Source organism: Oryctolagus cuniculus, chromosome 15, assembly GCF_964237555.1.
Source record: "Oryctolagus cuniculus chromosome 15, mOryCun1.1, whole genome shotgun sequence".
Taxonomy (NCBI): domain Eukaryota; kingdom Metazoa; phylum Chordata; class Mammalia; order Lagomorpha; family Leporidae; genus Oryctolagus; species Oryctolagus cuniculus.
The window spans coordinates 29,046,674-29,187,164 of NC_091446.1; the positions used below are offsets into that span (position 1 = coordinate 29,046,674).

Consider the following 140,491-nt stretch of genomic DNA (forward strand, 5'->3'; position numbering starts at 1 on the left):
ATTTGCTTTATTCATGTAACAATTATCTGTATATGTGTCAAGGCCTGGTTGCCTCTTTGCTTTTTAAACTTAAAATTTCTTTTCCATTAACGTAAAAATTGAATTCTAAAAAGTATGTTCCTCACAGAAGTCTCCCTCTCCACCGGCCTCAGCCACACTGTGTCCTGCTCCAAGACAATCTTTATTGGCTTGCTGACAGCTTTCTCTTTGTGTAGATCCATGCCAGTGTGCTAATCATTCTTATTTTCTTTCTTAATGCATTTTTCTTTTTTACTTAAAAATGCAGCCTTATCGTGTCGCCATGTCTGTTTCCTTCCATAGTCAACCTAGTCCTTAGGTGGGCACTGTCATCTCCTGTGCAGATCTGGGGGCAGGGGGAGTCTCATGCAGTTTTTCCTGCACCCGCTGTCCCTCCTTGCCTCCCACACCTCACATTAAAGACAGAAAGCGCTTCCAAAGATGCAGGATTAAGCCTTTATCTTTTGCTCACGTTAGCTATAACTCTCATTACCTACAGAAAAAAGCCCAAAGCCCTTAAGAGCCATTCATGCCCTCCAGAGCTGTTTGTTTGTTTAAGATTTATTTATTTATTTATTTGAAAGGCAGAATGAGAGCAAGATCATCCATCTGCTGGCTTATTCCCCAAATGCCTGCAACAACCAGGGCTGGGACAGGCCAAAGTCAGGAACCAGGAGCCAGGAGTAAGTCCAGCCAGGTTTCCTACTTGAGTGGCAGGAACCAAAGTACTTAGGCCATCATCTGCTGCTTCCAGGCACATGAGCAAGAAGCTGGATAGGAAGAGGAGGCGAGACCCAATCCCATGCACTCTGATACAGGATGCAGGCATCCCAAGTGGCGGCTTAACCTGCTGCGCCGCAATGCTGATTTTTTTGATTACAAGCGACAGTCACTGAACCTATCTGCATAAGCAAAAAAAAAAAAAAGAACAAAAGAACATGTAGGCCTGTGACTCTGGAAGTCTGAAAGTAGATCTTGCTTCAGGCCTGGCTAGCTCCAGAGGCTCAAAAGATGTCACCAGAGCTCTTTTTTCCTTCCACCCTCCCCCCGCCCCCCAGGGCTGCTTGTCTCTGCTTGATGCTGAATAGGGGTTCACTCTCTGACGGGCGTTCTCCACACAGTGCAGGGGAGTCCTAGGCGGTCCTAAGCCCTCATCACTGCAGCTCACAACCCAGAAGGAGAGCCCCTTGCTTCTCTAGACATGGCCACATCCCTTCTGCGGGAACGCCCAGTGTTCCTAACTTGAGGTCTGTGTGCTACAGCCAGGCGATGGGATTCTCATTGCTCAGATGGGGTCACAGGCTGCTGTCTGTGGTCAGGAGCCGATGGGACACTTGGATCGACAGCCCCTCAAGAACTACACAGGATCTTGGGGGGCAGCTTCCCACTGAAAGGGGGGTGCATCTGTGATGTCCCCGTGAGAACTGCTGAGTGCGGCGTGGGCTCAGGGACGGTCCGCAGGTAACGGTGGGAGTTACTGGAAGAGCTGGTGCGGCAGAGGAGCAGCGTCTGCCCTCTGGAGGCTCCCTGGGTCAGGGACTCAGCGCTCCCCCTGCACCATCCTCTTGCTGCCCGTGACAGAGGGGTCCTGCTACCTCTCACCGTCTTCTCTGTGTCTCTCCCCTGCCTCAAGCCTCGCGCCTACTCAGTTTCTTCTTCCTCATCGCTGCATTTGTTTGGCCCTCTATTTGTTGAACACCTACTGTGTGCCAAGCGGTGAACAGAACACACCCAGATCTGCCCTCCTGGAGTTGACCTTCAAACAGGAGAGGAGAGGAGAGGACATAGATGAATCATATCTGTCGTGGTGGTGAACAGTACGGAGAAGCAGAGGAAGGGAGTGGAGTGTGAACTGAAGGTGGGGGCGGTGCTCTTTTATTTAAGGTGTTTAGGGAAAGCCTTGTGACAAGGTGATATTGGAGTAGAGACCTTGAAGAAGTGAGGGAACAGTCATGCAGATGCCCAGGGGAGGAGCCTGGCGGGCAAAGATTCATCAAGTGCAAATGCCCTGGTCAGGTGTGTACTTGACATGATGGAAGCCCAGCCCGGAGGTCAGCAGGCTCGAGAGGTCAGGGAGCCGAGCGAGCAGCGAGCTGAGGGGTAGCAGGCAAAGCGGCACGAGCGGGTAGAACCTTGTAGGTCAGTCTCAGCATCTTGACTTTGATTCCGAGGGAGATGGGAGCCACTGCAGGCTTCTGTTCATTGTGGAGGATCTCTGTTGCAGGAGGGAGGTAAAGACGCAAGCAGAAAAACCAATGAAAGTTTTGTTTCTCAAGACCAGGGAAAGGTCGTGGCGGCTTGGGCTGGGACCACACACTGCAGGTGGTTGGGAGTGGTCATATCTGGATCGCGCAGTCTGGGTTTGCTTTGGGATCAGATGTAGGATGGAAGAGGCAGGAGGAGTCTGGGCAGATTTGGGGTTTGGCTTGAATGACTGGCAGAATGGAACTCTCCCTTCCAGACACGAGGAAGAGGAGGGAAGGGAATCCTGCACAAGGTCTCCACCAGGCTTTGCCTCTCCCGGTGCGGCCTCATTCTCTCTGCACTTTGCAGTTCTGTTTTCCGAGAGGGGAGAGTCGATGGGCTCAGAGTGGATGTGTGCACAAGTTCCATTCTGTATGCTACAGAGTGTTGCCTTCATGGGTAGAAGTGGCTGTGGGTGGGGCGGCGTTCTCAAAGGAGCTGTGTGAGTGGTGGGTACCCTTTGACATTCCCCTACGTGCTGGCTGCCAGCTAGATTTAAGCTTCATCTCCTGCCCCCCACAGCCTGCTGCTCCAGACACATTTGGTCTGTTACATTTCCATGCCGTCATGTTGCTGGTCCCAGTGTTCCCTCAACCCAGGACACTTTACTCCACTGCGTCTGTCATCCCTGGTGCACGTCAGCTGGGAACGCTGCAGGGGGTAGGATGGCACGAGACTGGCAGAATCAACACGAGCACTGGGTAAAGGAAAACGGCCTGCTCTCCTTGGAGGTGGGTGAACAGGGCTGCGGTTAGAGGAGGCCACTAGCCAAGGGCTATAGAGCAGGTTTTGGGGTCCTCAGACTGATTCCAACCTGGAGTCAGCACCCCAGTAGGACACAACATAAGTGCCTCTGGGCAGAGGTAGTCCCTGTGAAGAGTGGGACCCTTGCTGTGTAATTTGGTATGGGAGATCAGAAATAGAACGGAAGATAAGAGGTCTGGGGGGACCCATGAGGGAGGCCTTGGTTCCCAAGCTGATGGATTGGGCTGGGCAGGGCTCCCTGTCTACGGGCGGGGAGGAGGGATGGACCTGGAGGCAAAGCCCAGTGCTGGGAGCAGGTGCCTGCTCCATAGGACAGAGGCAGCACGTGCCGGGCTGTTGCAGCCCAGCCCAGGGCCTCAGCAGCTTCCTGGGACTCATTCTCTGGGCATCAGGCTATAGTCAAGGGGGCCATGCTGTGCTAGATTTTCATGAGTTTGAAGTCCAGTCTCCTACGTGGGGTACAACTCTTCCTGGGATGCAAGAGAATCCATTTGGGTGTGAGAACGGTGGAACTTCTGTGCATTCAATCTCATCCTTTTTCCATTTGTGATTTATAAAATGTGTAATATGCGAGTTCCACAGCACATAATGGAATCTGTGACTAAGTAAATATGTTGGGAGTATACAGAATTCTTTGGACTGCTATGGTGCCTGAGCAGGGCAGTTTGAAGATGAGTCTTCTAGGAGACTGCTGGTCAAGAGAGACAATGCTAGGCAGTGTGGCAGGCGGGTACAGGGAGGAGACGAGGTGGGGAAGGGGAAGGAACTCGTGGGGGGATTGCTGATGTGTTGGGGGCCTGCCTATTCCGCTGATACTGATGGAGCTGGGTAAGAGGGCCTGGGGGAAAGAAGGCCTCTGGGCTCTTGGGGAGAGGGGGTGTCCAGCGCAGGCTGCCCCAGTCAGGGAGGAAGGTCCCTCTGGACTCTGCCCCAGCCGCCAGCAGCTCAGAGCTGTAAGCCCCCCCCCCCCCAGGGAGGAGGCTGAGTTGGAAGCTGAGTGGCAAGGCTTCCTAGGGGCGAGGAGGAAGTCTCGGGGTGGAGCATGGGTGGGGGCTGGGGCCTTGGGGTTGGCAAGAGTGTGGGAAGGTTAGTGGGGCAGGCTGCCCAAGCCACGGACAAGCACAGGTCCAAGTAACTCTGATGCAGTAGGACAATCCTTGTTAGCCCTGACATTGCTCCCCCAGACAGGAACAGAGACACGGGGACATGCAGAAGCTTCACCATAACGAGGACATCGAAACGCTACTTCGTCTGCCCCACCCCCCCACCCCCCAGCCACCCAGGGACCCACACAGTTAAAGAGAAATCCATATACATGCAGGAAGCCACCGACTAGCCCGCCGACCCTGGGACACCCCAGACCGCCGAACGTGAGGCAGCAGTTCCCCCCGCCGAGATCGCGCGCAAGGCCCGAGCCGCTTCCCCGGGTCTCCGCGGGGCTGGCTCTCTCAGGGCGCGGAAACAGATGCGAAGCGCGGAACTTGCGGCGGCCTCTGGCCTCCGAGGTCTCGTCATTGCCGCGCCGACGCGCAAGTGAGCCCGCTGGGGAGCGAGCAGAGGGAGGGGACAGGAGGGCAGACCCCCGCCCCCACGGGGAGAGGCCCTCAGAAGCAGCGTCTTGAGAGCCTGCACCCTAGATCTGGAGTGGGCGGAGTGGCAGTCCCGCAGGAGCTGCTTGGTACAGACGCGTGACTCCAAGGTGCGTTCAAGTTTCGTTCTTTAAGGGAGAGCTCCTTGTTCAAGCAGGTGTGAGGGCGGGGGGGGGGGGGTGGCCACGGGTTTGGAGGTCGTCTGGGCTTTGGCCTGCGTTCAGCTGCTACCGGGGCCAGGAGTCTTGGCGAAGGGATCGTAGTGGAATGCATTTCGGAGGATTTTTGATTATTGGGGATCTACCAGCGCAAGGAGAGGCCCATGCCGGACAAAGCCAGACAAAGGGAGAGACAAACCTGGAGCCATGGGGAGTGACATACAAAATTTTATTATTTATTATTCTTATTTATTTATTATTTATTTCTCATGTGAACAAAAAAAAAAAAAAAAGAAAGAAAGAAAGAAAAGAAAAAAAGAAAAGAAATCAAAACGAACCGGCGCGCTGAAAGTGGCCAAGGAGACCAGAACCGTCGGGGAACTTTCGAAGGTTGGCCTGGCCGCGGCCCCGGGCCCCTGCCTGTCCAGCCCCACAGGACTGGGCGGGGCCGGGCCGGGCCTCGGCGCCCTGGCCTTCGCGCGCTCCGGGGGCCTGGTCAGGCGCCGGCAGTTCCCTTGCACTATTCTCCTCGCTTTCCTTTTCAAATAAAAAGGCTCGAGGGGGAGAGAGAGCTGGGCGAGGACTCCAAGCCTTTTCGGATTTGTTCAAGGATTTTTATTTATTTATTTTCACTTTTATTGACTTTGTTTCTGTTATTTCGAGTCGTCACGATCCACGGGTGAGGACACATGCAGGGCGCATCGCCGCTACCGAGAGAGCAACTACGGGGCGGGGCGGGACGGGGCGGCCGCCGGGGCGCGGGACACGGCCGCGAGGGGCCGCCCCGGGGCTGGGGCCGCCACCTCCGACCTGGCCTGTGCCGACAGGGCGGCCGGGGCGTGGGGCGGGGGAAGAGAGCGGGGCAGGGGGGCAGAGACAGAGCGGGACAGGAGAGACGGAGACGGGGAGAGACAGACAGAGGGGCAGAAGCGAAGAGGAGCGAGTGAGGAGAGCGAAAACACGGAGTTGCAGAGAGAGCCAACAAAACAGGCGAGAGCAGTCCACGGGACCATGTTCGTCATTTTGCATAGAGATTTCTTTCGTCATTTTTTTTTTTTTGTAACATAAAAAATGCCCCCCTCCCCCCGGACGTGCTGTGTTCGAGGGGGCGTGTGGCTGTGTCCCCTCCGCCCAGCGCGCGGCGACGCTCACGGCACGGACTGCGGGGCGCATCTACAGGCAGGGCGGGCGGGCGCGGGGACGCTACGGGCGGGCGGGGCCGAGGGCGGGCTTATGTACAGGGCTTCGCCTTCACGCGACACACACCGTCTCTCTGCCAAGCAGCAGCCCGATGGGGTTCTGTGGTTCCTTTTCGCAGAGATCATCGTATTAAATAAATGGAGACTTTTTTTTTTTTGCGGTTCTGTTCAGTTCCGGCCGAGGGAGGAGGAGGAGACTAGGAGGGATGGGGGCGTGGCCTAGGCAAGCCCCCACGTGCACCAAGCCGAAGCTCACACGCCTGCTCCGGACCCGCTCCTGTTGCGGGCGATTCAGAGTCTGTGTCGGGGGAGGGGGCGGCCAGGAGCTGCCCGGGGAAGAACTGCTCGCGGCCCTTGAGTGCGGGCCCTGCCGCGGGTCGGGGAGAGCGTCCGGGGCTGCGAGTTAGGCAGGGGTGGGGTACAGGGTGTGGTGGTGCGGGCCAAGGACAGCAGGAGGGCAAACTGGGAGGCCTGCAGGAGGAAGAGACGCTGAGGTAGGGGCCAGCGGGGCTGAGGTCGGGTCATGTAGTAGGAGGTGCCTGGGCCCTGGGGAGCCGGGCAGTCCAGGTGCGGTGGGGAGGGGCTCCACCGGGGCCGGCCACCGGGTCCCAACCTTGCCAAGATCCGACTCCCACGCCGTCATCCCACCTTCTGGGGGCGGTGCGCCCGGAAGGCGGAGGCAGTCCGGCTGGTGCAGGGGTTGAGAAGGTTCCCCCAGAGTTCGGCAGGGGGCTCTTCCTCCCGTGCGCAAAGTCTGTGTTCTGAATTTTCCTCTGCCCAGCTCCTCCAGCGAAGCCTCCCGGAGCCCGAGCGTCCGAGGCCGGGCCGCGCTGCAGTCCGCTCTGATTGTGTGTCACACGAACGTGGCCGGCGCGCGCGGTGGCGGGCCGGGCCGGGCCAGGCCGGGTCCTCGTCGTGGCGCCGCGCAGTCCAGACGGGCGGCGAGGGGCGGCGGGCCTGGGCCTGAGCGTCCCACCCACGGCTCCACCCGTCCCGTCCGGCCTTCGATGGGGCGACGTGAAGGGCTGCGGGGGACATGGGAGGGGGGTGGGGCTGGGGCGGTGGCCGGGAGGCGTCGCGTCGCGTCGGTCCTCCCTCCCTCCGGGGTGGACGGTCAGACGGGGACGATGTGGAGGCCGAAGCTGTCGGCCTGAAGCTTGATGTGGTCCCCGCGGTAACTAGTGGCGGTCATAGGCAGCGGCAGCAGCGGCAGGGGCGGAGCCCCGGGGGGCGGCACTATAATAATAAGGGGAACCTGGAAGTTAACACAGGAGAAGAATGGGCTGGGTGAGAGGACAAACAGAACAAAAAAGGAAAGCAAAGCAAAGCAAAGACCTCCCCAGGCTGGGGTCCGGCGGGATCCGGGCAGGAGGACCTTGGCTGGGCCGCGGGGCCGACTGCTGGGGAGGAGCGCCGCATTCACCAGGCCGGGGGTGGGGCGGGGAGAAGGGACCCGATGGGTGACGCCGGCTGCGGACCCTGCAGGGGATCTAAGGACGGCGCAGAGCCTTCCAGCGACCCGAGAGGGCGAGGAAGGATCGGAAGGGGCAGGAGGCGCAGGCGTCCTTGAGGGACCCCCTGGCCTCAGAGCCGAACTAATGAGCCTGTCCCTGGCCTGGCCATGCGCCCGGAGATCGGGTCCCCAAAGGCAGGACCCTGGTCCGGAAGCAGCACTGCGGAGCCTCCGGCCGGCAAGGTGGCGTACTCACTTAGTAAGGCGGGGTTGCTGAATCTCCAAGCCTCGTTGTAGGCCGTGTACTGGGGGTGGCTGTACGGGTTGCCGGAGAACTCACTCCCTGCGAGAGGTGGGGGAGCGGGGATCAGCACCGGCACAGCTCACCTGACCAGCTTGGCTGGCAGCTGAACCGTCATCCGCACCCCCCTCCCCGCCCCGTCTGGGACGCATCGGGCACAGGGGTCCCAGGCAGGTAGGGGCAAGCGGGGCTGAGGTTGGGTCGCATAGTAGGCGGTGCGGGCCAGGCAGAGGCGGAGTGTCCCTGTAGCCGGCGTGGGGAGAACCTGGGAAGGGCGCAAAGCGCCCACGCACCTCACACATCAGCTTGCGGGGAGGGGGAGGTGGCTTGTGAGCCAGTACCAGCCCAGGGCTCCCCAGGGGCGGCTTCCAGGGCCTCAAGAAGGATATGTTAGGACGCCCCCCCCCCCCGCCTCCCCACCGCATGGGAGTCCAAGGGCTTTAATAGTGGACACTGCTTTTAGGAGCGGTAGTCCCTGGGGTGGAAGCGGGGGAGGGTGGTGAAAAAGGGCCCCCGGGACAGGTTGTCCCAGAAAGTCCTAAGAATGGCACCTCAGCGCGGTGCCAGTACGCGGGGCGGGGGGCTCTGCTGGGAAACTACCCCCTCCCGCCTTTCTCAAGGGATTTCAAACGTGGGCTCCATGGCCCAGGAAGCAGGTGGGCTACCGCGGGTCCGCAAGCGGTGAGCCGCCGGCCCGTGGGCTGGGAGCCGTCGGAAGCTGCCTCCCTCCCTCCGCGGGAGCAAGGCCAGGCCTCGGGGTTTCCCCTCGCCCTTTCTCCTGTGTGATGACCCCAGACTGTTTACAGTGATCCCTAACCGCGGGTTAAGTAGAGGAGAAGGGGCCCCTCTCTGAGCCGGAGCTGGGTGGGGGTGGGGGATGCAGCCACTGGAAAGCCTGTTTATTGACGAGGAGGGAAAGCATGCGTGCAGCAGGATAATGAGCTTCTGAGCTCAACTGTGACCAAGAGGAACTGAGCTATCTCCTTCCCATCGCTAATGAAACAAGTCTAATTTCCTCATCAGCACTGGATTCTGTTTAACGACCCCCCCTTGCCACCATGAGCTCTCTGCGGCTCCCCTCTTCCCCACCTCCCTGCAGACTCCCCACCCCCACCTCCCCACTCTACCCCAGCTCCTCCTCCCCTGGCTCCCCTCCCCCACCTCTCGCAGAGACCTCCTCCAGCCTCCACCTGCTCACTGCTGGGACCTTTCCCCCACCCCCAGATCTAGGTAGGAATCCCTCCACCCTCACCTCTGCTGCTCCCTTCAACCTCTATTCTCTGTGGCACCCCTGCCCCAAGCTCTGCTGACCCGGGGTGGGCTCCGGATGGATGGGGCCAGTCTCACCCTCATCTGCTAGCCTCCTCCTCCTCCCCCTACCAGAACTTCAAGGAGAGCATTTTAAGAAGGGGGCCTGAGGGAATAGGTCCAAGCCGAGTCAGTGGTGCCCTCTTTAAGGCAAGAGCTGGTGGTGTTTCTGCCAGCAGGAACTCAGGGAAGTGGTGGCGCAATGCCTAGCAGCAGACAGCAGACCCTAAGTACAGCCTCTACCTCCCTGGTTCTCGCAGCCCAAACCCAACTCCTCCCAGGCCCGGGATGGGCTGAGCCTGGAGGAGCCCCAGGGCCTGGGGTCCTCTGAAGAGATGTGGGGTGGGGGGCCCAGCTTGACTCCTCCCTCCAAGTTGGGGTTGGCTCCCCACACTGGTCTTCCCTGTGGCTTGGTGTGGACCAGGGTGGCTTTGTCTGAGTGACTGACATGCCCCTGGAAATGGTGCTTGGCTCCAAGTTTCCATGGAAACCAGGGCAGGCTCTTCCAAGCAGTGTCAGCTGGCTGGGGTGGGCTGGGGCGCTGAGGGTGGAGCTGAGGCCGGGTGCTCCTGGGGCAGAGGCTTGGGAGAGTGGGTGCTGTGGATGGGTCATGACACGAAGTGGGGTGCACACAAGGCGCACCTCTGCTGGCTCCCTCCCTCGCTTGCTCCTGAGGCCTTCGAGTAGAGAAGGATGGCTCAGGAGTGGTTTGTGGGGAGGAGCGGCTGGATCTCCCCCCACCCTCAGATGGTAGACCACTCAGCAGCTCCTCGGCGAATTAGCCACCCCCACCTAGGTTAGGCGGCTGCAGCATTGTCACCTACCGGGCACCATTCCTGCCAGGGTGGACGTGGGGTAGCTTCCCTGGCCAGTGGGGGGCACGTGAGGGGGGTAACCAGGCAGAGTGGTGCTCGCCATGTCACGACCTGGAAAAACACAAAGGGGAAGGGGTGAGGCTGGAAGGCAGGGGCCTGCTTCTACTCCCACCAGGGTGCTCCACGGAAGAGAAACTCTTGAAGAGGAAGGGGCTCCGTGGAGATGTGCAGAGGGACGTGTGCAGCCCGGCACCGGGAGGAGCAGGTCCAGGTGTGCCTGTGCCCGGATCTGAGCTGGGGACCCAAACATGTGTGTCTGTGCCGGGCTGTGTGTGTGTAAGCACCTGTGTCCTGCGTAGCTCTCTGCATCTGTGTCCTGGATGTGCCTGGCTCTCTCTACCTTCCAAACTCACATGGAGCTGGGAGGGAGAGGCTCTGATTCCCCCTCCCCTGCAGGATACTTGGCTGTGGTCTCTCCAGTAGCCCAATGGGCCTCTCGTCTTGCTGACCTTCCCCCTCGCACTCTGCTTTTCCTTCAGGCTTGGAGGACACCCTGGCCACTGCTAAAGGGGATGACAGCACGCCTTGTCTTCTCCAGGTGGAGCTGCAGGTGCTGGGCCTGGCAGTTGTGCAGGGTGGGGGTGGGGAGCGACCAGCCAGTGGGCTATTTTGCTCTTTGCGTTTATGGCATTTTAAATGACAGAAACCCATCCCTGAAGTCAATCAGGAGCCAACAGTGCAAGTGAATCAGATGACATTCCAATGAGCAAAATCTACCAGCTGCTGGACCTCTGTGCCTGGAGGCCTGTATGGCCGCAGCTTGGGGGTGGGAGGCGGGGCTTTCTCTGCCAGTGTCCTGGAGCAGAGGGAAAGCGGGTCTGTATTGAGGAGGTGCCCTGGCCCAGGACAGTGCCTCTGGAACACAGCTAAGTGTGACTCCCCTCCCTCCCTTGCCTGCTCCCCCGGGCCCTCATCACTATGATGAGGACACCACCCCTCCTTTGCAATTGAGCATGCTGCAGTCCCTAATGACAATAACTTTCCCTTCTTTCTCTGGCCTCTCCTGGAATCTCCCTCCAAATTCTCCTGATGCTCCTTGCCAGCCAGTGCTCAGCAACCCTTCCTAGGCCTGTGTCGAATCGTGGAAGGCAAGACATGGCTGGAGGAAGTCAGAAAACGATGCATGCCTGGCACCTAGCACTTCCTGTTCATCGGCCGGGCCCTAGTCTTCCTCCTCCTGATGGCTGTTCCCAAGCATCTCTCTCTGCTACTCTGCCCTTGAAGTCGACCTCTCCCCCAACAGTCGTGCGCTGCGTGAGCCCCCTCAACCCCTGCCTTGACGCACCTGACTCATCTCTCCCTGTGCTCGGGTGTTTGCATTTCCAGCTCCTGCTGAACGTGTCCTTTAGCTGACCACTGGCACCGCAAACCTAGCAGGAATCAAGGCAGAGTCGTCCTCTCCCCAGCCAGTTCTAACAACTCTCTTAACCACAAAACCAGAAGCGGTGGGGTCTCTGATACAGCCTTCTTCCGTGCCCTCTAGCAGAAGTCAGTCACGGACTGCTGTCAGTCCTCCTTAGCGACGCCTGTTATACCTCCCCCGTTTCCACGTCACCTGCCATCTCCATAGCTCGGCTCCTCAGCACCTGCCTCTGGTTGGCCACAAGTTCCTTCCTTCCTCCCTCCCTCCCCTCCTCCTCCCTCCCTCCTGTCTCAGGTCACATTCTTCCCCCTCCTGCCTATCCCAAATGTGGCTGCTGGGCCCATCCTCATGAAACACAGCTGTCATCACAACACTTCCCTTGTGAAAACCATCACGGATTCCCTCTCGACCACAGCTCGCGTGGCACTGCCTCCCATAGGCAGGCTCTGCACTCGACTCTCTCGGCCCTGCCTTCCACCCTCTGGGTTTGTGGGAGCTGTTCCGCCACTTGTGTGCTCGGAAATCCCTGTGCTGTTTTTCCCTGTTTGCTCACAGTTTCCCTCTGTTTCTAGCTCAATCCTCGAAATCTGCCCCCATCCTGCCCAGCAGGGACGTGGCTTCTTCTGCAACATCTCTGCCCAAGTTTACCATGTCCTCGAGTTTTGTAGCGCATCAATCCTGCTGTTTCGTATCATGACTTGCTTTCTCCTACAGATCCTATGCAAACTGAGGGCAGGCCCCGTCTTCTGATCTATCCTTGTAGTGGAGAACATGGTAGATACTCAATAAACTCTTGCTGACTGACTCTCTGTCACACTCTTGCACTTAGCGCCAATTTCTGATGGATTATAAATTTTTAAAAGATTTATTTATTTATTTGAAAGGCACAGTTACAGGGAGAAAGAGACACACAGGGAGATATCTTCCAACCACTCCCCAAACAGCTACAACTGCTGGGGCTAGGGCTGGGGCTGGGCCTGGGCCAGTCCAAAACCAGAAGCTAGGAGTTTCTTCCAGGTCTCCCACATGGGTGCAGGGGTCCAAGCACTTGGGCCATCCTCTGCTGCTTTCCAAGGCCATAGCAGAGAGCTGGATTGGAAGTAGAACAGCTAGGATTCGAACTGGCATCCAAACAGGATGCTGGCACTGCAAATGGTAGCTTAACCCACTGTGCCACACCAGTCCTGGTTTATAATTTTTCAAATTGTTTCATATATATTGGTCTCCAAAAAACAGTAAGGGCTGGGACAAAATATAAATGAATATTTTTTTCTTTAAAAATGACTTTAGGGGGTAAAACCATAGCCTTTGACACCTGCATCCCATATCATGTCCTGGCTGTTCCACTTCTGATCCAGCTCCCTGCTAATGGCCTAGGAAAAGCAGCAGAGGATGGCTCAAGTGCTTGGGCCCCTGCTACCCACATGGGAAACCTGGATGAAGCTCCTGGCTCCTGGATTTGGCCTGGTCCAGCCTTGGCCTTTAAAGCCATCTATGGAGTAAACCAGTGGATGGAAGATCTCTCTTTCTGTTTTCAAAAAAGGGGGGAAGGTAAAAACAATTTAACAATAAATTATTAATTTTTGCAGGACGATAAAAGATTTACAGCAAGGGACCTATGTATTGTGACTCAGATTTATCATCCATGGAATGATTTTCCTCTATACTTAACATCAAGAACAAACAGAGGTGAACTGCCAGACAAGAGATCATTTCCGATTCCCAGAGAGAGAGAAGAAAGACTGCCTTGGTGTGGGTTTTCTTTCCTTGCTTTCTATTGCCAATAAAAGACCCACCCCTCCTGACCATCTCTCAGAGGTGTGGACCCCAGGCAAATGATGACAGTGTAGCGTCTATCAGTTCCTAGAGATGAACAATATGGTGCTTATTTGATTAAAAGGGCCCAAGATAGAGGAGGGTTAGGGAAAAAGTAGTGGTTTTGAAGCTAGAGAGATAGAGAAACTCCATTCTTCCAGGCCCTGTGATCTTAATGTTTACAAAGCAGCCAGGAAAAGAAGTATGCCTCTCTCTTAATAAAGAGGAATTTAGATGCCTCTGAATCCTGGCGTTCACACAGCCTAGCACGCGTGACTATGCCCCATGATGTCTGGTTTTGTCACAGTGTCCCCTCCCCAGCTTCAGGACAGCGGGGAGAGGCTGGATGACTGAGAAGCTGCTCCCAGCTACCTGGAGGCACTCCGTCCGACTGCAAAGTTGATGGCCACTGGCTCTCTCTCTGCAAAACAGGAAAGCCAGCTTCCAGCAGGTAGGAACTGCCACATGTCAAAAGTCACCCACTGAACTGCTGATTGAAGGGCACGTTTCACAATTTGATTTAAAAAGCTGAGTCTGGGAAGCACCAGTCAGAGATTTAAGAATGTAGAGGAGGGGCCCACAATGAGGGAGAGGCATGCATGCCCCATCCCACAGCTGTGCTCCGTTCAGTAGCATCAATATCACCACAGAGAGGACCTGTTCAGGACCCCTAAGCCAACAAAGGTGCAAGCCACTGCATACAAAGCACTCTCGGTGGCTTCATTAGTACACAGGTGACACCTGGAGAGCAGGAAAAATTGACCAAACTCTGGCCAGAGCCATATATTCATCTGCAACCCTATTGTCAATAATGGAAAACACATACTGCAGGAAGTTCTCAAATTACGAGGCCCGTCATAACGTTTGCCCAGCAGCATTCTTTGCGCAAGCCTCTTAGTGGGAGAATATGAGTGGGTAATGGAATCCGTGCGGGGAAGAATCAACAGAGCACTGGGCCTTGCGGCACTCCACACGGACAAACGGGAGTGGAGACGGACTGTGCAACCGTGCAACAGTACAGCACTTCCCTTACACAAACAAGCGAACGCACAGATGCGGGAGCCAACGGCTGCACGGCAGAATCCAGCCGTTCTGTGAGATATGTGCCATCCGACGGAAGACGGGAAGCAGTAAAGTATTTGCTTTGCTCGCTGACGTCGCCACTAAGATGGAAGCAGCAGCCGCAATCACAGGTGGCCCAGACCCCACATTTTACTGAGAGGAGGGGCGTTTCACGTTGGCGGTTTTTTCTAAAGATGGAAAAGCTTTCCAGGTGATCAGTCCAATTTCCCTGCTTTACAAGTCAGAAATTGGAAGCACAGAGAGGCAAAGTGGCTTTCCTGTGGCTCCACAGCTCCTAAGTGACAGAGGCAAAGTCTGAAGCCTCACTTAGGTCACACTGCGTTTTCATAATAACATGGAACCAGAGACTCCCCCGAAAGAGCCAAGGAAAAGAAAAAGAAGTCACCTGACAAGAAAAATCTCTGATGGTCACAGCAGGCGTTAAGGTGAGGCGAGAGGAAAAGGACACAAAGAACAGAATCCTGACACCGACAGGCTGTAGTACAACTCCATGGGGTGGAGTATTAGTCTCCTTTGAGAATTTGCTGAAAAGCAAAGAGGCTCTTCACGAAACAGTGGTAGCCGAGAATCCGCAAGTACCCCGAAGTGTTGGGAGCTCTGTGCTTGATGAGGACGTCTTCCCAGTTCAACTGCAGAAGTCCCTGAAGATTCTAAAGCCAATCTCTGCAGCAATCACCGCGTCGGAATCGGCGCACTTTTGTCAGGCATTCCTTACCAAATGGGCCAGATCGGATCAAGTGTTTGGGAGCGTCGAAGTGCAGCTCCTCTTACAAGTACAGAGAAAAGCCAAGTGAAAGACTTTATCAAGAAACTGGGCAAATGTAGGCATCAGATCATTCACGCTACTTCAGTTGTCAGGGAGAGGCATCGCAGGCGGAGTTGCGCCTCGTTGTACCCCGGGACAGCCTATACCCTGTGCTCTGTTCTTAATATTTTATCTGTATTATTTCATTGAATCCTCATATCAACTTTATGATATTGTTCTGTTTTCAACCCCCCTTTTAGAAATGAGAACCTGAAGCTCAGAGGGGCGCAGACCAAGATTTCTCAGCTGGTACACAGTACACAGCGGGGCCTGGACTGCACGCTCGGGAACTGATTCTGGGATGCTATTTTCAGATAACGGTGGCCAGGGCGGGCACTGGGCTGGGAGGTGAAGATGCTGGCCAGGACACACGCATCCCTCGTAAGGGTGTCTGGGTTCCACTCCTGCCTCTGGCTCTTGACCCTGAGAGGTAGTGGGCGTGGCTCAAGTAGTTGGATTCCTACCCCCCCACCCCATGTGGGAGACCTGGATTAAGCTATGGGCATTTGGGGAGTTTCTCTCTCTCTCTCTCTGTCTCTCTCTCTCTCTCTGTCTCTCTCTCTCTCTCTCTCTCCTTCTCAGATAAATAAAAATCAGATCACAGCACAGCTTTGTAGACCTAGAAAACAGATAGGTACTTGGTCCTGGAGAGTCACCTGGGACTCTGCCAAGCACCATCTTTCTACAGCGGAACATCTTGCCGCATCTTGTTTCTGGCATGTGTGGCTTCTTCCATTTCCCACAGAGGGGGTTGTAAATTGGAGTTCACTGAGTCCAACCTCAGGGGTCCAAAGACAGCTTCACACAACGTGTTATATCTAACACATACATGTATCTGTTTTGGTGCATGGTAATGCTTTTTGTCATATTCTCAGAGGTATTCATGACTCAAAGATGAATAAGCACTCTGGTTTGTTTGCAACAGTTTGAATCACACCAATAAACAAGAGGATCTGAAAAGCAGCAAAATAACATATGAAGTAGCAGGGAGGCTGACCAAGGCAATTAAAAAAAAAAATCAGAACTGCCAAAGAGGCAGAAAGTGCTGCCCGTGCTGGGGCCGACGAGACTCACTGGACACAGATTTATGCAGCAAAAGTTGGTTCAGTGAAATTCGAGACGCTCTTCCTCCGCGTCTTCCTGTGACAGTGAGCACTCTGGCTGTCCACGCGTCGCTGTGGAGGGCCCTAAGGCCAGAACACATAACTCTTGTTTTACTAGCCTCGCCTCAACTTTTGTCTGCTTCTCATAAGGTAGCGAAAATGAAGACATTAGATTTCTTCAGGCTGGCCGTCTGTGCCTGCGTTTGACACAAGCATTTATATACTTGGAAGAGTACAGTGGTTAAGTTGGCCACTGCTGCCTGCGCGCACTGTACCTTCACGTGCATGGCCCTTTGCCACCACCCCGCCGACTCTAAAGCTGGACAGGTGCTTTAAAAGGATGGGGAAAGGGTTTTCTACAGATTTCATTTTGTTTCCGATTTCCCAGGTTCCCAGATCCTCCCAGGATTTGTCCCTGTGTGAAGTCTCCCAGCCCTGGGTGCCACCTTGGCCCCTCACTTGGCTGCTCCGGGTTCCAGCAGAGGGGGCTATGCCCACAGCTCAGAGAGGCCGCTCTCCTCATGTTCTTGCCACCACCGACAGCCAGACCTTTAGTCCTGGCGTGCCCTAGGTGGGGACCCTGCCCAGGTCTGCATGGGCTCTGGGTGGACGGCACCCTGCTAGCCAACCCCCTGGCCTCCCGCAGCACAATCTGCCCACCCCGCCGGCCCAGCAAGCTGCCTGCAGCAGGGCTGTGTAGCCTGCTGGCTGAGGATCCTGCAGGAGGCGCTTCGTTCTAACCCAGCTGCACCATGGCTGAGAAAGAATAAGACTAGGGGCTGCTGGGGGAGTCATGGATTCCGAGGCCTGAAAGGGGACGCGGCTGTCTCTCCCAACCCAGCACCCTGGAGTGGAAACGGAGGCGCTCCCAGGTCACCTCGCCCCGCTGCCTTCTCTGGCTGCAGACTGGAGTGCGGCAGGTGCTGGGCTCAGAACAGGCAGACCCCGCGCTGGGCGGGCAGAGGTTAAGCCTGTTTGCACAGTCTCCTGGTAGGCCAGGGCTCCCCAGTTCCTCTCCGGCATTATTTTCTTCTCTGAGAGCACCACTGACTGTCGGCTCTAATCCTCCTGAGCGCGCAGCGTTTTTCAGGCGCTCTGTGTAAGTGAAACCCTAATCCCAAGGAAAACGGCCACTTAAGCTGCGGGCTGCTCTCGCGGCCGCAGGATTTCCTCCGCCCTGCCCGCCAGCCCAGCCGCTGTGGGCAGCACAGGGGAGGATTCCTGAAGTGACAGCAGCGGCAGAGCCAGCCTCTCGCAGTTCAGGGGACAGAGAGCCCTGGCTCGTTTGTTCTGAGGCTACGGGGGACAGTGGGGGAAGGAGGGACTCTGGCCACCAGGGGTGTGGGGGTGGGAGTGTGTGTGGATCCTCCTGTCACCTTGGAGGGTGGTGGCTGGCTCTCTCCCTCGGTCCCACTACACGTCCACGGCACTTGTGGGACAGCTAATGGCTCAACGAATGGCGGCAGCGAGGCCTGACCTCCTCAGCTAGACAACCCTTTGTTAGTCTGAGTCGGCTCCTGCATGCACTTGAAATAAAGATCACTGACTTCTGGAAAACCTCTCGATTCTGATTCAGACAAGACTCTCCCTGGTGGCGGAGTGACCTGGTGAGACTGCACCCTGGAGGCACAAGCCGTGTCTGCTTGGCGTGCCCAGTCGTTTGGATCCCTCGGTCAGAGGGAAGAGTTGAAGGGAGGTGGCTAATGAACTACATTTGAGCTCAGCTTAGAAGACCATATAACGACACCGTTGCTAAGATGCCTCCAAATTCTTCCTACCTTCTTCCTCCTCCTCAAGGCTCCACTCCCCTCTGCACCCCATTGTGAGTCCATGTACTTCTTGCCCTTGGCACCCTCCTGGTGGGACAGCCCCTTGCCACTGGCATGGCTGGGAGGCACAGACATGGACATGGGGTTAGGGCTGGAGACAGAATGGTGCAGCTTTTATTCTGCTCACATTGGCCAGACTCTCCTAGTGGATTAGTGCCTCTTCCTTGCAACTTCTATCCCTTCCCTCTAGAGGTAGATTGGATAAAGCAGCAAGGGAAAGAGCCCTGATCCAATGACTTCCCTAGGCTGCGGGCCCAGGGCACCTGCATATCTGTCAACGTCTCATTGCTATGGAAATGCCCCATAATTAAATCAGAGCTGAGGTCTGGGGGCTGGCAGCCCTTGGGGATGTGGCTGATGTCTGAGGAGGGGTAGCCTCTCCTCCCAGCCCACGTGAAAGGGCTGGGGCCTGTGCGGATGAAGGGAAGCCGTCCAGCTTGCGTGGCCTCCACCCTAAAGGGCTGTCTGAGCTGCACCAGTCTAAAGCTGCCCTCGCCTCTTCTTTCAAGGTTGGAAAGGAACTCCAGTGTCTGTGCCCTAAATTCCTCTGGCTAATGGGGGGGAGGGTTGAGCCACAGACAGACAAGACTAGGAACTGGCCGCCTTCAGAAACATCTCTTGGCCTTTATTGCTCTCTCCTCCCCCAGGGGCTGGCCAAGGGCTAAGCTGTTTGTTTTTATGGAGGGAAGCTCAGTTGCATGGGAAGGGGGTTGTTAACTACAGGAAAGAGGCGGTTCCTGGCGGTCCTCTGGACTCCCGTGAGTAGGAGGAGGAGGTTTCCCAGGGTCCACACCTCTGTCTGCCAAGCTGACCATCTCAGATGCGGGCAAGGAGGCAGAGCTGCTAAGAGCTGACCATCCTCCCTCCGAAACGAGCCCACACTGCTCTGTGGTCTCCAGGTCCCTGGGACCAGCCCTGCTGTCTGGCTTTGAACTTCAGCTCACTGGTCTGGTCTCCCCACCCTGCTCGAACTTGCCAGCTTCCAGGAGACCAGCACCCTTCTGCCTTGGGCACCTCCCTCCTGAGTGGCAGCCCACCTGGCTTCCTTCTCTGGGCATCAGGAAGAGTTCTCCCAGACTCTTAAACAGAACCATCTTCCCCGAGCAGGGCGAGGAAGCTGGCGAGGCTCCCCGCCTGCGACGGCTGCTGGAGACAGAGGATTGCTCCTGTTCCGGGCTCTCTAACGTTCAGACACTGGGTGACAGACTGCTGAGATGCAGCAGTCGGGGAACCTGGAAGCCAGGAACAGCCTCTACTTTCAGAGCTCAGCTCTTTGTGGGGCTTCTCGACCCCAAACAATAAATTACAGGAGTGAGCTTCGTTCTTTGCCCTTTTTGGTCTCCATTCTCTTTGCAGGGGTGGGGGAGGGGCCTGGGGGATCTGGATCTCTGATGCTGACCCAACCATCCTCGTGGATCTTTTTAGGAGACTGAACATGCCTAATGTAGAGTCGCTTTGGGATTACTCTATCACCCCCAGTTCTTGGGGTGCACACTCGTCTGTGCGTGGCTTTTGCTGACTCCCCCCAACAGCCTGTGCTCACACAACTGTGTGTGTCCCTACAGGGAGCTCATCTTCGGCGTTTGTCCCTGGGCAGCAAAATGTCCCTCAAGAGAGGATGTTTCTGCTGCGCTTTCCAAGTCCTGCCACACGCTCCTGGTATAAATTTGGACCTTGACCAGGGTCAGGCTGGGGGTCTCCATTTCTCCCTCACCCCCTTTCCCGGGCCTCTGGGATGAGTCTGTGTGTCCACTGCGTGGAGACTGTTGTCCCTGTTCTGTTGCTGGCTTTAGGCGGGGTGTCTCAGTGGCAGCTTCCTGCTTCTTGTGGGCCCAAGGCCCTGGGCCCGGCTGCAGTTACAACACCGACATCCCCCAGTTAGGGTCTGCATCCCGTCTGACAGCAGCAGTCTCCCGCAGGCTGCTGTGGGTTTGTTTCCCTCGAATCCTGGCACCAGAGAGTGAGGTCCGGCTGTCCATGACTGTTTTTGTCGTTACTTTCTATCTATGAGCTGTGTCTTGGTGAGCTGAGCCTCACCCCTCCATTACCGCTCTGTAACTGACAGCGTCAGAGCAGGGTGAGGCTACACCTGCACGAGGCCCCCCAGGGCTTGGCAGGGAAGCCCCGGTGGCGCACCGGGCACCAGGCAGTTGCTCAGTTTCTAGCACGAGCGTGGAGCTGCGCAGTTCCTCCAGCACCACCTCAGCCCCCTGGGCTCTGCGCAGGAGGCCTGCTCTTGCCTCCAGTGGGACTTCGGCCAGGCCCAGGGACGCCGAGAACGCTCAGAAGAATTTCCAGCTGCTTGGGAATCCTGACGCTAAGTTCTCCTCTCCTCCCAGGTCAACAACAATGCCGGCGTCTCTGCAAGCTCCTCTCTCATTACAGGCTCCACTGGGGCAGGGACTCTGGGAAGTGATGCTGTCCTTTCTAGCAGGACTAAGGAATGAAGGTTCGAGGGACTGTGGTGTAGCGGGTTAAGCCTCTACCTGCAGTGCTGGCATCCCATACAGGCACCGGTTCGAGTCCTGGCTGCTCCACTTCCCATCCAGCTCTCTGCTGTGGCCTGGGAAAGCAGTAGAAGATGGCCCAGGTCCTTGGGCCCCTGCACCCACATGGGAGACCCAGAAGAGGTTCTTGGCTCCTGGCTTCAGATTGGCCCAGCTCTGACTGTTGCGGCCATTTGGGGAGTGAACCAGCAGGTGAAAGACCTCTCTCTCTGCCTCTGTTCCTCTGTACCTCTGCCTTTCAAATAAATAAATAAATCTTTACCAAAAAAAAAAAAAAAAAAAAAGGAATGGAGGTTCCAGCCTGAGGCTGCCCATCTCCTCACTGCACAGGTCCTGCCAGAGAGAGCCCTAGGACTTCCGAGGGGTGTAGGTGACCCCCGTGGTGGCCCTGAGAGAGGTAAGAAGGCGGGAGGCGCCTGGGGCCGGCCTGCCCCCCACTCACTCTCTCATTTGGCTGGCCCCCTTTCCCTTATCACTTGGGAGAAACTCGGCTCCGTTCCAGACCCGCAGCCCGGAGCAGTGGGCTGGAGAGGAGAGGGCTGCCGCGCAGGAGCAGCCCAGCGGTGGAGGGGAGAGTGGGTGATAAATTTAAATAACCAGCTTGACTTGGCAGCTTGCTGAGTTGTGATGCAGTGAAATTAAAATCTCGACAGAACTCGCAAACACCACCCAGAAAAAATCGGTCTCTCTGCTTGGTTCCACTGGGGAGGGCGGGGAGGGACGGCTATCGGGCTGAGCCAGAGCCGGCGGCAGCCACCCTTGCTTGCAATGTGATTATCTGTGTCCTGGCCCACTGGGCCTCCCTCTCTCCTCCCCACAGCAGTCCAGCGCCTCTCTCCTCTCGGCCCTGACCTTGTGGAACAGCTGCATCAAGTGGCTGCTGAAGTTTGCAATCAGCCTCCGATGGCAGCAGGCGGCAGGAATCTCAATAAGGTAGAGGCCAGGGCCTCCTGGGCCAGCCCTTAGGGTCTGCAGCCCTGGCTGGCTGTCCTCGGGGGAGAAGATGAGCGGGTGCCAGAGACGCAGGGGGCCCCGTGAGCACCAGACTGTGGGCCCAGTGTGACCTCACTACTCTCACCTTCAGCACACACCTGCTCACAGTCGCCTGCCTGCCTGAGGGAGCCCCACTGCTCTTCCTCCACTGAAACCCTTTGTGTCGCCAATGAACAAGCTTTTGAAGAATCTCTGACAGCAACTTCTACGAACAGTCACAGACCAAAAACCTCTCTTATTCCCTGGCCCTGCTTGGGGCTCAGTCCTCACAGACGCCACCGTCCTCCCAGAACTCACCCAGAGTCCACGGCCCCTGCGTCTGTTCTCTTTACCACCTGCAAAGCCCTGGCCCGAAGGCCAGCATGCTGGACCCACTCCTGAGATGGCCCAGGACGTCTCTGGGCATTGCTCCGTTTCTCACCTTGACAGTACCTCCAGCAAGTTCTGTTTGTCCCCATAATAAACACATCATGAATCATTCATCTTTAATAGATTATGCAAATTAGGGGGACATAAAATCAACAAAGATCAATAGCTGCAGCCGTTTAATTGCCAGCAAGAACATTTTAAGAATGAGCGTAATCTGCAGCCCTCTCTCAGTAATGGCACTATTAATCCACACACTGGATCTTGGCCTCAGTGTGGAAAAATCATTCCCTGCCCCCACCCCGGCGCCCCGCCCCCACCTCGCACACACTTCTCTCTTTTTGGTAATTTCCAGTTTCTGAGCGAGTTTCCCCGTCATTACCACTGGTGAACAGCTCCGAATGTTAATGGTTCTGCTTTTGTTACTCCTCGCTTGATTGAAATGTCGCATACAGATTGAGATGTTAGTGCTAACTTGCCACCTGGGAATGTCAAGCTGGGTCTGAAATGAACTTTTCTCACACTTGGATCCAGATGGATCAGCCGGAGATGTTCCCAGGCTGAGCTGGGACCGTTCCAGGGCCATGGGGGGGAAGCGGGTGGGGGCTGCTCAAGGTGGAGGCACTTCGCGGCGCCAGCCCCAGGGTCTCCTGCAGCAGGAGCCCTACCCCCGAGGCCCGGGTCTCCACCCCAGGAAGTCCCTGAGCTTCGGGCAGCACAGCTGGGCTGGGAGAAAGCCTCTTGGCTGCGCTTTCCCTAGTGGCCCGGGGCCACCGTGGGGGTGACCACGAGGCCTCTCAGTGATCTGGAGAGAGGTTGGGGGCTTCTAAGGCAGGTTGAGGAGGGCCTGTGCTGGGGGCCAGTGGGCCCCGGGCTGCCCTGACTGCCTGCCTGATCACTTGTCAAAGTCCAGTCTGGTTCCCCAGTCCTTCCGCAACAAGCCCTGTGACTGACACCCTGGCCCGACAGCCCAACTCCATGTAGCCTGGAAACGGCTGGACCAGGAGCCCCCTTCAGGAGAATCTGGGAGGGTTGAGGGCTCTCCCTCACCCCCAGGAAATGGCTGAGTGAGCTCAAGAAGCCCGTATCGGGCTCGGGCCTTGCTCAGATCAGCTCCAAGCCACCACCAGAGGCAGAGGCCCGTCCTGCCGTGAGGGGTCCGCCCCGGCAACCCATCTTTGCCTCTGGCTGGGATGCTGGCTGCCGGGTCCCCAGGTTGCTTCCACTCGCCTTGCTCGGCAGGTAACGCCTCAGCATCTCCCAGTCCCCACAGAGATTCTTCTCCATCATCCTGTCTCCCAAGGAGCAAACGGCACATTGGCTTTACTGTCTACAGCATAATTAGGTGAATTTTAATAACACTGCGATGTGTGTCTCTCCCACTTGGGCCCTCTCCTGGCCCAGAAAGCCTTCTGCGGTGCCAGGCGCCTTCTGCAGCCTGCAGCTCTGCGGCCTGGGGCGTCGGTTGCTGGGCCTTTCCCTGCACAGTCTCCCCAGCGGTCTTTGCTGCTCCTGACCCATGGGGGCTCCTGGCCACGGTGCCCTGCCCCCTGTATGTGACCGTGGGTCAGGCCTGACCACATCTGGTCTTGAAACCTGGCCTTGTTGACTTCTCTGGGAAACAGACAGAGCAGGGACAATGGAGAATGCCATAGAACTGGGTGCCACGCCCTCGAGCCCAAAGCCACAGCCACTGTGCTGCCTGCAGGGAGAGGCAAACAGGCCTCCCAGGAGCCCGAGGGACACAGACACAAGGCACCCACGCTCCCCTCTTGCCAGCCTGACCTATTTGCCCTCTGCGCATGGCCTGTGGAGGGGCTCAGGAGACCAGGCACCTTGCGGGAGGCAAGAGAGAGACAGGGGGATAGGCACAAAGACCCAGCGCCAGCCTCTCTGAAGTGTCAGCTTTCTCTGGCTGAACCCACACACACGGACCACACTTTGTTCTCTGCACATACACACACGTCTGTTCAGGGGGCACCCTGGGTCCCAGATGGCGTGGGCCAAGGTGCCCGAACGCGAAGCGGGGCCCTCACCCGCCCGGAAGCCCCCTTACCGGCCACAACGGGGTATGTCTGCGTGCCTGACACGTTGCTGCCCAGCTCGGGGTTGGTGGACGCAGATAGACTCGACTTGACTTCATCAAGCCCAGGGGTCAGAGCTGGGAGGGAGTACTCGTTCCCCTGGGAGGGCAGAGAAAAGCGACAGCTCTCTATTGATGCGCACACACAGAGTGCAGATGGGGAGGAGGAACGGGGGGCCCTCCCAGATGGGGTGGAAGGCGAGGGCCAGGCAGAGGGGGGCTGATGGGGCGGGGCGCGAGTGTGGTGCAGGTGGGGATCAATCCGCTTGGTGACGTGGGAGGCGGAGCCTACCTGTGTGCTTACCCCAGCACCCTCTGCACTTTCATCCCACCTCGGCCCTGAAAAGGCCCGGGGCAGAATGTGCGTGTGGGGCTGCTCCCTGGCTCTGGGGTGTGGGGCAGCAAGGCGGTCCTTGGGTGGGGAGCCTTGGGGAGGAGGGGTGATCCCTGACAGGGGACAGGCCTTGTGGGACCTCCGGGCTGGCACTGCTCAGCTCACTGATCGGGCATGGGCACCCCTTTTTTAAAAACAAACAAAGACAGCCCCACGGGCCCCTCGCTCTCTGCCTGTGCACTGGGGTATGAAATTGGGGAGGGGGAGAGTCCACATGGCCAACAGAAGGGTGGGAGGGGGCCGGTCATTGATTCTGAAAGGGTGTCCTGCCCGAAACACTCGGGTAATTGCCTTTTTATTGCAGCCACCGCCAAGCCAGACCCCAGAGCCGGGCAGACCGAGAGCCTGCACAAAGCAGGAAAAGTTGCTCTGATTAATATTACGTTAAATTAAAACTGATTTTCTGCTCTTTCGGGTCCGTTTTTTTCCCTTCCGCTTCCTGGCCCCCCCAGAGGGCCCCCTCCCCTCCCTGGCTGGACGGGATTGCCTCGTCATTTCCAATTCCTTCTCGTATTGATCTTCCTGTAGAAATCAGTTTTGTAATTAGCTGCAAATTAGGCCTTCTACTGGGGGTGAAGCTGCCCCCTGATTTATCACCAGAGTAATTCGCTGTGATCGGAGAGAAATTAAAATGAACTCAATTAGGCTTCGGATTTGCTTTATGGGCCCTGCTCCGAGTTTCAGGGGGAAAAATGACTGTGCTGGTGTTTAATAGTCTAATGAAAGTAAATAAAGGTTATTCATTGTAATACAGCCGGGGACTCAGGGAGGGTGCACCGAGCCGCCCGCCTCGGCCGGCTCCTCCTTTGTTGGTTTATGGCTCAGGGCACCTTAAAAAGACTTTTGATTTTTGTTTTATGAAGACAAACAGCTTATGGGATAAAAGGACGGGCGGGGAGGAAGGCGAGTGACTAGGAGCTGTTGGAGTCTCAGAGCGGAACTGTGGTGTGTGGAGCCTGTAGGGCTGTGTTGGCGAGCACGTGTGTGGGTGTGTGCGCGTGCAACAGCAGGGTGGGCGGTGTCGCAGTGGGCTGTGGCCCTGGCATGGACTGTGTGTGTGTGTGAGGGGGAGCAGCAGCATGCCCTGTCACTGAGCAGTGGGTGGGGGCGTGCTGAGCTGGGGACCTGGGGCAGCACACGCTCCTGGGTCCATTCAGCTGATGAGGCTGTGCTGCCAACAGCGTGCACTGGGTGTGTGGAAGGGAGCAGGTGGATGTGGTGGCATAAGCACATGGAGAAAGATCAGCAGTCGGGGCTGAGTTCCTGCATTGCATGCTGTGCATCCCAGGCCATGCTCCGACCTGTTCCATCCAAAGTGTTGGGTGTATGCGGGAGGCTGTCGCTCACTTGGGGTCACCCTGGGTAGCTGGCCGGGCAGCAGGAGGCAGGCACAGGTGGGCAGAGAGCACCGCAGGCCCGCCCAGACTTTCTACAGAGCCTGGGGCGAGGACAAGGCACACGGGAAGCTGACATTCCTGAGTGCTCCATGCCCGAACTACAGAATGTCAGGGCCGGAAGGGACTTGGTAGATCTTATGTCCAAGCCTTTCATTCTATAGATGGGGAAAATGAGGTCAGATTTCTCCAAGGCCAGACTCTGGTACCCAGAACTCATCATTTCTAATTAGCATATGCCGGGCTGATTTTTCATTACTCTTCCATCATGGGTTTGTGCAAGCATGTGCACACAGCCCACGCACATGCACCTGTACGTAACATGTGCGTGCTGCTTTGCACATGGTGTTCTGTGTTCAAGTGCCCAGGAAGCCTTGTTGTGCTCAGTTCCTTTCCACTTCTGCAGGCAGGCAGCGCCCTCCTCACCTGTTCTGATTTGATGTGCTCTGATGCCTGGAAGACGTCAGGGTACGAAGGACGCTCAAAGACCCGATCCAAAGCCTCCAGCTGCTGCTGGGTGAAGGTGTCAGCTCGCAAGTGCTTCCGCAAACTGTCCACGCCACTCTGGGAGTCTCCATTGGGGACTGAGCCCTCGGACACATCTGGAGAACACACAGACACTTGGGGCATTAGCACCAGGCCAGAGACACAGGCACCTGGCTCTGGTCCCCAGCACTCCGCACACCTGCCAGGACCCCTTACTCCCAGCACCCAGGCTGCAGGGGCTGGCCCAGGAGGCTGGCCCTGCCTCAGTCCTGGTTGAGGAAGCCAGGGCCTCTGAGGGATCTAGGAAGAAAGAGGGAAGGGGTCCCAGTGTGGGGGTCAGGAAGGACTGGGCAGAGGTGGGGCCAGAGGGGCGCTCAGGGGCTGCTCCCCCAGGGAACCTGTCCCCTGGGCCCGCCTGGAGGAGGAGATGGGTGTCTCAAGCTGGCATCAGTGAGCCTGTGGAGAATTGGACCCGGCTCCAAGATGAATTTCAGTTCCACTGATTCCAAGGGTTGAAAATCATGAAATCTCCAAGGCTGAGTGTAACACGGAGACGGGGTAAAGTAATTAAGATCCCTGCCGCGGGAGGGGCTCCGAGAGCACGGCCAAGGCGCTCCGTGGGGCGGTGCCAGGCACGAGATGCAGCAGGACGAAGCAGGGTCATGGGAGCTGGGAGGCTGCACGTGGACAGGGACGCAGAGGGCCTGGAGGGTGCTGCCGGGCTCTGGCCCCGGCTCCGCCTCTAGCTCTGACCTGGGCTCTGTGGCTCCATCTGGTGCCAGCCCCTGGGCTACCTGCTTCCTCCTGAGGTCTCCCTGGGAGCTGAGACTGACTCCAGATGGAAGTGGTGCCCACTCCCCAGGACACGGGGCCGACCCTGTCTCCGTGTCCAGCTCTCCCCAGGCTTCTCCCTGCTCTGCTTTCCCCGCCTTCCAGCTTCAGGTCCCTTGAGGGGAACGTGCCTGCTCTGCTGCTTCTCCCTGAACCCTCACCCTGCGGCTCTCCTGGCCCAAAGCTGGGTACCCCCGCCCAGCCCCAGCCTGGCTGCTCCTCGGCTTCCCTCAGCCCAACGCCAGCTGGGGAGCCTTGGGCCTGGGGCCAGCCTGTGCTGTGGGCCCCAGGGTATTCCTCTGGGACTGTTATATATATCAGTTTATAGGTGATTATACGATATGATATAATCAATATTGCATTATATACAGTAACACCGTACAGTATCATGCGGGAGACCATAGAAAATATTACATATTGATTAGCCTCAACCTGCAGCCATCCTCCCTCTCTGGACTCCCAGACAGAGCATGGGGTCTGTTTTCCTAAAGGGACCTCCCATCTTTGTCTACACTGTGTTCTGGAGGAGGTGGGAAAGCAGAGAAAGAGTGTGTGTCTGTGCGTGTGTGTGTACGCGCATGCACACAGAGAGGGAGAGAAGTCAAGATGGAAATCTAGGCTGCGGCAGGCTGGCCAAGGCAGCCTTGGGGGTAGTCTATGCTCCTATGGACACAAAACTCCATGGTTTTTCCTGTGTAAGGCTCCAGAATGGCGTTCAGTCTCCAATGCGTGAGCCGGAGTGTGCTGTGTTTATCTCTCCCTTTGGAGTGAGCATTCTCTGTGTGTTCGCACTTGCATGTTCGTACACACCCAAACACGGGCGTGGGTGTGGGTGTGTGCACCAGGGAGTAGGAACGGTTCCAACAGGACTGTGTGTGCACGCGACTGCATGGGACCGTGAGCCCCCTGCCTCCATGTCTCCAGGATGTGTTCATCCCCGCTGGCTATCTACATGGCCCATTGGCTCAGTTCTCTCTCGCTGGAGCCCTGCTACCTTTTGAGGAAGTCTTACCGTCAGGGAAGGCAGTGCTGGCGCCTTTGTGTGTGGCTCCTGCAGGGTCACCACGGGGGTGCTGGGGAGCACTGTGTGCATTTGTCTGTGAGCACGTGCACACTCACTACATGCATGTGTGTGTGTGTGTGTGTGTGTGTGGCGTGTGGCAGGACTCACATCCTGCCTGTGTGTGGCTTGGCTCACCCCATGCCTCTGGGGCGTGTGAGTGTGAGTGTGTGTGTGTGTGTCTGTGTGAGTGTCTAGGGGCTGAGCTGGAGCTTTGTCCTCAGGTCACTGGCTGGAGGAGTCTCTTTGCCTTCATTTATTCAGGGGCCCTTCAGATCTTGACAAATCTGTCACTCTAAATTTGCGAGAGATTATGGTGCTCTCTCCCCAGCCCGCAGAGAGGTGATATATGATATCTGCTGCCCCTATTGATTGCCTGATCTGGTGGCAGAGGCCGGCGAAATGAACTTGAAATGAACATCATGCCTCAACTCATTGTGCGTATAATACACTACTTAATCCCACATTTTTCAGCCGCTATGGAATTCAATTGATCAATCATGTTCCACTGATAGTACTGTTTTAGGGGTTATTGCTGCTCCCTCCACTCACTGACCTTTTTATTTATTTATTTTTTTGTATGCTCGGCCCCCAGTGGTAAGACAGGTTACCGAGGCAGCCATGGTGAGAAAGGGGGAGGGAGGGGACGGGAAGGCAGAGGAAGCCTGCTCCTGGGAGAGGTGGCGGTGGGGGGCGGGGATGGAGGAAGAGGGGGAGGAAGGGAGAGGAGTGAGAATGTGCTGTAGGAGCCAGCAAACACGGATGACGACAGCACCAAGCGCCCCCCGCGAAGGAAGGAGGCAGATAGGCAGGGTTCTGGAGAATGGGTGAATGGGGCACAAAGAAAGTTACGGGGGGCAGGGAGGTGAGCCAGGGGGGCAGGAGCGCGCAGTGGTGGGGGCAGAGAGGCAGGCTCCCCACCAGCCGTAGGTCCTGTGGGCTCTCACTGGCTCTCTCTGGAAGAGGCCTCGGCTCCTGGTCTCCAGGGAGGAGACGGGAGGAGGAATGAGGGCAGCGGGAGAGGCAGGAGGGGAGTGAGGGAGGGAGGCTGGGAGAAGCCCTGGGTCAGAAGGGGCAAGGAGGGGAGGCCAGGGAAGGAGGAGCCCAGAGGGAGGGCAGGGAGCGGGGAGGGATAGGCTGTGGAGGGCAGCCCCCGGCCAGGGGCAGAGTGGGGTTAGAGGAGGAGCAGACAAGGAAACAAGGAAGAAGAGGACTAGAAGCAGTTGTCTGTCCCAGAGAGGGAGAGAGTTCAGGGTGGGACCGCCTAGGGGCAGAGCTTCAGGGTGATGCTCAGGAGAGGGGCAGGCTGGAGCGCTCTCCGGCAGGGCCAGGAGGCAGCAGAGTGGAGGCAGATGTGGCTCCTGATCTACGTTTCAGAGCAAGCCAGGGGAGAAGGGTGGGAGTAATAACCACCACCCATGCCAAAGAAGATTCCCACCACCACCACCACCCACCCTGCTAAGAGGCCAGGCCGTGAGCCCCCTGGCCAGGGACCAGGACTGGTGCATTTCTGTAGCTTCAGTGCCCAGCCTGGCACACAGCAGGAATTCAAGGAATGAATGACTGAATGAGCAAGACTCTCCTGGGAGGCACTGATAAAGCCGGACCATGGCAGAAGGTCTTGGGGACTGGTCACCTGGCTGGCCTGGCTTTGCGGACAACCAGTCACTGCCAGGCACATGGCTCAGGTCCCTCTATGCTCATCCCCGCTGCTTGTCAGGGTCGGACAGCTCCACAGGGGACCACAGGGGCCCGTCCTTCCCAGGATACGATCCTGCCCACCTGCCTCTACTGAGAGACAGAGAGCACCGCGTTCCCAGGTAAGAGCAGAACCCTGGAGCTGCACAGCTGCCGCCCAAAGCAGGTGGCAGGGACCGCTTGGGAACAGGGCCTGGACACGGCTTCTGCACTTGGACCCCCTGCACCATGCTGGCTGGCGTGGGGGGTGGGGGTGGGGGCGCATGTCCTGGGCTCTCCGGAACCATTCTGATTCTGAGACTCTTTCTCACTCTCAGGTTTTGTTTTTGATTGTAGTTGGAAATCGCGGTCGCTGTGGGTTTAGTCAGACCCCACAGAGCGAGGAGGGGACAGTGTGCTCCTGAGAGAACCCACGGATGGGTGCAGGGTCCAGCTCTGCCCTGGAGCAGTTCACAAGCACCAGGAGCTTATTCCACACCACTGCTGTGCTTCACAGTGTTCCTGTAAGCCTTCCAACAAGCCGCACCCATTTCAAAGATAAGGGAACTGAGGCAAAGAAATCGAGTAGCTCACCAAAGGCCTTTCGGCGAGTCAATGACAGACAGGATTTGAATGCAGGTCTGTCCCTGCCCTCTGAATCATTTCCCTCTATGGCCACCTGGTCCCTGCTGGGGCACGGGCTCCCTGGCAACATCCCCCGTCCTCTGCCTTGCACCCTCCCTGCACCGAGGCTCAGCGGTGTGTGGCACATGTGCTGTGGAGTGCAGACTGCACCCTCTCGGTCAGGAGACGCTGGGCCAGATCCAGTAAGGGAACGAGCCTGCGGGGGCAGCGGGCGACTTTCCCAAGGGCACACACTAGGTAGTAGGACCCTCAGGACCAAAGCCCATGCTCTGTCCATGGCAGCAGAAGCATTCTCAAGGAGAGAAAGCCACCACGGTCCTTTGTGGGACATGGACAGGATATAAAGTCATTGAACACACCGCTGGGCTAGAACTTTGACATACATTATTCTTTCAAGAGGAGAAAAGCTCATATCAGCTCCTCCCACAACTGCTTCATCTTTGCCTAGCACTGAACAGAAACGCAGGCCTGAGCTTAGTGGTCCTCCCAGCCGCGCTCCCAGGCAGGCAGGGACTGCATCCCCCTTTACTGATGAGGAGACTGGGGCCCAGGCCAAGCGGGGAGGAGCAGCTAGTTGCGGGGGCGGATCTGCTGGGGAGCCTGGAACAGGGAAGCTGCTCCATGAGCAGCTGTGGGCTCAGCTGATGGATGGACTGTAGCGGCTGCCCAGTGCAGCCAGCGTCCAGGGACTGGGGCTCCCAGCAGTGGGGTCCCCGTCTCCACCCAAATGGAGAGAATCACAAAACCAAGGGCCAACTTGACCAGCAGAGCCAGAGCTACGATGGCAATGGTCACTTCTTCCTGATCCTGGTGACTTTCATTGTCTTCTCATGTCAATTTTCCCAGGTGTCCACGCTTTGCCCAATCAGCCCAGACTACTTCTAGAACCATTACTAAAAACATCAACAGAAAGACCTGGTCTGCTCGTTCACTGAGCCCCGTCACTCCCCACACACATTCCTGGGCTGCCCTGGAGCAGAGCCCCAACTCACACAGCCTCCCTGCCCCCCCACCCCCACCAGAAACCTGCCCTCTGGCCAGTCACAAATGGGGTTGCCCAGGGAAGTCTTGGCAGCTTGGGGAGGGGTGGTCACTGAACACTGGGGCTAGGGACAAGGGACAGAAATGCTTTTTCCTCCCTGGGGGTTTACAGTCTACCTGGGCCCCCAGGGGAGGTCCCTATAAGGGACAAGAGGAAGAGACGGCATTGGCCAAAAGGTGGCTGGGGGTGGGAACGGACAGCACGGAATGGTGATGCCCTTCAGCCAAGGCTCCTCCAAGCCTGTGGAGGTGAGGCCGGACACACAGAGCTGCCCTCAGAGCTCAGGGTGGGACGCTGGAGAAGAATGCTATGGCTAAGTACAGCAAAGAAAACCCATTACTGGGGTCGGTGCTGTGGCATAGTAGGTTAAGTTTCTGCCTGCGGTACCGGCATCCCATATGGGTGCCGGTCCAATGTCCAGCTGCTCCACTTCTGATGCCACTCCTTGCTAATGGCCTGGGCAAGCAATGGAGGATGTGGCCCAAGTGCTTGGACCCCTGCACCCAGGGGTGGGGACCCAGTGGGAGACCCAGAAGCTCCTGGCTCCTGGCTTCAGATCAGCGCAGTTCCAGCCATTGCGGCCAATTGGGGGAGTGAACCAGTGGATGGAAGAAGACCTCTCTCTGTGTCTCTTCCTCTCTCTCTCTCTCTCTCTCTGTAACTGTCTTTCAAATAAAATAAATCTTTTTTTTTTTTTTTTTTGACAGGCAGCGTGGACAGTGAGAGAGAGAGACAGAGAGGAAGGTCTTCCTTTACTGTTGGTTCACCCCCCCAGTGACCACTGCGGCCGGTGCACCGCGCTGATCCAAAGCCAGGAGCCAGGTGCTTCTCCTGGTCTCCCATGCGGGTGCAGGGCCCAAGGACCTGGGCCATCCTCCACTGCACTTCCCTGGCCACAGCAGAGAGCTGGACTGGAAGAGGAGCAACCGAGACAGAATCGGCGCCCTGACTGGGACTAGAACCCAGGGTGCTGGCACCGCAGGCGGAGGATTAGCCTATTGAGCTGCAGCACCAGCCAAAATAAATCTTAAAAAGAAAACCCATTATTAACTTCAGTCTTCTAAACCCAAACACAAATATCCTACTGTCTATGAAGAAATGAACACTACTAGGACTTCCACTTGCATTCATTAAATCTATTCAACTTTACAAGCCTTTTTGGCTTACTTGCTTTTACAAGTTCTTGTTATCATCGTTTTCCAGATGAGAAGCTAGTCCCAGAGAGGCAACATTATCTGCCCGGTATCCCACAGCTCAGCAGCGGCACAGGCCAAGTCGGAACTCAGGGCCGCCCGGCTCCAAAGCCCCTTCCACGTCACCGCCTTTGCTTTCTGGCTCCGTGGCCACTGTCGTCCCCACAGCCCTCACTCACTCACTGCGCGCCCGCTAAGTGCGCAAGTGTCTGGGAACTTTCTGCGTGCTGTCATCGCGAGTCCGCCCAGAACACTTGCGAACGAGATGCCACCTGTTCGGGCTCAGGGCGGCTCACACGTGTGCACCCTTGCACAGCTGGCAAGGGGCAATCCCGGAGAAAGGAAGCTTTACCCACAGACAGAAAATGATCAGGAAATCTGGTTTGGGAAGAGGCTGGAGGAAGCGTGCCGGAGAGGATAGGTGCGGGGCCTGGGGGCAGCTGTGGTTGGGGTGACTCTGGCTGGCTGCCTCTGCCCCCTGCACACCCCACCCTTTCCCCCCGGGGGGGCTCAGCCCCAGGCTGCCCCCCAGTCTCCCCAGCTGCCAGCTGTTGCAGTTTCAAACTCAATTGTTCTCCCCGGTACTGAGGCAAATGGAGTCATTAATTACCTTCTATCGGCTGGGCTGAGTTCAGAATGCGATCAATATCCCCGCTTGTCATTCAGGGCAGCCCGCCTGTGCGGCCCCAGCCCCACCCCCACGGTGGCAGTGGCCGCATGGCGGGACTGCGAGGTCTGGGCTGCACCCCCCACCGCTGACGGGGACCAGGGAGTGAGGATCAGGGCTGCTCCCCAGGCATCAGGGCTCAGGGCTGAATGGGGGGGGGGCAGTAGGGAGAGTGGAGGGGAAAAAGAAGGGGGAGGAGAAAGAAGGAAGAAAGGAGGAGGGGAGCCAGGAGAGGACAGGAGCGAGGGGCTGCAGTGTGGGTAAAGGGGCGCCAGAGGTCCAGGCTGGGGAAAGTGCCTTGGGCACACCGCTTGTCCAAGCACGCGGGGTGGCAGACCCCTGAGCCTGGACAGTCTCTGAGTGCGGCCAAGCCGCAAACCCCAAGCCAGGCTTGAGAGGAGGCCACAAAGAAGCCCTGGAAATCCAGCCCAAAGCTCTGAGGTCTGCCCAGCCTGGTCCTGCACCCCCTGCCGCCCTTGACCCAGCCCAGCTTCCGCGCGCTCACTGAGCTCATGATGGGGTGAGAGGCTGGGGCCTGCCCATCCACAACCACTAGCCTCTGGGGACACTAACTGCACGGTAACCCTAACTTACTGCTGGACCAGGAGAGCCAGCTCCCGCGGGGAGCTCACTTGCTCTGTGACCCTGGGCGAGTTACAGGAGCTTTGCTGGACTGAGTTTCCTCAGGTCCACATCAGAGGCTGTTAGCGCCTCCTTCTGCAATGTTAACTTCTCCTTTCTGTGTGTCCCTGTGTCCCAGTAGTCATCTAGCCAAACTTCTGCAGCAATAATAACTATTATCATCAGCATCATCATCGTCATAGCCAAAATGGAGCCAGTTCTTATTACGGTATGAGACACTATGCTTAACACACACACTGATTTGGTCCTCACAATAGCAGCAACAAATGTTTCCTAAGTGCTACCACCTACCAGGCAGTCAGCTAAGACTTTCACACAAATCAGCTCATCTCACTTGCACAAGAACTTCAGCAGGAAGCTTCTATTATTATCCCCGGTTTGGTTTGTAGGGGGAGCTTTCCCAAGGTCACACAGCTAATGGAGGAAGCAGAACCACTCCCAAGGAGCACGCCTTGGGCAGCTGGGAGAACTGAGGGCTACAGAGCTTCAGCAACGGTCCCCAAACTACTCTCTCCAGCCAACAAGTGGCAAATAGCATTTAGGATCTATACACAGGTACTTCACAACGTTTGTGAAAATGGAATGAAAGATAATGTATGTGTTATAGTTCTTGTCTAATGTTTGTTTTCTTCACGAAGCTAAGAATCTTAAAGGCAGGGACCAAGTGGTTTTCATCTTTGTAAACCTAGCACAGGGCCTATCACACAGCAGATAATCCCAGAGGTTGGCTGATTTGTTGGATAAAATTCCAAACACGAAAACTGATAAAGTCCCAACTTACCTTGCTCCCACCATGTTAAGTTTGACAAGGTGGTGGTGGGGGGGGGGGAGGGCGGGAAGCAACAAAGAAATTGCTACTCTGGGTTTTACAGCTGGAAAGTATCATGCGGGTGATTCAATCTGACTCCTCTCAGATATTTAAAAAATCAAACAAGAAAACAGGCTCAGAGAGGAAGTCACTTTCCTCTCCTGCCGATCGCTTCATTCATCCTTGGTCCAGCAAGGAGCAGCTGGCAAGAAGGGAGGTGATGAGGAGGTGGGAGGAGGCAGGAGACCCAGAGTTGACAGTGGCCAGGGCAGGGGCGCTGGGCAGGGCCCGGGTGAAGAAGATGGAGAAGGGAGCAGCGGCCAGAGATCCTACAGGGGGGATAATCCCGTAGACAGGCATTCTGCCTCTGTAAGCGCAAAGAATCAACCTGACAAAGTACAGGGACAAGCGTGGGGGAGGGGCGGAGAGCGGCCCTTGAAGGAAAATCACTGTTGTTGCACACGGGTAAGCTTTAAAATATGATGAGCCTAGATTTTAAAAGGACATGTACACTGAACAGTGGAAGATTATGCAGCCATTAAAAAATCATGTTTTCAAAGAATATTTAATGATATGTGAAAATTGCCCTATGTAATGTTAAGAGAAAATAGCAAGACAAGGCTGTACATATGGTATCATTCCAGTTCTGATAAAAAATTATATATGTACAGGAGAAAAAACGGCAAGAATATACCAAATTTCAACAGAGGTAATCTCGTAGTGATGAGATCAGGGAGGATTTTTTTCTTTTAAAGATCTATTGTTTCTTCCAAATAGTTTACAATGAGAATGCACTGTGCTTCGGATCAGACAGAAGTTATTTTCTTCCCTTCTTATAAAGGACACACAGCAGAAGGAAGAAGGGACATAACCAAGGATGGATATGAGAGTAGCAGGGCCTGTCAGGAAGACAAAGACTCAGAACAAGCTGAGACAACAAAAAAGGGCCTTGGCGCTACACTGAGGGGAGGAACAGAAAGGAGGGCAAGTTCAAGCTCAGTCCTCCGGCAAAGGATGTGACCCCGAGAGAGGCGGGAGGGAAGGCAGCACTGCTCACTCCCCAGCTCGCCTTTGTCTTCTCCACCAAAGCAAAGAGGCAGGAGGGCACAGGTGCACTGGTTGGGAGGGGCCAGGAAGGTGACCCCTCGTCCTTTCAACTGGGCTACCTCCCTCAGGCCTGGATCAGTCGTGTGTCAGGGGCAAAGTAGGTAGGGTTCTAAAATTGTTAGTAATTCTTGAGAAGTCACAAAGAAAGGGCGAGGCGGTGACAAACTCAGTGCCATTTACCTTACAGAGAAAGGAGAAAGGCAAACTCCACTCTAATCAATGCAGTATCAGGCTCTGGACATCTTTCAGGACGTATCATTACACAGTTAATTTCAGGCACTAGGAAAGAAAGGGCTGCTATCCAGAGCCTGCACACACTCTCCTAGAATAAGCGGCGGCACATTAACTCAACACCAGCGCTTGTATCCACTGCACCCCTGAGACGCCTTCCTCACTTGCCCTGTTGGAAGTAACTGCCCCTTTTATACACACGCACACACACACTGACCATAGCAAGTCACATTTTGCTCTGAGCGCTTCCCCATTCTGCTTTAATAATGATGTGCACATCCCTCCCTCTCTACTAGATTATAAGCTTCTTGAGGTCAAAGACTGTGTTCTAGTTACCTTGTAAATCAGTCCTGCCATGCTTTATACACAGCAGGCACTCAATTTGCTCTGCAAGTTAAATTGGATTTTTATTGATTGATTAAGAAAATTCCGTGGATGCACTGAAGATCAACATTGGGCAAAGAATCTCTTTCCTCACTTTATGAACAAGAAGAAAAGGGAAATGGCTGATGGCTGTTGGGCTCAATAGTACCCAAAGCGCTCACCTATCACAGGTAGGAGGGAGGTCTCCACTGGTGGGCCATGTGGCTTTCCTTTATTTTAAGGGAAAATCATTCTTTGTAAAATAAAAAAAAAAAACCTACATGGATGATGATACAGAAGACATCCTTATGACCTTAATCGGGTGGAATTAAGAACCCAAACCAACAAGATGAAATTCAACAGGGATAAATGGAATGCCCTATGTTTAGGTTAAAAAAATCAATTACACAAGTGCAGAATGGGGTAGACCTGGCTTGATAGCAATTGATGTGAAAAAGATCTCGAGGTTTTAGTTGACCACGAACTCAATATGAGCTTGAGTCCGACACGGCTGCTAAAAAATCGAATGTAATCTTAGGCTACATTATGGACGTAGAGTCTCCAGACAGGGGAGCGGCAATGGCTCTACTGTACTTGGCACTGGCTAGGCTGTCTCTAGGGTTCATGTACATTTAAGAGGGACTTTAACCTTCAAGAATGCATTCAGAGATGGGTAACCAAGATGGTGAGGGAACTCCCCAGGGGCAGGGACCACAGCACCAGGAAACTGGAATCCACCCAGGCCAGATGCTCAGTAAGTAAGGAGGGACAGTGGGGAGAGAGAGAAGGGAGGATGCCAAGGGCAGACCTCTACCGTCTTTTGCCGCTCTCTGTGGTAAACACCACTGTCTCTACTTTAAAGACGAGGAAACTAAGAATGGAGAGATTGTACCATTGGCCAGAGGTCCCAGAGCAAGCCACACGTGGGACGGAGCCCGCAGCTGCCTATACACTTGGACTCCAGATCCCATGATGATCTCCCCTTACTCCACACGGACTCAATATCAATGCAGAGCTGGCAGCAATGGCAATGGTCCATACTATTCCTATTTCCAGACAGAGCCATGGTCTGTCAGGCAGAACTTCTCGGGGGGAAGTTCTATGGTGAGTGGCAGATAAGACCGGATGACCCTTAAGAATCTGGGACTCAGGACCCAGCATTGTGGCAGAGGTTAAGCCTCTGCGTGTGATGCTGGCATCCCATATGGGCTCTGGCTTGAGACCTGGCTGCTTCACTTTCCATCCGGCTCCCTGCTCATGCCCCTAGGGAAAGCAGTGGAAATGGCCCAAGTGCTTGGGCTCTGCACCCACATGGGAGACCCGGAAGTTCCAAGCTCCTTGCTTTGGCCTGGCCCAATCCCAGCTGGGCCACTTGAGAGGTATACCAGTAGATGGAAGATCCCTCTCCTCTCCTCTCCTCCCCTCTCCTCCCCTCTCCTCTCCTTTCTTCTCTCCCCCTCGCCCCTCCTCCTCTTCTGTAACTCTTTCAAATAAATTTTTAAAAATCTTAAAAAAAAAACAAAAGGGGGGCTGGCGCCATGGCTCACTTGGTTAATCCTCCGCCTGTGGCGCCGGCATCCCCTGTGGGCACCAGATTCTATTCCCTGTTGCTCCTCTTCCAGTCCAGCTCTCTGCTGTGGCCAGGGAGTGCAGTGGAGGATGGCCCAAGTGCTTGGGCCCTGCACTCGCATAGGAGACCAGGAGAAGCACCTGGCTCCTGGCTTCGGATCGGCACAGCGCCAGCCATGGCTGCCATTTTGGGGAGTGAACCAACAGAAGGAAGACCTTCCTCTCTGTCTCTCTCTCTCACTGTCTATAACTCTACCTGTCAAATAAATTAAAAAAACAAACAAACAAACAAACAAACAAAAGGGCCAGCACTGTGGCGTAGCTGGTAAAGCTGCCACCTACAGTGTCGGCATCCTATATGGGTGCTGGTTTGAGTCCTGGCTACTCCTCTTCCAATCCAGTTCTCTGCTGTGGCCTGGGAAAGCAGTGGAAGATGGTCCAAGTCCTTGGGCCCCTGCACCCGCATGGGAGACCCAGAAGTTCCTGGCTCCTGGCTTTGGATTGGCGCAGCTCCAGCCATTGCAGCCAAATGGGGAGTGAACCGGCAGATGGAAGACCTCTCTCTCTCTCTCTCTCTCTCTCTGCCTCTCTGTAACTCTGCCTTTCAAATAAATAAATAAATCTTAAAAGAAGACTCTGGGACTCCGCCCTATCACACTCGCAGCAGTGCAGCCACGGCCTCCCTCCCCGGGGCGGTATCCTGGAGACAGCCCAGGTCTCAGCCACGCTCAGGTGCCGGTGCCACCCTCTCCTGCTGAACCCACAGCTAGGACACGGTCCAGCACGAACGAGCAGCCAGGTGTCCAAGACGTGAGGGCCTCGCCTTCCCGGGTGGACAGCAGGTTCCTGAGTCCACAGCTGGGTTGGCCGCTCCTCTTGTTTGTCCCGACACAGGGAGCACTTGGGCCCGCACCGACACACGGATCCCCAGGAAGAAAGCGTAACTGATCTCAATGTGTGGCATGCAAAGCAAGGCACTGACCCTCAGCTCTCTGGAACTGCGGGAGGACAGCGGGACGGCTGGAACGCTGACCTAGGGGCCTCAGATTCCTTCTCTTCTATAGAGAAGAGGGAGGCATGGGGGAACCCGGACTCCTGCACAGCCTGAGGGCGGGGCCCCGGGTGTGAAGTGGAGGAAGCTGCACGCCTGCCTACAGGTGGAGGAAGAGGAAGAGGAAGGCCACAGGCAGGAGAGAGAAGACAGAGCCACGGGAGGAAAGGGCGGGTGAGCCCTGGGTGGGGTTGGGGGAATTCCCAGGTGATCATCTTCCCCGCCTGCCCCGAGCAGGAGCAGGCGCTGTGCATCCTGCTGGCGCGCGGCCAGGGCTGCGAGGGAAGTCGCTGAGCTGCGGAGCCCCGCTTCCACCCTCCCTGGGACCCGAGCTCTTGGGGAGGAGGTGGGGCCTTCTGCCACGCAGCCCCCACAGGGCTCTAGCCAGAGCCAGAAGCAGTGAGAAGCCTCTCCACAGCCAGGAGGGAAGGGGGCTTTGTTAGCTCAAAGGACACAAGCAAGGCGAAAAATTACATACCAGGCCGCCCTAAGTATGCTTGTTTAGAGAAACTGCTTGCATTTATGAAGTCTTTGGTGCGGAAAGCAGGGTTGCAAATGACTGCATCAGAGCGACAGTAAAGGCCATTAATTTCCTGTTATGTTTTCCTGTGTTGGGGGCTTTATTAATTTAATTTTACACTGTTGAACAACAGCGAGAGCTGACACCGCCACACCGCCACGGCTGGGGTTTTCTTTTTGTGTGTGTAGCAAGGCTTTGCCTGACATGCAAATCAACACTATTACTGGAGCCAGTACAGATGTGGGGGGAAGAGGGGAGGGCAGAGGAGAGAGCAGGGGCAGAAAGGGCCAAAGCTGTTGCCCGCCAGTGTCTGCCTCCCTCTGTGCTGGCGTCTCCTGGCTTCCGGGGTGTCCTCCGCTCTCAGCACCCCCTGCCCACCCTCCACTCCCTTCTCTGTCTTCCCTCCACTCTCTGCCTGTGGATGACTGTCCTTCTGCCATTCTCCTCTGCCCGGCTCCTGAGTTCTTCAAGGGAGACCTGAAGCTCCCAGAATGAGGCTGGAGATGGACTTCTCCCCACCCTCCCAGCTGGGACAGCTCTCCGAAGGCACGGAGGCGAGGTCGTGGCAGCGCCACAGCCACGGACCTGAGCGAGGGGCTTTGCCGTGCGCTTCCTTTGGGTCATCCCCACTGCAATACACTCCCCTCTCCCCTAAAGCCAACGACCCTGTTCCACTTCCATGTCACACTAGCACGTGCACGTGCACACCCATCTACTTGGGCACACAAAGCAGCGTCTAGATGGACAGAGACTCTAACTCATTTATAAGCCCTTCTGGGTACTCCCACGCCCTAACCTTGTCCATCATTTATCTCCTTTTAATTCCCAGGAATAAAATACACACTGCTCTTAACTGTGTCTCCCTAAGAGACCCAAAAGCTAGCTTCAGCAGCCACAAGGTACCCACCGGGTCTAGATCAAGGTGCCAGAGAAAAATGGATGCCCAGCATCAGGAGAAAAAGCAGATTTCTGGGAGACCCCATGGTGCCACATTCTAGTCCTTTCAGCTGCTCAGACCCCACACCCACTGTTCCAGGGCCGTTCACACGGCACTTGCCCAGAGCTGGCAGCCCCAGGTGGCCACACCGCCTCAAGGAGCCACAGGGCTGGCGGGTGCAGAGGGAGGTGGGGAGGAAGGTGGATGCTCCTGGAGTCACTCCTCCCAAACACACCTCCTCATCCCTCCACTCCAGCCCTCTGAGGCTGCGAGGGCCTGGGGAGATGTGTGTGTGCGTGTGTGCATATGCGCGTGCGTGTGTGTGTCTGTGCGCGCCTCCCTCTGTCACTGGCTTGCTCTCCTGCCCGCACTTTCTGCTTCAGGAGCCGTTTGGCAGGCACTGGGAGGCTGCTGGATGGGATCCAGCTCTCCCTCAGAGGAAAACATAAACTTCATACACTGCATTTACTTTAATGCAGGTTCCTGGGGCTGCTTGCCTCCTCCTGTCTGCTCTGCCTCGATCACATTTTACCCCTGCCTCTGTGTGCAGCCAGCCCTTACACACACAGCAGCCAGCCCTCTACACAGAGCACAGCCTGGGACAGGAGGCTGAGGGAAAGGTGAAGCAGCCCCCAGGAGATGCTCCCCCTCCAGTCCCCCAGGCAGATGAGCACAAAGGTGCTTTGGAATGGGCAGGCAGTGCCTTGGGGAGGAAGGGATGCGGGCACCTCTTGGGGGTGGCCCATTTAGGAGCCACCTGGAGGCTGGGCCGCAGGGCTCCAAGAAAGGGAGGGAGAGAAGGCGAGGTCTCGGCGGAGCAGGTTGAGGTTTGTGAGGCCTCTGTTGTCTGGGCTGTCAAGGTCAGCAGGTTCGGGTTCACCGAAGGGTCAGGATGGTTTGAATTACTGGCTCTGCCGCCACTCGCTCCAGCGCCAGGACCAGCCCCCCCCCCCCCCCCCCGCCTCGTCTTTTCATCCCCACTGGGCAGAACGAGGAGGGTCCCAGAGCGCCCTGAGGAAAGTGGGGCTGGGAGAGCTGCCTCCCCAGGCCCAGGGCTGGTTCTTGGCGCAGGCAGCCATGGCCCAGGCGGCTGTGTGGACTGCTCCTCCCGCAGATAGCCTTCTGGGTCTTCCAAACCCTTCATTCTCTCTAACCTCGCTTTGCAAGGGGTCCCCATGCAGCTGCCTGTCCTTCCCGGCTACCCACTGGTGTGCAGAGGAGGCACCCGCGAGGTGAACCCACAGGAGGCAGGGCCTGGGGAGCAGTCTGCACGCCCGGCTCCTCCCTCCTTCCTCCCAGCCTGCAGAGCTGAGGCAGCACGTTTCTCTCGCGGTGCCCTTGTGGGGAGGAGGAAGGAGAGCCATGCTACCTGCAGGGCTGGAAGGGGCCTGCCAAGCGGAGGAGCAGGAGCTGAAGACATTCTGACCAGACAGGTGCTCGCACTCGTCCAGCAGGGGGCCCGCCAGGCAGCTGGGCGCAGGAGCCACCAGCCTTTGCTGAGAAAGCGGCGGTCCAGGGAGAGGAGGGGAGGGGGCCTGGAGGGACGCCCACAGACCCCTCTAGAGCCAGTGCTGAGCCTTCTCTCCCGGGGTCTGGGCTCAACCTATGTGTTCTGACTTTTTGGCACTTTATGAAAAAATGCACTCTTTCATGCTAAATCTCAAAATAGTTCCCCAAACTACCAAATATAACTCTTTATCCGCAATAGCATGAGTTAGTTGGAAATGAAGACGGTTTGTGATGTGGCTACTGACTCTGGTACAAACACAGGGATTTAAACACCAATTCATCTATGCAGCCACAGCTAAACCCCAGTACTGCCCCACAGGAAAACACAAGTTGTCTGCACGTGCCCAGGGCTCATGACAAATGTCTTAGCAAGACGTTCACAGAACTTATCCCTAAACCTGGTTGATGATATGGTCGGTGTTCAACAGACTCGTGGTCATCGTCCCCAGGGAGTTGAGCTAAAACATGTGTCCCATTCAGGTAGAAGTCATCCCCCACCCCAGACTGCTTCCTGGTTACTAAGAGGATAAAATCTTAGCAACTAATGTGTGCTCTAAGTGGGTGTTTTTGCTGTGCATGTGTCTTTTTTTTTTTTTTTTTTTTTTTTTTTTTTTGACAGGCAGAGTGGACAGTGAGAGAGAGAGACAGAGAGAAAGGTCTTCCTTTGCCGTTGGTTCACCCTCCAATGGCTGCCGCGGCCGGCACGCTGCGGCCAGCGCACCGCGCTGATCCGATGGCAGGAGCCAGGAGCCAGGTGCTTTTCCTGGTCTCCCATGGGGTGCAGGGCCCAAGCACCTGGGCCATCCTCCACTGCACTCCCTGGCCACAGCAGAGGGCTGGCCTGGAAGAGGGGCAACCGGGACAGAATCCGGCGCCCTGACGGGGACTAGAACCCGGTGTGCCGGCGCCGCAAGGCGGAGGATTAGCCTAGTGAGCCGCGGCGCCGGCCGCTGTGCATGTGTCTTAGTGAAAGCCGGCCTCTGAACTTGGGCTCTTGCTTGCACTGGAGGGAACGTTAGCCAGCTTTTGAATATTCGTTGGAAAATGAACACAGGCTGTGCTTTGTTGATGCAGTGACACTCGGTATGTATCTAGACAGAGGCCACCTTCGCGTGGATTCGTCTGTGGACTTTCCCCACCCCCGTTCTTAGGTGAGCACAGTGCTGCCCCCTTGGTCACAGTTTCACTTGCTGTGATTTCAGCCACCTGCAGTCAACCATGGTCTGAATCTATTAAATGGAAAATTCCAGAAATAAACAATTCATAAGTTTTAAATTGTGCACCTTTCTGAGTAGCATGACGAAATCACATGCCATTCCACTCTGTCCTGCCAGGGACATGAATCGTCCCTTTGTCCAGCGTGTCCCTGCTGCACCCATCGGTCACTGGGTAGCTGTCTCAGTTATCAGATCAACAGTCACAAGTCAACGTATTGTTATGATTGTTCTATGTTGCTAGTAGTTATTGTTGTTGGTCTCTTGCTGTGCCTAATTGACAAGTTAAACTTTTATCGTTGGTAGGAATGTATAGGAAAAAACACAGTACATATAGATAAGTTTGGCTGCTATCTATAGTTTCCAGCACCCACTGGGGGGTCTTGAAATGAATGCCCTGTAGATTAGAGATGATTACTGCTTCTCTAAGAAGGGAATCAGATGGCTGGTTATGTGTGTGTGTGAGTGTGTGTGTGTGTGTGTGAGTGTGAGTACACATAACGGCTGGGTAGTAGACATACATAATGCCCCGGGCGCTGGGTTTAGATTAAGGAATCAGTGCAGCCTCATTTTCTTTATCCAACATGGTGCTACCTCATCCTGCTTTCTGGGCCTCCCCAAGCTTCCCCCCATCCCTCTCCCCCTCCCCCTCCCCAGCTCCTTCAGGCTGAATCCCTTCCCGCTAAAATAGTGCCTACTCAGCAGAACTGCCCCAAGCCCTTCCCTTGCAGGGAGAGCTCAGATCCTTCTCTGGCTCCGTCAGACACTGCATCTGGACCACGAGGCCACTGAGAGTCCGACTCTGGCGCCAGCCTCTGCTACACACGGGCGCATGCCCGGGCTTCCGGTGTTCAGGGCAAGCTGACCGGGGAGCGCTCCGTCCCGCCTCCAGCCTCCTGCAATACTGTGGCCATCCCAAAGATCCCGGACCTGGGCAGCCTCTCCTCTTCGCCAGGGTCCCCTTGCCCACCTTCACGACACCCACACTTCCCCCGCGGCCCCTCCAGGAGGAGAGGCGGGAAGAGGGTTTGGTGACCAGGCACGCCTGGTTGACATTAATGAGATACATGGCATGTAATCCAGCCATGGAGGCAGCCTACAAAAGGAGGGATCTGGCGGCCAGGAGCGGAGCTGCTCAGGTAATTGGTTTATCTCTCTGGAAGCAGGGGGAGCAATCTCAGCACAGACAGACTAGCAGTAAAGTCTCTTCCTTAAGGCTATTTCCTTTGTCTTTTCAATTGCTTGCACATCCATGTGAGAGAGGGAGAGAGTGTTAAAGAGAGAGGGAGAGGGAGAAATGTTAATTTGTGAATTAATGGCTTTTCTCAGCGGAATTGTAAATTCAAATGTCACCTCACACGGTGACACCACTGGCTGGTCTGCTGAAGAAGCAATGATAAGATCCCCCACCTCCCTCGGCGCCCCTCCCTCCCCAAAGATAGCTGTGGAGTGGAACATGCTACTTTTAATTTGCAATAACAACACAACAGAGGTATGCAGTAATGGCTGCCTTCTCCCTTCCTCCTCCTGGCTTCCTTCCCCCCAGTCCGGTTGGCTCCCCCATTTCTTCTCCCCTGCCCCCTTCTGAAGTAACCCTCACCTCACCCTGGCTGACCCCCACCCCCCCACCCCAGCCAGTGCCTGATCTCATGGAGGGGGTGCCATTGGAATTGACGATGCTGCAACTCTCTCTTCTCCTTCAATAATCAGGGAATTAATGACCCTGAAGTTAAAGTGAGGCTGATACCGAGGCCCTGCCCAGCGTTGGGAAAAAGCCTTCATTGTTTTCAAGCAGGAGGCGGGCAGCAGTGAGGGAGATTCATGGATGGAGATTGAATATGCAATTTTCTTTCACCTTGCCAAGAGCTGCCCCTGGGCTGTGCCTGGCCTAAATTTTTCCTTTTACCATCTCTGCCTTATCCGGCCCTCCCACCTCCCTTCCATTCTTTCCAGAAAATTACCTTCAAAATTGATTTCCACTTTTACAAACAAATATAATGGGAACACAGGAAAAAACTTGGGCCGTGATGAATTAGGGCTGTCAGGTGCTTCCAGGTCTCCTTTGCTTTTGTTTTACTACCCGATCTGCTCTTTGTTTTTCCAAGGGCTGGAAAAAGTGCCCCCATCCCTGGAGTGCCTGACCCTCCAGGCCACCGGGGCCTTAGCCCCCGAACCCCATCAGTGGCCCATGGCAGCAGTGAGCCCAGCCCTGAGACTCTGTGTTAGTTAGCCTATTGGGTGTCCTGTGGAAGCCTGGACCACCTCCTCCTTTTCCACACGCTGGCTGTTAGGAACCCACTCTCTGGATGCTCTCACCACCACCCCCGAGCTATTTCCCTCGGCCCCCACACCATGTTCCCTCTGACCCTCATACCTCTTAAAGTCCAGACCAGATGCAAACCTCCACCTCCTCTAATGTGGGCAGGATCAGTGTATACCTCGACTAGAGCAAATAGAGACAGACAAACACTGAGAGATCCTGGAAGATAGGCAGCTGGAAGACTGGGGGCCAGACTCTGCAACTAGGAGCCTGGGCTCCACTTCAAAGGACTCCAAAGCTCTGAGCCACACTCCTGCACGACCTGAGCAGGCAGGGTCCCCAGCCTCAGCCCCCCTAGACTTGGGCCCTAGCTGCCCCTCAAGGCAGGCTCAGAAAAGCCCATCCATTTGCCAGTAGAACTTGGGGTAATGCCTATGGGGCCCTTTGGGTCAAACTCTACATGGACGCCTATGCATGAGAACCCTGAACACTGAACACCCTCTGGCCTGGCTCACACCTGTCGTGTTCACCAGCACTGGTGGACACGCAGCGCTCACAACTGGGACTCTCTCCAAGCACATACATTTCCCAGAAAACTTCGTTGCCTTCCTGATGCGTGACATTCCATGTCTGTTTACACCCCAAGATCTCAGCATGGGAGAACACACACACACATACACACATGCCTGCATAAACCATGTGAAAAATTACATATGTGTCTCTAAAACAAGCACACATTCCCCAACCCGGATACACTGCAGGTGGCAGCAGAGGTGATCAGAGACATACAGGGAGTGAGGGACCCATGTTAGGTCTTTGTGCACATCTGAAACGCCTGTGCAGGGTGAAAGAGGACGTGTGGTCCAGGTGGGTAACAACAGAGTGAAGGAGATGGCAGATACGCACTGAGATCCCACACCCACATGGACAAACAAGGCCGACCATCTCCTCCCCTTCACTGGGCCCACTGGGGTTAGCGTCTCCCCCACGTCACTCAACACCAGCCACACTTACAAGGAGCAGCACCAAGGTTAGGGACTGTGCCAAATAAATTTTTTCCTGACACAACTCTGTTTCCCCTTGAAACATAAACTGCCAACAGGCTTCCTTTCTTCGCAGGACCCATCTTCCAAGATGGCGCTGGCTCAACCCATCTACTGTCACGACCTGATGCCAATCCACCCCAGAGATCCCAGGGAAGTGAGCGCTGTTACCATCTCCATTTTACTGAAGAAAACCAGAGCTGATGGAGCTCAAGTGACTTGCCCACGGTCACACAGCTGCTGAGTAGCCCTCGGATTCACACCCAGCTGTGCCTCCCTCCTCACTGCCAGCCGACATTCCTCCCCGCCAAGCCACACTGCCCACCCAGGCTGGGCTCCAGGGCTTGCACGCTGGCCTCCGCCCTGCACCCTCCATCCTGCTAGGAGTCTTTGCAGCCTTCTCTTGCCTCAACCTAGGGCTCCTGGACATGGGCAGGTGTTGCTCATTTCTGCAGCCTAATCCCCTCATTTGCTCCAAGTCTAACCTGAGCAGCACTCTTGGGGACCTCAAGGAAGGAGCTAACTAAGGAAATAAACTGCTTCTTCCAGTTACAGCTTCATCCAAAGCAGAAGGGAGCTATTAAAGGCAGTGGCAGGACTCAGCCATTTGCAGCCATGCAACCTGCCCTGCCTGCAAACGCACAATGGCACTGGCTTGGCACCACTCAATGGCACAACTCATTGTGCACCTAATTAATGGAAGGCAAAAGCACAGCCCCCTGCAACCCCCCACATCCAGGGAGGATCCCAACACACCTCCCTCACACAGTTCAACAGGCCTTCACCATATGACTTCATCTGGGTCTCTGGACAAGTTAACTACCTGTTCTGTGTTTCCAACACCACCACTGATGGACAGCGATGCTCTGGGCCCCAGCCCATAGCCATAGGGTGAAGGAAAGGGCCTGTGGGTTCTCAGCCTGACTGCAGACCAGGCAATACAGTCTCTAACCTCCAGGCAAAGAAGCCAGGGACCCAGGGGATCCAGCCCAAGTTGTGGCTAAGAAGAAGAGAAGGTGGGACAGGGTAGGGAATGGAATTCTACCTTTTCAGACTGATGGACAACTTGTTTCCCACATGCTGCATGATGGAGCTTCCTCATCTATCCCCGGCCTGCCTCCTTGTCTCAGTCTGGGAGCTCTTGGACTCTCGGGAGTGGGGTCAAAGCTTCCTGACCGGTGCATTTGTCAAAGGAAAGTCTGAACTTTCCCCTACTCCCACAAGCCCAGGCGCAGGAAGGAGTCTCAGGCGGGCTGGCAGTCCCGGCCGCCTCCTCCCAAGTCACAGCTGATCGGCCTTTTACTAATATCCCCGTAGATATGATCACCGTAGATATGAACACCGCTGCCCATATTCTGCGTGCCACTGCCGGTAAAGCTCTGGGTATGATCACTGTGAACACCAGTAACTGCCGCTGAGGTCGTCTCCAACCATGCGAGCACACACTGCAGCCACGGTCGTCCTCGTGGACGCCCACCACCGCCACTCGGTTCCGGCTGAGGAACAGGCTGCACCGTTCCCGAGGCAGGAGCAGGACACAGAGGCTCACAGCTTGCCCTAGGGGTGTGACACTTCTAGGATGGTGCCACCCTGCTAGGGGCCAGAGAGGGACCCAGGTCCTCCTGGAGGGAGAAGCCTCAAACTCCACTCCCTCTAGGGTTGAGCCCCTGGACAGGCACCCATGGTCCCTTAGTCTCCCAAATCAGTTTTCTCATGGGCCTGCAGCCTGGGCCCACCAGCTGAAGGACACACCTGCATGTCTGCAGCCCTGGCCGAGATTGCTTCCTGCGACCGACCGGCCTGCCAGCTGCCTTGCTACCTTGGCCTGACTGCGGAGTTGGGCTACATCATCTTGACACATAATTATCTCCCCTATTCTTAATCATCTGAGCGGCTCCCTAATGCAAACTGGGGCTGGCTGCTCCCAGGCGTCCCGAGTAGGGGAGGGGGAGGAGGGGCTGAGACAGATCTACCTTCGCTTTCTCCTCTCCTCTCTTCTCCTCTCCTTTCCCACTTGGTCTGATGGATCAAACTGGGGAGAGGGGGAGTGTCATAGGCCTGGCTTCCTGCAGGGAAAGGACAGCTTGTTCTGGCCTGGGGTTGGTCAAGGGCTTGGGGGCAGTCAGGGCAAAGGAACCCCCATCTCCAAAAAGAGCAGGGCCTCTGTACCTTCTTGCCCCCTGGAAACTTAGAGACCCCCAGAATCCTTCACGCCTCCTGCACTGTCTCACCATCTTTGTCACCCTGCCGGAGGCCCTCCGTTCCGGTCCCTTCATGCCCGATTACCTCCAGTGGCTTCTACTTTCTGCAAACCAGCCCATGCACCTCCCGTGGTCTGTTCCTGGCCTGCTGTCTTGGGACCCAAAGCCACTTACTTAGCCCGATCTCCTAGCTGCTTCCACCTGTGACTCTCACAAGGCTCAGTCTATCAGACAGGGTTTCCAGCCTTCTCCTTGGCTGCCCCACAGGCCCCTCTGCAAAGAGCAGCCCTTCCTTGCAGCGCACCCTCGCCCCCAACTCCTTGCTCCCAGACCCTGCGTCACCAGGGCTATCTGATGGGCCCTTCCTCTCTCTGAGCTCGAGGTACGACACGCCTCACTAGAGTGTAAGCTCCTTAAGGACAAGAATCACATCTTGTTCTGCTCTGGGGCCCGGAGCACCAAGCCTTTCTTGCAGCTGATACGCGGGAAAGGTTCACTGACTTGAGTTGATTTGGAACAATGAAAACGACCCACTGCTTCCAGGGGAGAGCACTATGTTCTGGGCAGGCCAGGCCCAGCCCTGGGTGACCACGGCCTCCAGCCAGGGAGCCAGGGCATCCCGGCCCCCTGGCCTCCTTTCATGGCTCACAGGAGCCCAGGCAGCTGAGGGGACACTGGACCTCCACCCCAGGTCAACAGTAGGCAGTGCAGAGGGGCCCAGGCCATCTCCTGCTCTGAAACGGGCAGGGGCTGTGGCCATGGAGGAAAGCCATGCGGTTTGAGGCAAGATTCACCCAAAGCACTCAGGGTGCCCAGAAGCCTGGCAAAGGCCCAGGGGTGGGAAGCCCCCAGAGAACTGGGACTCGGGGCCTTTCCCACACCCCCGCCCCACCCCGCCCATCAGGGGCTGCGGCCAAAACAACCACAATGAAATTTAGTGAGTGGCAAAGGCCGTGGCAGCCAAATGGGTTTGGAGACTTTGGAAGGAGAAATAGAGCCAGACAAGCTGTTTTCCTGTGAAACGAGGCCATTAGGGCTTCTGGAAGGAGGCCAGCGCCAGGTCATCCCCGTCCTGCCAGGCCCGGGCCGCGCCCACGCTCTCCCTGCACCGGGCCTGCGCAATCCCCGCTTTGCGCCTTTCCTCCGGTCCTTCCTCCCCGAGCTTTCCCCCACCAAGGGCTTGTCGTGGCTGGGGATGGCCACATGACGGATTGTCCAAACAGGACATTTTTGAGAGGAAAAGGAGCTGCTGACTGGCCAAGACACAGAGACAACAGGCATAAATCGGGACTGTCCTGAGCTAATGGGGTATGTGTCACCCCTTTATGGTCCTTGTCCGAGGATTCTGTCTGTCGCATGGGAGACACCTTTATAATCCTGCACACATGCACACACCACCGCCCGCCCCCCAAGGCTGGGAGGCTACTGTGTCCCCGCAGGGCCAGTGGGAGGATGGGCACAGGAAGCAGACCTGAGACCCCGGCACCTCCGCCAGCCCTGCTCCCAACTGCTTGAGGAGAGAACCAAATGGTCCCCAAGGGACCCCCAGCGTGACAGCACTTGCAAAGCACCATGCCTCAGGCTCATTCCCAACACTCTCTCCCCTTCTTGCTTCCCTCCTCCTTGCACTCCCTCCATCCTCCTAAGCTCCCTGCGACACAGCCGGGCTGCACCCTGAGTGTTCAGGGAAGGACGGGAGGGGCTGGGGGTGGCCTCTCACAGAGGACAGCGTGGAGAGAGTCCCCATGCCCAGCTCCCCGAGCAGTGTCCATGGGGCAAGGCAGTGTCCGTGTGTGACAGAGAAAGGACACTGGGGCTGGCTGCAGGTGACATCACTCTCCCACCTCCTTATGGCTTGGGATCAGGTGAGGACAAGGTAGCCTTTCCCCCACAGGTCAGAGGCCAGCTGTCCCCCAGCCTCCAAAACCCTCCCAAGGTGAGTGGCTCACGTCTGTCCCCGGCATCCCACAGGGACAGCTGAGGTGTGTCCCAGCGGAAGGAGAGGCAGTTAGGGCTGCCGAGCAGATGGTGCAGCTGGGGGCCCCACCAGCAGCCTCCCCCCGCTCCAGGAGCCAGCAGGGCAGTGGGGGGACCTGGTCTTTGCTACTAAAACTGATCTCACAGCAGAGCAGCTGCGAGGCCAGGCCGAAACCGGAGCCCTGAGTCCAAGGACAAAGCATGCGTAGGGGAAGCCAAACGCCTTCCCTCCTCCCTACCTTCATCACGTTTCCTCTTCTCACCATTGGAGCGAGGAATCCCCAGGATCCCATTGATGGAGTAGGAGCCCACTGGGTCATTGGAGGCGCTGGAAACGGGAGGGGAGGCCGTGCTGGGAACTGGACGAGAGCAAGGACATGCCATCAGGGTAGCAGTTGTGGTCGTAGGCCAAAGCCCCGGGGCTGGGGGCACACAGAAGCAGAGGACACAGGTGGGATGAGGAGTCCACATGCCCCCTGTTCCTCTGAGGCTACAGGGTCCCTGGTGGTACATACAGCTCAGGCTACTACCCACTTCTGCCAGCCCTGGGTAGGTGGTAACTGGTCAACCCCAGGCCTACTCTGCTGGTCCGTGGGTCTCACTGGGGTCCTTGAACTCTCTCTTCTGCAGACGGATGGAGTTACAGGCCCAGGCAACCCCAAAGCTGAACCAATCCAGGAAGCACCTTGGCACAACTCATCCAGTCCCTGGGGCTGGGCAAACCTCTCCACCCCAGCTGCAGCTCGGCCTCCTGGGTCAGGTCTTTGCCAAGCCTGCTTTAGTGTGTGTGGTTCTCTAAGGTCTGCGCCTATTCTTCAAGAACCCCAGGCCCGGCCCCATGCTGGGAACTCCTGGGAGTTCTCTCTCCTGCTTGCTCCTGGCCTTGTGATCACTTGAGAAGTACCTAAGTTCCCCCTCCTGGTGCAGACCGGTGAACCCATTCACTTGGTGACAATTAACTCAGGTTTAGCCTGGCCCAGCACTCCCTCCCAACACAGGCCTGGGACACAGCTGCACCTGTCAACCCCAGGAAGGCTAAAGCCAACCCTTTCCTCTTCCTGCCAGTCAAGAGAGAAGGGGACAGCTGCCATTAAGGGCATCAAGAAAATCTTATCTGCACCACAGCTCTTCAAACTCCAGGCCTCATCTATGGCTACGGCAGCAGCCAGGTACCCTTGGGCCAAAAGGAAGACAGTCTGTGTGTACGCTGCGGGGTAGGGGGGTGTTAGCAGGTGTTCTGCTAGGCCTAGGCTGTGTGATGACAGTCCATGAGCATGGGTCAAGAAATAAGGTGGAGAGAGAGAGAGAGAGAGAGAGAGAGAGAGAGAGAACTCAGAGAAAAGAGGCTGGGAGAAGGGAGGGAGAAAGAGGAACTCATCAGAGGCACCAAGGAGAGGAAAACAGAACAAGGGAAAGGCAGAGAGGGAGAGAAGAGAGGATGGTTTCAAAAGTTTAAAAAATGAGTATGAAGTAAGAAGGTAGAGATGGAAGAAAGAGGGACAGGTAGGGAGAAAGAGGCAGACCAGAGAAAACGAGAAGATGGGGATGGGAAGAAGAAACGCCAAAGGCAGAGTACGGATTGAGAGAGAGAGTGAGACAAGGACAGAGACTGCCCGGGCAGAGCAGAGGCTAGGCGACGTGGCTGGGAGGCAGAGCACAACCCCGGTGAACTGCTCCCAGGTAGGGAGACCACGAGCCCCTGGACGGAAGGGAACCGCAGAGGCCCCAGACCCCAGGCAGGTGGGCAGTTCCTCGCGGTGGAGCTGCATCTCCTGGCTGCCCTAGGTGGGGCCGTGTTCCCCTCCCCTGAGCCCTCTTACCGATGGTGTGGCCGGGGGCAGTCACGCCCGTCCCAGTCCCGTCTGGCGTTGGGTGGAAAGGCTGCTGCACTTTGGTCCGGATGATCCTGCAACAGCATCACATGTGTGTCACCCACACAGGCCGGCTCTTGCCCCTGCACAGTCCAGCCCTGCTCTGCGGACAGGCTCTCTCCCAAGCTCCTCGGCTCCTTCCCCTTCCCTCTGTTGCCTGAACTCCTGCTCTAATTGCAGGCGCCAGGTTTCCCCCTTGCTGGGCATGCAGCCTGTCTCGTGCAGCTGTGGGAGGAGGCAGTGTGCACGCTGTCCTGCCCCGTGCACCGCCACCAGCAGACTTGGAGCTCGGTTTCAGAAGGATCGGGCAGCAGACTGAGTGGAGTGTGGCACCCTTCTTCCTTCCAGGCTTCCTGTCCACCTGTGGTCCAGCTTTCCCCCCTCAACCACATATCTGTCTCCTGCTGGCACCTGCACCCCCTGGGTTTGGGGATCGTTTTGGAGCTTGCGTTCCTATGGGGACTGCAGCACAGGCCTCCAAGGTTGAGCGGAGGAGGATGGGCCTTCCCCACATCTCAAGCTAAGGACAAACACACAGGGAAAGGCTGGGTCATAGGTGACCCTTTGGTTCCAGGATTTCAACACAGCACACAGTACCTCTGCCAGATATCAATCTTGAACAACCTCACCCTGAGCCTGCATACTGCTCGCAGCTCAGAACCCTGGTCCCATAGGCTGGCCCAAGGGCCTCTTCTCTGAGGGTGTTGCCGGGATCTAAGATTCTGTAGCAATCTGGGTGGAATGTGGGTGCTCACCTCCCTGTCCACCCCAGGGGCAGGGCCCAAATCAGACACGCCAGGGCTGGGATGGGCCTGCCCTTCAGCGGGCCAGGTCTCAACAAGGCAAAAGACGAAGTCCGAAGCCAACATGGAGGCAGGCTCCCCTCGGCCTTCTGGTCAAATCAGGGGCCCTAGGAAGCACCTTCTCCGGCAGCATGGCGCCTCCCCACAGAGAGCTGTGAGAGCCGCGGTCGCTTCAGCCAGCCAGCAGTCACCAGCCCTGAGCAACTCGGCTGTAGCCAGCTTTTCCCGAGCATTTGCAGCCACGTCCCTCACAGGGGTGGACGTGAAGTCGGGGAGGGAAGCCCTGCACCCTAAGAAAGCCAAGCAACCCCAGGGCATCAGGCAGGCAGTGCCAGGAGATGCAGAGGAGGAACCGCCCCCTTGCCGGTAGGGGACTTGGGGAAGAGGAGGTGGAAGCTGATGTTGGTCAGCGAAGCAGAGAGGGCAGAAATCAGAGGCCCAGGTGCAGTGGAAATGGCACTGCCTGGGTTTGACAACCAGGAGGAGTCCACATGGCCCTCAGCACTCCAGGCCCCCATCAAGGGTTGGACGACAGGATCTCTGGGGTTTCTTTCCCCAGCGTAAGAAAATACTAACACAACACAAATCTAAGATGAACAAGGAAGGGGAAGGGAAGGCATTACAGAAGCAGGTGCAGGAGAAACAGGAAGCAAAGCGTGGAAGAAGCCAGGTAAGCAGGGTGTTTGGGGGTTAACGCCTGAACCAGTCAGCCGGGAGCAGCAGGGCTGGGTAAGGAAGGAAGGAGAAATAAGGCTGAAAACGTGGATGTGATAATGATAATAGCTATTTTCCACTTACTGAGCATTTATTAAGTACTGATATTACATACAGTTTATATGACTTATATACACTCTGTTAATTCTCACAATAACCTCCAATGTAGACACCATCAGCCTCATTTTGCAAATTGAAAACCAAAGCAGTCCACTTAGGAGCCCACTGCCAGGGAGGGCAGAGTCGGAACTCAGACCTCACAATCGATGCCTGCGGTAGCTTGTCAGCCTTCCCCCAGTGTGGAGGACCAGGCTGACAAGGGGTCAGCATGGGCAATTTCTAACCTAGAAGGTAGGCAGACAAATAGGTCTCAAGGGATGGAAGCTGTCCCAGGAATGAGAGGAGAGCATGTGTAAGACACCGCGGAGGCCGAACGGCCACGGTCTGGCAATGAACTAGAGTCAAGCACGGCTCTAAAGCCCCGGTTCTGGGTAACAGGAAGCCTGGTGGTTCATGCTGCAGAATAGGGATGCAGGGGTCAGGTTGTGGTGTAGCGGGTTAAGCTGCTTCCTGCAACGCTGTCATACCATTTGTGCCCATTCGTGTCCTGGCTGCTCCACTTCCAAGCCAGCTCCCTGCTAATACTTCTGGGAAAGCAGCAGAAAATGGCCCAAATGCTTGGGTCCTGCACCCACATGGGAGACCCAGAGGAAGCTCTTGGCTTCAGCCTGGCCCAGCCCAACCACTGCAGCCATCTGGGGAGTGAACCAGCCAATGAAAGCTCACTCTCTCTCACTCTCTCTCTCTCTCTGACTCTTCCTCTCTCATTCTATAGCTTTGCCTTTGAAATAAATAAATCCTTAAAAAGAAAAGAACAGGGATGCAGGGGGTGACTGGTTTGGGGGAGGTGAGATGGTGACACAGGTGGTGGACATGCAGCCTTGGAGGTGGCAGGGGAGTGCCTAGGTTGACATGCCCAGACATCCGCTGGCCTGAAAAAGATTTAGAATGACGAAGAAAGGAGTGTTGGAAGGAGTGGCTGTGGGCAGAACCTCCACAGGGCCATTACACCTAAGTCGACGGGGAAAAACGTTTCAAGAACACCCTTCGTGGTGCCCACGGCAACATAGAGACTGAGGGGAACTGGGAATAAAAGGGACTGGGAGATTCTGGCCTTGGGGACAGGCGTCTCAGCAAAGCAACTGGAGCAGGGACCAGACGGCACGAGGTTAGTGCGTGAACAGGGAGGAAACAGGCAGCAGAAGCAGACCACAGCCTTCAGAAGTCTGTAGAAGAGGGAAGGAGAGCAAAGTCCGGAAGTCAGAGGGTGGAGCCCACAGCAGGTGGGAGGAAAGCTTTTGGGGTAAGAGAGACCCGGGAAGTTGTTAGGCCGAGGAGAAGCCAGCGAGGAGGGAGAGGCTTCAGGTTCCTGAAAGACTGGACGATGAGCGCTGGGCAGAGCAAGGAGATGGCGGGGCCAAGGGGATCCGCTGGGATGGCCTGTTGCCAGGTGGCCAGGAGCTTTGCGAAGGAGTTTTCCTCTCTCAGTAAAGCAAAAGGTAAGGCACGTCCCATGAGATGGAAGGAAGGTTTGCAGCAAGACTGCCTGACACGGGCTGGTCAATAGCTGAGGACAGTATAGACGCATCTACGAGAGAAGTCTAGAAGGCCACTGAGCAGCTCAGAACAGCTGCTCCCAATTCACTGCCACGAAAGTTTCACTGGGCCCACAGTGGCTCCGGCTTGAAGGCTGCTAGGCTGGGGCCTAAGGGAGCCCCACGGCTGGGGCTGGGTGAGACAGATAACCAGAGTTTCCGTCTTCCTTACCAGAGCCTCTGACCCCTGGGGCACTGGTGTGGATTTAGCAGGGGCGCAAGTGATGGGAAATCACTACGCCCTGACAGCGCTTGGTGGTGCATGGGAGAGCAGCTGGGCAGGGCGCCTGCTGCCAGTTCCTAGTGCTCTTGGTGTCCGTCCACGACCCGAGGCAGTGGGCATTTGCCAGTCCCCGGAGCCGATTGAGGGGGATTTAAGAATTGAGAACATGGAAAGCTGATGTCATCCAGTGCCCACCTGCACCTCGTAAATTCAACAATTCAAGGGACTAGCACATGGGATCCAACAATGACACAAAGCGGTTGTTTAGGGGGACACCTGATACTCTACCCCCAGGCCCCCCACCCCATCCAGGGCTTTTTCATCCTCAGCTCCACTAGACAGCCAGGCACCGCTGCGTCCCCCATGGCCCAGGCAGGTTTGACCTGGAAGTCAAGCCCCAGACATAGATCCATGAAGGGGGCCACTGGGACGCTGGCGGCTGCATCTCCACTCCCAGAGACCACCCTGCAATGCTCCCCACCCTCCCTTCTCTCCCGACTTTCCTCGCAGGCTGCTGGCTCCTCCACTACCTCAGGTGAGAGGCACTAGGACTCCCGGGCACTCAGAGGCTCCCACACTCACAGGTGCAGCAAAGGGCATATGGGTTTGGGCTCTAGGCTCAGTCTGCATGAGTCTGAATCCCTGCTCCACTCCTCATTGCCTGGGAAACTCTGGGCAGGTTCTTATTCCTTCCTGTCTAAAGTAAGATCACGCTACTCCGCTCTTCCAGCACTGTAGTGAGAAGTAAGTGGGGAATCACTTACTTCGTGTGCTTCGTGTGCTGGCTGGCTCAGCAAACGTTGGCTACAAGAACCATGATGACCAGTACTATTACTCTTACGGGTGACCCCTAGGTCTGGCTGCTTTCAATTTGGAGCCTGGGCCAGATGTAGGCGGGAGGCTTCCCCATCCCATAGGCCCCAGCCTGGTCCATGCAGGTGCCATGGAGACCCTGGGGGAGGGCACCGAGAAGACAGGCAACAGTCTGACCCAAAAAGAGGTGGCGTCAGGAGGACTCAGGGAGACAGACTGGGGCTGGATCGGGCCCTGCCTGGGGCCCTGGGAAGGAAGTGCAGAGGACCAGACTGATGCCAGGGGGCTGTGGCAGAGCTTGCGACAAAGGCTGACAAGGGAGGTGGTAAGGTCACTTCTTCTTTGGTTAAACTCCCAGGAGGAGTTCACCTCCTTCAACTTAGAGATCCAAACAGTTTTGGGGGCTTGAGTTAGGAGGAAAGTGGTGCACAAGTCTCCTATCACACTGGTAAACTCGGGAAGAAGGACAGGCGCTCTCTACCTTCTCGGAAAGCACCAGAAGATCCTTACCCCTCTCCGTCTCCCTCTTCCTCCTCCTCCGCCTCTGCTCTGTCCTTCCTCCCTGTTTCTTCTCTGTCTCTCTCCCTCTCTTTCTCCGCCCCTCTTTCCATCTCCCCGTCTGTCTGTCTGTCTGTCTCCTTGCACCCTGAAGTCCCACTGTGGCTACGTGAGTTTATTGATTCCTGGGCACTGGGGGAAAGCGGGAGGCAGGGCTGGGGTGCAGGCTCAGGGATGGAAATAGAAGGCTATAAATTATTTGTGACAGGAAAGCAATAGTGGCAGAGTGCTGAGCACAAGTCCTGTGTCACTATTAGATTCCTTTTAGCCTGATGACACTGTAAAAAAGGTTAAGTGTCTGCTGGAATCGTACACCTGGGGGGCCGGGGCAGCCTGGGAGCAGAACAAGCCACTGAGAGCAGGTATATCAATTCTCCAGGCCAATAATATTCCTCTCATTGATCGCCACGCAAAGTTCAAAAATCTCATTACAGCCAGGCAGACCGGGAACTTTTTACAAATCAATAGAATGATATAATGTATGTATACTTAGTACAAATGTATCTATTCATCTATCCATCCATCCACGGTCTGCCTCAGGGTTTCCAAGTTAACCTACCCATCATATTATGTTACCTTATGTATGATTATATTATATGATAATAAATGGTGTGCAAAAACTCCCCCTCAGGTGGAGACAAGAAGAGGGCCTATTAGCATCGAGGTGACCTCAGACAGCTCACCTTGAAGAGAGCGAGGGGGCAGCATTTCCAGGACGAGGCTGGCCAGGACTCCAGGAGCAAGGCTTCCTCAGCAAAGGCTCCTGTCACAGGACCACTGTCTCTGAGCACCTGCTCTGTGCTAAGCATTGCTCTACATGCTCTGGACAAACCGTTCTCTTACCCTTTCCAGCACCCTACTCTGCAGTCAGTGCACACCGTTATTAGCCCAGGGTCGCCCGGTTAATAAAGGCAAATCTGAGATGTGGGGTTCAAGAACAACGGCCCCAGCGGCTGTATCCTTAATCGCCAAGAGCACTGCTTCCAGGGAAGGGACACTAAAAACTCCAAACTTCAAACTCCTGGGTTCTAGGTGCAGTCCCTGTTCCTCACAAGCAGATGGGAGTGATTCACCTGCTGGCACCGAGGATGGGCGGGACCCCCTGAAGCCCTGTCCCACCGCCTACAGCAGACCACCTTCTCAACTCTGGAATTCCTTCTAAGAGTGGCAGGCAGGCCCCAAGCCTGGTCACATCACTGGTTTTCTCAAAGGGTCTCAGGCTCAAGATGTCAGATACCCACATCCATGTGTCAGATACATGTACAAATCAGCTTAACTCATTAGGTCCCAAGCTCTTCAATTCTGCAAATATTTCAACAACATAATATTCACTTTACAGTTAGCGTATGTGGTATATTTATTGCCTAATTTGAGCCTTTATAGGTGTATTATGAATAGGACAATGGGACATGATGGGTTAAGTTGTCCTGGGGAAGACTGCTCGCTTCAGAGTCTTTGAAGAAAATATTTAAATTCTGGTATGGGGAAAGTCTGTCCTGATTTGGTAAATCAAAGGGACCAAAGAGTAGCTTGCTTCAGACGAGCAGGTCCCATTGGCCAGGCAATGGTGGGTGGAGCCTTTGCCAGCGTCTTCAGGCTATCTCCATATTTATTATAAGCTGGTTCATGCTAGTGAACAAAATTACTCTTGCTTCAAAAAATATTTTGCCCAACTACTACAGGTAATTGCTGCAACTCAAGTCTCAGAGCTGCCAGTATCCCAGACTCTGCCCCGAGGCAAGTCAGCATCGCAAACAGCTGGAGAGCTTGGGTGAGCTATCACAGATCGCCCCGGAAACCTTCACCCCCTCCTGCGAAGGGTCCCTGCTCTGAGAACTCCAAGTGCTGGGATCTCCCTGTTGTACAGGCCAGCAGCTGAAAACCTCCCCCCACCCCCACTCTGGCCCCATCCCAGGAGCTCAAAGTTAGGCTGCGTACACCTACGCGCGGCCTGAGGCTCGCGCTGTTCCGCAGTTGGTGCAGAGCTTCTTGGTGTTCACCCAGGCTCACACGCATGCCCTGAGGGATCCAGGCCTGCACGTCCGGCAGGCTTCTGTGTATGAGAATGGCTCCTGGCAGGAGGCTCAGGCCATCCCGCAGAGCTGGGGGCAGGCCTGCCCATCCTGGCTGCAGCAGGACAGAGCTACACCACCCAGGTCCCATGTGACCAGGGTTCTTCGCGAACGAGTCAGGAGTATCCACCTCCGGTGTTGCCTCTCGAGCCCTGCCAGAAAGCTTGCAGAAGGATTTCCTCCCAGGGGCGCAGGCCAAGGCAAACCCCGGCTCCTGCTTCAGAGCCCCTGGACTGGGATTTGTGAACTCAGACACTTGAGAGCTGCACCGAACCAGGGAGGGAGCAAAGCCCCTGTTGGCTGTACCGGGAGCCTTGGGAGAGCTGGGCGGGAGTCAGAGACTAAGCCAGCTCCTGGCTCACGCGCTGTCAGTCCCACTGCTCTGCATCTGGCTATCCTGACTCCAGTCAGCATCGTCACCAACATTCCTCTGGGGAAACTAAGCTACAGGTTTAACACCAAAATCATTACAAGATGGCTGTGGGTGCCCTCCAGGAGGATAAACTCCCAGTGGGTATCTTAGATACCATGCATATTTTCTGCATCAACTTAACCTTCTAGTGCTGGCATTGACGCCGATAATCCTTCTACCACGTGTCCCTGGGAGCCCAGGCCAGAGACAATTTGCCAGGCTAGATGGGCCATGGGGCTGGCCCAAGGGGGCAATAGTGATGGTTTATATGATGAATAGTAAGCATATGGATTGATTTAACTTCAAGATATGCTTAGGCTTAAAAATTAAGGGGCAATGTGTTTAACTAACCATTTGGAAACCAGTCTGTGGTGCATGCCAAGGCCAGAGCGTGACCAGACTCGCTCGTCTCGCTGCTGGCCTGCCCTCATCTGTCAGGGCCTCCGGCTAGGGCCGTCCACCCCACCCCAGGCCTGCTCCAGCGACTCCGGGGCTGCTGGGTGTGATGGGGACTGCAGTGCTCGTGCTACGGATTCATTGCTGGGACCAAAGCCAGACAGCAGGAAGCCTGGAGGACAGACCTCTCACACCTCTGTGAGTGACCTCCTGGCCTTCCTGCCTCTGGCCCTGCCCACCTCTCCAGCACTCAAAAATAAATAAATAAAATAAAAATCCAGCCTTCTGTCTCCTGAAAGAATGCTGTGTGGAGGTACAAACATGGGCCACAGCGGTTAAGTAGTTCTCAGAACACCTGCATCCCATATCTGAGTGCTTGCATTTTAGTCCCAGTTCTGCTTCCAATCCAGCTTCCTGCTAGCACACCCTCTGGGAGACAACAGGTGATGGCTCAAGTGCTTAGGCTCCTGCCATGCATGTGGTAGACCAGATGGAGTTCTGGGCTCTTGGCTTTGGCCTGGCCCAGGCCTGGCTGTTGTGGGCATTTGGGGAGCAAACCAGTGGATGGAAGCTCTCTTTCTCTGTCTCTTTCATTTTTTAAAAAATGACTTATTTATTTTATTTTTTGAAAGGTGGAGTTACAGAGAGAGAGGAAGAGACAAAAAGAGAGAGAGTGAGAGAGCTTTCATCCACTGCTTCACTCCCCAAATGGCCTCTATGGCCAGGACTGAGCCAGGCCAAAGCCAGGAGTTTCCTCTGGGAGCCATCCTCCACTGCTTTCCAGGCACATCAGCACAGAACAGGATCATAAGTGGAGCAGCCAGGACATGAACCGGTGCCCATACAGGGTACTGGAATTGCAGGCGGTGGCTTAACCCGCTGTGCTACAACACCAGCCCCTCTCTCTGCCTTTCAAATAGTAAGTATGTAAGTATGTAAGTTATCGTTGGACTCAAGCATTCAGAGCAGCTGTTGGGATCACTCTGATGGGCTTTCCTCCTGGGATGAAGTCCTCACTCTTCAAAAAGAAATGCCATGTGGATAAACCTGCAAGTGCTTCCCCTTAACTACAGGGGAAATTCAAGATGCCCCAGCCTGGCTTTCAGCATCTCCCTGAGTCTGGAGCTCCCCTGGCTTTCCAGTGTGGTCCGCCCTGGGGCCGCTCCGCTCGGGGTTGAGTGCAGAGCTGAGAGCCTGCTTTCTGCTCACTTGGTTCACGCCAGGTCTCCCCTGGGCTCCGGGCTCCGCAAGGGCGGACACCAAGTCTATTTGTTCCACCACTGGCTTCAGCTCCTAGCAACAGTGCCTGGCATAATGTAAATGCATCCAACCATTTGCTGAGTAACAAATGAATATTATTATTTTAATCATAACAATAACAGAACCTTAGGAGACAGAGTGGGTGACCATGTACTAGGCACTATGCTAAGAACTTTCTGTGGATTCCTTAATTCTCAAAACAGCTAGTGAAGATTATTATCCCTGTTCTACAGATTATTAAGATTATTATCCCTGTTCTCGTAGCTGAGGCTCTGAGAGGTCAGGCAACTCGCCGAGGATCACACAGCTGCTATGTAACAGAACCGGAATATAAAACGCAAACGTCTCACTCCATAGCCTACGCTACTAACCGCTGGGTAGAGGAGTCTTGCACATCTGGAGCAGACGATAGGAGCCAGGGCTGCCTAGACAGCTGCATAGAGTAGCAGTACAAATAACAATGGTATAGTTTTTATAAATATAAATCGTGTAACTAATATAAATACAAAATAGTAAATAGTGAAATGATAGCTTTAGTAATACAAATAACATCATTTCTTTCTGTTCACTGTAAGGCAGGCGTTGTAGCAGATGTGTCTTCTCATCCGTCCTGCATACACAGCTCTACCAACAGGCACGCTGTCTACCTCACCTAGGAGACCAGAGCAGGATAAGCAGTTTGCCCAAGGTCAGAAGCACGACAGCACTCAAGCCAGACTTTGCAGCCAGATCTGTGACTCCAGTGACTACAGGCTGACCTCTTCTGGAAATTTCTATATTAATATTTCTTTATGTTTAACTATTTGGGCATGGACACATTTTCTCCTTCAGACAACTGAACAAATGCCTATGTGAAGAACAGAAATTGCACGCGGCAATGATTCCAAACCTGCTTCCTGCTCTCGTGGGTGTGCCACAGATACACGTGGTAAGCCTCACACACTTGTGTTACAAACAAACCACATTTTTAGGCTGGCACCACGGCTCACTAGGCTAATCCTCTGCTTGTGGTGCCGGCACCCAGGGTTCTAGTCCCGGTCGGGGCGCCAGTTCTGTCCCGGTTGCCCCCTTCCAGTCCAGCTCTCTGCTGTGGCCCGGGAAGGCAGTGGAGGTTGGCCCAAGTGCTTGGGCCCTGCACCTGCATGGAAGACCAGGAGAAGCACCTGGCTCCTAGCTTCGGATCGATGCAGCGTGCTGGCTGCTACGTACCAGCTGTAGCAGCCACTTGGGGGGTGAACCAACTGAAAAAGGAAGACCTTTCTCTCTGTCTCTCTCTCTCTCACTGTCTAACTCTGCCTGTCCAAAAAAAAAAAAAAAAAAATTTAAGTGGCTGGAATGTCAGTGTATTTTATTCGCACTGGTAGGTTTTGGGGTAGATTTTACAAATCCTCCCTCCCTCCCTAGCTATCCAGCCAACCATGTGTCTTCCAAATCACGTACATGACCGCGTGAGGATACCGCGTATGGATGTGTCTCTCGTTTCTACATTTTTAGAAGTCACTTCTGTGATTAGTGTATCTTTATATTCATGCCTGCTGTAATATATTGATCTAGATTTATAACAGCAGATAGATTTATCAAAATCTGCTTCATGACTGTCTGCCAGGTTGGGCCTGTTTCTGTCAAACATCAGCCACACGGAGTCCACACCCATCTCTGCTGCCTGCCTAGGGCACTTGAGAGTCTCGCCTCACAGCTGTGCTTTCACACTGGTCTGTGCACCCGGCACTGATGTGCATAGACGTGCGTTTGTGTACCTGTGCATCTCTCTGTCTAAGGCTAGGATGGGGGGGTGATGTGGAAATGAGAGAATTATTGAATGCCAAGTAGAGGTGCAATAAATTCCATTGATTTTATAAACTCCAACTTGTCTTCAGTCTCCTTCCATTCTTTATCCTGGGGGCATTGCAACAAAAACCTATTTTAAATACCTTTGCTTCCCCCTCCCCCTCCCCAAAAAAGTGTCAATATTTTATTTGGATTTTTAACTTCGCTCCATAACAGTTGTTTGACCTCCTGACTCGTGCGAGTCACATAAATTCTGGGACTTTATTCAGGAGCCATGTTCCTGCTATTGAATAAGCAATTTGGGAGGGTGAATTAATGACTTGTGCTGTTGCTGGAAAGTCCCTGAAGAAATATTAAAATTGCTTGCAGACTGAATCGATACTCAGTGAACACCCAGCAAGAGGGCTTTGGCTCCGGAATGGCCGCAGAAGGCAGGCTCGCTAGAGGAAGCGGAATTCCTGCACCCAGCTCGGCGAGCTTCCCCCAACCCCCACCCTGCCCTCCTTCCCTGGAGCTCTGTCATTTTCAGGAACAGCCAAGTCTTATTAAACCCCAGCCAGGATAGAGCTGATTTGTCCTGTCTCAGAAAGCAGGCTCAGGGGACAGTTCAGTCTCTTAGAAGCAATGAGAGCCCGAGGCCTTGCTGGAGCAAGATCTGGACACATCCACCTGCTGGCGAAAGGCGACGGTGCCTCTGCTCCCTGGCAGGCTGCCCTGTGCCTGGGGAGGCCGGGTGGGTAGAGGCGCTGGGTGTTGCCCTGCTGACTCCATCGCTGCACGTCTGACCGCTGTTTACTATCGCCCAAGCGGTCACATGACTTGGGCTTTGTGGACAGCCGTGCCTGTGGATGGAGAGTTTGAATTGTGTGTGTGTTGCCGTGGAGTGCATTGTGTCGACACATTCCGGCAGCTGGCTTAGGGTTTGGTACTTGGTGTTTCGTGGCATTGTATGGAGGTGACTGCACTTTGTGTAACACTGAGCTGGAGGAATGTGAGTATTGTTTGGTGGCAGGGTCTGTGTTTCTGCTTTGAATTATTGTGTTCATTGATCATATCAGCATCTTTTTTCCCCGTAATACGTGTCTCCCAGATTAGGTTAATGGGAGTCTCCTTGGTGATGTGGGTTGAGTAATGATGTTGGACCTGGGTGGTGGTGTATGATTCGGTAATTGCTTTAATTGCCTTTTCAATGTGCTTGTGGGCGAGAGGGTCCATCCCTGTAGCTTTTTTAGCTTACTCCAGTCTGGGGGACTTTCCAGAAGCAAGATTCTGTGGATGCAGATCAAATCTCCCCCTGGCAATGGAATACTCAGTTTGCTTGCCTTGGAAGCAGACTGCCCCTCCTCCACTGAACGGTTCCGACCTTACCCCACCGGTCCTGGCGCCCACCTCACTGCAGATGCCCCCACTCTACTCCGCAGCTCTGGCCGGCAGTGCCTCCTTCCTTTCCAGCAGCCCCAGATGACGTGGCTCAGCAGTGGCCTGCACTGAGGGACACACCCCAGGGACGAGCACAGTGCGTGTGGTAGGCGCGGCCTTCTACCACGACACAGGGTCCTTGTTCTGAGCTCATGCGTAAAGGAATGAACACATAGCTGGGCTTGAGACTGCAGAATTATAGGGTTCCCCAAGAGATTACTCAAGTTTCCACTTCCTTTGCTCCAAAGTAGATATGAAGTTTGGCGCAGTGGAGAAGTCCATGGGTTTTAGAGCACAGGTTCAAGGCTTAGTTCTGCTACACAGCTGTGACCTTGAGCAAGTTATTTAACTTCTCTGTACTCCAGTTACCTCATCTACAAACAATCCTATAAAGCCCTAAGGGGTTGTTTTGATACTTAAATCAATGAATACATGCAACATGCTTAAAACAGTCCCTACTACAGTGAGCACTTGTTATTATTATTATTAGGAATACAAGATGGCTTATGAGGGAAGCAGCCATGAGATTGGCATATGCATGTATGCAAACATGTATACATGTGTGCTAATGTACATAAACTCCAAAGACAAATCAAGGTAGGTGTGTGTGTGTGTGTTTAAGCCAAGAAGTGCAAAAACTGCGAGTGTGCAGTGTGAGGGGCAGGTGTGGGTGTGTCCTTGGCCTCTCTTTCATTTGGACAGTGGCAGGAGCTGGGGCTCACAGCCTCCACCACTGCACACAGACACAGAGAGGCAGCAGCTGGGCCTGCGGTGATGTTGGCAAAAAGGAGGAGGGAGCCCTCAAACATGTTGTATATTTCAAAAAAAAAAAAAAAATTTTTTTTTAAGGATAATTGAACTCTCAGGATTCAAATTCAGCTCTTCTAGAAAATTTATGTCCTAATTTTAAAAATCAGGACCTTTATCAGCCGGTGGGTATTAATGAGGAGATAATGGAATCTAGGTATTAAATTTGAGACCCAGGGGAGAGGTCAGAAAGAGCACATGAGGGGGGCCAGTGCTGTGGTGCAACGGGTTAAAGCCCCAGCCTGTAGTGCTGGCATCCCATGTGGGCACCGGTTCGAGTCCCGGCTGCTCCTCTTCCCATCCAGCTCTCTGCTATGGTCTGGAAAAACAGCAGAAGATGGCCCAAGTGCTTGGCTCCCTGAACCTATGTGGGAGATCCAGAAGAAGCTCCTGGCTCCTGGTTTCAGACTGGCCCCACCTCTGCCTGTTGCAGACATTTGGGAAGTGAACCAGAGGATGGAAGACCTTTCTCTCTCTCTCTCTCTCTGCCTCTGCCTCTTTGTAACTCTGCTTTTTAAATAAATTAACTTAAAAAAAAAAAAAAGAAAAAAGAGCACAGAAGTGACTGTGAAGCAGTGGGTGTGCATGTTGCTGAAGCCCAGAGACAGAACTTGCTGACCTACCTGAGCTGCGGGGGAACCTGCGGCAGGAACAGGACTCTGCATTTGGGAAACCGCTTTTCGTCTCTGCTTTTGCTGGCACAGAGGAACTGGGAGAATTTGCACTTGTCCTGTTACTTTGAGTCACTGCTCCAAACAGATTAAGCTCAAAGTCAATTTTTTTCCTAAGATTTTTTTCTTAAAATCTTTTACCCCTTAACAAAATGGAAAGAATTATTGTGATTATCAAGCTGCCATGTCCTCTGGCATATCCAGAGATGTCGGCCAACAGCAGGGAGGCTTGGTCTCAGTTTGTCCAGTGCTTGCTCACTTCTCCCTGTCCTTCTCCTTCCTCCTTTGTCTTATCTCCATCTTCTCTCTTCTCCTTCCCTCCTCTTTCTCTTTCTCTCTCCTTCCTCTCCCCTCTATGACATTTACGGCTCAGAGGAATGCTTCAAACCCATCAAGTAAGGACTTCTCCCCTCTACCCTTTCACTGTGTCTTAAAAAAAAAAAAAAACTACAAAATGCAAAGCACCACAACCCATGAAAATGCCATGAAGTCCAGAAAATGCCAACCTTCAACTCCTCAAACAGCAACAACAGGCTCATCCAAGAGACAGAGGGTGCAGTGCACAAGTCCCCACATCCGCGCGCACGCACACACGCGGAGCCTGGCCTCTCTAAGGGGATGAGGGGACGCCTGTCTAACTCTGGTCAGGGTCAGGCATTGTCTTCTTCTGGAAATACACAGAGCAGGCCTCCTTCCTAGATCCAGCGGGGCTCACAGGGGAGCCTCAGCCTCACGGCCTTTCACCACACACAATCCTATTTGCAGAAGAACCTTTAAGCTCTTCTACATTTTTTATTGAAAAGATTCCAGGGTTTACGCACACACAAATCAGAATGCACACACACTGACATCAACACCTCACAAAAATACACACCTGGCGATTACCAAATTGCAGTAAGAATAACTAACATTCATTGGGCACTTCAGATGTCCCAGGTGTGATCCCGAGCAGGTTTATGTGGATTAGCAAACTTCACACTCATGAGAGAGGCGCGTGATGGTCACCACAGTATACAAGGGCACGTGGGAAGGTCACGGGAAATGGAGATTGACCCCATCACACACTCAGGGACAGGGAAGCTGGAGCCAGACTCTGCCCCTAGCCTCCTAGCTTTGTGGGAATCGCCTGAAACACTGTGGGTGCTTAGCCAGGGTTTTCTGAATGAGTGAGTACACAACGGGAAGGCCCTACCCAGTATCCTTCCTGAGGATGGCAGAGAGGACTCCCTCATGGACGCCAGACCCAGCAGACAGGCAAAGCTTATCTGGACTAAGTGATCCGCTCTGCTGAGCGACTCCAGGGGAACCAAGGTGCCCTCTGCCCTGCTTGTTCGGACACGAAACGTGCTCCCCACCAGCTCTCCATCGAACTGCAGGGCCCAACGGAGCCCCTCTTTGAATCAGGAACCAGGCCCACAGGCATCAGAGATGCTTTCTGACCACAGCCTCCTGTGTCCCAGACCATTTTCTCTCCAAAACAGATATTTCTGCAGGTGTGCTTCTGTGCCTGGGTTAAGAACGGAGAAACTCCATCAATTATGTGGATGTTTCTAAACTGCCAGACCGTTGGCATCATATTGGCAACCTTTATAGATGACTGACCCGAGTTTTTGGTTTTCATCCAGATGTTTGGGAGTTACCACAGTCATTAACCTGTTTGTTGGCAGGTGCTTGTGCATTTCTGAGACATACGTGAACACTAAAGAGGAAGAGAATAGCCCAGAATACAACAGACTAAACAGGACAATGGTAGCAGTTATTAAAAAAAAAATCAGTCAAGCAGATGGCATTCTGGGAATGGATTGCCACCTTGGAGAGCCATTAGAATGTGGGTCCAGCTCACCAGAGACTCAAGTTTCAGACCTCTAAAACCTCACCCGGCTGCGTCCATGCCTACAGACCCTGGCCAGTGCAGCTGACGGCTCACTCCCAGCACCCAGCACAGGCAGCAGCTTGCCCGCGGTGCACCCAGGCCACCTCTCCACACTGCACACATCGTCGGCCCAAGCTGTGGATTGCGCAGAGCGTGGCGTCAATCTGGTGCAGACCTGTGTACGTGGACCCTGTACGTGATTTACTGCTCTGCTTTTATCATCTCTCCTACCTCCATTCCCTGTCTCTACTTTGCAGTGCTATTTACAGCTTCCTTATCCACAGAGCACTGCAGCTATCTCCCAGGGTCTCTAACTGATCAACTCAAATGATTTTTCTCATCCAGGTTTTCTCTTCCTTCGACTTAATTTATGTCTTAGTAAACAGGAAGTTCAGGTGGCTCCATTCAGCAGGGTTGCCACTCTCATCAAAGGGACCGTGGCAGGGCCGGCATGGTGGCATAGCAAGTTAAGCCATCACTGGCATCCCATATGGGTGCTGGTTCAAGTCCTGGCCGCCGCTCTATTTTGGATCCAGCTCTCTGCTACGGCCTGGGAACGCAGCAGAAGATGGCCCAAGTGCTTGGGCCCCTGCAACCCGTGTAGGAGACCTGAGAAGCTCCTGGCTTCAGTCTGGCTCAGTCCTGGCTCACATCTGGGGAGTGAACCAGCGGATGGAAGACCTCTCTCCATGTGTCTCTCCTTCTCTCTCTGTAACTCTTTCAAAATAAATAAATAAATCTTCAAAGAAGGGACCGTGCACTAAAGGACTCTGTCCAAGGGACGTGTATGTATTCTGAGCAACCGCCCCCTCCCCGCCTTACAAAGGCTGCATGCGTGTGTGCACAACGCCCTCCTCCCTGGCGCCTCCATGCTCCACCGTCCATGCCGCTGGGCACTGGCAGGAAGAGCCCAGTGACGGGGACAGCAGTGGACCCTCAAACCCAGGCCCTGAGCCCTCCCTGCTGATGACCACTCAGTCCCTCTAGGAGCAGCCCCACAGACGCAGGGTGGGGGGCTGCTTCCTCCAGATGCGCTCTCCCAGGCACCCCTTCCTCTCAGAGCTGCAGAGCAGGCTTGCAACGCTGTAATTCACAAGCAAGCTTTTGGGGGCCTGGTCTCCTAGTGGGGTGAGTCAGGGGGGCAGGGAGGGAGTCTCAGAAGTCAGGACAAGGCCTCCCCGTGTTCCTGGACCATCTCTTGCCTTTTCCTCCTTCTCTTCAGTTCTCTGCACACCTTCTCCCCATTCCCGACCGTGTGTGACCTTGAGCTCTGGCCTCTCCCTTCCCACCAGGGTCTGTCACAAGAGGGACAGCACCTGCAAAGAAGGGGTCCCCTGGCCTGACAGGCCCAGAGACCAGTCGTCAGAGGTCCAGCCCATCACTTCACTCCTGGAAATAAATCCCACTGTATTTGCATTTTAATTTTGCACATAAACAAAGGCCCAGAGTACTCGCTTGGGCAGCATCACTGGACGAATTTAATTAGAAATGAAAAGTTTATAGGGCCCTCTTTAATGCGATTAATGCTCAGTTAACATTTATCACATTCAGATGCTGGAATCGTCTTCCCTAAGCAGCCACTGGCCATGAAATGAATTTCTCTCAACTTTTTTTGTACCTGCCCTGGAGGTCATCTCCTAAGGAGTCTGCGTGATCTTCCAGGCCAAGGGAAGGGGACGCGAGGGTGGGGGGAGAGGCAAATGTGCCAGTGCTGGGTGGGAGGGCAGGGGCCCAGAGGGAGCTGGACCCCTGCTGGTGCTGGACCCTCTGCAGAGAGCCCAGGGCGCGACCCACAGACCAGTTGGAAGGCTTCTGCGCCTCTGCCTGTCTTCTGCTGTTTCTCCCCCACTTTCTCCCTCTCTCACCCAGAACTCTATTAGATCTTCCCTCCCGGGACCTTCGAGATTGGGTGGAGACCAAGTCCCAGCCCCGGGCATGCCTCCTTCACCCGGTCCTTCCTGGAGGCCAGGCTGTCATGGAGAGCCAAGAGGCTGCTGCCCCAGTGTCAGCTCCTTAGAGAGGCAGGAGGGCAGGGAACCTGAAACCCCGATGCGTCCCTAGAGGGAGGATGGCCTTCCTTATCACATTCTCTCTTCAGTTAGAGTGCACTGAGATTGGCCTCCTAACCCAAACCAGCTAAGCTGAGGAACAAGAAGGAAGGAGATGGGTAAGGGACAGGAGAAGGGGACAGCTGTCTTGGGCTTTGTCCCTGGGGAGTCGGCAACGGCTACCATTTCTCCTGGGGCAGCAGCACATGCACCTCGGTGCAGCCCCCACACACTGTTCACCAGGCTCACACCCAGCTGCGTGCCTGCACAAGGACTGTGGGGGGACCCACAGGACCCCACTGCCAGACCCATCAGGGCTTCTACCCTCTTAGGCTAGCGTTCCATACGGCTCCAACGGGCAGGCTGTCCAGGCAGCAGCAGGGACTTTCGCACGACGCTGTGACCCAGTCATCCCTCAGCCAGAAACCTCCCGCACAGCAGCCATCAGCTCCCAGCCTGCTGAGAGTGACTCCTTCTGGGTGCTCCCCAAGACGCCAGGGCCATTCATGCAGCTTCCCAGCTTCCCAGACACCATCAGTCCACACGCGCCGCACGGCAGAGCCATGCAGGGCCCCGACACAGAGCCACTGGCTTCTCTGCACGAGAGAATCAGGACACGAGCTCATGGGATAAGGCGCAGAAACGAGGGTCTCCCCGCTGACTGCCACCATGGTCAGGCAGGCACAACACAGCCTGCAGGGCTTGGGGTCTCCTTCAGCTTCCTTTACCTGCCTGCCAGACATGGGCTGGGCAGCTGGGTCCCGTGAAGCCCCTGGGCCCAATGGGGAGCACCAGGCTCAGGGAGAGTTGCCCCCAGCCTCACTCCTATTTGCTCAAACCCCAGGACCCCTTTGTCCCCCCCATTCTGCCACCCGCCCTCTCTTCCTTTTCCTGACCTCCTGACTCCACTGTGCCTGCAAGGTGAACCGAGTCCTCTTGGCCGCCCGCTGCCCTGTCTCGCAGCGCTGCTGGGAACCGCCAGTCACGTGCTCTGGCTTTCTCCGTGCCTGGGTCGCTGCAGCGGAGATCACTGCAGCTCAGGCAGGACTGCAGGGGGAGCAAGTAGAGAGCAGGGAGGCCGGCTGGAGAGGCGCTAAGCTGGAACCCCAGGGAGCGCGGACCTCCCTCCCTTCCTGTCGGCTTCTCTTCTGCTCACCCTCCTCCCACCTGCCAGGACGCTGCCGGGCACCTGCACTGCAGCAGTCCCACAGCCACTGCCAGCCAGCCTTGCAGATGGCCAGCGTCACACGCTGTGCTCCTGCAGCTCCCTCCATCGCCGGCGACTTCTCCCTCCCATGCCACTGCCTTTGCTCCATCCTCTTCTCAGACACCTGCCCACCCTTCTCTCTCTGGCTGGCCCTCCTCTTCTCTCCTGCATCACCCTTGGGCCCTTAACCTGGACCACCAGCTGCCAGGAGCTCCAGCTCCCTCCAGCCACTTCTAAGACCTTACAGGGTGCCAAAGGCGCCGGCTCAGATACGGGCAGAATCCGGTCCCCACTTTCTTTCCAAGCTCAGTAGTTGCCGGTTCTGTGCCGGCCATGCACACCAGTCCCAAACAAGCTCCTCCAAGCCAGCCCAGCTCCCCGACCTCCCCCTTCCACTGCCCTGCTTCCTTGCCCCCTTCCTCTCTCTTCCTTACTTCTCGTCCCCTTCCATCCACATTGCTCTCTTCCCTGGCCACGAGGCATTATATGTTGTCCTTCTCCGGGAGCCCTTGGACCAAGGAAATGCTCTGTCACCCCACTGTGCCTGCACTGAGGTTCCTGCGCAGGTCTAAAGCACAGAGGTAGGCATGTCCAGTTACGGAGGACAAGGGCTGCCCACTGTTGGCCCAAGGGTGGGCCTGGGCCAAAGCCGTGTTTTCCTTGGCCAGTAGGATACTCTTGGAAAACAAAGCATCTTCTCATCATGTCGTCTCTTTAAAAACAAACGAGGGATGGATGTGCAGGACAGGAGTTAAGCTGTTGTTTAGGATGCCTGCCTCCCATGATCGCAGTGCCTGGCTGGAGTCCCGACTGCTCTGCTTCTAACCCAGCTCCCTTCTAACGCATGCCCTGGGAGGCAGCCGAAGATGGCTCAAATATTTAGGTCCCTGCCACCCAGTGTGGAGAGCCCAGTGGAGTTCAGGGCTCTTGGCTTCAGCCTGGCCCAGTCCTGGCTCTTGCAGGTACTTGGGGAGAGAACCAGTGGATGGAGGATCTCTCTGCCTTACAAATAAAATGCGGGGGCCGGCGCCGCGGCTCACTAGGCTAATCCTCCGCCTTGCGGCGCCAGCACACCAGGTTCTAGTCCTGGTCGGGGCACCAGATTCTGTCCCGGTTGCCCCTCTTCCAGGCCAGCTCTCTGCTGTGGCCAGGGAGTGCAGTGGAGGATGGCCCAAGTGCTTGGGCCCTGCACCCCATGGGAGACCAGGAGAAGCACCTGGCTCCTGCCTTCGGATCAGCGCGGTGCGCCAGCCGCAGCGCGCCAGCCGCGGCGGCCATTGGAGGGTGAACCAACGGCAAAAGGAAGACCTTTCTCTCTGTCTCTCTCTCTCACTGTCCACTCTGCCTGTCAAAAATAATAATAATAATAATAATAATAAACAAATAAAATGCGGGGAAAATGAAAAGAAGAGCAAGCTTCCAGTTGCTTGGGGAGTTGTTGAAGATAAGTTGTGGGTGGAGCCTGGCTTTATAGCCACTCTGTCTCCTCCCCTCCTTGCCTCCTCTCCCACCTGAGAGTTCCCAGGGATTACTGGGGAAGGATTTGGAGTCCACAGGGCCTGCCCCTTCTCCAGGGCCAGGCCATTCTCTTCTCATCCCCCCTCCCCACCCCCAAAAGCTCCCCTGTACGAGCCCTCCTTCTCCCCAAGGTATCTGCCATTGCTGTCATGTTCCACCTGGACTCCAATCTTTTCCAGTTGCCAGCAAGCATTCCTCCACCTGGGTCTCCCGCTTGGGTGCAGGAGCCCAATCACTCAGGCCACTGTGTCCTGCCTTCCCAGGTGCATTGGCAGGAAGCTGGATTGGAAGCAGAGCAGCTGGACTCAAGCTGGTGTTCACATGGGATGCTGGCCTAAGCCACCGTGCCTCAGTCCTGGCACCAAGCAAGGTTCCTGCCACACAGGGCCTCTTCTTGCCATCTGTAAGACTGGGCCTGGAGCCTGACCTTGGGGAAAGCTCCCAGTGCTGTGGCCACGCCTCCTACTGGGGCCCTGGCCTTGCGGGTCACTGGATCACTGCTCTAGAGGATGAATTGTACCGGGAAGACCATCTTCTTAGCTACTTATGCATTTGGTCCCTAACCAGTCCTGCCAATTGGGCTGCGACTCAGGTGTCAAAGTGAGGAGGCGTGCTGGTCACACCAACATTTACCACAAAGGTGGCATTGCTGCAGCAAAGCCTGCCTTACCAGGGGCTAATTGGACTACAACATTCTAGGGCACACAATAATCAGAGGGAAATTCAGCCCCAGTTTGCCCAAATCATCAACTGAGGAATCTTCAGCCCAGGCCCGTTACCCTGATTGTCTGCCTCGGTGATTGACAGGGTGGGCCCAAGGACAAGGCAGTGCAGCCTTTCCCTGCCACTGTGGGTCACGCCCGAGGGCCCGCCTCCCTTTCCTCCTCTTGGCCTTAGCGCCCTTTCACCCGGGAACAGACACAGGGAGACACACACACACAAATCTCTACACTTGGGAAACCACTGTGAATACATTCTACCTACACCCGTGCAGCACGGAAACAGCCTGTTCAACAGGAGAAAACCCGGCTCAGCCCAGTAGTTCAGGGGTAGACAGATGAACCCCGGGTGATACAACTCTTCACCTGTCCAGAATCGCCCTTCTGTGTGGGCACTGGCTGTGGGACACTGTTCCCAGTCCTCAGGTCCCAGGAGACTTTCTGCTTTCCTTCCACACAGCCGTGCAGCTGGGCGAGCTGCCCGAGGCAGAGCTGCACCTGTAGCTGCTGCTCCCGCAAGGACCTGACTCTGGACACCGGGGGGGGGGGGGGGGGGGGGCATGAGAAGCAGCAGCAGGGACTCAGAGTTCGCAGGTCAGATGAGCAGCATTTACTGCATTCTTTTCAAGGACAGGAAGTGAAAAGGGAATTCTCTCCAGTGCGTACATTTGCCTTTTAATCCAAGAACTCCAACACCAGGTAGCAACAAGGAGGAGCTAGGGGCAGCCTGAGCACTAACAGGCAAGTTGCAGAACAGTTAAGGGCTGAGAGCAGATGACAGGGTCCCTGCTGAGAAGACTGGGAGCCGGGACCTGCAGCCCATGTGGGCTCCTGGGAAGCCCCCTCTTCAAAGCGCAGGCTTCCTGGGGGAAGAAGGGGGGTGTGATGAGTTCCCCACTACTCCTCTAGAAACTGTACGATCTCAGTCCAAAGCACCCCACAACCACATGCCGTGTGCAGCACAACAAGCCCAATCCCCAAATGCCCCCCAAATACCTGTTCCCTGCCACCCCAGCTCCAACCGCTGCCTCTCCTTCCCCCACCTTGTGCCAACGCACATGTGAAGCCACTGAGCTCCCTGCGGCAGCCCGGTGCCCCCATCAGGCTCTCCGTCCCCAGGCACCCCTGATTCCCTTCCCCAGGGGCCGCTCCTGCCTGGCCCCATCTCCACTTGGCTAATTCCCCTTGTGGCCCTTCTATTGAACTGTTGTGTTGTCCATTTCCCTGTGACAAGGGCTCTGGTTACAGAGTTATTGATTGGTTTTCATGCAGACAGATGGGCCCTTCCCGGGCGCCCACCGGAACCCCTGGCTGTATGGGCTGATTGTTGCCTCTCGGGGTGTAGGATTGCAGTGGAGACCACCCTCCACGTGCCTCCTTGGCCCCGGCCGTGGACGGTAATAAATGGAGGTAGCCTGAGCGATAATAAAAGCAATTGAGTAGGTTACCTGCACAGACACAAGATTTATGCCTCTTCATATTTGATGTGATTGTTTTATTGAGTTCTCAGAACAGTTGGGACACAATTTATTTATTTATTTATTTGAGGTTTCCCCTTCTCTTTTCTTCTTTGCATCACCCTCCAACACCCATCTTCCAAAACCCGCTTTGCTAGGAACGAGCCCTCGGGTCTGCCGCTCCTCCGGGCTGCCAGCTGAGATAAGAGCTCAGGGCAACCAGCCATCGCCCTCACCTGAGAGCTGTTTTGCGGCCTGAACACCCACGGAGCCAGCCAACAGAGAGGCAGTCAGACAGATACGACTGCTGGCCAAGAAGTCCGGGCTAAAACAAGTAAGGAGACACATACAGGCTGCTCCGGAGGACAGCTCCAGCTCCTTTTGAAGAGTCAGATGGGTGGCCATGTCTGTTTCGCCTGTTCCTCTAACGACGGGTGACCTTAACAACTAGGTGAGCAGGACTTCACAGACAGAAACTGGCATGAGTGCCTGCCATCCACGCTCCTGCATGCTAGGCTCAGGACAGCCATGGAAGGCAAGTCCTCTGTCCTTGTTTTCCCATTCCTCTGTGGGTAGGAGTGTTTTTCATTAACTTATCAACTTGCCCTGGCTCTTTGCCATGAGACCAGTAGCCTTGACCACCAAACAGCTGTAAGGGTATGGAGATGTGGCGAGCAACGCCATCCCTCTGGCCCAGCTTCATGATCCAAGGGCCAAACGTACAACATTCTGGAACCTGAGTTCCAGAGATGGAGGATCAGACCCTGGCCCGGACTATGTCTTCAACATTCTCTTGGCTAGGATGAGTGGCTTCCAGCTCATCTGCAGAGGCCCTTGAGCAAAACCCACTCTACTGCCAAACGTCTGTGAAGATCCGAGACTGACAAGCGTGGGGTGTGGCAGGGGGAACCGAATGGACAGCTGGACAGCGCTGGGGCTGAAGCCTGCTTGCAGCCAGTGTTGCCATTGCTGGGAGAACCACTGTGCTCTCCTGGCGCCCAACAGGCAAGGGAAAGGATGCACCAGCAAGACAGACTGTGGACGGGTCTACTCCAAGCTCTAGGGACAGAGCACCCAGAGCCCAAGAGATGAGGAGTGGACTACGGAGGCGAGAAAGCGATGATGCCCTTACTGGCAGCTCATCCCATGAGGACGCACTTGGGGCTCGTAGGGAGCCCCACACGTCCAGAGTTTGCGCCGTCTTTCACAGGCACTACATCCACACCCAGAGCACAGGCAGTGCGGAAGACTCTGGCATGTGATCAGGAAAATCCTCCCTGCCTAGTAACCAGGCGACTTTCCTCCCTTGCAGCAGCGTGGATCTCCCTCCATCCCGTCCCCTCCGGGCCATTTCCCACACCAGGTTCCGCTGGAAAGTCACCTGTTCATAAACACCCACCCTCCACAGCAGCCACGCGAGCTGAGAAGTCCACGCTCAGCGATCAGTGACCCAGTATTTAGGCCTCCCTGATGGGCTCTGTTGGCTCCGAGGGGCATTTCTGTGTGGGTTTGCTGAAGGAGAACGTGGGTTGGGCGGCAAGTCTGTATCGCGACAGGATCAGAGAATGCCAAAACCATTTTTAAAGCAGGAGAAGAAATTTAGTTTATAACCATAACAGCATATTTCAAGTGCGGCGACAGCCTCTGTTTTGGGGAGGAGGAGATGAGAAGCGGTTGCTCAGGGGGGTGAGCATGCGTGGACACCCGTTCTTGCCACCGCCGGCCCCCGCACACCCTCTCTCCTAACTGTCACGAAGGACCCAACGCAGGGGCACCTCCACAACAACGCTCTAAGCCAGGAAGCCCCGTTCCCCAGGGCACCACATTTAACAATGCCCACAGAAACATCCTGGGTTGATCAGGCTGCAAGGTTCAACTCCACGGCTGAGACCAAACCCTCCCCCTTTAGAGCACAGCACCTAAGGGACGAGGCTGAGGGTGCAGGGCCCGGATGCCTCCACCCATCCTCGACGAGGCAGCACACTGGGAAGAACAAGAGTTTTTTCCAGACTTGAACGATGCGAGGATTCTGGCCCAAATCAAAACAGAACCGCCTGAGTGCCCCTGGCTCACAAAGCCAGCCACGAAGCCTAACTCTGGACCCAGGGCCGGCTGCTCATGCTGCCAGTGGCTTCTCTGTTGCTCTCCCCCCACTACCTCTTCATCTCCACAACACCTGCCCACAGGTGGCTGTTTCTCCACACCCAAAGGAAGCGTGCGTGTGACAGGGCCCTGTGCAAGTCTGCAGCTGCCAGAGCTGTCAAGCTAAGGCCATTCCCTTCCCCGCTCTCATCTCTCAGGCTGCTCACCCATCTCCTTTCTCCTAGTTCTCATGGGTGCACCTCCAGAGATCCTGGGCCCCCCTGTCCCCTGCCCGCCACGGCTTTTCAGTCTGAAAGCGTTCCTAAACTCATGCCTGAGCCAGGTTCCAGAAACATCTCAGCCAGCGAGAGGCACATGTTGAGAGGCAAGCGGACAAGGGGTGCTGGGCAGGACTGCCATGGCACCCGCCTTGTGCTCCGTGCCTCCACCCCAAGTCAGAAGAAACATATTCCAGCAGCAGCACACATCCTAGGTCCTCCGAAGCCAGCAAACATTTCAAACATTCTCAAACGCTCCACCACCCCGCACCCAGTCCCAGCAGTGCTGCCCCTCTGCCGGGCCACTCTTGGCCCCTCTGCTGTCCTCTCAAAGACATCAGCTCCAACTCACTCCCAGGACCAGCAGTCAGCCCAAAGGCAGAGTCTCCGGATGGCTCAGAAAACCAGGCTGTGTCCCTTTCCCTCCCTAACTGGCACCGGTCCGCAGCCCCAAAGCTTCCGCAGGCTCCTCCCCTAGCTTTTAAATGCAAAGGACTCCCTCCTCTCCCAAACCACCCTGGAAGCTGGGAAGGAGTCTGAAAGTCAAATCGCTGTGCTTTCAATAGCAGGCTGAGCCAGGCCCAGGGAGCTGCAGGTTTTTCGGAGGGTGTATAATTAGCTGATCAGTATTATGTTACCCTGTTCATAACTGAATAACCATTTTAATACAGATGGCACACTCTGGGATAATTTCTGGGGTCGCCTCGCAGTACGTTACAGCACGAGTGTGGCAGAGGGAATCTTCTTTAGCCAAGGTACATTCTACCAGCTAATTTTACCTGCTGTTTTCAGGATGATTTGGGATAATTCCATATCATTTGCAAAATATTTAAAAAAAAGAAAAAGCCCTTGACACGTAATGCCAGATTCAGAAAAAGGCACCATCTGAATTATTAGTTGTCCTGATAATGAGCCTAGGAAGAGTGCAAAGAATAACAAGGGCTTGAAACCCTTAGCCCTCTCCTCATTTGGGGGCGCCTCAAAACGGAGGGCTCTGGACCTGCTTCTCACTGGTGTGTGACTTGATGCAGGATTTCGGTGTACGACTGTGAGGTTATACAGTTCTGCAAGTGCAAAGCCAGCCCAGGTTCTTGGGCCCAACTGCCCCTTGTCTGTTTGGTAGCCCCAGACAGGCACACTGGCCAGAGTGCACCTGCGTGGAGTATGCACCTGTGTTCTCCCACAGTACACTAGGGTGTTTCGGGGATTAGGAGACCTAACTATCCTATATGTCAAACTGATTCCCTGTTGACCGCACCTGCCTGAACCTGTCCCAGGGCAAAGAAAGACTTGGGTTCACCCTCAAGGTCCTGGTTTCTCCTACCCTGCCTGGCATCCCAAGCTTTGTCCACCTCCTCTACCTGCTGCCAATCTCTACCTGTTGGCTGGCATTTGCTCCACAGGCTTGGACACAAGTGCTTGTGGGCCGGAAATTTGTGCAGAGCTGGCTAACAAGGCAGGCTCCTGGGAGGCAACCTTTGTGAGAGCTGGCCGGGAGGGCAGGCGGGGGAGCCAGGACAGGAGGCTGTCCCTGGGGATAGGAGCATGCCTTCAGAAAGGGAAGTCTGTTCAGAGGCGATGAATAGACACTGGGCATTTTAAAGGCTTTGGCTGTAGGCTGTGATTGTCTCTAGATCCCGAGGCGGGTAATCTTGGAGTCTTAATTACCACAAACACTTGGATTCATTTCCAGGACACCGGCGGGAGAAGCCTGGCAGGGAACACCCAGCCCTGAACAGGAGATAGCCCTGTCTGTCCATCTCTCCCTCTCTTTTTCTGCCTTCCACGTTCCCTCTCTCTGCCGAAAGGACTTGGGGCTGGGAGCAAGGAGGAAGAGTGGAGCCCTGGAGCCAGGAGCTGGAGCCCCGCCCTGCAGGCCCCGGAGGTTTGCTCACCTGTTGATGGAAGAAACGCTGGGCACGGTGTCGTTATCGCAGATGCCCTCGGCTAGCAGCCGGTCGCGGATCTCCCAGGCAAACATGGTGGGATTCTGCCGCTTGTACTCAGCGATCTTGTCCACCACTTTGGGTGTTGCCACTTTGGGCTTGGAACCGCCGATCACGCCCGGTTTGATGCTGCCAGTCTCGTAGTACCTGCCCCGGGAAGGTCGGTGGGATCAGCGGCGGGGAGGGGCGGGGGGCGGGGGCGGCTGCAGGCTCTGGAGCCGGGAACCACTGCTCCGAGAGAGGCAGCAGTGCCGAGGGAAAAGGCCCAGTGTGGCTGAGTCCACTTCCAAAGTGGGCTCTTGGCTAGGGCGAGGGACTCACAGAGAGGGACCCTGGGAGGATGCTCCCCACGGGAGAGAGGTACCCCAACTACCTAGGTGGTGAAAGTGCAGCCGTCTGTTTGGGGCAGGCAGAAGGGACAGCGCTGTGAGGCTTGGGGCAGACCAGGGCTGAGGCACCACTTCCAGCCCTTGGGTACTAAGCACAGAGGACCCTAGGAAACCACCACCTCCCTTCGCTTCTCCTCTTGGGGACCCGTTTCCGCTCTCCACCCCATTCCTCCAACCTTCCCCTCACCCCATGCATCTCTTCCTTGCTGAAGCTGGCACATGCCCTGGAGCAGGGCAGGCACAGGGTGACCCGGTTCCACTGCCGCTCCTGGGGCCTTGGCTACCCCTTGAGCACCCTCTCCAAAAGGAGCAGCCCTGCCGAACCCTCAGAGGTGGGGCTCTCCCTGTCTCGCTTAGCGGCCTCGACTGTTAGCCAAGTCCCCAGGCCAGAGACCCAGGGCTGGCAGGGACAGAGGCAGGGCGTCTCCCAGGACGGCTCCGAGGCCCTCACCTGCCCAGGATTTTGCTGACACAGCCGTGGCTGACCCGCAGCTGCCGAGAGATGTCACAGGGCCGCACACCCTGGTGGGCGAGCTCCACGATGCGCTGCCGCACCACGTCGGGTAGGGGCCGGCCGTTCACAAACACCCCCCCGAGCTGGTTCACACCCCCGTGCCCTGCTGGGGAGAGACAAGAAAAAAACACAACACCCCACACGCGGCAGGGACCGGCCATTAGTCAGGGCCCGGAGCCCGGGCCGGGCGAAGGGAGCGCGCAGGGCGTTCGGAACATGCTCCCGACCTCGCGGCGAAGGGCGGCGGGCGGACCACGACGCGGAGAACTGGGGCTCGGAACCCGCCGGGCGGTAAAGACACAGCAGCGCACACGCTGGGGAAGAACGCGACACTGAGACCAGTGCGACGCACGGGAGAAAGAGAGGGCATGGAGAAGGCAGGCGACAGCAAAGAGGGGCGAAGGGGAGAAAGATAGCGCGGCACAATCAATGCCAGCAGGGAAGGATTTGGGAACGCGGGATGAGGCAGCGCCGGCCGAGGACGGAACTGGCACTGGCAACTGGCGCAGAGCGGGATCCCGCCTGCGCCGCAGGCAAAGGGGCAGCTGGTGCCAGGGAGGGTTTGGAGGCTGATGATTTGGGGGCTGCTGCATGTGTCGGGCAGGAGCCCCGACAGGGGCTAAGTCTCTCTCTCTCTCTCCCTCTCTCTCTCACACACACACACACACACACACACACACACACACACCTTTGCTTCCTACCTCTTTCATTGTATTTATTTGTGATCAAAATGTTCTACTTCGGTTCGCTTTGTTTTTCGATCACTGTTTTTCTTTCCTTTATGTCTATTCTGTTTATATACTTAGGGGCCCCATTTCCCCCACAACCCCCTACAATCTAAAGAGGAAAGGAAACAGGTGGAGGAGGGAAGGCGGAAGAGGCAGCGGCCTGGGGTCTGCTGCGCTCTGAGACAGGGAGGCGGTGGCCAGCGGTGCGGCTCTGGCAGCAGCCCGGGAACGCAGGCCGCCTGGGCTCGCCCGCCCAGCGCGTTGCGAGGGCCTGGGGGACCTCCAGTGTCGCCCGGGGTCGCATGGCACAGGCCGCCCCGGAAGGCCGAGGTCTCCCGGGGCACTGTGTAGCGGGCCCGAGCCAGCAGCAAACGTCCCTGTAGCCGCCCAGGAACCTGAGCGGCAAGGGCGCTTGTCCTCTCAGCCGAGAGAAAAGGGCGCTGAGTTTCCAGCGAAGCTCGAGCTCGGGCTCCCGAGGCCGGAGCCAGGCCGGAGGGCGCGGCCGGGCGCCCCAATCTCCCGGCCTACGGCGGCCCGGAAATCCTGTACTCAGCGCAATCCCGCAACCGCAGCTACGAGCCAGCCAAGCGCCGAGATTGGCCGCACTGAGCCGGCCCCCAGCAGCCCCGGCCCTGCCAGCTACAAGCGGGTTTTGGAGAAAGCGGGGACATCTGCACTGCCCCCCACCCCGTTTCTCTCCCATCCTCTTCTAAGGGGACCTGGAACAAGCTTGGGCCAAACCCCTGGTCGGGCAGCCGGGGAAGGCCAGAACCGCTGCCTTCACCCCGACCCCTCTAGTCTCCACGTCTCTAGCCCCACTCCCCACCCTTCCCCTCCATCCAAACCCCAACCATCAATAATTTAGGCCCCGGGAGAACTCGCGTTACCGGTCTGAAAAGGCGGCAGCTGCGGGCAGATTAAAGATGAATAATTCAGCCTCCGCGGGCTCTGGGCCCGGCCCCTTGGCCCCAGTCTAAGGGGTGGGGATGGGAAAGGGGCACGGAAGGAGTCCGGGGCCGGGGTCGGCCGGGAGCCGGCGCCCAGTCGGGTCCGGCTTGCGCCACTGCCGCCGGCGCCGACCTGGGCTGCAGCTACTCGCGGGCCGGCGCCGCGGCTCTTGGCGGGCCGTTCTCCGACCACCTTCGGCTGGCCTTGCTCCCCCTCAGCTTGCAAAGTGGTTCCCAGGGGGCGGCCGGGGCTCTGCGGACCCCGAGCAGAACCGGTAACAGAGGAGATTCGTGGCAGCCAGCCGCGAGGCAGGCGGGCTGGGCAAAGCGGCGGTGGACCGGCTTCACTCCCTCGGAACAGGAGCGAGGCTGCCCGGTCCGGCTCGCAGAGACCCGCGGCGGCCTGAAGCCCCCCGGCTCGGGTGCCCCGTACTTGGAAAGTAAGAAAATGCATTTTATCCTAGGAGCATTTTTTTTTTTTTAATAAAAAGCTCTCCCTATAACGTTAAATGTATCTTGGGAGAAGGGAAAAAAAAAAAAAAAAAAAAAAAGCCAGGTCGGCCTCCTGGTTCTCTGGGCATAATTTCAGATCCAAACAAGGTTTTAAAAGTTTCCTTGTGAGAAGTTACAAATTATCCTTAATTGTTATTCTACAGATGGGGAGGAGTTTTCTATTTAGAATCTTATTTATCTTTAAAGAGAGAGTCTGTTCCCCAAAAATCTCAGAACAGTTTTCTGAGCTAAAGACATGCCATGGATTGAATAAATTCAAATGTTATTACAATACTCTCTCATTCCCTATCTTTCTGTTTCCTTTCGCCCCTTCTCGTTTTTTTTCTGTAATCTTTCAATTTTCGTTTATTTCCTTCCCCGTTTTGAATTCTCTTTCCTTTCTCCCCAGCTTCAGCATTTGCCTTCCTTTTGTTCTTGCCCTCTCGGTTTTTCGCTCTTTGCTGACCCCCGGCCAGGTGGCCGGCAGCGCGGCTCTCAGCAAGGAGTGGGAGGCAGCCGAGGAGCGTCCAGAGCTGAGCAGAACCTGCCCCGGACGCTGCGCTGCCCGCTCCCTCTCTGACTTCAATTTCTCCCTTCCGGAAACCCCTCTTTGTTTTTAGAGCATCTCCCAGGCAGATGCAAGGAGAAGCGATGACCACCACATCTTGCCAACCTCAGATTCCCAATTCAGACAGGGAAGGGGAAGGAGAGGAAAGAAAGAGGAAGGGAACATTCCAAACCAGTGTGCAAGACCCTCGGCTAGGCTGTCGGGACCCTGAGAGGCTGGGAGCAGAGACTCAGGAGGGAGCACCCCACCCCCACACTCTTCCTAGTGCCCAACTGTCCTAAAACTAAGGCTGTCTGTGCTGGGAGTCTCCCCCTGGACACGCACAACTCTTCCAGGAAGGTAGAGATGTGGAGAGGAAGCGGGAGTATGCAAAAGAGGAGAGGAGACAGAAAATACAGCACCCTGAAAACTGCCTGCCAATTGGTCCCCCAGCTCAGTGCAAAAGGCTGCCTAGAGTGGGGTGGCTGGAAACAGGGCCCGGGGCTGTGGATCCCACGACCTAAGAGAGAGCAGGTGGAAGGAGTAAGGCCGATGCCGGACACCAGGGAAGGGAGGATGGCAGGAGAGGGACTAGGCATGGGTGACAGAAGGCAGCAGGGAGAGAAGCTGGAGGCGTTAGGAGTACCCGGAGAAGGAAAGAGGGAGGACGGAAGAACGAGAGAGGGACCAGGAGCAGCCAGAGTGGCCTCCAAGACTGGACCCGAGCGCAGAGAGCCGGCGCCGTGCTAGGACTGGACCGGGCTGGAACCGAGAGCCGCGAGCAGGGGCAGGAGCCGGGCGCGGGTACTCACGGTGCATCGCGGAGAAGGGGTCTGCTTTGCAGTGCATATCCATGGGGAGGCAGAGGAGCGGGAGCAGCGCGGCCGCCGCCGCCGTGTCGCCTCGCAAACTCAACTTCAGGACTTGAGGAGAAAAGGGAGGGACGGTGGGGGAGGGAGTGTGAGCGGGCGCCCGGCTGCTGCGGGGCGCGCGGGGGCGGATGGGGGGCGCTGCGCTGCGCTCCCCGCGGGACTCCTCCCGGGCCGCCGGGGCTTTGCAGCCGCAGCGGCCGCAACTTCTCACTGTCGGGGCGCCGGGGCTGGGCAGTCAGCAGAGCGGCCCCGGGGCGGCGGGCCGGGCCAGGGGGTACGGGGGGCGCATGGCTCGCGCGGCAGCTGCGGCCAGGACTGAGGCCGGGCGGGGCAGGCGGCTCGCTCAGTTCCCCTGGAACCCGGTCATCCAAGAGGCAGCGGTCGGAGAGGGCGCGGGGCGGGGGCGGCCCGAGGGCGCCAGGAGGGGAGCGGGGCCGCTCCGAGTAGGGCGAGTTGGCGAAGTTGGCAGAGAAGTAGCAATCCCCGGGATGTCCGAGCCGGCGCCCGCGGGAGGGGAGCGCGCGGGCCGGGCCCCCGCCCCCGGAAAAGGCAGACGCACGCCGCGGCGGCCGCAAAGGCCGGGAGGGAGGGAGGGCTAGAGGGAGGCGAGCGGCGCCGGCAGCGTCGGGCTGGCCCCAGGTGGGTTGCGGCTTCGAGGAGACTCGGCCGGAGACTGGAGCCTGGGCTCCCGGTGTGTGTCTCTCTAAAAGCTGCAAAGCCCCCTCCAGACCCCCTCCCCCTCCCGCGCCGGGAGATGGATGACTTGTCAGACAAAGGCAATAGATTCCACCACTCTGTGATTCGCCAGCGCCGGAGCCCCGAGCTTCGGCGAGGAGGGCCCCGCGCCTGTCACTCCGGTGCCGGCGCGGGGAGGGTAGGGGAGGGGGAGGCGGGAGGGAGGAAGCGAGCGGCGGGCGAAGGAAAAGGGAGGGAGGGGAGCGGGCCAGCGGGAGGAGGAACGGGAGCTGGGATTAAAACTACACTGAGAAACGAAACTCGGCGATAAGATAAACGTTAGATAAGGATAAAGAGCGGCCAGTCTAATGAATATGCAGGCAACGACAGAGGGCCTCGGAGCGCGCAGCGCTCGGAAGCAGGGCTCTGGGTCCCAACTCCCCCAGCCCTGCTGTCCAGCGGCCAGTGCCCGCAGGCACTGCACGGCCCCGGACCCCGTCAGCACCCTGCTCCTAACCCCGTTACCCTGAGCTCTTGAGTTCCCTCCCGTTCCTTCCTCTCGCGAGCCCTTCCCTGTCGCCTTTCCCTGCCGAGGTGCCTACTCACCCACGCACACCCAATTCTCATTCCCGAGCAAAGTATCCAGCAGTTTGTCCGCCCCCGCCCAGCACGCTGCCGCCCGCCTGGAGCCTCTCCGGGCCCCCTTGCCCTCTCGGGTCCGTCCAAAACGCTTTGGTTTGGCATCGAGCTGGAGACCTCCGGCGAGGACCCACCTGCTTTGGTGGGACCCAACGGCCGGCGGGAACGCCCAGGGCACTTGGCTCCAGGACCCTCGGGTGGCCGGGGCGGGGGGGGGAGGGGAGAGGGAACAGAGCGGAGCCGCAGGTCGCTGGCAGAAAAGGATGCGGGAGACCCAGGCTCGGTCTCCCCGGCTGGGGAGAAGAGGAGGCTGCGGACGCGGCTGAGCGCCGCCCGCGGCTAGCTCGGCGGATCCGGAGCGAGCGCAGGAGGCGCAGCTCGCCGGCCTGGCCCCACTTCTGCCGGAGCCGCTAGCCCAGCCTCCGCAGCCCTCGCCGCTAGCCCAGCCTCCGCAGCCCTCGCCAGCACTCGCTCCCTTGCTCGCTGGGTCCGCTTGCACGCACCAGGCAGGAGAAGCCCTTTGTCTCCTAACCGGTTAAGTACAGAATATCCGGGAGATCTTTATGAAATATTTTCCCTCGTCTCATAAATCATCTTGGCACTTCAGCTTATGTTTTAACTCTCTCCCTCCTTCGCTCCCTCCCCCCTCTTCCCTGGGTCCGCTCCAGGGCGGCTGGGCGAAGCCCGCGCTGCGCTCTTGCTGCCCGGCCCTGAGGTTCCTGCAGTCCGTCTGCAGCCCCGGGGCAGCACGGCGGACTCCTGTGCCTGTCCGCCGGCAGGAGCCTGGGCAGCAGATGGGATCTGGGACTGCATCGGTCAGACTCAGCCCGACTCAGCGTGACTCTACGCGTCTTGTACCTGGGTCTCCAGGGTACCCCTACTCCTCGTTTGGGGCTCTGACCTCAGCCGGCCCAGCATGGTCTGGGGCTCCCACTCCTCAGGGGGCTGAGGGCTGGAATCCTGGCATTTGTCCTCCCTTCGCAGTCTTCCTAAGCCTGATCTGCTTAATCCACCTGCGAGGGTAACTTATGAGAGAGGAAAAACCCTCCTCCTTAGCCCCCTTCTCAGCCCCCACCCCCACTTCCCATGGCAGCCCAGCGTGCTCCCTTGGGCCCGGGGCTGAAAGCGCCGGGTTCAGCTCCGAAGGTTGGTCTCTTCCCCTCAAGGCCTGCAGATGGCGCTCCCGGGTTTCCTTTGGCCTCACAACCCCACGAACACGCACTAACTTTGTGTGGGGAGCCGAGGGGAAAAAAAGCAGAGTTCCCGCAGCCTAAAGGGACCAGCTTCCAGGCCTGGGAACCAGGTGCACTGTAGCGGGTCCAGAGTTGGGCTTTCTTCGGGGAGGTAGGTACCCAGGAATGGGAGGGGGCCATTGAAGAGAGGGCCCCCTGGTTGGGAGCCCTAGCCCTGGGTCTCCTCCTAGGTTGGTCCTGCTGGAAGTTATGTCTGAACTATTGCAGGAACCACGCGGACCCCCACATCCACCCACGCCCAGATATCTCTGGAACCAGCTGGACCTCTCCCTGTGTTGCACATACTACCAAGTAAGAATGGGCACAGCAGGCATTGTCACACACTGGGCAGAGTATGCTGCAAGTTGTCTGCCTTCACGAGCACCCGCAGTCTTAATTCCAAGACAGCCCAAGCCTGCGCCCTGCTCCCAGGTCGCCCTCCTGGAGACAGCCCTAGCAGGAGGCGCCCCCTCCTCGGCTCCAGCCCTGCTGCAGGCCTAGAAAACTCCCTAAGGGGGAGCACCCAGGTCGCACACAGGCCTGGCCTCTCCCTCTGATGCTCCCTGCCCCACTTTTTTCTTCTATAGAGTCCAGTAAAGGGGGGGGGGGCAAAAAAGGGAAAAAAGGGACGAAGAAAGAAGAGGAAGGGGAAAAGAGAGGAAGAAAGAAAACAACCCAGCCCCAAACACAACCCAGGCTCCGACCTGTCAGGCTTGGTTGCTTTCCCCCGTCTGCCTCTAAATGAACCTTTTCTCTCTAGTGTTTTCAAAGCGGCCTTTCCACCCCCCAACCTAGGGGCATTTACACTTCAAACAAGGCGCCCGCCTCCCTGCGGAAATTTAAAGGCAAATAAACTTTTGGGGAGTTGCTCCGATACCCATCTCGGGATTTGCTTCATTAGCCGCCTCTGTGCATCTGATCTACCCAATAAATCTTCCTTGTGGATCACGGCTCCTTCTCCTTCTCGGCTCCCTTCCCTGCCAGGCTGGCCTGGCTCCTGGCAGCTCCCACCCTCGCCTCTCGCGGCCAGGCCCGGCATGCCTGCTCTGCCCGGGCCGCGGTGTCGCAGAGGCGGTGGTCCGCGACAAGCAGCCCCCAAGCGTCCCCGCGCCCAGGCGCCCCAAGCCAAGAGTAACTCGCACCTCGGAGTCCCCAGATGCGCTTCTGGGCAGACTGCGTTAGAAGGGCCGTGGGGCGTGCACTCCGTCCGCTGCCCCCTCTTCACGACCCTCCGACCCTCCGCTGCTCCCAGGTTCCCAGTTCCCGGCCCCGGCGAGAAAAGGCAGAGGTGTGGCTACCTCCCCGCTGCCCGCAGTGCCCCGACTGGGGCCTCGAGCGGCTCCAGCAGGCAGCAGGGCAAGCCTTCCTCCCTCCTCCCTGGGAGCCCCGAGGAGAGCTAAGGCCTGGTCTCTGAGGGAGGGGATTAGAAATTCCGAAATTAAATGTATCTCCCCAGGAAATGCTCCCCACCGCGCGGACCAAATTAAACGCATTAAAGTTCGGGTGGGGGGGGCTGTTTAGAGTGTGTGTGGGGGTGGTCCGAAGGGAAGAGGAGCGGAGGCAGAGAGGGGGAGAGCGGCGGGCGGCGCTGGGCGGCGGCTCCGTGGTCCAGCTCCGTGGTCCTTTGGGTGAGTCCCACCTGCGGAAATCCCCACCACCCGAAAGCGAGCAAGAAAAGTTTAGACAGTGAAACTCCGGGAAGGACGCCCGCGGCCCGGCACACGCGGGAGCACGCCCTTGGCACTCAGGTCCCAGGCCTTGGGCGCAGCACCCCGGCCCCCTCGCCAGCTCGCCCCTCCCCCTCCCTGTCCTCTCCCCGCCCCTCCCCCTGCCTAGCCCTCTGGTCACGTTGGAGGATGGTTTTTTTTTTTTTTTTTTGGAAGAGCTTCTGGTACAATATGGAGCACCATGGGCTGCAATTTCACACTCCACAGCACATTCCCCCTAAAGCTACTTTCTTTTTTTTTTCATCTGAGACCCCCTAATTTCTGCTTCCTCGCTCCCTCCCTTGCTCCCTCCCCCCCTCCTGCTCTCACTCTTCTTTCCCCGCTTTTGTTCCCAATATTTGGGCTCCCTGCGAGAACGGGGGGGGGGGGGGGGCGGGGGGCTGACTCGGGGCGGCCCCGCCCGCGCGGTCTGTTGGTCCTGCGGAGGCGCAGCGCACGTGCTGCGCCTTTATCCTGCTCGACCCTCCCCCTCTAACCCCGCTGCCCCTCACAAGAGGTCCCTGCCACCCGCCTGGCGCTTCGCAGCCCCTTTGAGGGGAACGACAATACAAGCCACTTGGCCACCAAAGCGGCCTCTTCGCAGCACGGGCCAGCCAGGTGGCTGCTGCCTGTGGGCTTCCCAACCCAGGGAGGCTGGGAGCTGGGGAAACAGACAAGCCGGGAGAAACGGGGAAACACAGCCTGCAGGCCGATAGGGCGCTAGAAGGGGAGTGGCAGAGGTCCAGGGAGGCCCTGCTACTCCTGGCTCAGACTGGGACCCAGTGGGTCCCCCTTCCCCAGACTCTCCTGGGTCTCTGCACAGCTGAAGGACGAAGAAGAGGCTGCCACGGCATGAATAGTTCCTTTGTTTCTTTGTTTGAGCCTCAGTTTTCTCACCTGTAAAATGGGGCTAGTTACACCTGTCTTGTCAAGCTCAGGTACCTAACCAACAGGCATTCTAAAAGCCAGACCTTTCTGTGATAGATACAGGAATTCAGGCCCAGCTTTCTGAACCCTCAAACTTCCAGAGAAGAGAGAGGCTTGAGTGCTTAGCCTGGGTGGGGAGGGTGGGCCCAGCCAACTTCTATCCTGTAAAGGTCACTGGACATTCCCCTCACCGCCCCCTCTTCCTCCTTTAAGGATTTGTTTTCCTTTCAATGAGAATACCACATCCCGTGCTGGTTTATCACTTGCTCTGTCTACCCCAAACGCCACTCCTCCACGTCCACTTCCTGCACGCCCCCCACCCCCACCCCACCCCCTGCCCCAGCAAAACTGCTTAGAGGCTCGGTTAAATTCCTCATGTACACCCCAACAGCCAGGGGAATTGTGGCTTCGGACACCGCCCCCGGCCAGTCCGACAAAACCGCTGGGAGGAGCGGCCCATTGCGGGGACTTGCACAAGGAAACCCCGTCGGGTCGGGCTCCAAACAAAGAAAGTTGGTCCTCCCAGTACCTGCGGTCAACCTGCCAAAGCCAGAGCGGAGATGAGACGGTGGCGGCGAGAGGCCGACTGGAGGGAGGCACGAGCGGGGGGGGGGGGGGGCTGGGGGAGTGGGAGCAAGGGGTGCGAGGGAACTGGGCAGGCACCTGTCTCTGAAGGCCGGAAGAGGCTGGTTTGGGTGAGGCACAGGTCTCTTCCCGGCCAGCTGCACCCTCCCCCACTCCCCAAGTCAAGGCGAGAGAGTCCGGGCGAGGCTGAGTGGCGGTGCCGGTGGCTAAGTAATGATTAACCGGCTTCTCAGCCGGGCTCGGAGCCCGCGGCCTGACCGGGCTGTGGTCGAGGAAGCCACTGCGGGCGGACCCGGGACGTCGCCCGCGCTCCCTGCCACCGCTGCCGCCGCCGCGCGGAAAGGGGCTGCGGAGGGAGGGGACGGACGACGGCAAGCGGCAGCCGAAGGGAAACAGTACAGGGCAGAGGCAGCGCCGGTCTCAAAGCCGGGAGGCACAACGGTTGAGCGGGGAGAGGAAGGGGAGAGGACGCGCGGCCCCGCGGCGCCGAGGAGTAGCTGCAGAGGGGCGGGAGGACCCGGGCCGAGTTTCCCGGGAGTTGCGAGCGGGCTCCAAATCTGCTGTCTCAGATCCATCCGCCGCGCGCCCGCCCGCCCTCCCTTCCTCCTCTGCCAGCAGCTGCGTGGATGTGAGGAGCAGGCGGAGAGCGCGCCAGAGCCGAGAGCGGGTAAGGCAGGGGGAGACCCGCCCCCGAGACGGCCAGGCCGGAGGGCAGGGCCGCCGAGGCGCGGGACAGACTGCGAGGTGGCTGGAGACAAAGGGCCGGAGCGAAGGGCAGAGGCGACACGGGGGCAAGAGGCGCTGGATGCGACAGAGAGGGGCCCAAGGAAATGGGGGGGAGAGCGGTCTCTCGGGATCGGCCCAGGTCGGCAAACTCCTGCCGTCTGCGCCCACGCCCAGCCTGGAGCCCGCACGTCCGGGCTTCCCCTGGCTCTGTCCTGTGGCCTTGGGTCGCGGCAAGGGGCGTAGCCGGGAGTGTGTGGCTGTGGGGGCCCGGGTAGGTGTGCGCGCCTCCCGGCTGTGACGGACTGGGGAAGGGGAGGAGGGGAGGACTCCCTCCGGAGGGTTCAACCCCTGCAAGCCTCTGCCCTGCTCTCTCCGCCGTCCTGAACTTGAAACAAAAGGGCTGAACTTAAGCCCTCTGGGACAGAGCAAGGTGTCCTTCTGGGAAAAGTGTTTACTTAGAGACTTTAAGTGTCACCTGCATTCAGGATTATTTCTTAACTTTCTGTAGCTGTTCCTAGAAAAGAACAGGTACACATTAAATCTCGGGCAGAGAAGGGCCCGAGTCCCATGTCGAGACCCGCGGCTAACGAATACATCCAAGAAGCTAATAGGAGGGAGCCCCTTTGACCAATTAAGAATTTCTGATGTGTCTCTTGGGGGCCAAGCGTCTCGTGGTGAGGAGGCAGCGCGCGTGTTAGTCTCGTGAGGGTGTGTAAAAAGCGCGTGTGGGGGACTGCCGAGGAGCCTTCCAGGTGAGGCTGAGATGGGAGCTCTGGACCCACAGCCGGCACCTCCCCCTCCTCCCACTGCCCTCAGCCCAGGCTGCTCCGAGGCCAAGGCCTCTGCAGCCTCTTCCAGCGGGGCCGCCAATCAATTCTGCAGGTCAGCACAGCAATTAATAACGAGGTGAGGAGGCTCAGCAAGAGAGGGTGGGGCGGCGTCGGGCTGTCTCCCCCCGGGCTCTGAGGGCCCCCGCGGCAGGACCAGGGAGAGGGAGGGGTCTCTGAGGGCAGACAGAAATCTGGAAACTCAAGTGTGGGCCAGATAGTCCAGGGCACCAGGATGGAGAGGCAGGGGACAAGTGGCAGGGAGTCAGAGCCAGCTGGGACAGGCCGGCCGGCGGAGGAAGAATGGAAGGCATCAAATAAACGCCTTGTTTCCCTGGTTCTGGGCGTAGGGGCGGTGATCGGGGAACGCCACAATTCAGCTAGCCGCTGATTCTTGCCCCCTTCCCCTTTCCTGGTGGTTTTCGCTGCTGCAGAACAGGCTCTGCGAGACTAAATAAAACCCGCATCTTTCGCAAACCCGGCTGCGGCGCTGGCGCCGGGCCCGTCCGGCAGGCACGCTCGGTCGTGCGCGTCTGTTGTCCTTTAAACTAGCCAGAAGGGGCCAAAAAGGGTGTTGGGGCCGTCTAGGGGACACCGGGCTCCCAAGGAGGTGCGCCCAGATGTGGCTGTGGAGATGAAGGCACAGGAGCGGGAGGTGGCAGTGAAAAGGGACGGAGGGAGAGAAAGTGGCTGGGAGCGCGGAGGACTCCGCGGCTCGGCTAAGCGGGGCCGCCTGGAGGAGGACAGCGGTGTCCTTTTCCTACTCGGCTCCGCGGCTCCTCCCTACTCCTCCCTAACTGTGGCTGCCAGGATGTGAGCCCCGCGTCCAGCACTAGCGGGAACGGAGGGAAGGGAACGGGAATGCGGTACGCCGCCGGTGCCCGCCCCCCCTTCCCCGCCCTACCTCCCCCCACCCCAAGCCGCGGGCCGCTGAGCCACACAACGTCCGGTGTGGCTCCTTGGCCAGATGCAGGTAGGCACAGGTGCCCCTGCATAAGTAGGAAACGCCCTGGCCTCTTCTGGAGTAGCCAGAGTGCCAGGGCACTTGGGGTGAGGACCCTGCCAGGCGCTCAGGAAGCCTAAGCCCCCCGCCCCCGCATTGCTCCGTCTTCCTGAGGCGTTGGGGAGCAGGCCTGGATGCACCTGCTGGGACTCAGGCCTGCAAGGCACGGAAAGCCGCCTGCAAGGCACGGAAAGCCGCCTGCGAGGAGGGAAAGGAAAGTGGGAGTATTGGGAGCCTGAGCACCCTGGAGGAGGCTGAAGGCAGGGCAGGTGCAAGGCTAGGAGGCCCAGGAGTCTGGAAGCAAAACAGATTCAGTGGCAGGAAAATAGAAGCTCAGTACAGACAAGGAAGGAAGGGGGAGAGAGGTTCCCAGGAAGGCCCAGCCATTAGGTCTGTCCTTGGGCTGCATATTTATACGGTCGAGGGGGTGCACAGATGGGCTCTCAATTGAATTCCATCTTCAACACCATCAGAGATTGATTTTGTACTCGCTTTTAATTTTGCCATAATTAATTAGATCATTACAACTGTTTGCTATTGATCTCCCTACTTAAACCTCTGGTGTGGAGGGTCTGCCCAGAGCCCTAAAAGCCCAGGAGGCCACGGTTGATACTTCTGGGGGCCCAGATTCCCTGGTGGACACAAGGCCCCCTGATGGGAGTGGGGACAGCCCGGGGACTGGGCCTAGCAGCCAGAGCACAGGCAGTGCTGGGGGGTGGGGTGGGACCTGAGTTAGCAGCTGAAAGGACTGGAACCTGAGCTGGAAGGGAGGAGCAAAGGAGAATGAAATTTGGGGAAGGTGAGGAGTGAGGCCAAGAAGGTCTGAGGTTAGGCCTGACCTCTGTGGAATCATTTGGAAAATTCTAGAAACCTGATGCAACCCTCTCCCTCTCCACTGAAACTAAACTTGGGCACTTGGCTTCCCTGCCCTGACAACACCAGGGCACCTAATTGGACAGTCAGAGCTGAGTGGGCAGCCCTGAGGGAAAAAGAGTAGCCCTTGGCTAAGGAGACCCCGAGGCTCCTGTGAACCTCCCTTGATCTCCTGGGCAGAGCTTTCTCGACACAAGGCTGGGCACATCTACACTGGTGTTCAGGCACCCAAGACCCAGGCGCACAGGTGACTCAACCATGCTCAGGCAGCTTTCCCCACTCCCCGACGCCTGCGCTCTCTTCTCACCAGAAACTGGGGCCTTCCCAATACCCCTAGCTTGGAGAAAGTTGTGCAAAAAATGTGCGGAGAGAAAGTGCGAAGACGAGCTTCCTACCCACACAACAGAAAGGAAGGCCAAGTTCTGCAAAGAGCCTGGCCAAGTTGCAACACTCCTGCTATCTGGATGGAAAGTTTTTAGCGAAAGATTTCGAGGACACTGGGAGGGAAGGCCCCGGGGTTGGGGGAGTGCGCAGAGCCGAAGTCGCCCGCGGACACCAAGCACCGAGAGGAAAGAGAAATGCAGTCTACCAGCCCTCTGCCCCGACGGCCCCCACCCCTCTCCGGCGCAGCCCTGCCCTTGCCAGCGGCGGTGACGGGTCTCTCCTAGCTCTTACCTGCCCGACTCGCGCGCTGTTCCATGCTCTGCTCCCCGCGCCGCCGCCTCCTGGGCCTGGGTCTGCCTTCCTCGCTTCTTTGCGGCCCGACAGCGCGTCTCGCCTTCGCCACCGCCGCCCCGAGATCTGGGCGCAGCCACCCAAGACCGAGCGGCTCAGATAACCCAGGCTGCCGCCGCCTCGGCTGTGCGCTCTGCTCGCGCCCGCGCTCCCACACACGGCCGCGCCGAGGCACAGCACACGCGGAGAAGCCCCGGGCTCTCCGCCCCGCGCACACGCGCGCACACGCACCGAGGCCCCCGCCAGCCGCAGGCAAGCCGGAGGCACCCACAGACCGAATCCCTGGGCTCGCCGCCGCACCCCTCCCCCTCACCCCCTCTCCGCACTGTCACTTCAGTCGCACTGCTGCGCTCGCAGGGGCGTCCGCGCTCGCCCGTCCTCCCCAACTTCGTGCGGCTCCCTCTGCCCGCGCCTCTTCGGTTCCACCGCCTCCCACACGGCCGCGGGGCTCAGTCTCAGTGCAGACTCGCCCCAACTTTCCCAGGCCCCTCAGTCCTTCCCGGAGGTCCCTGTCACCACTGCGTTCATTATGGAACTGCTCAGTAGATCTCTCACAAGCTCTCCTGCTCCAGGTTCCTTTTTTTTTTTTTCTTTTTAAATAACTCAGAGAAAAAAAAAATCGCCGGTTTCTCTGCCTATTAGGAGCCGGTGAGGGCTCAGGGGAAGGGGAAGGACCCCACCCTCCGGGGTTCACCACACCGACACAGCCACCTGCTGCAGCCCTGCCCTTCTACAGCACTCTGGTGCCTCACCCCTGCTGTGGGGGGGGGGGGGCTCTCGACCTCTCCCACAGCATGCTCTCCCAGGCCCCAAATTCTCCCTCAAGCCTCTCACCCCCTGCTTTTCTGGCTCGCAGCCTCCTGTACTCCTGCCGCTGGCCTGGGGAAAACCTCGTGAGCACTGTGGCTTCCACCCCTCCCGTACCAGGGCCCCTTCTCTTTCTCTGCTGTGCTCTCTGTCGTATTCCCCTGCTTGCCCTGGGCCTCCCGCCCTTGCCTGGCCTTGCCCACAGCACCGGGGGACTGCCAGGCCGGCGAGGAAAGTGCAGGGACCAACCCCAGGTGCTGGCCCACTGGGCCCATTTTCTTTCAGGAACTGGCAGTTGTCTCCTGGGACTCCCTTTGGCTAAATTTCCTCTACAGAGGTTGTGCAGCTCGGGACAGGAAGCTGAGGGCACAAGAACCCAGTGGCAAACCTTCATCATGGCTCTCCAACGTAAACTTGAAAAAATATGACTCCACCCTGTCAGGCCCCTCATGGCTAACGTGGTCATCTTACCAACGTTGCTGATTCCAAACATCAGACTTTCTCGCTCGCTCGCTCGCTCGCTCTTTCTTTTTTTCCCATCAAACAGTGATTTTCCAACCCAAGGGCACAAAACCCTAAAAAGAGAATTTTTTAAAACAAATTATACACAGAGGAACATCTCTGAGGATAAGTCCAGGAGAGTAACATGTACAACAAAATCCACAACTGTCGTGTTGTCACTCCATTGCACACACCTGAGGCGGTCACTCACCTCATTAGCCTCTTCCTGTCACCTCCTGCACCACGCCCAGTCACCCAGAGGGGTGAGGACCCTCACCGGGCGCTCTTTGTGCCCTTCTCTGAGATAGTGATCCTAATTCTGCCCTTCTCATAGGCTGTGATGACGAGTGTGCAAGGGATCACTAAAGTGCCAAGCATGGCCACACCTGTGCGTGCTGCATGTCACAGACATGAACAAGATCTAATGTCCCAGGCACACAGGCAGAGGGGCAACGGCTGGGAACTGCACAGTGTCCCCTGACTGCTTCTAAGCCAGCTTGTCACAATGACCTGAACACGGAGCCCAGGGTTGGGGCAGGGCCAGGGCCTAGGCCCCAGGCCCCAGGCAGGAAAGGTAGCTGAGGCTGTTGGACTGAGCAGTCTGTCCCATACCAGAAGGGTCTAGAGGAAGAAGCACCTCCTTAGCTCGTGGCTCTGACACTCTTCCTTTGGAAGCTGGCAAAGTGATGCCAAAGGGCCTGGGCCCCTGCCTCAGCCCCCCAGCAGCCCCCTCTCCCACTGTGTTTCTCTTTGTCTCCTGGTCTCGCCCCTGTCCCCCACAGTCTCTCAGGCCCTTTTGCTCATCGCTCGCCCCATTGATTGAAAGTCTCTCTCAGGTTCTCCAAGGAGTCCCAGGAAAAATGATCCGCCAGCCTATTGATTCTTCATTAGAATTACATTTTCACGTGTGCTAAATTGGTTTTAAAAGCTTTTTCTGTTGTTATTGTCTTGTCAGACCCTGCGGTCCAGGGCAGACCAAGTTTAAATGTTGTGGCTTCTTAGGGGAAAAAAAAAATCACCAGAGCGGGGTCTGTGATGATTCGCGCCTCCGCCTCATTGTTGTCATGATGACACTTGTGATTGGGCTTCAGTATCTCTAGGACAAGGACCCTGCAGAAGGCTGCTCAGGTCAGGCTAGGGCTGGCTGCGGAGGGATTTGAATCCCCGGAGAAAAGACACCAGGAGAGCGTTCTGTTCCTGAACATTGAATGTAGCACTTGAACCTGCATTAGTTGCTCTGGGACAAGAGGAAGAGGAAAGTTTAAAAAAAATTTTTTTAAGATCCTTACTCCCCTTCCCAGACTGAATAAAGGAGAAATTAAAAACACCTCCTCCCCTTATTCGACTTCCCTCCTTTCTCCCTTAAATAGCTGGAGAGTGGGGAGGACTGTCCATCTTCACCAGGTGCTAAAGGCAAGGCCAGGCTGGTCACTAGCAGGGCGGTGAGCCTTATAGTCTGCAGTAGCCAGAGAGGAATGAATCCAAATGGGGGGGCGGGGAGGGAAAAGAGGTGGAAACTGGGGTGGACGAAGGGAGAGACTAGGTGAGGGAGGGGCTTGGGACCCAGACCCTCAGAGAGACAGACACCAGGGACAATCTAGTGGACAGAGGTAGAGATGCAAAAGACAGAAGAGGATGGGAAAGAAGGAAGGCAGGCAGTAAAATAAAAAAGGAAAAAGGAGAGAACGGGAAAGGAGGGAAGATAAAGGGAAGGGAAGGGTGAAGGTGGGCAAAGGAGCAAGCCCCAGGGAGCTCCCTGCCCCCGCCCCCGCCCCCGCCCGCTCCCTGGCAGGGCAGCCAGCAGGCCTCGCGGGGAGTGGACACGGGCAGCAGCGAGCCGAGCAGGAGAGCTGAATGTCTCCGTGATGTGTTTATCCCCTAATCAGTTCATTAGTTATAAACAACATGACATTAGAAGTTAGGAGGCAGTTGATATTAATTTTTATTTAACTAGTTGATGTTTAATCCGTCACGCCAGGCTGGGTAGCAGCGAGAAAGATCTTCCTGACACAAAACCAGTTAGAACTTCATAAGGCGCAATCAGTGTCCATGGGTTGAAACAAACAAGAGAGACAGAGACAGAGAGACGGGGAGACACTGAGAGACAGAGGAGCCCTGCCAGAGGCCTACTCGGCCTGGGTGGGAGCTGCACGAACAGGCTGGAAAGACAGAGCTGGGACAGGACAGCCCCGGTCCCAGAGCCAAGCTCAGCACAGCCCGGACGTGACGGCGGGAGGCCCAGGACCGCCCAGAGCGGGCAGCGGCAGGGAGATCGGCCAGGGCCCAGCCTAGCCTCGCTGTGGTAACCGGGGCGCCTTCGGGAGAGGAATGCTTTCCGGTGTCCGGCAGCGTGGCGGGCGGCCAGGGGCTAAAGGCCCAGGAGGCGAGGGCCCGACTTTGGGAAACTCATCCCTCTCCCACATCTGCTGGTGGAGAATGCCCTCCTTCCCTGCCCTGCTACAGGAAGAGCAGGGCCCCTGGCTAGAGAGAGCAGCCCAGCCCGGCAAGGAGTTTGCGCCCAGCGGCTCAAGTTTGACAAACTTTGCAGCGGTCACAAGCCAGAGCTGGGTGGGTGTGTGCATGTGCGGGCCAGGGGTGCTGTCAGTGGCACGGAGGGAGGGCGGGAGAGACAGCCTAGGGGTCTTGCAGACCCCAGGGGGCTCCCCCCCCCCCCCCGCCTCCCGAGTTTGCCTTCACCAGGGGCCCTGCATGGGAGGCTGGGAGCGTTGGTCTGAAGTTCCCCCCAACCCCACCCCGGCTGGCCCGGGTCAAGTTCCCCCCCTTTGCCCCCTCCCCGGAGTATGAGCCCTTGGCTTTTTCCACCTTCACTCCGGGCACCGTCCGGGCACAGGCTTGGTCACGGCTTCGTGCGCAGGCAGGGGAGGGGGCCGGGACTGTAGTTTTCCGCTGTGGCGAAGGACACTGTTCGGAGGGGCAGAGGCATCCTCGCCCGCGCGCAGACTCAGGCCGAGCATCGCACTGACTGCATGTTAATCTGTCTCCACCGCGAAAAGGAAATCGCTGAAATTCCGAAGAAAATTGCCTCTCGCCAACGGTTAATAGTTAACTCAGACAGGAAAGTTCCCAGGGAAAAGGAGAAAGCCAGGGCGAGAGGCGCAAGGGAGGCGCAGGGCACCGGCCGCGGCCTCCCCCCCACCCCCGCGCCGGCCGCGCCCGGCCCCGCGACTCCCCTCCTCGGGCGGCGCCCCCACCCCGTAATTAGCATCGTTTAGTTCACAAAACCTTTCCTGGGAGAAATCTGTTCCCTCGTTCCAGGGCTCGGCTCAGCACCTGATTCCGCCGGGTCAGGCAAATAAATCACTGCGGTGGCAGGGGAGCGGACCCGAGCCCGCCAGGCGGGGGCCGCCCGGGAAAACGAAAAAGTGAGAAAGAGGCGGCGGAACCGGGCGCCGAGGCAGCCCCAGCCCGGCGAGAGCGCCGAGCCCCCGGGGAGGGAGACCCAAAGCCAGGGGCAGGGAAGGGGCTGTACCGCCAAGAGACAGAGTGAGAGGGAGAAGTGAACGAAAAAAGGGAGATGAGCAGGAGAAGTCACAGAGGAAAGAGCAAAGAGGGAGATTAAGAAGGAGGGGACCAGAGGTTGAAGAAAATAAAAGAAAGTCAAAAGAGCAAATCTTTTGTTTATCCACAAAAACTCCGCTGCTGGGCGCGGCAGTGAGAACGCACCCCGCGGCGGCCGGAGCCGGCGGCGGGCGGTGGCCGCAGACCCGGGAGGCCCCGGCCGGCCGGGAGCTCGGCCTGCGCAGCTCGGGCCCCAGGCGGGCTCCGGCGCAGAACTGGACTCCGGTGAAGTTCAGGGCGCTAGGCGCACGGGAGCGCCTGCCCTGCAAGCTGTTTGCGTGTGGGGTGCCAGCCTTGGTCCCGGCGGGCGGGGGCGGATAAAAAGCACAGGGCTCTTTTTGGGTGAGGGGGCGCGCGTTGGGCGCCTGCGACTTTCTGTCCCAGCGTGAAGAGAGGCGGGGACGCGGGGTGGGCGGGCTGTGGCGCTTAGCTCAGACCTCCAAGGTCTCCGCGCCTCGACCCCGCACTCTTCCGCAGGAGAGTGGAGAAAGGCCCCCCTCGGAGGATCCCCAGCATCCAGGCTCGCGCGCCCGGCTACAGCTCCGAGAAAAAACGAACGCAGCGAGAAGCGCGGCCGGGCGCCAGCGGAGGGCGCATTTCCTGAGCCGCCTCGCCGCGGCTACGCAGCCGCGCCGCGCAGATGTCACCCGCTCCCGGCGCCCGGTGCGGCCCTGGGCTGCCCAGGCCAGAGAGTGGAGAGCAGGAAAGGAAAGAGAAGGAGAAGTGGGGAGGCGAGGTGTGTGTGGGGGTGTCGGTGCAGATGAGAAGCAAAGAGCATGGAAAAGTGGGGGTGCCAGAGGCTGTCTCCCCTCCCATCAGACGAGGTCCCTGCGTGGACATAGGTGGGAGCGCCCCTTCCCAGCCTCACCGTTTCTAGCCCAGGTGGTTTGGCGCCCCCAGGACCTCGAGCTGTAGCCTGAGACCCCAGGCACGGTCGCTGGAGGCCGCTGTGTGCGCCGGACCGACCAAGCGTAAAGAGAAGGCGGTTTCTCTGCTCACTCGCAGCCTCTGGGACGACAAACGCCCGCAAAATTGTCAACCTGTGAAGCTTCCAGGTCGATCTGGTCCGCTCCGTCTCTCCTTGCCTGCCCCTCCCCCACCGTCTCCCCCCACCACCCGGACATGAGTCAGCCACGGAGCTGGGCAATAGTGGGGGGGCGGGAGGGGCGGAGGAGGGAAGTCCTCCAGGAAGGAGACTTTTAGTCACTTCTGATCTCTGCACAGAAACAGGATGCGGCTGATGCCCAACCAGAATTCTCCAGGCTGGAGCAAGTGGGCAGGCAGCGGCTAAGCTGGGCACTGGACTGACATGGCATCAGTTAGTCAGTCAATGAACATGGGTCTGCATGTGCCGGTCACCGTGACTAGAGAGGTAAATCCGACCCTGGACATTATCTACTGGCAAAGAGAGAGCTGGAAACCAAGAAACTGCAGAAAGTGCAAGGTGCGGGCTAGGAGGATGGCTGGGAGTGGCAGGTCACACATCCTAAAGAGGCTGGCTTTGGGCAGATGATTAGATATATACCAAACGCCGGGCACTAGAGGCAGCGGAGCGTGAGAGTGCAGGCGTGAGAGCAGCAGCTCTTCCAGCCGGGGAACCGAAAAGGATTCCGTGAAGCTGTGGGGACCGTGCAGCAACATGGGGACAGTGTGCCAGCGTGGGGAGGGAGGCAAAGGAACCAAGGCTGGGAGGTGGGCAGGGCCGAGTGGAGGAGCTGGTCTGCGAGGGAGTTTGGATGAGTCTCAGGTAGGTCAGAGGATGCCTTTGAATCAGGGAGTGAAACAGATCTGATTTGGAGGGGAAAAGCAATTTTTGGGCTGGAGGAGCGTGAGCAGAGTGTGGGCAAGTGGTTTCCACTAGAGACGATCTGAGACCTCGGAACAAAACCAAAATCCAAGGGAGACAGAGAAGAGAGGGTAGACTTGAGAGATGGAGACAGGATGCGGGCAGGTGTCACGTCTGTGAACTGGGGGTAGGAATCCTGGCCCTGTAGAATTGTTGCATGGGTTAAACAAGCTCACGTATCCCTGGCATGTAGATGTTTGACTGTGTCAGTCCATTAGCTGCCCCCATCTCAGCCCCAGACTGCCTCACACACTGGGGTCTGTCTCCTAGGCAGGCACATGGAGTCAGGGGAGCTGTCCATTTAGAGGGCCCCACTCACGCAAGCTAGTGATAGTAACGGGTGATAACAAGTAACATGCCTGAGGGGTTGTTCTGAGTGCTGTATACACAGTTTTGCCCCTAACCTTTACCAGCTACTATTAATCCCATTTTACAGATGCGAAAATTGAGGCACAGGGAGTTTTAGTGACTCATCCATATTCGCACAATGAGTAGGTGGCAAGGGTAAGGTCTGTACATAAATCTTCCCTTCATAACCTGTACTCTTAGACGAATATTAAAATATTCCATGTCCCCAGTGGGAAGTTGGGGTTGGGGAGGAGAAGCCATTCTGGCTGTGGCTGGGGGGACTCCTTAAGGGCACCTGTTTGGTGAAACCAGGAACCCTCCTCCCCTCTCTCTTCAGACCCTCCCAGCAGTCCCTTTCACTACCTCTGGTCTTTTCTGAGACCAGGTCAGTGGAGACTGAAGCTACACGCCCACTGGGCTGCCAGCAGCACTCCAGGAAGCTCAGAGCCCCTCGGGCCTTCCCTGCTGGATGGCGTCCCCCACCAGGCACCCCCAGTCTCTTCCAGCTCCCAGGCCTGTGGCCTCAGTGTGGGAGGAGCCTCCCTCCATGCCTTATTCCAGATGGGCTCAGCCTCTGCTCAGGCTGCAGGGAGTCCTGGTCCTCAGATGCCAGCCACAGACCAGAATCCCAAGGGCTGATCCTGGTGCCCCACATGCAGGCCTGACCTGGGTTGCCCCCTGCAGATCCCCCAGGAGCCTGCCCCCCCAACCCAGAACTGCAGATGGATAGGGGTCCATCCTCCCTCCAGGCTCTCCTGTGTCCACACAACAGGACAACCAACTCTGTGGCTGACCTGAGAGCTGCCCCATTCTATCCCAGAATGCCCTGCACTCCCTGCTGTCTTGTCTTGTCTTTTCTTTTCTTTTTTTTTTTTTTTTTTTTTTTTTTTTTTTTGACAGGCAGAGTTAGACAGTGAGAGAGAAAGGTCTTCCTTCTATTGGTTCACCCCTCAAATGGCTGCTACGGCCGGCACACTGCGCCGATCCGAAACCAGTAGCCAGGTACTTCCTCCTGGTCTCCCATGCGAGTGCAGGGCCCAGCACTTGGGCCATCCTCCACTGCCTTCCCGGGTCACAGCAGAGAGCTGGACTGGAAGAGGAGCAACCGGGACAGAATCTGGCGCCCCAACCAGGACTAGAACCTGGGGTGCTGGTGCCCCAGGCGGAGGATTAGCCTAGTGAGCCACAGCACTGGCCACTCCCTGCTTTTATTTTGGCCCTTGGGCAGGAGCTGGTTAGGCCCAAATATGGAAGTTAGAGAAGTTCTGGAATGTTCCAGGTCTGGTGGAGACCATCTCTGACTTCATTTAGCCTCTCCAGGTAGAACAAGGCAGGAGTGAATACGTATGTGTGTGGGGAGAAGGGGCCTGGGCCTATGTTTGGTGAGGCGATAGATCTAATTTTTAAACTGGAATTTAACCATTTCTTTGCAGATATGCCAAGGGGCCTATTCCAAAGGACTCATGAGTTCTTAGAGATAGTTACTGTAGTTGAGCAGGTTTATCCCCAAAGTACCAGTACCGTGGAGCAAAATCATTTATGTGCTTCTCTTAGGGGGCTTGCATTCCCAGGCCAGTCTTTTAAAAATCTTCTCCCAGGTTAAGCTGCTGCTTGCAACACCCGCCTTCCATACCAGAGAGCCTGGGATCCAGCCCAGCTTCCTAATAGTGCCCCTGGGAGGCAGCTGATTGCTCAAGTATTGGAGTCCCTGCCACCCACGTGGGACCCAGATGGAGTTCCCAAGTTTGTCCTGACCCAGCCCCGGCTGTTACAGGCACAGGCACTTGGAGGGGAGTGCAGTGAAGTGGAAGATTCTTTTTCTCTCTGCCTTTCAAATAAAGAAAGAATAAATAAGCATTAAAAAATTAAAATCAGCCCTTAAGATGGACAGGGTGTTGGGCCATATGCCCAACCATTCAGACTGGGGTTCCACGGCCGCAGGCACTTGCTGCACCTCCTTAGCCCTTGGCCACGTGTTATGTATTCGGGGGGGGGGGGGGCGTGGTTTCTGTCTATAGCGTCCCTGAAGTAAAGATCGACCCTCCTGAGGACAAGTTACTCTATAAGTCTTAGTTTCCTCTGCTGAGACGTGGGAAGCCTCACCCTTTCTGCATGGGAAAATCAAAAGTCCCAGAGCACCCCGCACAGTGCTTGACACACATAGGGTCCCCATAAGTGACTTTGTCATTAGCCTGTGCCTCTCCTGGAACCCTCACTGCTCAGGGTTCATGGGCACTGCTGGACACCTGGCCGCTGGGAGTGTGCGCATCTTCCTGGAGAGCTGCGCTTCCGGCCGGGGGACTGCGCACCTGCTAACCCAGGCGCCGAGCGCGACGCAGGGCTGCGCAAGCGCGGGCCGGGGCGGAGGTGGGTCTGCCGGGTCAGACGCGGGCCTAGCACCGGGACGTTCTGCCGCCCGCAGCCCGCGTCGGACGCAGAGCCTAGCTGCCGCCGCCGCCACGGAGCCCGCCAGGCTTGGCACTGCCCCTAGGCCCGGCGCGTCCTCCGCGCTCCAAACGCAGCTCGTCCACCGCCCGGCCCGCCTCGCCTGCCGCGCGCCGGCGCTCGATTAATAATCATAAACCCCCCGCTCACCCTCCTCTTAAAATTAATAACTCTGTAATTAGAGTCATTTCGGAAGCCTCCTGAGCCGCCGAGGCCGGCCGGGCCGCTGACCGCCCCGCGCCGTGGGCAGGCGGGAGGCGGCGGCCGGGCGCGGCGGCCGCGGCATCTGCGGGGACAGAATGAGAATTAAAATCGCTCTCAACATCCAGTACACTTTTTATCAGCCATCTATCTGAGAGCCGGGCCCATTCATCATCCGAGGCATTCTCCCTGAAAACAAGACCCATTCAGATTTTATACAAATTATCATATTTATCATCGTCTCCAACTCCGGAGTAACATCTCCGCCAAGTGTCTGCCGCCTCCCCGGGGAGCCACGCGCCTCGGAGCGCCTGAGCGCCGCCGCCCCGCAACTCCCCGCCCCCATCGCGGGCCTGTCTCTGGCCTTTCATCCGCCGTCTCCACTTCCCCCACCGCGCTTTCTCTTCCCAGTTTCCCATCCATCTCTCTCTCTGCTGCTGCTCCCCACCCCCGCCTTTAGTTTTGCCCTGCCGCCCCCTCCAGCTTCCTCTTCTCCCCAGATCCCCCCCAGCTGGTCTCCAGGGCCCACTTGGGTCCTCTCCTCTTTCTCTCTGTTTCCCTCCCCTTCTCTGGTTGTCTCCTCTCATCTCCCCTTTCCCTGTTGGAACCCAGAAGCACGGAGGGTCACTGAGGACAGGCCGGGCTCTGCACGTGGATTGGAGGGGGCACCTGGGGCCCACATCCTGCAGGGTGAAGTCAGGAAGCACTGTAAGGGGAGACAGGTTCATGCCTATCACATCTCCACACCACAGACACACATGCAGTCCGCTGAGGGCATAGCACAAAACCGCTGCCACACAACACGTACCCCCATCACACAGCCCCCTAACACCCAGTCCTCTCACACCACACACGCACAGCTTCCAGTGCGCTCGCACTTCCCCTAATACACAGTGTCAGTACCAGCCTCCACAGGCCCTCCCGGAACATACACAGCCCCGTGTCACAGGCACATGCGCAGGCCGCGTGAATGCAGGGAGACGCACACGTTCCAAGCCACAGGTGCGTCCCCTCCTGTCCTCCTGTGCAGGTCTCCTTCCTTCTCCCCCGCCTCCTCCTCTTTCTCTTTCCCCCTCAGCTCGCATGCACCCTTCAGATGGGAACCAGTCAGGCACCACAGCTCCTGCAGCTCTGCTGGCTTGAGTCTCCCTGTAGCCAGCAAGATGGCCGCTGGCCTGTCCAGCTTCTGGAAGGCCTCCCAGGTCCAGCCTGCAGACATGGGGGCATGTGAGTCTTGGAGTCGAGACCTCATACAGACACAGGCTTCTGACCCAAAGGACCATCCGGGAGCAACTGTTTCCTTCCTAGGTCTCAGTCCCCTGTGTGTCCCTCCTGGCCTCCCGGGCAGCAGTGTGATAGCCAGAGCCCCTCTGACCTGGTCCAGCCTCAGTTTCCCATCAAAAGGAGACTGCAGCTGCCTCTGCTGGGGCCACTGGTTGATTAATTGATTAATTAGTTAATTCCTCAGTTATTGACTCAGAAAGCATTCCTGAGTGCCGGCTCTGTGCTCGACAGGAGCCTGCAGCGGTGGACGAGCGATGACTGGTCCCTGTCTCTGTGGAGAAGACTGCCTGGAGCAGTGCACCCAAGAGAACTTTCCGCAATGGTGCAAATTTTCCACGTCTATGCTGCTCAACACGACAGCCACCAGCCAGCCACGTGTGGCTGTTGGGGTCTTCAAATGTGGCAAGTGTGACTGGGGAATTGATTTTTAATTTCATTTAATTGCAATCTAGTTAACATAACTATGGCCAGTGGCTACTGTATTGGGCAGCACAGGTCTACTGGGCACATTAGCCTTCACTTTGTTCAATGTAGCAGGATGCACATGACGGCGCTCCCTCCCTCCTGCTAGGGGAAGGCCCAGGAGTAGGAGCAAGGGCCTGAGAGCACTGGCTTCTCCTCTGTTACACCACTGATTTTCCACACTAAGAATGCCACCTACCCACACTTGCATGAGCCCAAGAACCTGTGGCCCTAAAACTGTGGATGAGTGGTTATCACAAAGAGGATTTGGTACCAAACGCAAGGGATTTGCATCTGATGTGTCATCAGTCGCCCCCTTCCCGCCCCCACCCCACAGCTCATAGAGAGCCCTAGGGACAGGAAGAGTTAGGAAGACAGCAGAGAGGGGGTCTGGGGGACTGCACAGCACAGGCTTCTTTAAAGGACCAGGCTCTGCAGCCCTGGAGAGGGCTGCCACGCAGAAGTGGGAGCCAGGGAGGTCACGCTGGCAAACTTGTTTACAAATATTTATTTATTTATTTATTAGAAAGGGAGAGTGACAGAGAGAAGAGAGAGAGCTTCCATCCACTAGTTCACTCCCCAAATGGCTGCAATAGCCGGGGCTGGGCCAGGCCAAAGCCAGGAGCCCAGAACTTGATCCAGGTCTCCCACACGGTGGGCAGACCCTCAAGTACTTTAGTTGTCACCCACTGTTTCCCAGGCACGGGAGCAGGGAGCTGGGATGGAAGCAGAGTAGCCGGGACGCTAACTGGCACTCTGATATGGGATGTGGGCATCCCAAGCAGTGGCTTCACCTGCTGCACCACAATGCCTACCTCAAATTGTCTGATTTTTTTTGAAGAGCAATCATAAATACTGATTCTTACTTGAAATTCATTGGAAACTATTTAGAATTTAAAAAACAAAGAAACCCAATTGGGCAGATGAAACGAGGATGAGTGCAGGCAGTGGAGCTTGTTTGCAGAGGCATAATCGCTAGGCCCCCTTAGGAGCCTGGTTAAACAGCTTCCAGCACCTCTGCTCAAGGCGTTACTAGGCAGCCTTAACCAGGAGGGAAGTGACTCGTCATAGATAGTCACAGAAGGCTGTCCAAAGTAAACTGAGTGACAAAAGAAGGCCTGGAACAATGTGTAACATCCCATTCACGGGACAGAACGAGGGAACTCACATAGCGAGGAACTTCAAAACCTTTTGGAAAGTGAAATTAAAAGATATGTTTACCTTTCTCTCTGTCTCTCTCACTGTCTGTAACTCTACTTGTCAAATAAAAAAAAAAAGGTATGTTTATCCACGTGCAAACAATTTTCAGAGGCAGGTGTCCGACCTAGTGGCTAAGCTGCCCCGTGTGATGTCATAGCACCCACATCAGAGTGCCTGGGTTCGAGTCTTGACTTCACTGCCAATCTTAGCTTCCTTCTAATGTGCACCCTGCGAGGCAGCGGTGATGGCTCAAGCAGGTGGGTCTCTGCCACCCACGTGGGAGACCTGCTTTGTGTTCCCTGGGCTCCCAAAGTCCTCCCATTTGGATGGGAGCTCTCTCACTATCTCAATCTCTCTGCTTTCCAAATAAGCAAATAAATAATTTTTAAAATGTTTGAAATCCATGCATATGAAGGGTCTGAGAAGTTCATGGAAAATGCATATTGTGAAGAAAACTATGCATGAATGTCAAAAATTTATCCCAAAATAAACATCTTTTAATTCCATTTCCCCACAATTTCCTTTTTTAAAGATGTATTTATTTATTTGAAAGGCACACTAGCAGAGAGAGGGAGGGGCATAGACACACACACACACACACACACACACACACACACACACGGCTCTTCCGTCCACTGATTCACTCCCCAAATGGCTGCAAGAATCCAAGGAGCCTGAAACTCCATCTAGGTCTCTCATGTGGATGCAGGGGCCGAAGGACCTGGGCCTCTTCTGCTGCTTCCCCAGGTGCATTCGTAGGGAGCTGGATCAGAACTGGGGCAGGGCCAGCGCTATGCCATAGTAGGTTAAGCCCCTGCCTGCAGCATTGGCATCCCACATGGGCTCGCCTTCGAGTCACAGATGCTTCACTTCCAATCTAACTCGCTGCTGATGGCCTGGGAAAGCAGTGGAAGATGGCCCAAGTGCTTGGAAAGAAGCTCCTGTGGCTCCTGGCTTTGGATGGGCCCAGCTCTAGCTATTGCGGCCATTTAGGGAGTGAACCAGCAGATGGAAGACCTCTCTCTCTGTGTCTCCCTCTCTTTGCCTGTGACTCTGCCTCTCAAGTAAATAAATCTGGAGGAGGAGGAGGAGGAGGAGGAGGAGGAGGAGGAGGAGGAGGAGGAGAAGAAGGAGAGGAGGAGCAGCTGGGACTCATATGGGATGCCTGGCATCGCAGGCTGCAGTTTAACTTGCTGCACCACAATGCCAGCTCCTCCCACAACTTCTTGAAGTCTGTGTGCACATTCATCCCCACATTTGTATTGCATAGATTAGTTCCAGGAAGATACAAGAAACCAGAAAGAGTGGTTGTCACAGGAAGGGGGCGGGGAGTAGAAGGAAAGCTGCTTCCTCCATACCCTATGGCAAGTATTGACTTTCGCGCTAACTGCACGATTTATCTGTTTACAGTGCGGGCTAAGCAAACCTGGCGGAAGGCCAGCTGTGGCTTTTGGGTCACATGTTTGTAAACTCAGGTCCTCATAAGGTATCCCTTTGAAGTAGGGGCGGCTGACCCCATTATACAGAGGAGGATTACAGCTGCTCAGCTGCTTAAATTCCTACCCCTGCTAGGAGCCTGCATCCCAACCTGGTTCCCGTGGCTCACAGGCCGGGCCTCCACATTGCCTCTTCCCAGAGGAGGGGAGAGATGATCATCATGATACCAACAACAGTGCTTAGTAGGAATCTGTTACGTGCTAGGCTCTGTAATGAAGAATTTAGGCCACATTTAATCCTCACAAAGATCGTACAAATTTGACACCATTATTCTCCCATTTTACAGATGAGAAAGGTGAGACATGGAATTCATTAAGCTGCACCTCGGCCAGGAAGTGGTAGAGCTGAGAACTTACCTGGTATTATAACTCCAAATTTCAGTTCTTAATAGTTTCAACACACACAAAGAATTCTGTATTCTGCTTTTGTATCCCACTGAGGGCTCATTCCAAAAAATGCCCTATCATGCCATTTTGAGGCTTGCCACAATTGTGCACTGGCCTCCCCTGTGTGGACCTATGTACAAGTGTATTCGCTCAAATACAGCTGTGCAGGTCCAGGGGCCCCCAGCCCCTCCCCAGAACAGATGTCCTTTGCTCTCTTCTGCGGGGAGAAGAAATGACATCTAACTGCCCCCAGTGGTCCTTCCGACTCCTCGCCACCCTCTCTTCCTGCTCACACCCTCGCCTTGCCCTGGGAACCATGGGGAAAGCATGGTGCAGGGGCCGCAAGCTGGAGATGGAGGCAGACAGCAGGAGGAGCCAGCTCAGTAGCACTCAAGGCACTGAGTCCCCACACAAGTGTCCCCTCCCCCACAAACTTGTCCTGCCAAGCCTGGACAGAAATCAAGTGAACCGGCCAGCCCAAAGGCTGGCCATCTGCCCCCTCCCCAAATTCCTCAGCCACAGGCCTAGGTCCCTGAGCCCCAGGACATGATTGTGGAAGAACAAGCAGGTCGATACTGAGGAACCACTCCCCTGCTCCACCAGTACCTGTGCCCCACTTACGTGGGCACAACCCAGGCTCTGGCAGGATCCAGAATCTTGGAAGACCTAGGACAGTCGGAGGCGGCCCTGGGAATGACAAATCTGGTAACTGATTGACCACCTAGACCTCCCCTGGGGCCTCAAGCAATTTAGAATTCTAAGGAATTTATTTTAGAAATACATATAAAGCACTTGCAACTACGTGGCAGCGTTCTAAACACTTCACAAGTGTGCTGGTTTCCTACTGCTGCTGTAGCAAATCAGGAAACCCTCAGCGACCTCAACCAACACACTTGTTATTTAAAGTCATTTAGCTATTTATTTGAAAAGCAGAGCAATGGACAGAGAGAGAGAGAGAGAGAGAGAGAGAATCTTCCACCTGATGATTCACTCCCCAAATGGCCACAACAGCCAGGTCTGAGCCAGGCAGAAGCCAGGAGCCAGGAGTCAGGGACTCCATCTGGTCTCCCACATGGATGGCAGGGGCCCAAGCACTTGGGCCATCTTCTGTTGTCTTCCCAGGTGCATCAGCAGGGAGCTGGATTGGAAGTGGACCAGCCAGGACTTGAACAGGCACTCCAATATGGGCTGCTGATATTGCAAAACACCGGCCCTCAGTCAACACATTTGTTATCTTACATTTGCGTTTGGAATTCTCAAATGGCTCAGAAGAGTGTGTTCCTTCTGGAGGCGCTAGGGAAACACCTGGTTCCTTGTGTTTTCCATATTCCTTGGTTTGCTGTGTCACTCTGATCACAGCTTCTGTGTTCACACCTCCTTTGATTCTGAGATGTTTCCCTCCCGTAAGGATCTTGGTGATGACACTGGGCCCATCCAGATATCCATGACAACTGCCTCATCTCAAGATCCTTCATGTGGGGCCAGTGTTGTGGCACAGTGTGTAAGCTGCTTCCCGAGGCACCAGCATCCCATGTGGGCCCTGGTTCAAATCCCATCTGCTGCACTTCCAGTTCAGCTCCCTTCTAATCACCTGGGAAAGCAGTGGAGGATGGCCCAAGTGCTTGGGCCCCCGCACCTACGTGGGAGATGAGATGGAGTGTCTGGCTCCTGGCTTCAGCTTGGCCCAGCCCTGGCTATTGCGGCCATTTGGGGAGTGAACCAGTGGATGGAAGATTTCTTGCTGTCTCTCCCTCCCTCTGTCACTTTGCATTTCAAATAAATAAAATAAAATCTTTTAAAAAAGACCTGTAACATAATCCCATTTGCAACATCCCCTTTGACATGAGGGTAACATATTTGTAAGATTTCTGAGGTTAGGATATGGATATTGGGGGAGGAGAAGCCATTATTCTGTAGACCACAGCAAGTATTAACCCATCTAATGGTAATGAGAACTCTATGAAAGAGGTACAACTAGCCCCATCTGCTAATACGGAAACTAAGACAGCCAGAAGAGCTTACGTCATTGACCTTATGTCATACATTTAGTACACAAAGAGGGTACAACAGTTCTTGAGCTCTCTCTCTTATACTCTCTTACCCTCTCACCGTCCCCCCACCCCAGGCTTCCCTCACCCAATAAACCTTTCCTCTAAAAAGAGAGAGAGAGAGAGAGAGCGAGCAATTTAATCCCAAGAAATCTGTGTCCAGGGACTATGCTCTTCACTGCCACCCCGCACATATTTGGAGGTCTGGCAGAAACAGCAGCTCTGTGCCTGCATCTGCTGATACACCCATGTACTGGGACATCTCACACCATGTCTGCACATTTTAATAGCACATACACACACATACATGCCCTTCACACACATGTATTCTGCCACAATACAGATGCTCTACAGACACACATACATGAATATGCACAAAAATGCTCAGGCACACAATCCACAAACATCTGCTCTGCTGGCATACACTCACACTGGACACGTGTACATTCATCCTCACACACAGTGTTTTGGATACTATCAGCACACACACACATCCTGTGCTCACGGTTACACAGTACCTTCTGATAAGTATACATCTTGCACACACATGCACAAACCCGAAAATGTGCATTTTCTTTACAGCACACCTTACAAAGAAGATACACAATGCGCCTGCCATGACACCTGTATCCTGCACCTGAATACTCACACACATTTTTTCATACTTTGCTGTCTGGACCCTCATCTTACCCACACAAATTCTGTGCATACACATGTATACCCCTCACAGAGACTCACTTGTCACACACATTATGAACAGCCACCCATTGCCATGCCTGGAGTACCCTACTGACACACATTTTCATGCCGTGGGTATGTTCTCCAGTACTATGCACATAAAGAGACCCTGAGAACATACATCATGTGCACACACACACACCTTGAATACACACACACACACAGTCCCTTCTTAGTACATTTTATAAACACATCCTGCTAGTTATAGGAACCTTTATCCTATTCAGCAAGTCGAAATCCATATTGATTTCTCTACTTTAATCAGCACGTCACATTAAAAAGCAACTTCACAAGTGTACAGCCCCATGCGGGGCTTCCGCAGGCATTCCCCAACATTCAAGGGGCGTTATGCCCATTTTCCTGGGGAGGAGGCTGAGGCCGAGGGGCGGGGCTAGCCCCGGACCGCCCCGCCCCTGCCCCCGCCCCGCCCGCACGCTGCAGAGGTGTGATCAGCCCCCGGCACGTATCCCTCAGCCCCAACAGAAAAGTAGTTCCAATACCATGTTTGTTAACTAGGTTATCTAGGCTGTGGAAGATTTTAATGCTGAATTTTATAGCTTTACCACGCTCTGCCGTCCTTGTGAATATTGTAATATTGCATTTTTTACAAGTTACTCTTCTGTTAATGTTCCAGCTAGTAACTTTTATAATCCTCCTCAATGAAATTTTTTTGTATTCTTCCGCACCGTTAACCCCAATGGCGGCGCCTCGGCCCCTGGCAGGAGGCAGATACGAGATGAATTCCTCTTTAATCAGAAATAATAATAATAAAAACACACGCGGCTCCGCTGCCTCTCGCTCCGGCTTCCCTCGCCGCCGCCGCCGCCTCTCGGGGCCGCCTGTGGACCCTGCGGCCTGGGCCCCAGGCAGCTCCGGACGGAGGGCGCAGGCGGTGGCGAGGGCTGGGCCGCGCGCCTCAGACCCGGCGCCTCGGCCGCCCCCCGCCCCGGCGGCTCCCGGCCCCGGAATCCGGTCCCTTCGTGCCTGGCTCTTCCCCTCCGGGCCTCTGCGGGTCTCTCCGTCTCTCATCCACCCGTCCGGGCTGCTGCCCGGGCCAACCGCTGCTCTTCATCTGCCCCCTCAGTCAGGCTCCCCTTACTCCTCTGCCCTTCTCCACTCGCGCCTCAGTTACGCTCTGGCTCCGCTCTCCACCGGTTCTTTTTTCCATCTCTTGATCCTCCACCATTTCCGGTCTCCGCATCCTTCCCTACTTTTTTCTTCTCAGACCGGAAGCCGCCCGAGGTGGGAACTGGGGAGTCAATGTGATGAGATGGACCCTGGTTAGTGAAATGGGGCTTTGGACCAGGCTGTGGCTGGTCTGGGGTTGGGGTACATTTAGAAAAACTAGGTAAGGGAGAGGGTTGGGATGGCTGGCTGCGGAAGTTCCGCCAAGAGGTCAGCTGGAGGAGGTGATGTCCAAGGGCTGAGGTTAAAGAGAAAGCAGCCGGGCAAGGGAGCCCTGGACTAGTGTCAGACACCCTCTTGCCCTGGGATCCTTTCTATCTAAGGGAAAGACTCACCGTGGAGGTAGGGTGATATGGCTGTTAGAGATGAGGGGGAGGCAGGACGGGTGTGTGTGTATGCTTGTGAGCTGGATGAAGGGCCTGGCTTCAATGACGGTGGCACAAGAAACCATGATTCAAGAACACAGCAGACCCATGAGTCCCTTCGTTAAGTCAACAAGCATTGAGCGTCTAGTATGTTCTGTGCTAGACCAGGGGAACAGAGATAAGTGAAAACACAGCTCTGGACCCCGTGGAACTTGGGTAAGGGTGGGAGTGACAGATCCGTGTCAATAATGCATATCTTTGCAAACTGGAATCACTGCTGAGGATTTTTTTTTTTTGAGACTCTTTGCCTCCCATTTTACAGAGGGTGGAAACACGCTCCCCCCCCCCATCCCCACCCCCGCGCCGCCAGAATTTATCGGGTGCTCTGCAAGACTGCCCGCTGTTAGAGCTTCCCAGCGACTCCGGAATCTTGCCACTGCAGACCCCTCCTCCCTCATCCTGCAGAGGGGATGACGGACCCACACGTGAGAACAGAGGTGCCTAACATCTGGAAAGTGGAGCCCCAGCGCAGCCGAACATCTGGAGCACTAATCGCTGGAGCCGCCAGCGGCCCAGGACTCAGAGGCTTGGAAGTGGATGTGGAGCGCGAGGGCTCAGCTATCCTGGGCGTTCAGTGCCCCTGTCCCGGCGTCCCGCCCTCCGAGTTTTGTACCCCCGCTCGCGGCCTGCCAGTGCCCCTGTGTGTACGCCTCACCCCACCAGTGGAGGCCCGGGGCCTCTAGTGCTCCCCATTCCAGTCTCCACTGCAAGCCATAAGCCTGCCAGTGAGGGGGCTATTATTGAACCGGGACCTGGGGAGGAGGAAGGGAGCGGGACCAGAGTGGGAGAGGGGAGGAGCGGGCAGGCGGGGCGGGGATGCCCGCGCGCCTGTGCGGAGCGCGGAAGCTGCGAGCGCCCGCGACAGTAAAACATCTGTAATGTGCCATTCGCCGCTGCTCGCTGATTGCTCATGGATTAAAGATTAAAATCTCGGCTTTGGCAGATGGGGAGAGAGAGGAAACTCTTACGAGCACGTTTTGCATCTGCATTTCATTCTGCTCTGCTCCCTGCGCCACGCCTGGTGGCGTCCGCCCTACCCCGCCCACCCAGCTCCCGTCTCCCCCTGCGCGCCCAGGCTGGCCCGGACCCCGCGGGCCCCCCGGTCCTCTTCCCTCCCTTCCAGTCGCTCCGACTCTGGGCCCTTCCCCTCCTCCCCTCGTCTCTCTCGTCTGGGGTTCCCGCCTCTGACCCGGTGTGGGTCACTTCCCCGCTCCCGCCCAGGCTCCAGGCAGGATATGCTGAAGCTCCCCAGAAAGGGGTATGCTCGGGTCCGCGAGCTGCGGGCGCCACCCACGTGCCTGCCACCCCTAGCCGGTAGGAGGCCGGGAGGGCTGGGGCGCAGGGTGGATCCAGTCTGGTACCCTGGTTATGGTGGAGATTAACTGTGGCACAGCCTAGCCGGCTCACCTGGGCAATTGTCTCCGCCTTGCCACGGTCACACTGCGGAGGCAGGGAGTGGGGACAGAGCCGGAACGGGGGTGGGTGGAAAGGACACCCAGGAGCGCTAGCATTGGCGCGGGGCGGGGTGAGGGAGGGGGCGCTCTTGGAACAGGGCTCGTTCAGACTTTCGGATGATCCTTGTAAATTAGCCTGGTCCTGGCCCACTGTGGAGTTACAACCCGAGCTCAGGCAAATGTGGGGTAGGTCCCCTGGCTGCCCCATTTCCCCCTCCCTCCCAGAATGTGTCTCTGGCATTAAACTTCGTTGGGGAGAGCAATTCAGGAGGAGAGGTGGGGACACAAGCTGACGGGCGTTAGGGAAACGGTAAAAGGAACGCAAAGCTGCGGAGCAGGGTGGCAGAGGCGAACACCTGGGTCGGCTGAGCGGAGAGAAGGCAGGGGAGTGCCCGGGGTGATCCTGCCTGGTTTCCAGGCCCCTGCTGGGAAGAGGAGGTTGGTGTAGGGAAAGCAGAAGAATAACCGAAGAAGGATGAGCGAGAGGAGGGTCGGCATGGCAGATGTAATTAATTACTGCATATTAAAATGTTTGTTTACAGAGATGAACAGCGGCCGGAGGTCTGATGGTAATTAATTCTCAGCATTTCCCAGTCCTCTTTTAGCTTGAGCCCCTCTGGGGGCCCTGGCAGGCCGACTGGGCTGGTGAGGTGCTGGCTTCTTCCTGTCACCAGGGCTTGGAGCTCAAACTGCTGCTGTTGGAGGAAACTCACACATCACCTACTCAAGCCCCATCCCACCACAGACACCTGGGGAAATCAAGGCCAGAGAGGACCTGTGATGAGTGATTTGCTCAAGCTAGGCCGTGCTGGGATTGAGATCAAGAATCTCTGCTCCCTGGAAAACTGTTTAAGGCCAAAGGAACATGGAGGCGACTCAGCGGTCTTGGGCAGAGATGATGCAGCGGGAGGAAGGGAAGGAGAATGAGGGCTGAAGCCAGGGTTTGGGAAGAGGGAGACTCAGGGTCCTGGCTGGAGCTCATTTACTCTGGAGAGGTGGTGCAGGGCAACATATGGTCCCCACCACAGCCCCTGTCCTGAGTGGAGAGGAGGGAAGCAGAAGCAGCTTGAGGGGCTGATGGTCTGGCAAGCTTTGTGACCTTGGGAAAATCATGTGACCTCTCTGAGGGACAGAAGCCCCATGGGCAGCCAGGCCTGGGTTTGGCAGCAGCAGGAGGGGAGGCTTGCTAGCTGCACAAGGTCATGAAGGGTGTGGGAAGGGGGCTGGGCAGGGCCAGCCATTCCCAGGCAGAAGGCAGGAGGGTTCTGTCTATCCACAGCCCCCTCCCACCCCACCCGGGCCGGGATCCCACATAGGACTTATGTTTGATGCAGCCAAGTAACGGGAGTCCTCATCTTGTCCCTTAGGCCCTGCCCTTTCTATACCTCATCTGGGGCAAGCGATATGGCAGGCAAATTTCCCCTTGTATCTGAAGATCAAAAAGGGGGTAGGAGCCTAGGACAGAGGGGTGGAAGAAGCCAGTGATGGCGAGGTGGGTGAGGCAGGCAGAAGCAAGCCAGAGCTCAAGAGGTGATTCGGCACTTGCTCCTGAGGAGACTGGGCTGGGGAAGATGAGCCGATCAAGGCCACATAGCCTCCTGGGCCTGGGGGTACAGGCTCACTGCAAACTGCAGGGGTTCTTTGGGGGGGGGCTGCTATGGTTCACAAAGGGTTGGCATGTCCCCCACAGCTGCCTGTGTTGAAACTTTACCCCTGGTGCGAGGCATTAAGAGGGAGGAGACTGAGTCCAGCTAAGAAGTCTGAGCGGGGCCTTTGGGGAAGGATCAGGACTGGATGCACTGATTATGGAGCCGCCCTCAGAGCTGGGAACCCAGGCGCACCTTTTCCTTTTTAGAGTAGCCTGCCTCAGGGATTTCAGTGCAGTAACAAGACAGGGAGGGAGATGCGTAGAGATGTGCCAGCATGTTCCATGCCCCCGGGGGGTCTGGGTGTCCACCTCGGGTGAGGAGATGCCCAGGTTTACACTGGCGGATCTGGACCTCGGGACCGCTGCAGGAGAAACGGGAGAGCTCTTCCCTAGCCTTATCTGAGCCCCAGGCCTTTGTAGACTGCTCCAAACTCCTGCTTGTGGCTTGGGCCAGGGCCAGGTCCGAAGTCTGTGTGTGGGGGCGCGAGCCTCTTTCACACAGCGTTTTGGCCCTGGCGCGGCTTTTCTGTGGGGGGAGTGCGGTGGACTTTGCAAGATAACGTTTATTTCAGACCCACACGGCAGAGCGTGGGAGACACAGGCAGACAGCAGAAAGGAAAACCCACCTGTCGACTCCCACCCTGGGACAGCCCTCCACGTGTTGCTCCAGTCCGTTCTGCACGTGCGCCCAGCGAGAACGGAGTCCTAGGACGCAACCATTCCGCCGGTCGCCCCCACCAGGTGCCTCGCCGCGTGCGCCTCCTTCCCACGGCCCTCGCCCGGCTCGGACACCACGGGAGCCCGGGTGCCGCCCCCGCCTCTCCTCTTCCCACTGCAGGCCACACAGGAGGGTCGGGGGCGACTTGTTGGACCGGGGCGCCAGGGCCGCAGCGGGCGCGCGCGGGGCGCGGGAGGAGCGGCGGGAGGCGGGGCGGAGCTGTCGCTTCCCATCAGGCGCAGGATTGTTCCCGACACGCGCAGGCCCCGCGGCGTTTCTGTGTCAGGGAGTTTTGCCGGCGCCGTGACCCATGCGAGGGGGGTCGGGCCGCGCGCGGGGAGCGGCCAAGAGTGACCAGCGCGGCCGGCCGCATCATCACCACCTGGCCGGGTCACTGCCTCCCTCTCCTGCCGGGAGCGCCGCGGAAGGAGGGAGGGGCCGAGGTGGGGGCGGGCGCGGGGTTCTCCCGGTCGCGCAGCCCCCACTCCTGGGGGAAGGTCAAGTGACAGAAGCGTGTCCCGCAGAGGGGCGGGAGAAATCAGCACCCTGGGCCTCAGTTTCTTCACTTTGGAGTTGGGGATGGGGAGGGGAGGGGCCCAGCCGTCTGAGAAGTGGATGAGGTGGCTGGGTGTGTGTGTTGGGGGGAGCAAATCCCCTAAAGGGGGCACGGAAGGCCTAGCCAGGCCCGGGTGAGCCCCAGAGCAGATCGGCTGAAATAAGGCTGAAGCTTGAACTCCCGGTGGAGCGGGGCCGGGGACCTGGGAGGCTGGGGGGTGGGTGTCTATGCAAATCAGATCATAATGAGGGTGTGGGTGGCCGGGTTTCCCAGGGTGGAGGAGGGACTGCAGGGAGGGAGGGGCAGGCTCCTGACCTCTTCCCCCAGCCCGCTGGTCCCATCTGAAGTCTGCCGGCTCCCATCTTCCGCACTTAATGATTTTGACGGGCCCCACCCGCACACCATCGGGGCCTTTGTGTCTGCCAGACCGATGGCCCCTCTCCTGGGCCCACCCATCAGTCACCCGGAGCTCCAGCTGTTCCCAGCCTTTGGAGCAACCTCGACCGTCACCACTACAAATTGGCTCTCAACAGCCGCTCGGAGACCCCTTCTCTGCCATTGTCTCGGGACAAATGGCCCTTCGCCTGCACACCGCCCCACAGGCCCGGCCCAGGCTGCCTGCTGCTTCGGAGGAGGGGAGGGGGGAGCCCTCCTCCTTCTCTAACTCGCTGCTCTAGCCAGGCTGGGCGGCAGCTTATCCCCACTGGCTGGACACCCTGGACCCTGGCCTTAGTCAGGGCTGCATTTCCTGAGCCTGGGACTGAACCCCGGGTTTCCCCCTCAGTCGCAGGAGTCTCCTTACTTGTTGACAGAGGCTCAAGTGAGAGTAAAAGAGGGAGGGTGGGATGGGCGGAAGAGGGCATGGGAGCCCGAAGCCAAGCTCAGAGCCAAGACAATTACATGCCTAGTTTTGCTGATTGCATTAAAATCATTAGAATGAGGGATCTGAAAATCGCACATTAAGGGGTAGAATTAGGAAGGGCTTTAGAGACTGGCGCAGGCATCCCCTAAGTGAATGGGGGCAGTTGGCTGGAATTGTGTTATACAAACAGGCGCTTCCACATCCTGCCTCAGTGCCCTTCTCACCCCCCCCCCCAGCCCCCTTCCCTTTCTTTCTGTCCTTTCCTCCCCAGCTGGCTTGCAGGGCCTCCATTTGTCCTCTTTCGCTCTCTTCCCCTCTCCCATTCCAACCTTTCCCCTCCAGCACAGGCTTGCCCAGGTTGTGTTAAGGAGAGGATACAGTGGGTGGGGTCTTGGCTTTTGGGGGTGGGAGACAGACAGACCAAAACACCCTCCATGAGGCCTGCCCTTAGCCAAAATGCTCTTCCTAGCATCTGTCCCGGCATCAGTGCCAGGGCAGCAGGAGGGTTAAATTGGAGTGGTTTGAGTGGGGCTAGAAGGGGGCATATCTGTCTTGTCTGAAGGGAGGCCTGAGGGCCAAGGTTTGCGTGAGACTGGGAGTCTGTGGCTGCCTGCCTGTGTGTGTGTGCCTGCGTGTGCGTGCGTGCGTGTGTGTCTCCCTGCTGAGCCCTAGTCCGTGTGTAGTTGGTCTTCCTCCAATGGACGTTAGTCGCAGTTCCGGAGAAGGAGGCCGGGTGCCCTCCCTGCGATGAGTGCGCTTAGGGCTGGGCTTCGGTGAGGTGGGCTCTGGCCTGGAGAGAGCCGTCTGGCATGGCAAGGTGGCTGCTGGAGCCGGTGTGAATGGGCCTATGTGGCCAGGGGAATGGTGGAGAAAGGATGGGGCGTGAGTGGGGGTGGAAAATGGAATTGCCAGCCCGGAATGAATGGATGGTGGAGTTTCTCTTTTGTAACCGGGAATAATTAAGATAGATGTGCGGATGGATTAGCTGTCCTGCAAGGTCAGGAGCGCATTGCCGGATCACTCTATTATTTCGCTGCGCCACAGCTACCCGGCTAACGCCTTTTTCATGATATTTTGAACATCCGCACAGAAAAAACCAACTGAGTGCACGAGAGATACAAATGGATCGTTTGGTGGAGAAATCCGTCTTCGTCACCGCCGCCAGGCTGGGATTAATGCGATTGAAGGCTCCTCCAGGCTCCGCCAGGGAGACGGGCTCGGGAAAGCAAGAGAAATTGGTTTGTACCCCTGGGAGCACGATTGATGGGCCAGGCCCGCGGGGCTGGGCTGGGCCACTGCGTTCTCTGGCTGGGCTGGGGGGTGGGGTGGGGGTGGGGAAATGGGTCCAAGACCTGGCCTTGGCCTGGGTGGGGCCCTGCCCTGATGGAGAGGTGTAGATGGGCCTAGAACCTGGAGGGGCGTGCTCTGGAAGCTGTGGATGTGACAATGGAGAACTCAGGCTCTTAGGGGCCAGGTGAACTGAGAGAACCTGGGGGAGGAACAGCAGTGAGCAGCCTGGTCCCCACTGGCACCTCTGTTTCATGCATGGCCAGAGTTAGGCTGCTGGTGCCTCTGGGGACACAGGATCAGAGGGAAATGAGCTGGATGAGGGAGGTGTGGACACTGCTCCCAGAGCCCACGGTTAACTGGGTTCCCCGCTGCGCGCCAGGCACTGTGCTGGGTGTGATGAGCACAGGATTCCTGCCGTCCCGGAGCTGTGGTCTAACCGGGAAGGCAGACGCCGAGCAGGGTGCTTCAGCCAAGGCCATGGGACTTGTGCTAGGGAAGGGGACCGAAGCCAAACTGAGATGGGAGAGGAGGACTTGAAAGCGGGGTCTTGAAGGAGGGGTGGGCGCCGCCAAGACGGAGAAGGCAGAATGATGTGCTACAGGCAGAGGGCACGGACTCTCTGAAGGCCTGAAAGTTAGGGCCCATCGGAGGAGTCGGAACCTGACCTCAGAGAGATCCAATGACTCGCCCAAGGTTACACAGCTATTGAATGGCAGATCCAGGGCGAGCGGGGCGAGTCCACAGCCTTCACCATGACTGTGGGCTTCTCTGGGCTGACAGAGGAAGCAAGGTCTTCGGTCTCGGAAAATGCTGGTGTCTGGGCCTCACTTGGGCAAACAGGAGCGAGCAGAGGGCACAGCCACGTGTCAGGGGGTGCACACACACATGTACACACAACACTCATACGTGGGGTGAAGATGGCCTCAGAGGGATGATCAGAGAAAGTGTAGACATTTCCCTAATGTAGTAAATGTATGGATATGGTAAAAATTTAAACATACATGAGTGAAAATCACGCATCCTCTCACCTTTTAATTGCAGTTCCTAAATTTTCCTTCCTAAAAGGAGCTGCTAGTAGCATATGTGTGTGTATGTGTGTGTACAGGAATATTCTCTGCATTCACAAGTGAAGGAAAGCTATGAACAGTCAGTATGTTTTTTTTTTTTTAATTTTAAGAAATACTGTTGGGGCAGGTGTGCAGCACAGCAGTTAAGATGCCACCTGGGATGCTCCCGTCCTACAGCGGTGCTGGGTTCACGTCCTGACTCTGCTCCTAGTTCCAGACCTCAGGAGGTAGCAGTGGTAGTTGAATCGGCTGGGTCTCTGCTCCCCACGTGGGAGACCTCGACTGCCTGGCTCTGCTTCAGCTTGGGCCAGCCCTGGCTGTTGCAAGCATTTGGGGAATGAATCAATGAGTGGGAGATCTTTCTCTGTCTCTCTGCCTTTCAAACAAATAAAATAAAAATAAATTTATAAAAATGAGATTTGAAGATTAATGGAGAACAATATGTGACAATCCCTCTTTAAAAAAAAAAAGATTTACTTATTTACTTGAGAGTCATAATTACAGAGAGAGGGAGAGACGGAGAGAGAGAGATTGTCTATCTGCTGGTTCACTACCCAAATAGCTGCTACGATTGGAGCTGGGCAGAGCCAGAGCCAGGAGCTTCTTCCGGGTCTCCCACATGGGTGAAGAAGCCCAAGCACCAGGGCCATCTTCACTGCTTTCCCAGGCCATCAGCAGGAAGCTGGATCGGAAGTGAAGCAGCCAGGAATTGAACTGGTACCCATAAGGGATGCCAGTGCCACAGGTGGCGGCTTAATCTCCTATGCCACAGCACCAGCCCCTGTAGCGATCCCTCTTGTTCTTCCTCATGACCGTGTGGTGTCCAGTGGGAGGATGCACTGCTACTTAGTGAGCCAGTGCTGGTGGGCACTGCTGTTGCTCCCAGTGTACCCATACAACGGAGTGCAGAAGGAACTCCCCTTGGAGTGGGACTTCTGGGTTAAAGGGAAAGTGTCATGGGGAATTTGGACTATGAGTTCGAAGAATGAGAGAGCAGTGGAGGAGGAAGAGGAGAGGGAGAAGGGGCCAGGGGAGGTGGTGAGAGGCTGGAGATCTGAGTCCCAATCTGGGTCCTATTATTTTTTTTAAATAGATCTTCATATTTCTTTTTTTTTTAAGATTTATTTATTTATTTATTCAAAAGTCAGAGTTACACACAGAGAGAAGGAGAGGCAGAGAGAGAGAGAGAGAGACGGAGAGAGAGAGAGAGTTCTTCCATCTGCTGGTTCATTCCCCAATTGGCTGCAATGGCTGGAGCTGAGCCGATCCAAAGCCAGGAGCCAGGAGCTTCTTCCAGGTCTCCCACGTGGGTGCAGGGGCCCGAGAACTTGGGCCATCCTCCACTGCCTTTCCCAGGCCATAGCAGAGAGCTTGATTGAAAGTGGAGCAGCCAGGACTCAAACTGGCTCCCATGTGGGATGCCAGTGCTGCAGGTGGCAGCTCTACCTGCTGTGCCACAGCGCCGGCCCCTGGGTCCTGTTATTTGCTAGTTCCATGTTTTTAACTAGTTCTGTGATCTTGAGCAAATTATTGAATTTATCTGAACTTTCTTTTTTACTGAAATGAGAATATGAGCCTCATTGATTTGTTTTAAGGTTTAAGAATTTTATCCCCGGTGATTGTATATGGAGAAATAGGTGGACATACTTTACAATAAAAGCAGCAATTATCTCTGGGCAGCAGTATCTGGAATGTTTTCATTTTTCTTTTATATGTTCTGCATTATCTGTGTTATCTAAAATTTCTATACTGTGCATGTATTATTTTCATAGTCAGAAAGAAATAACACAGACTGTAGGTGACTTTGGTGGAGAGAGGTGGAGGTAGAAGCCACTGTAGGCCCAGGTAGGTCAAGGTTACAGGGCAGAGACTGCCACAGGTGGGCTGAGCGTGCTGGGTGAGTGCAGACAGGAGCGCCTATGGGAAAGCAGTCCATGGGCCCCTGCACCCACGTGGGAGACCCGGAAGAAGCTCCTGGCTCCTGGTTTCAGATCAGCCCAGCTCCTGCCATTGTGGCCATTTGTAGAGTGAACCAGCAGTTGAAAGATCTCTCTCTCTAACTCTCCCTCTCAAATAAATAAATAAATCTTTTTTAAAAAGTCTAATTCTATTTATTTTTCATTCCATTTTATTTTCAAGACAGAGAGATAGACACACAGACACAGACAGAGAGATCTGTGTGCTGATTCACTCCCCACGTGCCTGTAGCATCTAGGACTGGGCAGGGCCAAAACCAGGAGTCAGGAGCTCAGTCTGGGTCTCCCACATGGGTGGTAGGGACCCAAGCACTTGGGCCATCACCTGCTCCCTCCTGCAGTGTGTATTAGCAAGAAGCTGGAACTGGAAGTGGAGCTAGGACTCCACCCCACGCACTCTGATATGGGATGTGAGTGAGGGCAAGTGCCCGCCCCATATTGTGGACTTTATCTTGAGAACAGCAGGAGCCATGGAGGGGTTAAGCCCACATAGGACATGATCAAGCTTGTGTTTTTAGCAGCCCTGCTGGCTGCAGAGTGGTGAGATAGGACCCAGTGAGACCCTTGGATGGGAGGAATGGAGAGGAAGGTGGAAGGAAAAGGATTGACAGACGAGGAGTAGGGAAAAGGCTGGAGAGATGTGTGTGTCTGTTGGGGAGAGGCTGTGGGTAGAGCCCTGGGGAGGGGGCAGTAAGGCCAGCTTGAGTAGTGAGCCTCCTGGAGCCGTTGACAGTGACACCACAGCTGCCGCCATCCCTAGAGTGAAAGGCCCAGTGGTGCAGGGCTGTGCGAGTGTGCGCGTGTGGCTGTTTTTTGCACACTCCTCTTATTTAACCCTTGAGCTGCCCTCCAGCACCGTCACTCTGCATTTGTAGATGGGTTAGGCAGTTGGATCTGGGTCGCTTGCTACTGGGAGGCGGAGCTGAGCTTTATACCTGCATTCTACTTCAGGAAGCCTAACCACCAGGCTGCACTGTCAGGAAGCTTTCTGAGCAGAAGAGTGTGACCTGGGCTGTGACTCTGGAAAATGAACTTGGTGGCAGTGAGCAGGGTGGGTGGGTCTGAGGCAAGAGGCTCAGAGACAAATACGTCACCTGGTCAGAAGTGCGGCCAGGGGGCCTGAGCCACGGTGGGACGGAAGGACAGGCGGAGGACAGAGGACAGGCCGTCGCAAACAGCTGGGATTGAAGAGATATGTTCCTTGGCTGTTGCTGCTCTCAAAACGTACCATGTTTTATGTCATCCTTCTATAAGTCAGAGGTCTGAGCAGGGTGACTGATTTCTCTCTCCGTCCGACAAGGATTAAATGAAGGTGTCCTCCAGCCAGGGCTCTTCTCTGAGGCCCTGGGGCAGAATCTGCTCATTCTTGCTGGCAGAATTCGGTTCCTTGCTGCTGGTTCCATGTGGGCTGTCGGCTGGGCGTCATTCTCAGCTCCTAAGAAACCCTCTGGTTCTTACATGTGGCCCATTATCTTCAAAGCCAGCAACAAAGCATTTTTTTTAAAGATTTATTTATTTGAAAGGCAGAGTTAGAGAGAGGGATCTTCCACCCGCTGGTTCACTCCCCACATGCCTACAATGGCCTGAGCAGGGCTGGTCTGAATCTAGGAGCCAGGAGCTTCTTCCAGGTCTCCCACGTGGGTACAGATGTCCAAGACTTGGGCCATCCTCTGCTGCTTTCCCAGGCACATTAGCAGGGAGCAGCCAGGACTCGAACCTGCACCCATAGGGGATGCTGGTGCCACAGGCAGAGGCTTTACCTGTTAACGCCACAGTGCCAGCCCTAGTGCATTGTTCCTATGCTTTGAATATTTCCTACTCCCTCTTCTTTCAGCAGTCACAGAAAACTCTCTGCATTAAAAAAAAATATTTATCTGTTTGAAAGGCACAGTGACTTAGATTGATCTTTGATCCACTGCTTACTCCCAAATGCCACAACAGCCAGAATTGGCCAGGCTGGAGCCAGGAGCCTGGAACTCCCTCCAGGTCTCCCACACGGGCAGCAGAAACGCAACCGCCGAGCTGTTGTCTACTGCCTTCCCGGCTGCATTAGCAGGGAGCTGGACGGAAGCAGAGTAGCTGAGACTGGAACTGGCACTCCAGTATAGGAGGTGGGCACCCCAAGCAATGGCTCAACCCATTCCACCACAAGGACCACAACCCTTCACTTACAAAACTTCTTCAATGGGATTAGATGAGCCCCACCAGATCCTCTCCTTTTGGCCAAGTAACACAATCATGGGAATAAGGCAAGAAGTGAATCACGGGCCCATCGCAAATCCTGTGCACTAGCAGCTCCCCTTGGGTGCAGGAGGGGAGGCACATAGGCAGGGGTGGAATGGGGACAGGGTGGAAACTGATACAGGGACCAGGAACTCAGGAGAGCTGGTTGGGGGGGCTGGGAGAAAGAATGAGCTGGCCCTCAAGGTGGATGCACAAAGAGGTGGGGAAGATGCACTCTTCATTTTCTTGTCTCCCCCCAACACCCAAAGATTTATTTTATTTACTTGAAAGGCAGAGTTCCAAGAGAGAGAGGGAGGGAGGGAGAGATACAAATAGACACCATCCGCTGGTTTACTTCCCAAATGGCCACAACAGCTAGAGCTGGGCCAGACCAAAGCCAGGAGCAAGGAGCTTCTTCCAGATCTCCCACGTGAGTGCAGGGGTCCAAGGACTTGGGCCATTTTCTGCTGCTTTCCCAGGGGCATTAGAAGGGAGCTGGAATAGAAGTGAAGCAGCCAGGACTTCAACCAGCACCATATGGGGTACCAGCATGGCAGGCGGAGGCTTTACCCACTACGCCACAAAGCCAGCTCCTTCTCCTTTTCTTGAGTGCTACACACGCAGTAAAGAACACTCGCAGGAAGCACGCAGCCCAGTGGACTTTCCATCTGCTGACACCTGTGTCGCCGCCGCTGCGATGCAGACATCTGGCCTCCCACCTGTCCAAGGTCCCTGAGCCCCTTCCCAGTCACTGTTCTGCAGGGTGGCCGTGACTGTGACGCGGCCCGCGGGGATGACTTCTGCTTGTTCTGGAGCTACAGGATGTACTCTCACCACAGCACTAGCGGGTGCTTAGTGCGGCCAGGTTCTGGGCCAGGCTCGGGGATCCACAGTGGTAAGACAGACAAGGTCCTCATCCTCTTGGGACTGAAGTTCTGCCTGGAAAGTTGAGATCACTACAGTTGGAGGCCCTGAGGTGTGGACCAAGAGGAAGATGAAGAGGAGTGAGGAATGGGGGGAGGGGTGTGGCTAGAGGCTGCAGAGAAGCGGGAGTGCTCAGCATGAGCTTCGGGAGGGAGGGAGGGAGGGAGCTGCCGCCACGCCACTTGCTGCTGAGAGGTTCATCAACGCATATTTATGGAGCCCCTGCTTTGTACAAGGCTAGGTACCGAGAGGAATACAGAGCGACATAAAACTCCCTGTAATAATGATCTGTAACATGCCTATAGAGATAAGAGAAGGTCCTGGCAGGGAGAAAACACCATAAAATTCGAACATGATCATGTCATTCCTCTGCTTAAAACCCTCCTTTGGCCACTGTTTCCCATCACCCCTGGGACTAAGATCAGAATCTCACCATGGGGGCCAGCACTGTGGCATAGGGGTAAAGCTGCCACCTGCAGTGCCAGCATCCCATATGGGTGCTGGTTTAAATCCTGGCTGCTCCACTTCTGATCCAGCTCTCTGCTATGGCTTGGGAAAGCAGTAGAAGACGGCCTAAGTGCTTGGGCTTCTGCACTCGTGTGGGAATCCCAGGAGAAGTTCCAGGCTCCTGGCTTCAGATTGGCCCAGCTCTGGCCATAGTGGCCATTTGGGGAGTGAACTAGAGGATGGAAGACCTCTCTCTCTACCTCTGCCTCTCTGTAATTCTGCCTTTCAAATAAATAAATAAATCTTAAAAAAAAAAGTCCTCGCCATGTCCTCCCAGATCCCAGTCGTCTGAACCTTGTTAACTTGTGTAGCCTTCAGCCTTTACTTCTCTCCCTGTTACTCCAATGTTCCAGACACCCTGGCCTCTTCTCTTCTCCCCTCCTGTTATGTTGCCTCCTGCCCCAGGTCCTTTGCACACATCACTTATGCTGCCTGAAACACTTTTCTTCCCCACCCATACCTCTAGGCAGACTGGTGAATTCTACTCACCATTATTCCTATCTCAGCTCAAATAAGGTCTCCTTCAAGAAGCCTTCTCTGATTGTCCAGCTTAAAATAACTCCCTCTCATCTGCACCCACAGCAGACACTTACGGGGAGTGATTACGTGTCTCTGTCATCTGTCGACCCCTGTTAGTGCAGGGACCTTACCTGCTTAAGATTGGCAGTGGTTCCCGCAGCTCAGCGAGAGCTTGCAAGCTGAATGAGTCTAGGAATACGAAGCCAGAAGGCCTGTCTCTGAGCCCTCGCTGTGTGACCTTGGATACGTAGCTTTCTTCTCTTCCCTGAGACTCGGTCCCATCATCCATGAAATTCAGGGGCTGACTCGCAAGGGGCCTCTCCAGCCTGGGCCCTGGCGTCCGTGACTCAGCTCGTAGGAGTGTCACTGGGCTGCCTGCGCACAGCAGTACTGATGTGAGCAAGTGCTGGAAGAAGGCGCTGTGGAGACTCACAGGGAGGGGAGCTAGCTCCACCTCTTGTGCAGGCTCGTGTGCGTAAGTCTTGTGGGTGCATGACCTGCTGCAGGGCTTTTATTCTATGAGTTAAAACATGGTTCCAGTACCTGGTAAGTCCTCAGTATGTTTTTAAGTAACCTTATTATTATTATCTTTTTTGACAGGCAGAGTGGACAGTGAGAGAGAGAGACAGAGAGAAAGGTCTTCCTTTGCCATTGGTTCACCCTCCAATGGCCGCCGTGGCCGGCGGGCTGTGGCCGGCACACTGCGCTGATCCGATAGCAGGAGCCAGGTGCTTCTCCTGGTCTCCCATGGGGTGCAGGGCCCAAGCACTTGGGCCATCCTCCACTGCACTCCCTGGCCACAGCAAAGAGCTGGCCTGGAAGAGGGGCAACCAGTACAGAATCCGGCGCCCCAACCAGGACTAGAACCCGGTGTGCCTGCGCCGCAAGGCAGAGGATTAGCCTAGTGAGCCACGGCGCTGGCCAGTAACCTTATTTTTTAATTTTAACATTTACTTATTTTACTTGAAGGAGTTACACAGAGAGAGAAGGAGAGGCAGAAAGAGAGAGAGAGAGAGACAGAGACAGAGACAGAGACAGAGAGAGAGAGAGGTCTTCCATCCGCTGCTTCACTCCCCAGTTGGCTGCAATGGCTGGAGCTGTACTGATCTGAAGCCAGAAGCCAGGAGCTTCCTCTTGCTCTCCCACAGGGACGCAGGGGCCCAAGGACTTGGGCCATCTTCTACTGCTTACCCAGGCCACACCAGAGAGCTGGATCAGAAGTGGGGCAGCCAGGACTCTAACTGGCACCCATAGGGGATGCCGGCACTGCAGGTGGCAGCCTTACCAGCTTCGCCACAGCGCTGGCCCAGTCCTCAGTATTTCTGTAAAGAGTGCAGGCTCAGGCTAGCTGAGTTTAGCCTAGAGGTTAAGACACATCAGAGTAGCCGGGTTCAGCTCCCAGCTCCAGATCCTGACTCTAGTTTCATGCCACTGCAGACCCTGAGAGGCTGTGGTGATGACTCGAATAATTGGATTCCTGCCATGCATATAGGAGAACTGGAATGAGTTCCTGGCTCCCGGCTTTGGCCTGGCCTGGCCTGGCCTGATGGACATTTGGGGAGTGAATCAGCAGATGGGAGCTCTCAGGCTCTCTCCCTTAGTCTGTCTCTTTTTCTCTGTCTCTCTGCCTCTCAAGTAAGTAAATAAAATTTTCTTGTTTATAAAACCACAGGCTTTAGTGTTTGGCTGCCTAGGTTCAAAACCTGGCTCAAGGGCTTATGACTTTGTGACCTTGGCAAATTACTTAGCTACTCTAAACCCCGGGGCCCTTATTTGTTAATGAGATTAGTTGTAAGAGGCATACTGTATAATTGTTGCAAGGCTGAAATAGGATAATACATGCGAATTCTTAGCTCAGGTCCTAGCATGTAGTTAGTACTCAATACACTTTTTTATTAAAAGATTTATTACTTATTGTTTGAAAGGCAAAGTTACAGAGAGAGAGAGGGAAAAACACACACAGAGAGAGATCTTCCATCTGCTGATTCATTCCCCAAATGACCACAATAGCTGGGGCTGGGCTGGGTTGAAGCCAGTAACCAGGAGCTTTTTCCAGGCCTTCCAGGTGTGTGCAGGGGCCTGAATATTTGGGCCATGCTCTGTTGCTGTCCCAGGCACATGAGCAGGGAGCTGGATCAGAGGTGGAGCAGCCGGGACTCAAGGCAGCACCCATATGGCATGCTGATGTCTCAGGCAGCGGCTTTCCCCCGTATGTCACAATGCTGACCCCTCAATAAGCTTTTGAACACTAGTGTGTTCTGCCAGGTGTTTTCTCATTTAAAAATTTTTTTTTATTTAATAAATGTAAATTTACGAAGTGCAACTTTTGCATTGCTGTGGCTTTTTCCCCCATAACCTCCCTCCCACCTGCAGCCATCCCATCTCCCACTCCCTCTCCCATCCCACTCTTCATCAAGACTCATTTTGAATTATCTTTATATACAGAAGATCAACTTAGTATATACTAAGCAAAGATTTCAACAGGCTGCACCCACACAACCGCACAAGATATAGAGTACTGTTCGACTAGTAGTTTCACTGTTAATTCTCATAGTAAAACACCTTAAGGACAGATCTCATATTTTTAAGCCTATCTTAGCTCTATGTGGTCAATATTTATACACACATGCACACAAAAGGACAGAGGCCCAAAGTTTTAAGAAACTTGAAACAAGAAGTTGGATGCTACACTAATTATTCCAAATTTTATTTTCCAGTTGAAAGCTCCCAGCTTTCCCAAAGAAGTCCAAAACATAAAATAGAGAAAGATGTTACTATATTAGCACAAATTTTTCAAAGATTTCTTTCCTATTTGCAAGGGAGAGAGAGGTCTTCCATCCACTGGTTCACTCCCCAAATGGCCACAACAGCCAGGGCTCCACCTGAGTCTCCCACGTTGCGCAGGGACTCAAGTGCTAGCACTGGCACCTGCTGCTTCCCAGGAGCACTTGCAGGGGGCTGGGTCCAAAGCAGAGGTGGGATTTGATCCCAGGCGCTCCGATACAGGATGCAGACATCCCAAGTGCAGGCTTACCCTGCGGAACCACAACACCTGCCTCATGGGCACATATTATGAAGGGCTGAGCTTTAGTTTTCTAATTATTAGGAAAAAATAGGTCACTTAGCACATGTTTATCATGTTGAGAACCTCTAATATGTTCATAACATTTCTGTGACACATGACCATTTATTAGGGCTTCAAAGGATGTGTCTTTATACAAAAATTCAAATGCCAGTTCTGCGAACTTCTGGATATCTCAAAGGAATTTAAAATTCCTTGGGTCCCAGGTGGGAAACCCTCCATCAGACCACATTCCATCCCATGGGGGAAAGGGTTCTGAGCCATGGGGTCTCCAGAACTCAGGGGTGGGCCTTTGATGCAGTGTTGAAGATGCTGTTGGGGGTGCCCACATGCCGTTTCAGAGTTGCGGGCTTTGAGCCCCAGCCCTGATTCCCATTCCAGCCTCCTGCTATATGTACCCTGGGAGGCAGTGGGGATGGCTCAAGTAGCTGTGCCCCTGTCACTCAGATGAGGGAAATGGATTGAGTTCCAGGCTCCTGGCTTTGGCATGGCCCAGTTCCAGTGTTGCGACCACTTTAATAGTTTACCAGTGAATGGAAAATCTCTCTCTCTCCTTTTCAAATAAATTTAAAAAATTAATTAAATGAAAAAAGAACCTGGCTGAGCAGCTTAGAGTTTCTTTATAAGCAATGGGATATCATTTGATATCTTGTAAAAAATCCATTATGTATTGGACTTTTGGGATTTGATCGAGAGGAATAAAAGCAGAGAAACCTTAAAACAGTGGTATTGCCAGCGCCACGGCTCACTAGGCTAATCCTCCGCCTAGCGGCGCAGGCACACCGGGTTCTAGTCCCGGTCGGGGCGCCGGATTCTGTCGCGGTTGCCCCTCTTCCAGGCCAGCCCTCTGCTGTGGCCCGGGAGTGCAGTGGAGGATGGCCCAGGTGCCTGGGCCCTGCACCCCATGGGAGACCAGGAAAAAGCACCTGGCTCCTGGCTCCTGCCATCGGATCAGCGCGGTGCGCTGGCCGCAGCGCGCTGGCCGCGGCGGCCATTGGAAGGTGAACCAACGGCAAAGGAAGACCTTTCTCTCTGTCTCTCTCTCTCTCTCACTGTCCACTCTGCCTGTCAAAAAAAAAAAAAAAAAAAGAAAAGAAAAAGAAAAAAAAACAGTGGTATTTATTAAATGCACATTGTGTACCATGTACTATGCTCTTTTCTTGTTTTCGCTCATTGAGCTACAGTTAGTTGTTTCCATCCCACCGATGATGAAACTGAAGCTCAGAAGTAACTCCAAGCTAGCACATGGATTGCAAGCCTCTGAAGAGGAGCTCACTGATGCCATGTGAGTGGGATCGGGGCGTTAGGGAGGGGAGAGGGAGAGGGAGGTGGAGGCAACCAGTGAGTGCCCAGCTGGGGATGACTGACAGCTGAGGGCAGGGGAAAGGGAAGGCACCAGGCCCACAGGGTAGCAGCCTGCAAGGAAGCTGCTCACAGCTCGAGGGGAGTGGGAAGATCAGTAATGCAGGAGGACAGAGAAGCCGCTGAGAGAGAGAGGTTGGTTGCAGCCTGGCCTCTCCCTGGGTCTGCTTCTCTTGCATTCCCCAGGGCACCCACAGCAAGGGAGCCACTGGTCAGGGTTCTGCTTGGGCCCGGCCTCCTGGAGAACGGCCCTGCGGTCCCAGAGATGGTGCAGCACACACACACACACATACACGCACACACACACACACACACACACACACTTGCGCGCGCGCGCAGTGACCAAGTGGGGCAGCTCCTGGTTTGCCTGTGCGCACTCTGTGCTCCAGACAGACTGGGTTGCTCCTGGCACCACAGGCTTCCGGGAACAGCGTGGATTCCTGTCACCTGGCAGCCAGTTCTAGGCTGGAGGCCAGGCTCTGCTGGGTACTAAATGTGCGATCCTGGGCAAGTTATTCAACCTGCCTGAATTCAGTTGCTCCTACATTTACTTGGAGATAATAACAGCCATCTCAAAGGATGCTGGGAAGCTTGTAGCCGATTCTTGTGTACCTCCGTATGTGTACCTCCTCTCTCTTCTCTGGCCAACTGCTCCCTCAGACTCGACCCGCTGGACTCTACTTGACATCTGCCCAGCTCCACTGGCTCTTCTTCCATCGTCCTCCCCTGGCCCTGCCAGTCTCACAGACCCATCCCTCCCCAGCACACCAGAGCCCTCTGGGTTACTACAGGGACTCGAGGCCACACCTACTGCTTTTGGTGGGCAACTAATAAATATTTGCAGAAAGAACACAGGCTGTAATAATTTGAGCTTTGTGAGCAAGTGCAGAGCTGGTTTTGTATCCCTGTTCTTCTGTGGGATCTAATAGGCGTCTGGCAGAAGCTGCACAATTGGCAATGACATTCAAATATTTATATTTTCATTTAAATTAGCTTGTAATTTATTTTCGTTTTGTTTGGGGAGAGAGAGATTGAGAGAGAGAGAGAGAGAGAGAGAGACCGACCTTCCATCTGCTAGTTCACTCACCCAAATGCCTGCAACAGAACAGCCAGGGCTGGCCCTGGCTGATGCTGGGATCTGGTTTCGCGTGTGGGCGGCAGGAACCCGATCATTTGGGCCATTACCACTGTTTCCAGAGTCTGCAGAATCAGGCCCAGGCACTCCGGTTGGAACGAGGGCGCTTTAACCGGTAGGCTAAATGGCAATTCTCAGCGAAACTTTCAAGTTTGGAAAGATCAATGGCAATTTTGGCTATATTGAGGATTCAGGAGGCTCCATTAACTGAGGTGGTGTTACCCAGGAGGGGTCCATGTCCTAGAAATTAGCCAGGGTCAATTCTTGCAGGGGAAGAATGTCTCGGTTAAAGCTGCAGCCCAGTCCCCTTGGCCCTTCAGGGATGAGGTGGGGGATAATGCATCTGGAACAATGGAAGAAGAGGAGGGTGGCCAATGTGGCTGGACCTCAGAGGAGTGGCATCTGATTTCCCGGCCTCTCCTCCTGCACATTTTCCTGGGCCAGCAGATCATCACCCTCTGTACCCCAACTCCCCGGGCCCCTCTTCTCCTAGGAAGCCATCTCTGTTAGCTCTCAGCATCTCCACATCTTCCTCCCTCCAAAGTTTCCAGACTGGACTGTCAGATCTCACTGGCCCGTTTCTACTTCCAAGCCCCATTCAAGGGAACGTTTGTTTCTTAATCCCTGGTGCTGATTTCCTCAATGGAGATAAATGGCGGGAGGAGATTTTTTTTTTTTCTGCTCCATTAAGAGACCAGTTTAGGGGGGGGGGCAGTGTTTGGTGCAGCAGTTAGGATGCTGCTTGGGACACCCACGTCCCATATCAGAGCGCCCGAGTTCAAGTCCTGATCCCGCCTCCAGTCCCATCTTCCTGCTGATGCACACCCCAGAGGCAATGGTGAAGCCCCAGGTAACTTGGATTGAGTTTCTGGCTTCAGCCTAGCCCAGTCCTAACTGTTGTGGGCATTTGGGGAGTGAACTAGCAGTTAGGAGATCTCTGTCCTCCCTCTGCCTTTCAAATCAATGAAAGTCAATCAATAAATATCTTTTAAAAGAGCAGTGTAAATACTCAGTCATGTAACCAGCAATGTCATTTCTCACTGGCCGCTGAATGAGCTCAGTGTCCAGTTAGGAGATGAAACTGCCCCTGGCAATAAACTGGGCAGTGGGGGCCCCATGTGGGGAGCCACAGCCATGATGATGTTTTCCCAGGATTTTCGGTCTTGTTGATAATCTCATGGCCATGATCGCAGCTGAGCCTCACGTGGGGCCCCGTTATCCACATTTAACAGAGGGGAAACTGAGGCTCGGGAGTGAGGTCACTTGCTGAGATCATGTGGTTGGAGTCATGTCTAGACCCCGGCTCTGAAGCCTAAACAGCCTCAGGCAGAGCTGCAGGGGGTTCTGAAGGGCAGATGGACTCCAGGGGGCTCAGGGCCCACTTGGTGAGGGCATGGCCCCCCGGGTGACAGGAATTCTCCTGGGGGAAGAGAAGGAATGGAGACCCAACAGGAAGGAGCAGAGGACGTGGATCCTGTATGTGAGCTTCCCCCATGGATTCCCGCTACCCTTACTGCAGAGGTACCAGCTTGTGCGGGCGGGGGAGTCTTGCCAGCCCCCAGACCTCCTCTAGAGCCCAGTCTCCCCACCCCCACCCCGCTGCCCCCCTAGTGGGTCCCTGTGGCCATCTGAGCCCAAGGTGCCCTCAGCATCCCTGAGCCCCCCACCTGGCCCCAGGAGCAGTCTGCATCCCTTGCCCATACTCTGAGACCCTGAGAAGAAGCCCTCAACCGTCCGTCCACGTCCCCTCCCAGCAGGTCAGTGCTCCCCCAGCCTGGACAGGCTCCTGCAATGATGGATCGCTGGCCCCAACGCACATATTATTATGAAATGGGTTTATTACACTCTAAATCTCTCACTAATGTGCCGCTGTTTAATCCCTTTATCCAATTCTCGGTCTCTCAGGCTCGGCCACAGCTCTCTCCACCCAGGACTAGGTCTGAATGGTTTATTGGATGATTTCCAACTGGGGGTGGGGAGGGGGGGACCGGGGTGGGGGCTGTTGAGGGGCAGGAGAGGAGAGGAGAGGAAGCCATGCAGTCCTGAGAGATGAAGTCCAAGGGCTTGTCTGGGGGCCTCAGACACAGAGCTTCTTGGGGCCAGGGTCACTCTCTGCGTCCCCCTGTCTGTCTGTCTGTCTGTCTAGTCTACTGACCAGCTTCCCCATCTCTGACACCCTCCTGCTGCCTGCCGTAGGCCATCTCAGCCTCCCGGTTGTCACCACTTTCTCACCCCTTCTCTGACTCTTTTTGTCTCTGTCTTCCATGGAAGCCAGACTGTGGTCAGGGTGAAGGGGGTCCAGGTGCCCCTGCACGGAGAGGGCAAAGGTCCCCGGCCCTTCCTGCCTTGTCTCTAGCCCCTGCTTTTCGGGAGGGGAGGTTCCTTTCCCTCCGTGGGTTTCTGTCCTCCTGGGCCACTTCTTCCACCCAGCCCCACTGAGCAGCCACCTTTGCCTTCTAGCACCTGCTCTGGATGTCTGCTCTGGCTCTCCTCGTCCACCCCTCCCCTCCCCTGTGCTCTGCTCTCAGGCCCACGCTCTGGGGACAGCAGCAGCCTCCAGCCTCCTCCGCCTCCCTCAGCGGGCTGACATCTCTGCCACCTCCCTCCCGGCCTTCTCTCCCTCCCTGGGTCTCCATCTCTGTCTCTCCCAGTGTCTCTCCCTGAGCAGTCCCTCCCCACTCTGACACACCAGCCGGTACAGCAGCCAAGGCTTCCTGCTGTCAGCTGGGGAATAGATAAAGATAAATGATATTATGTTAAATTCCACTTAATGACAAATTTTTAATTTTCTGAACATGGTCATTTTCTGGCTAGTGAATCAAGTGGAGGGAGCTAATTACATGAAGATCTGAACAAAAATAACTCCTAATTTTCAAGGATAATGGAAGAGAAATGTTGGAGATTAATGGCACTATTTATCTTTTTTAAATTTCTATCTTTCTCTGTGATAGCCGTGCTCCCCAAGGAAAATATTCATAAAATGAAATTGAAGTCGTAACTTAATAGGTTATTAAAATTTTTGAGTGCATATCACTTTCCTTCCGCAGCACTGTAAATTTAAATTGAAGTTTGCGGCTCCCCGAGTCACCAGCGGAGTTTTTTTTACGATGGCACAATAGAGAGGAGCATGCATCTTTGTCAGGAGGTATTTGCTAGTCTAATTTTATGGCAGGCGGATTATCAGACGGGAATGGCAGCGCCGGGGGAAGCTGACAAGCCCGCAGCCGGCAGCCATGTGTTTCCATTAGCGCCCCGAGCCGTCCGGGGCTTCTCTGGACTCTCATTTTCCACTTCAGTCTTTTATCTTGATTTAAAGTGAGGGCGCCCAATATTCAGGGCCTGTCATTTTTCTCTCTCGCACACTCTCTCGCGCGCTCTTCCTCACTTCTCCCCTCCCACTTCCTCTGCGCGGGGGCCTGCTCCCTTTCATCTCAGGTCTGGGCTGGGGCACTGCCCCCCCTCCCTCTCTCCCCGCCCCAAGCCTCCCTCAGCCCCATGGACTCCGCCCCGGGAGGAAGAGGCGAGAGGAGGCCGGGCTGCGCCAGGGCAGCCACTGGAGTTGGTTATAAATTTGAGTGAAGCCTTCTCCCCGTGGGCCCATCAGATGAACACTCGGACAGGGACTGCCTGTGTGGGGTGGGGAGGGCTCTGCAGGCTGCAGCCCATCAGGCCCCCTAATTGAGTGTTAATGGAGCCGCCAGGGGGAGGGGCACAGCTGTTGGGACCCAGGGCAGCGAGTCCCTGTCTCTGCTCCCATCCATGTCTCTGTCCCTGGCTTTGTCTCCAGGTCTCAGAACCACAAACCGAGAGGGGACCTGGAAGGAGTCAAAGGCAAACTCCTATTTCGTAGATAAACAGACAGGTGCCCAGAGATGGGGCATCCCGGGTCTCGGAGCTAGTGGGTGGCTCAGACAGCACAAGAAGTTGGGTCTGGCAGAGACTTTCCTTGGGACGGCGCTGCCTCACCCGGCCTCCTGCTCTTGGAAGGGAGCCAATGTTGTCTGTGTCTGTGTCTGTCTGAGTGCCTGCTGTGTAACTGGCACTGGTGTCCTCCAAGGCACTGGCCTTGACTGCCCAAAGACGCGTCTTCCTGTGTCCCACCCTCGGCCCCACAGCCTGTCAGCCATCAGGTAGTTGGTGTTTCTGTCCTATCCTGCTCCTCGCACAGCTTCACCTGGCCAGTGGGTCAGCGCCCTCCCTGTTCACTTGTTCCCACGTTCTGCCTCCATTCCTATCCCACAGTCACCTCCCCTCACTGCCTATGCCCCCCAGCATTCACCTGCTCCTGCTCAGAACCCTGCCCTGTCCCGTGCCCTTGTACCCCGGGGCCGACAGAACGGAGTTCCATGTTCTCACCTAAGCCACAAATCCATGCACGGCTGGGGCCACTGTGGCCCCTCTGGCCTCCCTCTCCCTTCTCCTCCCTTCTCTGCCATATATCCATGCAGGGTCAGCTCCAGCCAAGGCGGCCGCTCTGTTCCATGTCCCTATTAGGACTGTCCATTACCCCCTGGCTCCATCCAGCGTTCCGCCATTCATGGCCCAGCTCATGCTGCACCCGTGCTGGGCTCCTGAAGACCCCACCTGTCTCCCCGATCCTCTTCTCTCCCGGGTCCTCACCATCCACCACCCAGCCGGCCTGCTCTGCCTGTTCATCCACTGCGGGCAATCGAAGCTGCACTCACTCTGTCTGGCTCGTACCTTGTGTGCTTGGGGACCCTAGATCAGTTCACAAACCTTATTCAAGTGGTCACTTGGGTCACAGTCCCTATCCCAAAAGTCACATGGACAGCAGCAGAGACCCTGGATGAGACGATAGACGGGAAGTCTGACTGCAGTCACAGCATGTTGGTGCTGCCTGGGCTCTGACTCGACGCCCTCATTTTACAGACGGGGAAACTGAGGCCCAACCAGCAGGGTGGTGCCCTAAGTGATGCCAGGAGTTAGGAAGGCGGTGGAGACCCGTGTGGAGGTTTCTGGACTCGTGTTTCAGTGCCCTGTGCCTCAGTGTCCTGCTTCCCGGATTCAGAGGTCACTGTCGCTCATGTGCAAATTGGCAACAGCACTTTCAATCCCAGGGCCTCGGTTTGTCCGTGATGGAGAAGTGCAGTCCTAGACCGCCGTGCCTTCCTGCAAGTGGGGTCAGGAGTAATGGGGGAACCCGCAGCAATGCAGGACTTAGCCCTGGCAGCATCCACGTCCCCCCTTGCCCTCTGCTGCCTCCCAGGCTGCCCAGCCCCTGCCCCTGTGTGCTCCCTGGCCTGGCTCCTTCTGGGGACTGTGACCCCTCCCGTCTCCTTACTGTCCCCCCACCATCGTGTCGCATGTTGCAGGTGTGTTGCAAGCATGGTGTGGGTGTGTTGCAGGCACAGCCATTTCCACTTGGCTGCCTATGCCATACAGGTCAGGTGGCGAGCGGCCCAGGCCGCCCCCACGCCGCGCTTAGCAGTGGAACTGAGCGGAGGCGGCGCCTGGCTCCCCAGCCACAGACTCTCGTTAGAAAGAAATTAAAAGCCACTCAATTTTGGCTAATATCCCTCTGAAGGCCTTTAACTCCACCTGTGACTAACCCATTCATAATCGCTCCGTTTTAGTGGCTCAGGCTGATGTAGCCTCAATTAATTTGGGAGGCGAGATAAACGGCCATTCCTCTTTGTCTCCCATGCCTCCTCCCTCCCTGCCCTCCCCGTCGGCTCCCCGACAGCCTCCCTCTCCAGCTCGGCCTCAGTTTTCCCTCCCCCTTTTCTCTGTCTCACCTCTCGTTCTTATCCTGAGAGGCCCATTGCTCTCTCTCTGGAAGTTTCTGTCTCTCCAACTTTCTGTCCAGCTCATTCTGTCTCTTTGACCCGCCCTGTGCGTCCGACTAGTTTTCCTGTCTCTCCCCTCTGGTTCTGTTGGTCCCCTCTTGGCCATGACTCATCACCTCTGGGGCCCCTTTCCCTGCCCACCAGTGTCTGCGTGTCTGCTCTGTTTCTGTGCCCTCCCACTCCTCTGCCCGTCCGTCCTCCTTCTCTGCTGCCTCTGTCTCCTTGTCTCTGCCTGCGTCGCTTTTGTTTCCCTGCCCCATTTTCCTTCCCTGTGTCCCATCCTGTTCTTCTTCCACAGCTTCTCCCCCTCCCCCCTGGTCTCTTCTTTCCTTCCCCGCTGCCTCGGTCTCCCCGTTCGCCTCAGCCCTGCCAAGCTCCCTGAGTTTCTCTCTTCCCTTCCTTCTCCGGTCCCAGCCCAGCGAGGACTCCCCCTCACCCCCTCCCTGTGGCTCAAGCGCCTTCCCTGGGTGCCTCAACCCCACCCCCACCCCGCCCAGCGCTTGCTCAGTCCTTTTGTCTTCCCCTCCCCTCGAGATGATTATTAATGATAAAAGCTCAAACATCACGTCAGTAATTTCTGAGTGAGTTTTGCAATGAAACTGGGGCCGTCTCAGCCCCTCCCGAGTCCCACAAATTTTACTTTTGTAATTTCACGCCTCTGGTTATCACCACGCTGCTCCGTCCCTCTCTGCCTCTCAGCTCCCCTCCCCTCCCCCCTCCCCCCCGGAGAGAGCACTTAAACTTGTTTTCATTCCCTTATTCTTTATTTTTTTAATGTCCACTCTCTCCGGAGTCAGTAATGTTCTTCCTCTCTTTCCTCTCCCATTTTCTGTTAATTCTGCGCCATCTGCCTTAGCATCTGTTAAAAATAAAATTTCCCTCACACAATGAGAAGCCTCCCTGTTCCTCCCCTCCCCCCACAGCCCCCCAGGTTTGGTGCTGGGGCCGTCAGATGCCACTTCCTCTCCTGGGATCCTCCCCTCCCCCCAGTCCCTGGTCTGGTTTTCAGAGAGAAGACATCGGGCGGGCGCTGGGCAGGCAGGCAGCAGGGAGGGAGGGGGCTGCCCAGGGGGCCTGGAGCCAGAGGGGGAACTGCTGCACAGGGAGCTAGAACTGGGAGGGGGGGGTGCAGAAGATGGAACCACGCTGCACCTGCTTGCCTTTGGGACCTTGCCCAGACTGGAGCTCTGAGCTGCTGAGACACAGCACCTGCACAGGTAGGTGACAACAGGTGGGGCAGAGGTTTGAGGAGCCCACTTTTACTCCCCTGGAAAGAGGTTGCTGGTGGAGCCATTTGCCCCTTTCTGAAAACTAGTGCTGGGTCCTGGGCTGGGGGTGGTGGTGGGAGTAGGATCTGGGGTATAACCCCAAGTCCCAGCATGGTGCCAGCTTGGGCTGCACATGACACAGGACAACCTGTCCTTAGGACCTATCATACAGGTCCTTCCCCACGGCTGCTGGAGGACTGGGTTCCTGCTGTCCGGCTTGGCTTGGGAGAAGGGAGGGGCAGGGTGTCAACTGACCCTCATGCCCTGAAAAGTTTGGGAGGCAGGAAACTGTTGGATTGAAGCCAGCTTTCCAGAGGGTCTGAGAGGAGACTCAGTGTGTGTGTGTGTGTGTGTGTGTGTGTGTGATTATATTGCCCTGTCTTCACTGATTGGGGCAGGTGTGTCTGAGAAGTGTGTATATGAACTGGGTTTTGTCCAGTTTTCTTTCTGCGCCATCCTGGGTCTGGCTGTGGGTGTGAGTGTGTGTTACAGTGGTGCGTGGCTGCACCACTCCAGGAAACAGTGCGTCACAGTGTGGGGGAGCATGTATGGGCTCACTGTGGATTCTGGTGTGTGTCTGTGTCAATGACATCCAGCAGAAAGCGCCATCTCCCTGTGTGTGTAATTGTTCATGTCTTACTGCCTTGGTGTGTTTGCATGTGAAGGTGTCATGTGCATGGTGTTTGTACATTATGACGCGTGCATATCTCTCCCGTGACTTTCTCTGTGTGATAATCCATTTTCTTTGACATGGGGGAGGGGGCTTTGTGACACAGGGAGGGGCACTTGTGTGGAAGTGACTTGGCCTCTAAGTGAGGTGGTGCGTTTCGGAGCCCTCTTTCTGGACGGTCTCTGGTGATGTGCACGTGGGGGGAAGGCACTGCGTGCTTCCTTTGACTCTGTGCCACATGAAGGTGTGGGTAGCAGAGATGGGCGTGGTGGTGCCAGACATATGTGGGACAAGCATGCCTGGCTATGTGGGTACGTTCAGTACGACTAACTGAAAGAATGTCACAGTGGGGATATCGGGCCGCCATGGGGGAGATGTGTGTGTGTGTGAGAGAGAAAGCACGCGTTTCACATCACACAGCCCTGAGTCCAGTCCTAGATCTGCCACCGACAGGTTTGTAAGACTAAATTGCTTAAACTGCTTGAGCCTCAATTTCCACCCCTGTAAAAGGGGGATAGGTCTATCTCAGCATAGGGCTTAGCGTGAGGACAAAGGCTGTTACACAGCTAGCCTAGCATCTAATACTAACAAAATGCTAATAAATAGAATAAACTGTCATTAAGGGTTCAGTATTGCATACCTGCTTTCTTTACCCCTCACAGAGAGGCAGAAACTAAGGCACATAGTATGGGCGACTTAACAAGATTGGGCAGAGGGTGCTTACTCAGCAAATGGGAGCTTTAAATGAAGACAGGTGCTTCCCAGGCCTGCTGCTAACAGCACTTT

At 56.1% G+C, this 140,491-nt stretch overlaps 1 protein-coding gene across 8 annotated transcripts; it reads right to left on the reverse strand.

The window, feature by feature from the left end:
- Positions 1-4,917: 4,917 nt before the first annotated feature.
- PAX2 (paired box 2) lies at positions 4,918-96,610 on the reverse strand. 8 transcript variants are annotated; one of them, XM_070057376.1, is made up of 12 exons: positions 93,626-96,610; positions 83,698-83,808; positions 80,109-80,274; positions 79,218-79,415; positions 52,499-52,584; positions 50,918-51,037; positions 45,572-45,640; positions 26,072-26,247; positions 23,831-23,957; positions 9,860-9,961; positions 7,683-7,769; positions 4,918-7,209 (listed from the first exon to the last, which is right to left on the reverse strand). In XM_070057376.1, exons 1-12 carry the CDS (start codon positions 93,648-93,650, stop codon positions 7,088-7,090), a joined length of 1,389 nt encoding a protein of 462 aa, XP_069913477.1. In that variant the 5' UTR covers positions 93,651-96,610; the 3' UTR covers positions 4,918-7,087. The 8 variants fall into 8 exon arrangements, with proteins under 8 accessions (XP_069913477.1, XP_069913479.1, XP_002718702.2 ...); XM_070057378.1 differs by having other exon boundaries at positions 4,918-7,228; XM_002718656.5 differs by having other exon boundaries at positions 80,109-80,277.
- Between the last annotated feature and the right edge of the window lie 43,881 nt (positions 96,611-140,491).

Excerpts from the sequence above, each read along its gene's own strand:
- PAX2 (XM_002718656.5), bottom strand. The coding sequence starts at position 93,650 with ATGGAACAGCGCGCGAGTCGGGCAG. Across the intron at positions 79,416-80,108 it reads GTCAGCAAAATCCTGGGCAG|GTACTACGAGACTGGCAGCA; the intron begins GTGAGGGCCTCG and ends TTCCCGGGGCAG. Across the intron at positions 52,585-79,217 it reads AGCGTTTCTTCCATCAACAG|GATCATCCGGACCAAAGTGC; the intron begins GTGAGCAAACCT and ends ATGCTGTTGCAG.